Here is a 114814-nt window from a genome sequence, read left to right on the forward strand (position 1 = left end):
ATGCTGACACACTGAAAGAGCTCAGCACTTACATAGAACCGTAACTCACTGATGCAAAATATTAAGGTCTCATTATCGGTTTTATTCGTTTGTTGAGGTATGTAGAAGTAATCTAATGTGGAAGAATACATCGGTATCTTTACCGTCTTTACTTTTGATTTTTTGGTATAAGAAGAACCAAACATTCAGAGATAAAGAATTGATTAACATAAAATAATTTAAGATTTATTGTCAACTCTATGGAAGAGCTTTTCAGAAATTGGGTTGCGATGGAAAAAATACGATGCTTTGACGTAGTAACAGAATCTTATATGGATCCGTTTGCGTATACTACAAACGCATACTTGAATATCCTTCGCAAAATTAATTGTCTTAAAAGACCGGTGAGTCTTAATTCACGCGATCGTAAAAGAAATTTCTAATACTGTTGGCATCTAGTGTGTAAATTGTAAGTACGCGTGTTAAAAAGCTGTGTATCCATACTAAAAGAAAGAGAATGAGGATGGGGAAAAGAGAAAAAGGCATTTTTAATCGGAGGTGACGCTCGCACTGACATTTCAGCGGGTGAGAGATGCAAGGGTGTGTGTGGATATCCCACCTTTCGTGTTAACTGCATATCAGCGAGGGTGAGGGAGACCAATTTGAAAAAGCGTTTAGCGCTTGTGTGTGCGCGGACGCCATCTTACCACTAGGGCAGTAATTCGGTAAAACCCGAATCGCGCATCGCCGCCACGATGTCATCGCGGTAGGCTCAATGCAGGGGTGTAGTAAAGGCAACGTGACATTGGAGCGTGCGTGTGCGCGTGCTTGCATTTGTGGAGGCTTACAAAAAGGTCACTTCCTAAGAGGAAGGCGGTGTCGCGACAGGTGCGTGCGCGTGTTCAACAAGTAATGCCTCTGGCGCACACCCATCGGGGATGTTCACGCCTCTGGTACCAATACCAAATCGTCTTTTTTTATTCTTACGGAAAGGGGTCAAGATAGTGGAGGAGGAGGAGGAGGCAAGAAAGCGAGAGGTCAGTGGTCGCGCAAATTCACCCTTCTGAAAAGAAAAAGCTTAACGTGATTAAAAAGTTGAATGCATTGGAGCCAGCTTAAAGGTCGATTTACCGCCTTTGTGGATGCAATGCTGGTTCGAAAATTGAAGCTAATATATAAATCAAGGTGCACTCTACTTTGTGTGCAAGCTGTGCAATGGTGAGATTTCTGACCGCTATACTCTGCATAAGCGAAGCGTGGTGGTAGCGGATTGGGAATTTTGCTTGGAAGTAGTTTGGATCATCGAAACTGCTGCTAATGGCATAGATTAACATTTTCCAATGGACGGGATTCTAATCACATCATCGCTTGTTGATTAAAATTACTTCTAAATTTTTTTTCACAGGCTAAACTTCAAAATTTACCTTACAATAGCGTCATTAACAGATATCCATATTAAGGCAATTAAGTTACATATTCACTTCCCTATTTTTGAACTAATATGCACGAATATCCAACAGTTTTTATGAATTATAAGCATTGAGCCACTTTAAAGGCACTTAGTTTTTGGATTTTATGAACTTTATTAAGAGATTTGAAAAATAGATTCTTACTATTGCTACATGTCACACCAAGCTATTCCGTGTCCGTCCTAAAAGAGCAAACGACTTCAGCTAGTCTTTATTTTCTTCCTGAACATAATGAGGAAAAGGTAAGGCTGGTGGTCTAATCCTTTAAAAGGAAAAGCAAAGAGCTGTAGTTTTCAATGTCTTCCTTCGATAGAGGTCAAAGATGTGATGTGAACTACTTCTGGATGATGTTGTTAGCTCTCATTTCCACGGCTAATGAACGTCAGAAAAGTAGAAAATGAAAGTAGCCATTCGGAAATTTATCAATTTTCAAATATTTTAGGTTCATAAAGTTTGTCTTGGAAGTCAAGTCTAGAGTTTATTTGCAAATTTAATGTACGGTTGACTTTTTAATTTGGGAACTTTATTTTCACTTCGATAAACCTTTTATAGATAGTGTGGTGGGAAATTCAAATTTGGTTGGGCGGTTGCACATTTCATACATTCGATGTTTTTCACCGAGTAATATATAAGTAAAAATCCTCTCGATATTCTCAAACTGTTTCCCTATTTACTTGTCTTTATAACTACGCAAGCCCTATTCGGGACTTAAACAGTTAATGAAGTGGATGGACAGCGGCTTCATCCGAGACCCACCAAATGAAATGCCAGTGGAAGTACTCACACATGACTTAGTGTGTTTTTAACTTAAAAAGTACCGAATGCGACATTTGGGGTAGGCTTCTCAGGTGTTGTTTTCCAAACTGACAATTCGAAGCGAGGGGCCATCATTCGGCTGATATTATTCGTTGGGGAAAACGACGCTATAAAGTCCTACAGAATTTCGTTAAACTTGTGGCTATAGAGGAATGAAGGAAGTTGCGATTTCGTTTATTTTTGTCTTTTTCTTCCGGATGGCATCGAACCGTAGTTATGCAATTATCGAATCTTACGTCCCTGATTAATTTCCCAACTTAGATTAGTAAACGTAGCATTGCAAAAACGGCCGGCTCAGATTCATAGACATGTCACATGTAAAAGTCCGTGTCCCAAACCGGATCTACAGAAGGCTCCCTCCTTCTCCCACATCAACATTTGTTGTACTGACGGTGCAAAGAAGGTGGTGTGCCTAGAAGGGAACTTCCACGAACGTGGTAACAGTCGCGACGGGATTTGCCTAATTAGCCGCGTAGCGTTACCGCGATATGGCGGGCGCCCATAAAAACATCCACACACAACCACCCACAGATCTAGATGTCGGTAACAGGGGCAGCGCATTTCGTAAATGTAATATCAAAGGTTAGATCGCAGAAGAACTCGCCCTTCTAACCCCCCTAAACCAGAATATTGGAATACATGTGGGGCAAATGAGGGTTTCCAATGTAACAGTTTCCTATTTTAAGAGTATTTAATGGAAACTATACATGTTTACCTTCAACTCAGGTTCATTTTTGAAGTTTGTGAATAATGTATTGAAATGTTTTTTGAATTAGGTTGTTCAGTTATGCATGAAGTGTTCTATACGGCCTAGTAATCCTGACCATAGGCTGGCTACCACGGATGTAAAGTCTCTGTGAGTCCATGAATCATCATTACGGTATCAAGTTAGTACGCTCCCCGGTGGGCATGCTAAAGGAGCCACAATACAAGGCGCGACACTCTGGCAGAGTTACAGGCAGCACAGATTAAGTTGATTTCAAAGAGGTAACCATCAACTTATGAGAAGTTAGCAAAATCACATTAGGACAAAAATGATCGCTAAATCCACTTACTTTTCATTGTATACAAACATGCGTCTTGGAATGAAAATGTATTTTAACTTTTTACCAGATAAAGATTAGGAAAGATTAGGAAAGTTAGTCAGCTTTTTTAAAGGAAATGGTTTTGAGAGAGGTAATAAATTCTCTTATGATTGGACATCGAGACTTATCATATCACATGGTAACATACCGTGCTCGCTCCAAAAATTTCTCCTTACTTGACTAGTTGACGAAATTTTGGCTTCAAAATTTCTAGAAAACATTCTATAGTTTAAAATCATGATGCTATTTGATGATGGAATACGCTTTGATAAGTAGCAATAAGGTTTGTGAAAAGCCCAAATAATGCTAGGACTTATTTGCAAGGTAGGTTTTGAATGCATTAAGGGACCAAATCGATTGCTTCATTCTCTCTACTTCCGATCTCTATCAGTTAGCCCAGAGAAACGCTGAACATGAGGGGAAAGATAACCATCTATTGTATAAATTCTGGTAGATTACAAGACTTTACTGAACGTTGACTAGGAAGAGTATATCTAGAACCAACTTAAAGGGCGCTATTCTATTACTTGAAGGGTACCCTTATATGTAGCTCACAGATACCCGAAGGGTGATTTGAGATTCTCTTATAAAATGCAGGCTAACCTCAATGTGATAAAACCCTAAATTATTTAGTCTCGCACATCGGCCATAACCTAATAGAGTACTGCGTATTTCAGTGGTAACTTGAAGGTTGGCATGTCATTGACCAATAATTATAAGCATCATTATTCTTACACACCACATGATCCTTCCTCCATTAACGAGTTGTCAACTAAATACCAATACATGCTAGTTAAATGAAGTTGGGAAACTGGTGCAATAGAAAACCCTTTTGATTCCATCAAACCATTCTAGATTTGCAATAGCCAGTGTTGATTAGCCTAGTCCAGCGAAATATAGTAAGAGGCATGGTTGTGTCGAGCGAAGTCAAAATGTGTGCTGCAATACGAATTCCTATAACAGTTGATAGCAGCAGAAGTTAATATGTGCGAAATGGATTGTTATTCCGCCGGTCTGCGGTTAATTAATGTAAATTACTGCTCGTCCACTAGATAACGTACACCTCCCATTGGCCAGTAGCTGACAGCATCGCGCGCCAATCAGAAGAGGTGCGACGCTATTCCCTAAATTTGCTACCTTTAGGCACTTTCTCTCTCCCTTCCCAACTCGTTCCTCCCCTCGGCTGTGTGCGCGCGTGCATATGCCAGTGTACCGCCACCTCAAGGAGAAGGGCAAGAGAGCGCACGAGGAGATAAGATAGTGAAAGTGAGAGAGACGAATCTGGTGACACTCATCAAAACTACGCGCGGCCACACAACTTTTAGTTGGCTGGATGTCGGGCGCGGAACAACAGCAGCAGCAGCGGCAGCATGCAACGAAGCGTCGTCGAACATCGCTATCGCCACCGAGATTGAGGTCGAGAAGTGAGTGCGATCATAAGGTGGGGGTGAAAGAGGAAGTAGCGGTGGTGACGGAGAAGCGCGTCAGCATAAATACCATTGAGGAGGTGCTTTCGGTCGGCAATGAAGAAGCCAGAACAGTTGCTACTTCTCGCTCCTTCCTCATTCAAGACCTCCTTCAAGCATCAATGAGTACGTGTAAGTTCTATTTCCAGCTACTTCCATTCCAAATTTAAAGAAAGATCAGCTCACTATTACACTCCTGGCTTTAATGAGTTACATCAACACCTCTGACAAGCATTTAAAAACTGTTTGGGGGAATGATGGCTTACATGCATTATAATATTAAGATATATTACTTAGCCTGCAGATTACATCAGTATTTCTTTGCTTGGTCATTAACACCACTAATCGGGCACTTTCAAGTCTCTAAGTAGTGGTATTTCCCTGTCTAAGGGATGAAAAATATATTGTATTATTTTACTTATTTTACTTCTGTTCACTTTAGAGGTAATCAATAGTGAATAACTACTTAAAAGCAACTGCTTAAAATTTGGCCATAAAAACACAAACATTTTTTTTCGGGGCGATGACGGCAAGGTAGTTTAAATCACAAGGTAACTGATCTGCAAAACTTTTCCTTCCCCAACCTCGATACGACTTCTGACAACGCTCATAAAAGATCTGCGGAAGATGGTTTTTAAACCGATTGATAGAGCAACTAATTGAATATTACTATTTTATTAAATTACATCAAATCTGCAAAGTGAATTGAGTGCGAAAGCCTATTTATTTGCGTTACTAATGAACAACCATTTATGTGAATTTAACAGATTCTGTCGAGAACAGTCAGATGGTTTCTATATAAAAGTTACATATTGAGAATTAGGTTAATTCGAGTACGATTTCTTTGGAAATTGAGCTGCTGGAGAGAAAAGGGTTGGTTCAAAGAATGGAAAGCAACTTCAACTTATGTGATTGTCGTGTTTATTATAAAATGACATCAAGGCGATACCCTGCTTTCCCTTTCGTTATTTCGACGGGGGCATAAAAGGTCACTTGACTGTTGTTAAAAAGCGGAGTACAATATTGAGGATAAGATACGTGGGCTCTACTGCAGTTCCTAAAATAGGGTGGAGCTCCAGTAACGCATCCTACTTTAGTGTGCCCGCATTACGCCTTGTATGGCAGACATAAACATCCTTCATCTTGAAAATTACACCAAGCATATTATGCTCAATTTAAAACAAGGCTTCACGCTAACTTTAATTCTTGCTACGGACATCGTAGCCTGGGGTCGCATGACCTCAACAAAGCTGTAATGAAAATGTTTGCTCATAATGTTGCATTTGGTGGCATAGGATCGACATCAGCCAACCAATACACAAGCTCGGTTGTGGATCACCGCCATTAACTGTCCCAAAAATGCGGAATGGAATTTGACATTAAGGCGTACAGTGTTACTGATACCTATGCTATAGCACATAATAAGTATATCACTTCTTGGAATGCCTACTTGTAGCTGTATAGACCTCATAAAAATAATAGATTACCAAGAAGCACACGGTCATTACCATATTTTAGCATAAACTCACCAATTTTCAACGGCGTTTCATCAGTATATGCAATTTTCAAGCAAATAAGCACATGATTTGAATTTCTGAGATCGTAGTACAGGTAGTTATATTTAATCAGACTGCGGAATTTATTGACATTAATTGCAATAGACCAGTGGCTCTTCAATCCACACTACAGAGGGCTGGAATATGCTAATTGCAGAATTGGGTATTTTGGATTTTGTGTGTCTATGTGTGATTCACTATTCACTAATTCATAATTTTACTGAAATTAGGAGTTCAAGCCCTATTAGTACTAGTTATGCTTTGACGCTTTGTTTCGGCGACTTAATTTTAACTCTGTATAGTGTTCCAAGTTGTATTTGTAACTGTAGTTCAATTGTTAATCGAATAACACAAATGTCATACTATTATGTCATGCTGTAAGGCCATAATAAACTTGACAAATCCTCCCCCTAAGATTAAACTTTACGTATTCTTCGCAGCATTCCACAAGTGAATACTAATTTTGTGACCGAATATTCGTTGCATACCTATTAATGTAAAGCAAATGTTAACAGCAAAACTATGTAATCAGCTAATGGTAGTAGTAAAACTTCCAGATGTGTGATAAAGGCTCAATGGAAGCAATTTGTTTTGGGCAAAATAAACTAAGGCGGTTCGTCGCAATAAAATAAAAAGTTGTCTCTTCTGGTGTAAAGCATGCATGAAAAGTAAGAAAAATACTTAAGTTGTTAAATTTGCAAGAAACGTGATACTATTGAAGAAAAATAGGATACTGTGAAATATAGAGCATACAAAGGACTAGAGACATAAATGAACGCTTATTACGTACTACATTTGTTGAGTAATACATATTAAGTTTGAAGGCTTTGATCTGATAAAAGTTAGTTACGGTGTCTGGTATCTGATGCGGAAAACCATTTAAAACCGGAGCATAACGTCTAAATAATTAGGTATTGTTCTCCAAACACGGCTAACTAGATGCACTTTTCCCTCTCCTCCGCCCCTTTTCTTATTCGACGGCGACAACAGAATTAGTACAAACGCAGCAGTTTTATATCCCAACTACCCCTGCATCTGGTCTGTGCGATCACTTCTTTATGCCCAGATATTGTACGAACCTGTCAATTACCGGCAGACAGTAGCAGAGCACGGCGTCTTCGTTCTGAGCCAAAGAAACTGACAAATCCTTGACTTTTATTTGTTTACAGGTGCTAAAACAGTGACCAAGTTGGACCTCGATGCACGGTCTCTCTATAAAAACATATTTCACATTAAACAACTTCAAGAGATTTCGAGCAGCCCAGCCAATGCAAAAAGGACGGATGCTGAGGCTAAATACGAACCCCTAAAGATAAGCCATTTAAGTGACGTGGACAGTGGTGCCTCCTCATCCCAAGGGGAGGAAGAAGGTAAAGAGGAGAAGAAAACATCATCTAGTCAGGGCAAACAAACCGATTGGCCCACTGATTCCAGTCAAACTGATGAAAACGGTGACGTCGACATTTCCGCGTCGCATACGATTTGTGGATCTGCCCCCAACGGCAGTCGGAAAGCCCGTCGTGCACGCACTGCCTTTACATACGAACAGTTAGTCACATTGGAGAATAAGTTTCAATCAACCCGCTACCTCTCAGTGTATGAACGTCTCAATCTGGCTCTGTCACTTAACCTTACCGAGACGCAAGTGAAAATATGGTTCCAAAACCGACGCACTAAGTGGAAGAAACAGAATCCTGGAAAAGATGTTAACAGTCCCACAGCCTTCAGTCCTCCGATTACCTACCCAAGTGGTAAAAATATCAGTAGTGGTGGAAGCTCAGGATCCTTTCCTAATCCAGATTATGTTCCTCCGTACCTTTGTAACACACAAACATTTCCACCTCCCCCAAGTTCCAATGATGCCATGCCTGGAACATCATCTCCAAAATCCGATGAGGCAGGAAAAACTGTAACTGAGGATTTGCGCTCTTACATACAGTCCCAGTATTCCAAACTGATGGAATCTTCTGCTGAGTCACAAAAGAACGTACTCTCGGAGGAATTCTCAGTGAAGGATCAGTCAGACTCAGAAGGTGGAGAGAAGTCCCAATCATTGCAGTTATCCCCATTAGTACCCGAGAAGCCTCCTAGCCAGTGCGACAACCAGACGTCATTCCTCTTAAGGGCGGCCTCAATTGCTGCGGCAGCACTTGCATCAGTGAAGACCGGAGAGTTTATCGCTCCGACAGAGGGAACACCGACCCTGCTACCCCCGCCACTCCCACCGCCGAATTGGCGCGACCCCTTCCCGCCGGATGGCGTGGCGCCGCTCTTCACTCAGCCTTGGTATCTCGCTGCTGCAGCCCTTTCCTCATTGAAGCAAGACCGCGACACCACCGGCAGTACTACAGCGCAGCCACCAACACCAGTGTTCAACTGGTCGTGATGCTAGCAAACTAAGATAATGAGACCAACAATCCATCACGACTCAACAACTAATGTACAGTTTTTAATTCATGAGAATTATCTCACTAGAGAACGCACACGCCCATCTATACCTTTTTATCTTTTATACATGGCGCCCCATCACGCATGTCCTTTAATCTTGCTCTCTCTCACTGCCATTTCAAACAAGACACACGTGTTGGTGTGCGCAAGCGTCTGTATGCTACACAGTGTGTTAATGGGCCGTTGGTCCGCTTCGAGGACAGGCCGGTATACAGAACTATGCGCGCTTGACTAATTAGGGGTAACGAGAAGGGCCGAAAGGGGTGCGAGAGTGGGCAAGTGGATAGGTGAGGGCAACCAGGTTATGTGACCTCAAAACTAGACGCATCCTCACCAGTGTGACACGTGGCTAGCCCCAACTGCTCATTTGAGCTGCCTTCTGTCTCGCGTAGCGACATCATGATCTCGTCAAGTAAAAGAGGAGTTGTGCTGTGTTTAGCCGGGTCTAGTCACTTAAATATTTTGGGGAGTTTAACAGTTTTCCTTCATATGAGCTCGGAGACATTGTGCTATCTGATTTAAATATGCATAAGAAAACATTTTTGTGGGTTATTTGAGTGGAAGAAAGGATGATGTGTAGGTATTCTATACTAAGCAGAAGGGCTTGATCATCTCCTTAGATTTATGAATGCCTTTATTCACCAACTCTTTCTGTGGATTAAAATCAAATTACAACCGCCGATCGCCACTAAGTGAACTCAGCTTTACTTGATTTTATCTACTTTCATGTGATGCCAATCATGCAATGAATGAAGCGACTTAGACAAAATTATTAAGCCGTTTAAATTGACGAATTGCATCATTATTGCCTTCATTGGCAAAAAATGTTAAATTGACAAAAGAAAGACCTTGAAAAACCTAAAAAAAGGGATTGCAAGGTAATCAGCAGGTAAGTGCAATATGTTTGGGGTGTTTGATACTTAGTGCATTGAACAGAGCCGATACTTATCATTACCGGTCATTTTTATTTAAACAGTGACAAGTATCAGAAGGCCGTCTCGAACAGGCACTTGTGGAGTGTCATTCCAAAGGTCTCTTAAAATTTTTATCTGTTGTGGTTGTTTCATTAAGATACTCGAGGTTATTAATTAGTTTCTGCAGCCACAAGGGTGCATATTTCATCCCTTATAACGTCCAGTAGCTAGCACAGTGTGCAACTGTACAAGGGGAAGAGGCTAAGGTATGAGATTGGGTTCCCACTTTGGGTACGGGAATTTGCAGAAAGCAAACAAACAAACAAGCAAATCCAAATGATTTAAATGTATAAAAATTTGCTTCTTTGCTTCATTGTTGAGTTTACTAATATTACACGGAAACGAGTGTCAATGCGTTAGGCTCCAGAAATCGCATGGCTTGTTAAATTGGCTAAAGTATTCGCATAGCAAAAAGACCGTTGGTTCACATCTTACTATTGCGAAGCGATAAAAACGATTACAATGAAAAGGAACTGAGAGCTTATCCGAGGACTCAGTTAGCCTGCAAAGCTGATTGAAATTTCTCAAAATGGCCAAAAAACCCATTTGTTCAATCATTCGGCAGCCATTTATCAATTACCGCACCCTTAATAGTTGTGCTTTCACCTTTTTCGAATGAAAGCATCTAGAAAGTTCCCGGTTTTACCTCTTGAAAGGCCATTTCTATGGCTCCTTAATAAATTAACCATCCATACGCAATTTGTAGTGCGGAGCACTTCAAGATTTCTTTTATTAAGGAACCTCATCTCCAGCGAATTAGCAACTAAATACCCTTAAACTTGGTCTCACTTTCTTATTTAAATCCAACTTTGCTAATTGGATAATTAAAACATAATCGCCAGCATTGTTTATGACTTAATAAAAAGGAGTTTTAAGTCTTGCATATTTACATTCACTGCCATTCACAGAATATCCACTTAAGAATCACTTTAAATTTCTGCTACAATTTTACTATAGTTCAGAACGATTAGCATTAAAGAAAGCACTTGCTGGAGAGACAAAAAGGGCTTACTTAAGACGTCTAGAGAATCGTAGTTATTCACCTTTACGCCTTTTTAAGCCAGTTTCTACGCAATGATGCACGCTAAATACAAAATCTCTAAAGTTGATTGCGATTTGCAGTCTAACTATCCGGTAAGAAATCGTTGTGCTCAACATCGGCTCGATTGTAGCAAACTGTCTGCCACACTGAAATCTCAGTGACATTACTACTAACACTTCAGCACTTTTTACCAGCTTTCACGGACCATTTGTGAGCTCACTGAATTGTTGCATTATGCAAAGGGTATACCCACTTTTGGGTATGCACCTTAAAAGCTGTTCATATCGAGAAAGCATATCTTTGCCTAACTGTGTTTGTTCTGTTACGATTAGTGGCCCTCTACAAATCCACATTATCGCCCAAAAATACCTACAAATATTGAATCACCATTGAAACACCATCACTTATGTTTAGGACTAGTACATAACGTTGATTCAACGTAAGAACTCCAATATGGCAAAACCACTGCTCACTAGTTTGGACGTACAGATCGGCTACCAAAAACCAATTTAAAAAAAACCCGTTTTGTCATTTTAAAGTAATTTCGCTCCACTTGAAAATATTTGTGACGAGTTATTTCCACTAAAAGCAGGTAGCAACAATTTCAGTATTGTTAGGTCATAATTTCTTTCTCGACACACTTTTTTGAGTATTTCTTATTGATCTACACTTAACACTATGGCCAATTACCCGTGAAAACCTTAAAAGTCAGCATTTATTTACAACAAGAAGCAAAAATTCAAGCCATAACTGCCTTTAAATGCTGATGAGAAGCTCAGCAACCTATGGAGTTACACGACTCCGGCTTCTATGCGTCATCTCAGAAGTCCTGCTTCCAATACTTTATTATCAATGATATAGAATTGATGGATTTCACAGAACACATAACCATTGGTTGCAAATTATTGTGCTGAAGTCATATACCATCTGATGGAACATTGTGAGGCACTAAGGTGGGTAATCTACTCAAAATCCTTCTGATTAAAACTAAGTACTGAAAGTATATCTAAAATCCTTATTTTCATGGATGACTGAGGTATGAATCAGTTGGCCCAATCGACCTCTAACCTTTACACTTTCTCTAGTCGAGATCGTAGAAGCAGATGATCGTAAAGCCACACGTGCGCAGACTATCAGTGACACCAACTAAAGATCCTCTCGCCAAGTATCCCCGCTGGCACTACCTGACCTCCACCACAGTGCACAGTGAAGCACTCCTCTGCCTGTTGTGTGTGTATGTGCATTTTGGTTCATTTTTCAGACCTGGAGTAATTTAACCGCGCGGTTAATTGCTTCTGATCTTTGCCAAAGTATGCGCGAACGGCTATGCGTGCTTTCCCAACCAGTCTCCTAATTGTGCATTTTTCTGCCGAATGGGAATGTTAAATGGACAAAATACCGGCCATGATCGCATTTTTATGAAAGGTGAAAATTGGGTATGTGCTGGCACCGCACTAAATCGTGCTAGAGTGATCAGATAGAAATAACCAGATCTTCAAATTGGGGAAATGAACTTAGACTGGAACATTATAGAGAGTAGTGAGTAAAGATGTACCGATCTATTAACTTGGGAAAAAGCTTTAATCTCGCCTCACTTGGAAGCCACCTTAGTGTTACCTACAGCTCTACGCATTACAACGGACGCCTCCCACTCAGTCTAGTCTTAATTCTCACTTCCATTGAAGAAGGCCAATCCAGTTGAAAGTGGTTATTTTAACTAAATGTCAAGACACCACGCACATGCACTTAAAAGCAATTAAATGATTTATTCAAGTTTTACAAACAGTTAAAGTGAAACAGTGCAATTCAGTAATATAAACGTTAATAGGAAAATAATGTCATTTCCGAAACGAATATACACTATTTGTATGCAATGGAGGGCAATATCATTATTAAAATGAACCTACAGGATATCTGGTGTTGAAATTCAGATTTTAAAGACTACATTAATAGAAAGATAGGAAAAGTCACTTGTGGTTAGCAAACTGTGGTTCGTCACCGGACCTCCCAGCACTCAAAGTATTAGGTTTTTAAAGTGGTGCAAGGATGGATAAGTGAAAGAACAGACAAATGTTGAGATAGCACTGGGGGAATGAATAAAGGGCACTTCCTTTGGTCATATTACGGCGTGTGAGTGGCTGCGTGCAGGCGAGCTTACAACCTCGTCTAATGTACCAATTTTCGCGACTACAAATGATCGTAAATAACGCAGTTGGCCGGACCTCGAAGGAGACACATGGCTACTTGTAATGAACCAAAACTCTTCCTTTTCCTACGATTCCCCAAAGTGGTGCACCTGTTGGGACCCACACGTGTGTGTGCATGCGTATGTAGGTGTTGTGCACTCTCATAGATGTAATCCATGCAATTATTGACCATAATGGGTCAGCACACCTGTTCTACCTTTGGTAAATTGGTGAACCAAATCGGCCCCTGAAAACCACGGTGTCACGTCTAATACCACCAGAGCAAGTTATGACTGGGAAATGGCCCAGAAAAATTCGTGAACTGACTACAAACTTTTCAAATAAGCGACCCAGAACACTCTTCCAAAAAATAACCCAGCTGAAACAATTTCAGTCAGTCTTAATAGATCCTGAAACGGAAATAGTAAAAATAATTGCATGTCCAATCTCAATGAGATGCAGGCAGTGTCACTCCCGAAATTGGCAACCATCAACACGTGCCTCCAGTGAGAGTTTCATATGTGCCAGCTCTCCAAACCACTCGCTTGGGCAAGAGATGACTCGTCCTTACATCCCATAGCGGTTTAGATGCTTCGCACTCCACCCGATATTGCTGAAAGTGTAGCAGCTCCTAACGGTTAGAAAGAAGCCCTGGATCGCTTGACGGATAATGGTAATAACAACTTTGCTGAACTGAGTCGTGGTCCCACAAAACCCCTTCAGAGCAATACCCGTTGGGGTGCAGCATGTTCTTGCATTAGAAGTAAATTTGACGAGTCGACATCATAACGCTATTTTACTTACTCTAATGGGTTTTGAGGACAAATTTCACTTTCATTATGATTAAGAAGACCGATAAAATCACCACTACCTCTTACTTAAATACGTAGTAAATTATAACCGGAAGAACAATGTACTAAAACAACTTAGTAGTCAAGGCCGATTAATTTGTCTCAATTTGCCAGGATCCACTTCCAACTTTGACGAGCTAGCTTTAGTGCTAACCGTTTAAAGAATGGCGGCTAATAGGGGAGAGTGAGAGGCGGCAACTAACCAGCAGAGATGATTGGATGATGGCCGGGCAATAAGCCGCACTTCCGCTGACTACTCTGAAAAATTGGCATTCTTTTTTTATGGGCACAGTAATGTGCGCGCCCAGCATCAGTATCCATCAAAACGCTACGGGATGTAATTCCAAACCACATATAATCGGCAGTAATTACGCCGCACGGGGCAGTCTGCACCACTCCTTGTACCCATGATACACGAAGCAGTGTTGGGACAGACCAATGACATGTGTCAGGGGTGGGTGACGACTGGGAGAATAAAGTGCCCACGCGAGATACGCATGATAGAACAGCCCCCGAACAGAAGATACAGCAAGAGGGACGATGATTGCTGAGGAGGCCGATGAAAAGGTTTTCATAAAGGCATAATTGAGAGAGTTAGTAAAAAGATGATTGATAAACAAACAAGAATTATGAAGGCCTTCTCACACATTCACTGCAAGTAACTCCTGATACCAAAACTTTGCGCTAAGGTAGACACAAAGTGTGTGCAAGAAGCACGATAATCAAGCGTGAAAAGTAAAATTGCCGCATATGAGAACTATTTCACTATCTACCCGTTATAATACAGAAACAACCTGTGATCAAATGCGTACCAAAAACACCTATAGCAATTCGATACCGATGAAGTCCAGTTTGAAATAAAGAGCCAGTGTATCATGATTATAATGAGTAAAGACCAGTTTTTACAACAAAATGGACAAAACCCTGCATACGGCTAAAAAATACCTTCAAACAAGACGGAGAAGTAACATCGAACAGATGGGCACGCCAAAAGTTTATTACTTTGATTGTCTTCCAAAACAACTGCATCCAAAGTATCCACGTAAATGCCTGACCAGAAATTCGGGAAAAAGGAGCAACTACGTAGCCGTTACGCTTGCCTAACGTGCGACCTATGTTAGTAGTACACAATTCTAGTTAATGGTTGAACATACTAAAGAAAAGACTTATTTCTCCGAAGTAGATTGGGATTCTAGTACCGACGTTCATAAAGCACGTAAAACAAAAAATTTTCTACTATGCACTTTAAGTAGGAAATATTATCACGAGTGGAACACCAAACACCGCCACGGTATGGAAAAGTATTGTACCAAAAATCCCAAGGCAGATTACACGATGGCGAAAAGTCCATCCTCATCCCAAACGGTTACGGTGAAGTTAACAATGAACAAAACATCATGCACGAATAATTTTCTTAATGATGAAAAACTATCTGAAGCTCTGTACAAATGGTTTCCATTGATCTGACACTTCGAGTTGGGAGTAAAGGCTATTAAGCTAAAAGGAAAATAAAGCATTATACAACTTTAGAAAATTTTTGTAAAAAAGGAGAATTCCTAAGCATACCCGGGAGTATTGGTGCAGGGACACGTTAGTGCTCTCCTTATCCTCCTCCGACCCGTCTACTCCCTCTAAGTCGCAGTAAGCAAGACCTTTGGATTTAAATATCACACCTTCATTTTACAAGAGAAAAAAGCACGCAAAATGTGAATTCCTTGTCATAGGTAAAAAGGTGGCATGTTAGATTGGACGGTAAAGGAATAAAAAACAGTTAAAATCACAAGTCCCATGTGATAACAAAATTTAAGGGGAAATCGAATCCACCAACCCCGAATTTCTCCATTTACTACGTCCTCAATTCCGATTTGCAAAATATTTTCATACATTCTCAGCTCAGCCCTGAAATAAAATAAAATTGGGTAGAGAAAGCCAAAAACGGAAAAAAAGAACTGATTGTACTCACATAAATTGTAGCTAAAAGGGCCAGTACATGAACGAAAAATATGAAGGAAAAAAAATTTAAGTGCTACCTTATCTGAGCCAGCCGATTCTCCCGTTCAATGTCCCTCTGTGATGATTCTGCAAGGACTTTTCGATGTCTTTCCTCAGATTCCTCAACCTGCTTTAAGAAGGTTTCACATTCATATTGCAAGTTTTTGCATTCAAAACGCATCTTGTCCAAATTTTCTTGAACAGCATCGGAAGCAGTGTCCAGAGTTCTGAAGAGTTGTTCCTGATGTTCAACACCTGTCGTACATGAAGAAATAACGAGCACATTGCACAAGAGAATAAAAAGGATCTCAGCACTTATGGGACATATTCATGAAAATAAACAGGAAGGCAGTGTTTTACGTATGAGAAATAAATCAAATAAGAAAGCAATAGGTTTCCTTGATGACGTACACACCTCATGAAAAAATGAAAAAGGAGGAAGCAAATGGAGAAACTTGTTCAAAGTGACCTAAAAAGAACACCTCTATTTATTGATATGCAGAAAATGGAAATAAGTAACAATACCGAGTGCAAAATTCTTCATCCTCTTTTCATAACCACACCTCGACCTCTTATGACCACTAGAGAGAAGGGCGATAATTGATGAGTAGAGACTGTCAACGTTTTCAAAATCTTTAGCCATCCTGGGGGAGAAACGCAAACATCTTGAATGCGACAGGCAAGCACAGAAAAAGACTAACTAGCAGCTAAACAACGGGGACAGCAACAACCACTTGAAATCTAAGACATTTAGTCAAACAGATTAAAGCAGTGAGAAATGCATTATTGAGTAGGAAAGGAAGAACAGAACCAGAACACTACAGCCACTGGCCAAACGAAATAAAAAGTGCGCGCCCGGTTTCAAATGTGTGAGCAAGACGAAAAAACTAACTCAAAAAAATTTGCTTCCAAGTCAAATTGCCCAGAGAAAACACAAGTAAGCATTCCTTCCAAAAAATAAATGTGTGGATACCTAGTGTTGATGGAAGTCAGTTATGTTTCCTAGATAAAGGGTAAAACTAACTTTGAAGTTCCAACCCCAACCGATTGGCAATAATTTAAATTTCATTGCTAAAATATCCCTCAAGATTAAACAAAGTCGTTAATTACAAAAATGTGACTCCTTACGCCCTCGTTAAAGCTGGTACGGACCAAACTGATAGTAAGGAAGTTTAGACCAAAATATAAAGAAGTAAAGCGCCACTGGCATAGACACAAAGGGCATTTACTTAAGGTCAAAGACACCTAGCGAAAAAATTAGGTTTTAAATGGCTTTAATGGGCAGAGAGTTTACTCATCTGTCTTCTTACACTTTATTGTTATCCAATTACCTTGAAGAGTTCCGCTCAGGCAGTGGAGACGTAAAAAGTGTGATTGCGTAGCTGACACCTTCATATATGTGCAACGCACTAAGGCCACTCTACGACAAAAGAAGTCATGGTACTAAGGCAGAATATGCAAATTTGACCCACAGGTCGGCTTGGAGACCACTGACACCCCTCCGGAGTCAAGCTGCCCGGAGAATATGTAATGGGAAAGCTTACATATACCTCAGTGCCAAAACCAGGAGTTAAACTAACAGCAAAAGTATCGCATTCGTGTGTCGTTTGCACAATTATCTCCTTAAATCTTTAAGCGTTGATATCGCTTCCCTTGCCTGTAGTTTTCTTACGCTAAGAGCGGGGAATGTTGTTGAAAAAGTGGACGTCATATCAACTCCTCTGTTAAGAGTCACCTCTGCTTTGACTAACCACAGCAAATGCTAATCATCTTTTTTATCGAGGCTTAGTGTCCACCCGTGGAAATTGCAATAACTTTTCTTGAAACAGTAATATGCAAGCTGATGAGTTCAGTGACTTATTAACATCCAGATAGACTGCCGAGGCATGGGCACTGTCGCAGGGCATTACTATAAAATGGGGTGCGGTTTCTGAGGCCCTACTACGACCTATGCATTTAGGTCACGTCGCCACAATTTTAACATCAATTTAAATTGTCACGTGGGCAATCATAAATTGATGAATTTTATTTGCTGTCAATTTGACGACCTGAAAAATATTCTTTTGACAGCAAAGAAAGCAATGGAATTGCAAGCATATTTTGCAGCTTGACTTTGAGCATGTTTATTGTTTTGTCATTATATGCAATAATGGCAGAATTACTTATTTGGGCACACATATTTAAATGTCCGGTAAGGCTCACCCACTGTGCGCGGGTGGTATACAACTTTCAAATGACAAATCGACCATTTTGTTGTCTTTTATATCGCAACGAAGAATTTGTTGCCGTTTTACAGATCCCCGGAGTCGGCGGTCATTTGATTGTGCGATTTCGTGTTCTGACGTGCTTTTACCCGGGATGGCTGTTGGCGATTCATGTACGGGTGTTGATGTACACGATCTGACTGCTAATGAACATTATATTACCTGGAAGTGGACGCCTTTAGTCATGGGATCTTTCAGCTGTCATCAAGTCGCCAGTAAAGCATTTCTCCCAGAACTTATTTGTAGGTGTCACAATTGAAACTAGATACGTTCTAAGTGTGAGAAGACTTGAAGCTTCAAGAACGTGTTGTAGTATCGGCGTGCTTTCCCGTAACGCAAATGAAGTAGGATTAATTGTACAATGTGTTTGTAAACTGAACTCTGGTCTATGGAGAATTCAAACTTGGAACGCCATCGGTCCGTCTAAGGAAGTTGACTCATACTATCATCGGATAAAACTCTATCGTGAACTCTCCAGTGAGTAAAAGTTATATAAAGCAAGTTTTCAATTGCATTTACCATGGGAAGGCCTGGTTGTAGTGTCCCCTAACGTGTTTTTTTTTTCGCCGAAAATGGCTTGTTTATATTCTGTTGTCACTGTTATTTTGTTCATAATATAGTATTAGCGGCTATTAAAATTTGCACTCAGTTTCAAGTTTTTAGTTCGAGTAGGCTCTAAAACAGCTGTTTTTGCGATGTGTGAGCCTATACGAATGTGTATACAGTCTGCCCATGTCAACTTATGTTTAAACTATGCAAACAAAAGACTTAATGTACCTTCCTCTTAGTTCCGTACCGTCCGCGATCCCTTTTGGTTTTCATCAACCCCTATGGTGGGAAGAAGCTAGCCGAATTGATATTCTATTCAACTGTTCGCCCGATATTTAATTTAGCAGGTATCCGTACAAAGGTCATAGGTAAGTCATATTTCCATGAATCTATTTATTCATTATGAGATTTGATTAATAGTGGGTATGCATTTCAGTAACTACACATCAAGGTCACTGTGAAAACTTCATGCTCATGGAGGATCTTCATTCCTATGACGGGTATGTGAATCCCTTAAATAGATAAAAATAATTCTTTTTTGTGAACATTTAATTGACGTAAGCTTGGATAAGTTCCTGTGTGTTGCTCCGTGTTTCAGTAACATGGGTCTGAAATATTCGTTACTTCAAGGGAAGTCCCGGAGAACACATGGAACAGTAGATAAGAGACACATTTGATTAGTTTGTCAGTTGCACTTTTTCCCAAGGTAACACATCATCGTATATCTAGTAAATTTTTAGAAGGTCTGTGTTTCTGCTGAATTTGATTGTGAAGTACTTAATTTGATTTCATCTGAAGGGAACGATGACCCATTCGTGACTGTTCTTTCCAACACTTATGTAATTGACAGTTGCATAAGATTGGTTTGGGGGTATTTTGTTGAATTTTTCCCCTCCACAAGTTGAAGTGACGGCCCAATCACTAACTCGGGTCGTGTGCGTAGTCAGTAATGTATCTCATCTGCACGGATTTGTTTTAATACAGATTAAAATTGTAACAAATGGAAACGCTCCTATTTTTATGACTCTAGAAAAAATCGGATCTAAGCACCTTCCTTTTTGGACTTCGATAACGCATTATACTTCATCAACAATTTCAAGTATTCAGTGAAACTTGTATGACTCAATGTCTGTCTTAGATCACTTTATTATCCACACACCGCTCACCGCAACTTGCTGCTTCCATTACTATGAACTGAATATTAGTGAATGTTTCGGGGTCTGGGCATATTTTGGACACTATAGTTGCCTATAAGAGCAAGAAAATGTTACATCCCTATGTCTTCTTCGAAAAAGGAGCCACTCTGGAATAGCGGAATTTCCAGGAGCTGTTTTGGCTCTTTTACATACCTCCAACCCACCATAGAACCACGTACATGCTCAAGGTGTGATTTTGCTTACTGGAAAAGTTATTTTTAATTCACATCTTCTGATTACGACCGTTATCTCTTCAGTGCAAGGGACTTCAGGCTGATTAATGTTCCTGCGTGTTGTGATGCGCCAAGGATACATGAAAACCGTAGATGCCCGCCAAATTCACGTCGTTGCTTAGCATGTAGATTGTTTGTCAACAAACATTCATTTTTTCACCTTCCAGGAATTTTCACCTCTTACCCATTCTAGGACTTTTTATAAGCCCATATAGACAAGGACCAGATTCAGGCAGTGTTATCTTATAGCCTGTAAGGTTTCGAAATTTTGACTTAAATTTAGCGTTGCTATTGTTATGTGCTAAGATTGAAGGCGTCAGTTATGGCTAGAGAAGGTGTACTTGTCTGAGGGCTGTAAGTTTTACCTACAAAGCGAATAATTTCGTGAAACAATCCGATTATAGTGGGATGGTGGTGGTGTTTGGGGTTTTCGTCTGCGGCGAATAGTCTACTTCAAAGTTTTACTACCCAGTTAATTAACAATGTTGTTTCAAACTTTCTTCCTCCATATTGGGCTTTGGCAGGATAAATTCACACCCTTGTTTGATTGTCGCAATCACTGGGATCAGTCTAACATTAATTGCCATCTACTGGTGTCTAATCTTAGCACAATTTTATCGTGCTAACTGTTCATCTTTCCCCTAAAATAGACACTTCAAAAAATGCTGACTTATGTTTAATAATTTCTTTGTTTTAGAAGTACCTATTGCATGAAGTAGTTAATCAAAGAAGCAAAATTAAGATTTTATCAAACATGCCCATGTTTGATTGGTGGGTGTTTCTTGTGCATTTCTTAATAAAATCAGTAGCGATGGCAAGAAGACGACGCTTAATAAATTAGGCAATGACCTTGTCAGCATATTTCAACACTTTTGTCACGTGAAAACGTTTTTATAGCAGTTTTAGTAAATTTTGCTGAAATACTACTTTAGTTACTCAACTTGGTGAGACGAGTTTAGGTTGTAAAATTACTTCTATTATGAGGTTGAGGCTTCTTTTCCCCAATTTTTTTTCATTTCCGCTGGTTTCAGAAATTGTTGGAAGTCAGTGAGTTTTGGTATAACCCTTTAGCCTCAAAGCTATTCACGTATTTCATCAATTTGATGCACCGCTATGTGGTTTTAACAATTTCGAGTTGTAATTCATCGTCAGCGGTAGTATGTTAATCTTCATAACTGCCTAAATACTTGACATATTCGCCATAAGCCTAAGTTGTAATCACACCGCACCATGTATAAATCTCCCTTGAGATTTACCCTTTTATGTGAGGCGCAGTCTCGACTCAAAAATGGCGGATTTTTCTGATTTGCAACTCCCTTAACCGACTCATGGACGTGGACCTTTTCCTGCATGCATAACTCCCTCCGCAATTCAGTTGAAGAGTGCAGGAACCGCACCACAGTATCGTATGATCTGCGATCAAGGAGAGAGAATTTGGTGGAATGAATATTGTGTAGACCTTAAAGAGTCTTTGGCAGTTATTGTTGACTTCAAGTGCTCAAAGGCCTCCCGTGCAGTTCTTGACGTTTAATATGGTTGAATAAATGTGCGTTTTAGAAGATTTTAACCATGTTGGGATCATGGATAACCGTTGTGCAAACCTTCTGCCTGGTCTGTGACGGGTTTAATAGGTTATATTTTCGGCTTCATTTAACTTCTAAAGTGTTTATTTATCCAGGTGCCATCGGAGCTCGTGGCCCGAACGTATGATGAAATTACTTATAGAACACCCCAGTAATCGTAAACTTTCTCCGGTGTTTTCAACTAATCGCTTGAGCAAGCAAAACAGTTGCGACCAACCTCACTGCAGGCATGCTGTCATGCACGACAATCAGAAGAGTAATCCGTACTTTGGTTTTCATCGTAAAATTAAACTGCTGCGCTATTATCATAGGATATGAAAAGCACTTTCATTCTGCCAAATGATCACTTGATTGCCATTATTTAAGTATCTGGCCGGAGCATGTATGATCCGTGCTTAGTTAAGCCAGCTGGAGCTACGGTAGGAATAAGTTTTTTTTTCGAGTAAATATAATTTCAATCTAGGCATATGCATTATCGTCTCTAAAGTGGATACGAACGTTTAGCTCCGGTTTCATACAAGTGTTTCAAGAATCAATTTACTGTAAATAACGTGTTCGTAATGCATGCGAGAGGTGGTTTTTTCTTTCCAAGGGTGGTAGCTGTCGGTGGAGATGGGCTCTTTTCAGAGCTGCTCCAAGGACTTCTGTACCGGACACGTACTGATGCAAAGCTTCCTCTATACAAGCAGCACAAGCCCTTCACCTCGGAAGTCACGCCTCAGCTCCGAATTGGACTTATTCCTGCCGGTAAAAGCAAGCTCTTGCATGCGTCAATTTTTGCGTTGTATTGCGATTTTTGTTGTCACTACTATGTGCCACCTCTGACCCATGCCATGTGTGTGCGCGTGGGGGCGGAGGAGGGGGGTATCGATTTTTATTTGAAGTGGCATTTGCGTAAGTGAAGCAAGTAATGCACGATAAACTACACGGCTTTAGTTTGTTCTAATGGATAAGTTCAATGATTACGTTTCCGCGGAGTATTTGTTCGAAAACACACCAGACAAATTGCGTGTCATCTACGGGGATGCTCGAGTTAAGACAGCTGGACTCAAAACGGGATGCAAAATTGAGGTTACAAAACGCGTTCTTAGACGACTTGTTTCACCTGGGAACTGGACTCGACTATCCATTCTTCGAGTAACTGGCCCTGACGATCAATCCATTGCTCAATTTAATCGTCTCGTTGAAGCCTGCATTCCGATGCATTCAAATCGGAGGGAGTATCCAAGACGAGCTTCTTCGACTTTAATGGTAAGGCCACCCAATCATAATGAATCTGGGTTATCAAGAAGCTCACCTCAATCGTATCTACGGATGGTCCCTGTGAGAAGAAACGTTGACACCCCATCAGCAGTCAGTAATTATCCGAACGATTGGTTTCAATCGTGTGACCAGAAGGCTGGTTCAAGTACACATGAATTTGGTATGCGTACTTCCAACGATCATATTCGCTCCGGGTCAGTTTCTTACAACAATACTCCCCAAAGTATAACTGAAACTGTTGCTCTTTCTCGGAAGACTGCATCGCGTAGCCGTTCAGAAGCCACACCGAAACCGAAGCCTCGAGGACTATACAGACGCTTTAATGACAGCGCTCTATTAAGTTCGCCTCCCAAAGATATGATTACTACCCGTAAAAGAACAGCGGTTCCTCATCGTCCAAGACCCGAAAGTGTTGGAATCTCGCGGCATTTATCTGAGAGGCAGCGAAATAAGGACCTGTCAATTAGTGAGCGTACAACACTAAATGATGTAACTTCTGTCATAACTAATCCGGCAACAGGCGTAGGTTCCCTTCGACGTTCTAATCTTCGAAATGCTTCCGCTTCAACTAACACGAAGAGGTTGCATCTTTCAAGAAGCAGGATTTATGAACTGGAACATCGCCCAACGCAAGAACTCAGTCCAGATTCTCCAAGGAAACCTCGACGCCCACGTTCTCTGGGTGCACGAAACAGAGTGCAATCAAATTCTGATATTCTACTTAGTGTAAAGCGGGAAGCCAGTCATCGCTCGAAGAGTCCGACAAAAAAAGAACTCAAGGATGTACCACAGGTGCTTGCTCCCCTAGGGAATATGAGCGTCAGAACTAGGCCTAGGAAAGCGAAACGAAGTCGGAAAAGTCCATTTCCAGAGCGAAGCGGTACTCATAGCACAAGTCCACATGATACCTTTACCCCAGACGATAATGAATGGGGTAGAGTAAAATCTGCCAAGTGTACTCCGTCGATATCGCCTTATAAATTATCCAAGAAGGTCAAGCAAGAGTCACGTCTGTTAAATAAGGTAACAGCTGCAATAGACAATGGTGGAAATGACATTTCTGAACCTTCTGATGATAATACTCATGGAGTGAAATCCACCACGTCCGAAAATTTGTTCGAATCAAGATCTCAGGCTAATCGCACGACTGAAAGCTTGGTAGATAAAGAAGCTCATACAGATTTAGATCGAGTTAGTGAATCTATCAACCAAACATCTAAATCTTCTATGGACCAAAAATCTAGTACCACACCCAAGTTGGAGGCTAAGAAGACTCATCCACCTGTTTTGCCGACCCTTATAGGTGAAGCAGAAATGCTTGATTCGTCGATAGGCACTGTATCGATTATTCAGAATAAAAACTTGAATCCCACGTTTGAAGACGATTCAAATTTGTACCAACTTGTTGAACACGAAAAGTATGTGATGAATTCGGTGGCGGCCATATTGCAAGTGGATCGTAGCACTGCAGCTAGTACTTCGATGAATGATACCGGTGCTCCAACGCCCCTATCATCCATATCTCTAAACTCCAACAAAATCAAAGGAGCAGCTATTTCATTGGTCGAAAAATCTGCAAATGATACGGATGCGACAAGGCAACACCTTGCAGAACATGCCAGAGGTAGTCTAGACAACCAACCAAAGCCCCTAAGTTCTAGCAATGAGGAAACTACTGGAGCTCTAAACCTTGAACAACTCTCTGACGTTTCCGAAAATGAGAGAACTGCTTCGCATACAAATAGTTTTGTTGCAAGCAAGAAATTTAGACATGGAACAGAGGTTCTGATGACTCTCTCGCCAATAACAATGCTATCGTACGCTAACGACGAGACAATTGATTTGCCCTTTGGTATTTTGTCACTATTACAGCTCCCAGAACATGAAGAGAGCACAAATGTGAGGGTTGAGACGAATCCGAGAGTCCGTCACCTTGTGGAACATGTGATTAGCGCTTTGAGTGAAGAGGCTATGCCTTCACCAATGACTGCCTACGGAATAAATTATTCAAATGCCGAATCTGATTGGAACAGAAGTGATGATTTTACGAAATCTGAGCCATTGCCGGGCTTCACTCGCTGCATCGCCAACGCCATGGCCATCAACGAGATGCCACCAACACAATCTGAAGCTTTGAAGGTCCCCATTTTAGTAAATCACATAAGTAATTCCCAATATCTGCCAGCTGATTTCCGCATAAGCACTAGCGGTGTTAAGGATCCTAAGGAACTAATTAGAAGTAGCTCTGACTGTACAAACGTCCTAGAAGACGATTATCTTAATTATCCATGCGGATTTGAAATAAACGCGGCAAGAACGGATCGTGCTACTGCCGAGGATCCTGGTTCTTGTATAGAACTCTCTGAAAGACATGAACCACTACCAACGCCACCTCCTTCTGAATGTCAACTTCTAGTTCTACCTTGTTTAAATGATACTGTAGATCAAATTCAATTCCCACCCCCTCCTCCTTCTCCAACCTTTGAGCTTGTGAAATTCGATAACTGCGATCTAGTCAAAAATGAGGAACATTGCGAGGATGTGGAAAGTAAGCAGCCAACGTACATGGAAACCTTAGATGATCGTGACCCGAACGCATGTGATGATGCCTGCTTCCCAGCAACTTGTCAGTCCACTTCTACACCACTGGTCCAAAAGGAAGTAGATGGTAATGCTTGCACTGTTGTGGTGTGTAACGCCACTCAAGATCATACGGATTGTGTAGTCGAAAGTGCTTCTTTGTCCACTAATAAGGATGTAGTGGGCGGTGCTATTTCACCATTGACCTCCCTCTCCATAAAATTGAACTCACCATGTTCGTCAGTGCCGAAACAACTGGTAATTCAAACATCGTTTCTGAACATGAAGAAAAGCTTGAAATCTCCGGGCCATAACTCGCTTCCTTCCTCGACTTCGTCTATTCCTTTGGATCTGCCCGCTCCAAGTGGGCCTGAGTGTGAACAGATGCAGCTGCGACAACCGAAACAGGATCGGCGCACCAAAAGCGCGGGTGCCTCACCACTTCATTTCGATGTATCGATTGACATTTCGGCCCCCAGAAGTGTACAGCATCACGGGAACAACAGCTACGGCTTATCTCAAAATTGCAATGCATCCACGGTAGTCTCAGTGGATCTGGAAGATGCTGGCACACAAGAGAACACGCACAACGCGACGGAGTTTAGCAACAAGGGGCGAATGGAGTCACCTATTTCGATCACACTCATAACCGAGCTTCAGGAGGAGGGTTGTGGCACCAGCACTCTGGAGTCCATTTGTCGAGTTGCAGCCCCGGTAGGCGTGGATACAGCAGCCTTGCCTACGCGTGATAATACTCTGCTAGACCTAACTTACAATCTCAGTGACTCATCTAACACTTATGTGTCCTCGCTCAAATCTGAATCATTTTACTAGTTGCTGACGCTACCGCTTTGTACATTTAGACATTAAAAGTGGTTTGAAACTATCTTGTGCATGACGGTGTCACTCTGATACTATGTAGTTTTGTTCATTTCGTTACCATAGGCATTTTTTGAACTGAGATGGGGTTAAAAGAATTTGGTTTTGCATCAACGTAGTAACTTAAGGGCGAAATACGATGGAGGTAGCCTTTTCTGAAGCGTACCTGTTTACATTACGGTGAGTGAATAGTTGGCAAAAGTAGCGTTGAGAATCAGTACGTTCTATTAATCACTTTGGAGTCCTTCAATAGCGAAACCGGTTTGGTTTTAAAAGATGCTGAGTACATACTAATGGTTTATTTTTAAATCCTGAGCAGGTAATGATGAGTGCTGTGTAAATAACTTAGTTCCTAACGTTTACTGTAACAAATATACCGTTTGATGTGATTTTTCAATTCTGTGGGAAGTTTGTTAGTCTGTCCATAGTTTTTAAGGATTGAATATGAATATACTTTGATGTACAAAATCTTTAATATGTATAATTTCTACATAAACCAGTTCAAGAGCGCCGGAATCCGCTGAGATGATTTGGGATTATGCTTTTTAAATACACATGCTTTCCATTCACTGTATTTAAGCTTTGTTTTTGTATTTCATTATAGGTTCGACTAATGCAGTCATTCGGTCTATTCATGGAACAGAGGATGTTGAAACAGCTGCTATTCATATTGCTCTGGGTAGGTACTTGTTTGCCTTGACAACCGTATATATTAGCATTCAATGACGCCAGCCACATGACTGATAGTGTTGATTTCTAAACGCATGTGTTGGCTGTTTGGTACCCGCCTCATCTCTATTAAAATAACACCTTGATATAAAGTTTCATGAAATCTTCCAGTTTCGAGTTCTTTGTTATTGCACTTTTAATTTTAAAACACCTCAGTCACCGTTGCGTAGTGCTGCAATCAATCCAATCTGGAAAGTGTGTGGAGCAGCAATAGAAATTGCTTAGCGAAGATGAGTGTATTCGATAATCGTTTGGGTGGGATCGTGTTCTGAGCTTATCATTGCTACTACTGCTCTGTAATTTACTTGTACATTGAATTTCTAGCACTGCTACATTTCATTCATGCTTACTCCTTGTTGGTGTATTTATAAGCATCTACCTTATTAAGTCTGTTGTATTGCCATTCGGTCCATTCAGATTGCACCATAGCACACTTTTTATTATTCACAGATTGAATGATGAGAGGTCTTTTAATGTGTATGCAATCGGTGATTACCGCTCTGGGTTTCAGCCGTTATGCAGTTAGCTTTAGCATTGCTGGAAACTGGCACCCTGAATTAAAACGATTATATCTCATTGTACTCCAATCAAGTCGTTTCTGAAAGCCGCACCGTTTGTTCTGCCAGCCTCGTTTGGAAAGCAGCTCCTCTACGTCGTTTCTTTTCTCGTGGATCTAGGTAAACTTGTTGTTTAGCCTATTTTTTGTTATTCTTACAGTTAGTTGCCTCAGCCATGGTGGCACAAAAGTAGCTGTCTAAGCCTGCTATTCAAAAGTTTATAAGAAAGGTAAATTTGCTTCTAGCAGATCTATGAATTCTAGACGATCGGACAAAATTCATTGACGAAAAGTTAGTGGCTTCACATGATCACATGACGTTATTGATTGCCAACAGCGTGTTCTGTGAGTTCGTGCGTAGTTGTGGCCACTTGAATAACTAAACTTTCGCTTTGTTTTCTGAAGACCATCTAATGCCACTTTTAAATGTGCTTTTTCCATGTCCACATTTGGCTAATATTTCTATTACTACTCATTAATATTTTAATTGGCATACTATTCCTTTCTTCCATGTCATCTACACCACTTATCATCGTTCTGCTCACGTCCCATGTGTGTGTGTAAAACTTTTGTCGTGCCACTTTGAACGTGCACCTTACGGCATGCCGTGACATCACCTCAACATGGACTGCTGCCGAAATACTGGTGTTTGTGTACAGTTTTGCGTCTCGCTCATTTCACTCTATTTTAAGGCATTCCGCAAGGTGTAGCCGTTCACGCTTATTATTTTCACTCGTTTAGTCAATGGTACACATAAGCCCTTGTTATCTTGAGAGCAGTAGGTTAAGTAGTTGGAATGAAATCCTACATCTCTATTGAAAAATTGCTTAATTTTGGTCATTCGGCGTGCTAGCTGACGCAGGAAAAAATGTCTTGCGTCTAGAGCATGCACTGGGTTTTAAAACCTTATTTTCGAGCTCTGGAATCCCTAAAATCACCATAACCCACTATTTTCGCCAGTTGGTCCTTGTCTTGAATGCCTTTATCCTCAAAAGTTGTAACTCAACTTTGAAACAATTACTTCATGTTTCAGCAATTTTTATTGATTTGTGTAGGTTCTACCGTCTAGTTTGACGGCTATTGTACATGTTCACAGGTCTATTACTTGAACACGAAATTCACATACATAATCCTTTGCCCTGGCTCACAGGACTTTTCCAAAATCGCTTAATTTTTGAGTGAGGAAGCACGTGACCGTTTAGGTTTTGCTCTTTCTGTCAGGTGTTTGGGTGTCCTTATTGCTAACTCATTGAGCTTAATCTATTTTAAAATTTCTGATATTCACCAACCATTCCCTGATTATCCTTCGCCAAATTTTCTTTCGTATTGCCCTTCATCATGATAATTTTTTTTGTAACGCCTCAGCGTCGATCTCTTCGTACTCTTGTAATATATCGCAGTTTTTAATTATTTCTTGTTTTAAACGAATTCTGCTTCTTTCGAAGCCTGTTGGTAGCTGTGTAGTGTTAATTTCAAGGATGCCCAACTTTTAACTGATATTTAATGGTGCATCTACAATTTGTGTGTATCAAACTGGGTAAAAGCGAAACTTAACATTTTATGTTACGACCTAGTGTTTACCGTTCTTTCTGTAGAGTAAGCTTTAAGTGAATTTTTGAGTGTATTTAAACAGTGTGATTTACAATCATATCACGGCTTCTAAGTCGGCTGGTTCTTAAATTAATGTGATTTTTGCAAGCATCACTCTAAGATTCATCTAATACTTAAAGCTGAAAACATCTCATTATTAGTTGATACATTCCAACTTTCTTGGCCCCTTCAAATACTGCAGATTTGCACAAAGGATGCGTTGCTGCGTCATGCCGATGCCCGTTGCCACTACATTTTGGCTGCAGTCGATGTCGACTCTTCTCATCTCTGTCGATAGCAATGACTTTTGTATTCTATTCCAACGTTAGGTAAATAGTAATATCTTAGGTTACCTCTAGGAGATCTACTACCTATCCCATACTTTGAAGTAGCATCTAATCCCTGGAAGCCTATTCTTTTTGGGTGGTGCACTGCGGATGGAATTGTCCACTGCTAATTTCTCACTGAAGGCCATACAATTGCGGCTGAGATATATCCATCTGATGCGATATAATAAAACCTGAAGGTATGTACGAAAAACTTTCAAAATGGACAGGGCTGGTGAACCGGTGGCAGGAAGGTTTCATTCACGTCGCCACAAAACCGATCCGCGAGAAAATGTGGACTTTAGAATGGAACGGAAGAGGGCCACTGTCTCATCCTGATGGCATTTCTTCAAGTGGTTAGTAGACAACCTCTTGCGAAATTGACAGTTGGGAAATAAAATTGGACAGAAAGGGACAATGGCTGAGACTAGCGTTTTTGTCCCACATAGACGAAACTCTAAAGTCTTTTTTGGATCTTCCGTCTCGGGAAAGTACGGACAATCGTAATGGTGATTATTTCAACAAATAAAATATTCCCAGGGGCTTTCTCAAATCTCTTCGTCTCCATAAAAAATCACTCGGAATTATCTAGTTACTTTATTATTTATAGCATGGCAATTAATTCATAGATTTCATTTCTTCTCTTAGTCTTATTAAGCATACTATCCCCGTGTTTTCTTTCATTTTATGGTTTTAACCACTAATTAATTGGCGTATTACTATCCCGGCCATCTAGCTGTTTTAAATCTCTATATAAATTTTATAAGTTTTTTTTAAAAAGGCCAACTTTTGTCTTTATCTTGGCGGTATTTTTAATGCTTCGTTAAGCGGATAGAGCATTTGCAACAGGTTCTTTTTTGCATAAATTTCGGTTCATAATCGTGATGACGGATGATTTTATCAGTGAAAAGATTAAGCTTCCTAGATGGTATAATTCGTGTAGAGAAGTACTACACTAATGAAGTACCTGCAGTTGTAAATAAGAATCTTCCGAAACGTTTCAGGCTTTGACATCGGGGTCGATGTGCTGGGGATCCATGAATCATCTACCAAAGCATTTCTGCGTTACACAGTCTCCCTTCTGGGTTATGGCTTTCACGGCGATATTCTTGAACCCAGTGAACGACTTCGGTGGCTTGGCCCCCCTCGATATGATATTGCTGGTAGGACTAAAACAAAATCTTTTGGCGTAATGCTTGTGCCACCTAAACCCTCCGTGATAATTTGTGCTTCGGCTGACTTTATCGCTTTTACTATTCATCACTCCTGCTAGGAGTGGACCTTGTTAAGGGAATTTTTTTGTTCTACTGTTATGATTCATGGTTTCATGATATTTGGAATTCTAATATTTGTATTTGATAAAGATCGTTTCTGCGTCTAATTTTGTGAGGAAATTTCAGATGGCAGATCCTCGTTCTTGATTTTGATTGCTTTGGCGAATTTGTAGCGCATTTGCTTAGATCCGAAACAGAATTTAAAGTTTGGGATGTCAGCGTTCTCTTCATTTTGGTGCTTAAAAAATTCCATCTAGCCTCGGAGTTACCGTAAGTTAAGAATGGTTTCGCCTACGAAATTATCTGCAAAACCTGTTTCGTCATTCAAATTCTGTCATTTTTAAATGTTCACGTTCACGTATACATGCGTTATCAATGGCTACGTGGCTGCTTTCCTTTAAGGCGCCATCAAATGGCTGAAATTGGCCTCCTACAAATGTCGCATTACTTACCTCCCATCAACTTCTTCCACTCCATTCGACGAAAACATCTGTGGTTCCTCGTGAGTCAAAAAATTGCAGTTCTGATTCATGCTACTTTGTAATAGTCACTTCCGGTTACAGCATACGGTTGTTGTCTGTTTAGCTTTTGTTGATTTCAATTACTTTGAGATTGATATGTGTGCCTGGTAGTTCGTTTACGTCCACATTCATCTCTTATTATCAATAATTGGTTTTCTTTGACAGCAAACCCCCCATCCTTCTGTTAATCAACTAAATGAAAAACTGGTCTTAGTAGATGTTATCTTTATAGAAGTCTATCATCCTGTCAGCGTTAGTGACACGCGTGTTTGCTACTTTCCTCTTCCCTTATTCCTGCTCCGACATAGGTGTCCGGTGTGCCTTAAGTTGGATAGAGATTACGAGGAGGCCACCCAGGCGGTTGAAGCGGACCAATCAAATAAGTCTGGTGAGGCGAGGCAGGCCGCCGGGCCCGCCACTCAACCACATCCTACCACCTCAAGCCTCATGGACCCTCCCAGCCTCTGCTCCCAGTCTCCACACTCTTGCTCGGCGCATCGTACGTCTTCACCACCTTTTTGTAAAACTTATTGGAAACGGGTTGTGATGATTAATTTACCAATGTAAAGCGGCGCTATCGCTCTCTAAGTTAGTTGATCTTTCACAGGCTTTTATTTTCAATCAGTAAATGATCTGTTTTTTTTTCTTAAATTTTGTGGCATCTTGTTTTGAGAATTCCTTTGACCAGAAAATCTCAATGGTAGTTATTGTTTTGGTAAAACAGTAGCAGTAGCGTCCCAGCTATCTCAGTGGTCTCATTACTCTAATTATTTCTTTTAAAAGGACCCGCGTCCTCAATTTCTATCGGTTACAATTCCGCATAGCTGTTTCATGTTTTGATGGCTAAAGCTCTATCGAAGAAATTACTGTACTATAGAACGTTTCCTGCAAAGGTCAGAAAGATTTATGGAGACGCTTAAATCTTATATATCGGGAAAGGAAGGGTTGGTTTAAATTTCTCGTGGTGCGACGATATCAGTACGAGAAGAATCAAATGAGTTTAACCGATTTGATTTACATCTTTGCAACAGTAGCTTAAATCGACCACTAGCTCTTAAGGTTGTTTATTCATACATTGGGCGGCTCATTCACATTGAGCATCAGAGAAGGGAGTAATCTCTTATGTTTTACTGAATAAATGCATTTGTGTATGCTTTGTTCTCTGCCTACAATGTAGGCACATGCTCCAAACGAAATTTTGGCAAGTCCTACCCTTTTGCTTAAAAGAGTGAGTACTTACCCTCCATTTATAAACTTCATTTGTTGCAGATTCCTAGCATAGTATGCCGCACCACTTTTTCACGATTTTATCAGATTATATTCTAAAAGCGCTTGCTTGCCTACATTCCCATTTTTCGGTTATGCCTGTGTCCAGTTACTATGCAAGTTCTTTATACTTTGGTGTTCTGACGCGATTAGGACTTTTTTTCAGTTCAGTAAGATAAATCACTATTATACTGGATTGGACAATGCTATGGTGTAAAAGCTTTTAGATTCACCTAGTTTTAAATCAGAATGTGCAGAGAAATTGGTAGCATGTATGTGATTTTATCATCACTATCGCTAATAAACTCTGCAGCTCAGGACGATTTGAACGTGGAAGAAGCGGCAGAGATGGTGGATGACCTGTTATTGGAGGTGACAGGAGCAGAAGGAGGTGAGGAGTGGGGTAGCGAGGAGAGAAAGCTGAAGGGTGGATGGCGAGTGATAACGGGAGACTTTGTGGCAGTTAACGCCTTCCTCATCTCCTGCCGCTGTGCCAAGTCACCTTTGGGCCCTGCACCCACCGCACACCTCGGCGACGGTTTCCTCGACCTCATCCTCGTGCACCAATGCTCACGGTTGCAGTACTTGCGCTATCTCTTCCACCTAACCAACCAACGCAAGGAGCGCCATTCACAGCACCTCCGCATGCCCTTCATCAAGGCGCACCGGGTGCGGGCTTTTCAATTCCAAGCCCTCAATCGCTATGGCGATCCCGTGGTTTACGAGGAGGCCGTAGGGGAGAATACTTCCGTCTGGTGTGTCGACGGGGAGATTCTGCGCAATCCCAACATCATTTGCTGGTGCATTCTCGTCCACTTCCCCTTACCTCCAGTCCTAATAGCACTAAGACCGGATTAGCCTGGTGTACTGGGTTGCACGATTGGTCGAGCTAATAACCTGGGCTAACACTCCACCGGCATACTTATAATACCAGAATATGGCACTGCCATTTGCGGAACTTTAAACATTGTAATTTGCCTCCACGATGTGGGCTTTGTGTTACTCCTGAGGACGCAATAAGACTTAGGCCTAGGCATAGGGCTAGAAGGTTTGATGGTATGATTGAAACCATATAAACACAGTGTGGTAAGCCGTAATGCGGTAGACTAAATCACTGGATCTCATGGCCTGTATGCTTCAAATTGGTAAACTACAATGATTTAAAGGATTTGTAGCGACGTATGTAGGATGTAAGGGGTGTGCATTATTTGAGTACCTTTTCGACAGCCCAATCAGGCCGTAGTTTAATGTGATTTACGTTTAAACTTTCGATAAGCACCATTTTTACGGTGGCTTTTTTAAAAATTATTTTAGTGTCCATCGTCAGCTGATTCGGATGTATGGCAGAGGCCCGGAGTTATAGCATGCTTCACTTTCTGGACACTTTCTTTTCTGAGCATTTTCTCTGCGCTGCCTGTGATATCATTCATATTTCATGTTTTCGGAAATCATTCACAGGTGAGATGATTTTGAGTTATCTGTAACAAAGAGAGGGTCTCTACGAATGTGTGATAACCGTATCACGGCTGCCCCACAGCCCTGATTCATCCTCAGGCACCATTGAATTATTTTATAATGCATGACTTCATTTGATTTTGGGGATGAGGTCATTTTACCGTTCCTATCTTATTTTGAATTTTGTAATCGCGCTTTAGGACTTGAAGGTAATCATAGGTTAGGCGTTTGTTTAAGAGATAGTTACACATCTTCGGTTGTTTGTTTTGCTGTAGTCAGACGTGATGTTTCAGAGGTCATCGGGCTGCTACTAAAGGAATGGTCAACAATTTGTCGTTCAATGGAGATGGTTTGAAAACTCAGCTAATGGCACTGCACAAAACCGAGATCATGTCAGGGAAGTTCCCCTCGCTGCCGATCTCTTCTTTCTGGTTCCAGTTCACATTGACCACACCTGCGGATGCGCATGCGCATGCTCAGACGTAAAAGAACGAGTGGTGTCCATTGCTTGCGTGTCTGTGACATTGTTTTTTATTATGGGACCCCAGATCCGATTTCGTGTTTTTGGGAGGTTCGTTGAAATGAGAAGAAACTTGGACGTCGCCTCAGTAAAAACAGATTAAATGCGTTGACTTAGTAGAATGCCAATACGTTGACGGGGATTTTTTGCCCACAATAACGTGCACATACGTTCACCTCCAGATTATTTGGGATTTGATCGACCTATGCTAACTACGTTATGTGAATAATGGGGCGGGTCGGACTTTTGCGAGTATTTTGAGGTGGGCGCCACGGCAGTCCTATTGGGGGGGTGGTCTAGCTCCTAGTCTCCCCCGAACTTGTAGTAAACCAGAGTAGCACAGCACGTAAGCGCCGTAGCGAAGAGTGAGAAGGCTGTTGGGGTGGCTCTGTGGCCATACCGAGCGGAGGGCGCAATCTGTTGGTTTTGATGTGCCCGCAACGTTCTGTGGGCGGTAGGGTCGAATATCAAACCACTGCATTTATGCCATACAACACCAAGTTAAAAGGATGTTAAATTCAAGTTACAAAAGCCTGGGTTGTGGTGTAAATATGTGTTAAGTGGAAGTCAAGCATGGTTTTTATTCGGTAGGTTTCCACAAGATAAAAAGGAGGAATACAGGAGTTCCAAAATATGCACATATTGCAGTCGTAATTTATTACAGCTTGAATATACTTTATTGCGCTTTGAAGACCTGTATTCGACAATGAAGATGTTGTCATGTAAATGGTTATCAAGTTAAAATTTTCATAGAAGTATTGCAATACTGCGTAAAATGGTGCATCAAGCCTAAGGGTTAAAAAACGTAATAACATCTTTCAAATAATCGAAGCGTTAATAAATACTTAAGCTGTCGTTTCGTTGCCACAGTAACACCGAAGGCAATTTTACAAAGTCCGCGTCAATGGCTGAAACTGGTAATGCGTGGTTTGCACTTAAAGTAGTGATTTTTGGCATCAGATGGCGTAGATCGTAGTCTAAGCAAGCTTTTTGTAGAGCAGGGAGTCCAGTACATAAAACTTGTTATGATGCATGAACTTCTTTACTGCAGTCTCATCTAATAATGAGCACTCGGATTCCTATGTCGTTTGCAATGAAAGACTCTAGTCGTTCTTTACTCAACCTTTGTCTTAAATGTATATTTGTAATTATGCTGCCACTTGCAGTTTTGTGATAGTTGCAACCGGTTCAGTAGCGTAACCAGCATTTTCTGCGATGCATTCAGCCGACCCAATCAAATTTTTCCATGACTTTAAAGAAGCTAATCTCAATAAATGTTAGGTCTTTATTGATTTGATTAACATCGTAAAAGTAGAATGATGCGGCAATTTAATTTACGAGGCCGGTTTTTTCCTTTATTAGTTATTTAAACCGGCAACATTTAAACGTTTCGAATGCTCACTGTTCAGATAAACGTTGTGATAAGGTGGATTGACGGTAGCTGTTTGCGACAGTTGAATAATCTACAACGTATCCCTTGTTTTTCTTGCACTTGTAGCTTTAATGAAATTTTGTCGCTTATTTGGTATCCAATACTGGTAGTTATTTAAAAACGTGTGATCACCAGAGGTTAATTAATTGAACACACGACCGTTTCGCGTACTGTATAACTACAATTCGAGAACTTAATTCATATAACGCTGATTTGTGAACAAATCAGTTGTTTCACAAATTCACACTAGTGGTCATATTTTGGTTTATTATAAGTCATTTAACATGACGTAAATGTATTTACCCAGTCATTGATGTTTTCTGATGGCTAAAGATGTTGTGATCAGTACTTAAGTGATAGTATCAATTCAAACTCATAAAAATGCTTTGTGTAGTCTTTTGATTCTTAATAATTGACTGCAAACGCGTGTGTTTAAAGCTGAATTGTAAAACCGGGAAAATGAAGGGGATGTCTTTTGCATTAGAAAGTTGAACAATCTGATGTTGAAGTTGAGAGGATTTTTCGGCCGGAAATTTTTACCAAAAGGCAGCATTGCAACAATTTTCTAGGATTATAATGCAAGATATACTTGGGTTTGGTTTAGTTGAAATGTCCAGAAGGTTTTTACTTCTGATTAAGCATTTATTGCAGTTTTAATGTATGGGAAGCTTTTTAGCAGAGGACAAAGGTGAACTTACTTTTTGTTACATCCGATCTGGCGACTGCGTATCTTTCATAGTTAAGGCAAAATGTGAGTCGAACAAGAATTTCGGGAGTTTTTAAATTTATTACTAGAGTGCTGGGTAATCGAACGATCATTGCCACTTCACATAACTGCTACTTGCTGACTATTTTTAACCTCAGATGTCCTTTAATTAACGTTTATTAGTGTGAGTTATTTGGCTGCAAACTGTGATATCAGCCTTTACTAGTGAGGAAGTGTGTAATCTAACGTTCGTGAATTGTTGCGAAATTAAACGTAGGAGGCTATTTGCTCTCTACTAGTTTCGATGAGCGGAAATTTTTCGAAGTTAGGGATCCTTAAGCATCATTTAAAACGTATTTTTAGGGTTTGCTGTGTTTTAGCTGGTCTGACAACTGGTGACTCTTCTCAGAGAACAGACATTCTTTTGGGTCCTTATGACGAGTTCATCAGCATCGAGCCGAACGGTGAAACTTACAAGGACGCTTTGAAGTTTGGCAATTTCGACCAAGTTCCAGAAGTCGAATTTGTGGATCCTCCTCCTAGTGTAGACCAAATGATTAGAAATCGCTTATTCCTAACGGGATACGATGCAAGTTCCTGGAAGGATGAGCACACGTCTTTTGTATTGACTGAATTTGTACCCGCAGATGGAGCTGATGTCATCTTTTTTAGCTTACTTCCAGATGGACATCTATACGTGGGTTCGGGATTTCCGACTTCTATTTTTCGAGATATCAACTACTTCATGCGCACTCATGAGGGTATGAATGTTGAAATTACATCAGAAAATTTTCCTTTAACCGTCCAAAATGGTTCAGTTTTGGGGCAGGGGATCGAAAGTCTGCTTCGAGTTATGTCAAACGTTTACGCACCTACATTTTTTGCCGACGAGACATGGCCCGACAGCATCAAAAATGACTTTGCCCTACATTTGCATCGTTTTATGTCTGCTCTTACGGATACACGGTGGAAGTTGAACTCAAAAACAGTGCTCTATATTCCAATGGAAGGCTTCAAGCACTCATTAGGTGAAGAAGCGAAAGATAAGGATCTAGTCGGGCGTCTTGAAATGGTAGTAATCCACTGGACACGACAAATTAAGGAAGTGCTTAGCTCACAAAGTGCTATTGATGATGATGAAGAAACTGGGCCCTTGGATGAAATTGAGTACTGGAGAAATCGTTGCGAAGATTTAATGGGCATCAGTAAACAACTAGATAATAAGAGCATTATGGAGATTGTACAAATTCTAACAATTGCAAAATCTTCCTACATCACTGCATTTATTCTGCTTTCGGAAGAAATAAAAAATACGTCTGCGGAGGCACAAGATAACCTAAAGTTTTTGGCCACAATGAAGGATGCCTGTATTTTTCTTTCTGATTTAACTCCAGCCCAAATCCCACCAATTCTACCTAAGATCATAAATCAAATACGTATGATATGGACCAACTCGAGGTTTTATAAATCAAGGGAGGTAATAACTGGTCTTTTTCGGAAGGTCTCGAATGAAATTGTTGTTCGATGCTGTAGCGTCATCTCATTAGACGAAATTTTCGCCGGAAGGGTGCGATCAGCATCTATTCGGCTCCAAGACTGCATCAGGTGCTGTGAGAAATATAAATCCACTTATGAGGATCTCAAGGTGATGCATTCCGAGCTTTCAGGAATACCATGGGACACGGAGGACGGAAGCATCTTTGCCCATATAGATGCCTTCATTCAGCGCTGCAGAGACTTACTCGAGGTAGGGCACTAAGTTTTGCTCTAGCTGGAGGACCGTTGTCTCTACACCGGCACCGGTATACAATCACATTAAGCGGATTTATTAAATTTACTTAATTATGTCTACTACTGCTGTTTATGGGTGCCTTTACCGTCTCCTTCATTAGCGTCAAATTTTATTCACAATGTGATTTTATATCTTACAAGCTTAACCCTTAAGATGCCTGCATATTTTGCATAACTCTAGATTTGTGAATGCCAGGCGGATTTCGGCCGATTTGAGGAGGGTAATAAGGCTGAAATGCCTATCTTCCAGGGCGCGAAAGGACCTGAGATAGAGCTTCTTCTCCTGCAAATCGAGGGCATGTTTGCTAAACTAATGACAAGCCTCAGTGAGAAGCGATCTGTCATTTTGGACGTCAAGGCCACCACATGGCATGACCAGTATAACCGCTTTTGCAGTGGTATTAAAGGTCTCGAAATTATGATGCAGAACGTTATCAATATGGCGTTTGAAACAGTCACAACAATTCAGCAAGGTGTAGAGATCCTTGATGTCTTTGCTCATCTCCAAAAACGCGAGGTTGGTGATTTTTTACTATCTGTTTGGCAAAAATAAGTGAATAGTTTACTTTATGGCATACTATAAGGATGCTCACTGGAAAAGAAAAAAGGAGATACTTTGGTCCCTTTTAAGTATGTAACGGTTTCCTTAATAAGGCTATTAATGTTGTTATAGGAGTCTAATCTGTTTTAAGGTAAGAACGAATTTTACTGTTCAATTTACTTCTACAATACCTTACTAAGCGAGCATGCATTATTTTTTAGAATTTTGTGCATTTTATTAATTTGTCTAGTTTAGCGGGTCTCTGTTGTACTGAAAGAAATACCCATTCCATTCAATTACAATTGAAGCTATTTTCAATTCTTTGCATTCTATAGAGATTTTGTGCTTATGCGGTGCCTATGCCCAATTTTCTGCACTTTAGGCCATCCGGAGGGCACTTGAGGTAAATACCCACGTGGTCGTGGATATGTTTCTTGATTGCGTTTCAAAGGTGAAACAGGAGATGGCTATGCGACCCTTCATGGGTCTGCCAAGACCACAAGAGCCGAAATCTGCCTTGAATGGGATCTTCTGGCGATTTCTGCGTCGCCGTCTCGATAGGAATATAAGCGTAGGCCACACAAGCATGCATCTGCCATTCCAGGTTAAACTAGATTGGTTTTGCGCCATATTTCTTCATTACAGCAACTCGATTTGGCATTTTTCGTTCCCGCAATTGCTAAAGTGCTAAAAGAACAGAGAAGCGTTTACGATCAAATATGCCTGAGCATTGAGGAAATGACGCGAAAGGTTTTTAACGAATTCATGAATAGCATTGAATATGTAAGTTTAGTATGTCTCATTCCTCCTTTAGGAATCCCTTTCATCATAAGAATAAATACTAGTTTTTATTTCTTCTTTACTGTCATATCAGTTCAATATACATGCACTTTATAAACTTTGAACTGTCAGATTATGAGCAAAAAATTTAAACTGTGTCTACCCGAGGATCACTATCAAGATTTGATTGACTTTTTATATTGCTTTTAAAGTTAAATTTGGCCTATGCTTACTACATTTATGTTACTTAAGAGTTACAAAAAAGATGAATCGATGATGATGAATCGAGATAAAACTCGGACGAAGGGACCTGGATAAATATACATGTTTAAACTACAGGAAAAGTTATTAAAAGTTCCCATGCACTGATAAATCTTATTTGATGCACAGATTTAGGGAAACTGTACCTAGAATTCCTAAAAATTAGAGCTAATTTTTGGGTCACTAAGGTACGTAGGAGGGGAAGCCTTCTGTGCTAATTGAGCTATTCGTTTTCGCACAGGACCCCCTGAAGTGCCTAGAAGTGCCGATTCTAATGCGCAGCACAATCAAGTCGGACCAACTGGAGGCAACATTTCCGGGAAGTATATTGCGCATAATCAATGAGTTAGACCACTGGGTGCTATTGGGGATTGAGGTGCCGCACTACGCGGTGGAGGCGCACCGACGTAAGTCAGAGTTGCGTCACCTGCGCGAGATCGTGCTAGTGATGGTGCGCGAATACAACCGCATCCTCAGCATCCTCAACTCTGAGGAGAAGGCCCTCTTCCATGAGCGCATTAAGATGCTCGACAAGAAGATCGCGCCCGGATTCGTCAAGATCCAGTGGCCTGTCAAGTCCATGGTCGAGTTCTTCGTCAACGACAGCCGCCTACAGATCTGCAACCTGCAGGGCAAGGTGGATGGATACAAGATGGCTAATGCAGATATTAGAGTTAATTGTGAGCTCATTGCCAAGACTCTCCTAATTAAGCTCGAGCCTGGAAGGATTTACGAAAACGATGATTTCAACCAGGAACAGGTAACGGCTGATTGCGTAATGCCCTTAAATATCGTGTATATTTGTTGTTAGTGATACAGAAATGATAGCATGGAGTAGAAATTTTGATACGTCAGAGGGAGTCTTACGAAATTTGCGGTGGTTACTTAACACAATTTTCGATTTTGCGCCCACCTCAAAGTACGTCAATACACTACCGCTAACCAAAGTATGATCTATTCATTGGATGAAAAGCAGCTCTGTTGTGTTAAAAATCTGCAAAAAATGTGCTAAAAATTATGCTACTAATATAATAACGTATCAGAGTCTTTCGTGAAATCATGAAGCTGGAGCCGTTTTTCTTCCTCCACTGAAAGCAGCTAGGTCAATTACAAAGCCTACAATACTTTGTGCATTGTCAATAGCCTTAACCGCGTCTGCGCATGAGTTTCTGATCTGATAGGTTTTGGATTTTCTGAGAATAAGAGACAAAACTTTTGGAATGCACTCGTGATTTGCTTATTTTTTTGTCAAATATGCAGTCCAACCACAGAGAGAGAACAGTGACGAAGCTGGTTGCGCTGCATCAGGACATTATTCATAAGATGTCACTGGTCAGGGATACTTTTGTTTCGGAAAATCCAGACGTCCAAGCGCGTTGGTACTCGTAAGTCTCTAGTTCTCCTTTGTTCTCACCTTACAATGCTAGAGCAATAAGACTTGTGTTCAAACCATCGTCATTAATAGATCTTTTTAACTGAGTTTTGCATAATTTTATTGGTGAAATCAGAGTGTTTACCAAGGTTTTAAAAAGCTTTCTGACAACGCGCTTCTACAACTTTTTGATCAGACCTACAAGTTCTTTAGGAGTTTTTTATCGCTTGTTAGTGTTGCAAAATGAGTTGAGCCACACCCACTGTGTTTGTGCAGATACACGGAGCGGATGGATCGCTATTGTCAAGAGGCATTTCGTCTGAACGTCAAATTCTCCCTAGGGGACCTCCGACGAGCCATCAATGGGGATGGGAGAAACGAACCCAATCCATTTTTTAAAATTCTTCTTAATTTGGACGGCTCCTCGCTAGTATTCACACCAACTATTCCTCAACTGACAGATGTCGTGATTTCTCTAGGCGATCAACTTATTGCAGCCCTTGCAAACATTCCCCGCCTGCCCGAGGTCTTAACCAAGAACAAGATCACTGGGACACCAGTATGTATTGGCATACCTTTAACTTCATAAACAGACGATTTCCGTTTCAAGCTCACGTTAAACGTGGAAGCAGTAACATCGATACTATAAGTTACTTTTTATTGATTTTAGTGTTAAGTATTTTCTGGTAATTTTACCGGCCTTACTTGAGGTTGAAGTTTCTCCAGTTCAAATTAATGCTTTACGAGGATTCACGTCAAACAGCATGTTGTGAGGCGTAAGAAACACTCGAAGTAGTCAGTTTATTCTCATAAAACAACATGGCAAAATCGTTTGCTAAAAATACACCTCTGGACATCTTCCTACAACTAAGTTGAATAGTGAATTTTCATACCTTAAAATGGGTGCATAAGCCAACTTACCACCTCTAAATGTTAAAGTTTAGAGCCGTTGATTATGTGAGCTCATTCTTGGTTACTTATGAAGTAGGAAATTGAAAACAGCTAAAGTTATAAGGGATTAAAAGTCATATTTGAATACGAGCTAAAGTAAACCTGAAATGAACCTGTACCTAATTAGGGGCCACAAGTCTGTTTTACGTTTAATTAATCTTTTAGCTGGAAATTTGGACCCACGACATGAAATACTAATCCGCCTTTTCTTTGATGCTTTTTTTAATGCAGAAGTATAACAATTCACAATGCATGCAATCTGATCACGAATAAAGTTCGCCAAGCAAACCTTGAATTTGCTTCCCTTCTAGCCAATTTAATGATAGCGTCATTCCAAATAATAACCCGACCATTTTTTCTTTAAAAAAAAACTCCAACTTACAAATAAAAAAGTTGGTGCATATATGTGGTAGTCATTTCAAGTGTATTTCTAGTCGATCGCTGCAATGGTTGAAGCAGACGAGGAGGTGATAAGGATTGAAGAGAGTATCAAACGCGGCATTATCGATATCGTCAAGCCGGTGCAAGACCCCCTGGGCCACTGGGATCAGTTTCGAGAGATTTGGGAGCAGCCTAAAGACGAGGTTATCAATCACTATCGAGAGATCAAACGGAGTGCCACTTCTATTAAAGCAGATATCGGTCGGTAGGTTGCGCCTAGCATACGTTTCTATCGTAACTTTTCTAAAGTCCACTAAGGCTAAAAGCATATTTGCATCAGTATTTTACAACAGTACAACAGCTTCTTCGTGGAATTTTGAATAAATCGTCAGATTTTGGTTTATGAAAAGTAAAAACGTTGCCATAAGTTTCTAATGCTTCAAGTTATTTCGATTACTACCGTTATGTTTCGACCATTTAAAGAACAGGCATACCTTAACTGTCTAGATCATTGCTTCATCAACTGTGGGAAATGGGGTATTTCAGTACCCGAATCAGTTTGCAAAGCAGTACATAATTATCACTATACTAAGTTTTCTTGTTGTAGGTTTACTGAAGTAACCAATAAGGTGTTGGATGCAGAGGCAATAGTGACGGTACGGTTTCTGCAGCTCGATTTCAGTCTCCTCAAGAATGCCATCGCAGCCCATTGCCGAGAGTGGCAAATGCGTTTAATAAACCTCCTTGTGGACATGACCGTCGAAAATCTCAGTGGAATTTATAAGTACATGAGCGAGATGACCAAGAGGTTAGTCTCATCAAATTTATCATTTCTAGCAGAATGAGGGCGCATCGAAGAGACTTATTGGAATTATTCTTGGCCCTTTTTACTCTGTTTTGGCATTCATTGAGTTTCTAAATCACCTGTGTAGACTGTCTCACGTTCCCGAGAATCTTACCAAACTTGTGGAGTCCATGGATCTATTAGAGAAAGTTTTCAATGAGAGGACAGAAATGGAGGATAAGTTCGCACCATTGGAGGAGCAATTTGCTATTTTGGATAAATGTGAGGTGACTTATAAGAACGAGGTGGCCACAAGGAGGATAAACCTTGTTTCGGACTGGATCATCTTCAAAGAAACTTTGGTCAACTGTGAAGAGGCGAGTCGTTTGCAAGTGTGGCTGTTAATCGAGATCGCATTGTAACAGTGTTTTTCAATCCATGCCGTCATGGGTACCTTGTCGAAGATGTTAAGCCAGTCAAATAAAAATATATTAGTCTACATGTCTCTAGGCGATATAAATTGGATTTTTTAATCATTTGACCTACTAGATCTACTCCTTCTAGAATTCTACGTTAAGAAGGGAAGGAAAATGAGTAGCTTATTGGGTGGAGCATTGGTAACAGAAATGTTGGCGTTGCAGATGATCCGCAGGACAAAAGAGAGATTTAAGCTTAACCTGCTGGCGGAATCGGAGAGGCTAAAAATGCGTATATCGGCTTTGCTGAGCGAGTTGCAGGCCAACGGCCACCACAACCTCGGTCCGCCGCCTGAGGAGGCGTTGGCAGCGTGCCAGGCTTTCCGCGACCGGCTTGCCGTAATGATGGAGAAGGAGAACGAGATCCGCAGTGGCCTCCTCATCTTCAAGATAGATCATCAACCCTGCAAAGAGTCCGCACTTGTACAGAAGGTCCGCACAACAGCTCCCAAATTTCATTTTGTATTATGGTCATTAATCGCACGCCTTGAACAAATATCTGGTTGGTTAATAAATACATCAGCAATCGCCGAATGTATTTCAACCAAGGGAATTCAACTGCTCAATTTTCATTTTTCTTAAATATTTTTCGGAAGGAGTTGGATATATTGGAACAAATATGGACTCTGAATAAAGAGTGGGAGGAGAACTGGATGGGGTGGAAGCATGGAAAATTCTCTGACCTGCAGACAGACGACATGGAAACACTTGCGACGGCGATGTTCCGAAAATTCACTCGCCTCGCTCGAGACAATAGAGTAAGTCATTCTCCTTTTGTATTATTTATTACCCAACATTTTGCAGTCGCAAATTAGATAAACCATCCTGGCAACAGGTTACAAAGTGCCCTTTCGCGCTTACTAAAGTGAGGCGCATTGACGATGGCATCGCCGTCAGAGTATTTATCGTGCTCTGCACTAGGAACTCCTTTTGCAAAAAACATTCATCTGAAAATTGAAAAGAAGCCAGCTAACATGGTTAATAAAAACTTCCCAGCCACAGTAATCACTACATCACAAGAATTTGATTGCTCTATTCCAGTAGGTGTAGTTGCCGTATTTTTCTACTTATCCATAATCTCTTCAAATGCAACAAAAGTGTCCCCTATCTCCCCAAGAATAATGCATCCTCCCCTCAGCAGCTTACTTGCATTTCAGTTCAATATATTAACGTACCCTTTCATTGCACAAATGATTACATGTAATGCATAAGGAACAGTGTACTATCTCAAAAATAGTGCTCTTGTCCATTACTGTACGGGAAAAAATCGGCAGCAACATGGCCATTTCGGCTGCAGAACATAAATATACTGATGTACTCTTGCGTAGGTAGCGGTTTAATAGGCTTTGCAACTTTTGGCAGGCTTTTGCTGGCCACCTGAAGCTCAAGAATTCTGCATTTCAGTGCGTGGATGTCGATTTGTTGAATTTCCTGTGCGTCACCGGTTGCTACCAGGGATGCGTGCATTCGAGTATTCCAACCGTCATGGCTATGTTCATCTCACCATGTAGGGGCAAAAAAACACCCTTGTATTGAATTAGTAGAATAAGAGGGATCTCTTTCCACTTATAGTGCCCCTGTTATCTTTATCGTCAATGTGGTTTCAGCATGTTCAACACTTATACGGTTTAACAAGGAGAACATACATTGCAAGCAAATGGTCGAAGTAGCTGAGGTGGAGGCATCCTAATCGGGTGGTTGGAAGAATTTATCTATCCTAAGATGTCGGTTTAAATACAGAAGATTTAGTGAGGATTGGGCGGCTACTGACAGTATAATGATGGCCGATCAGGGATGGTGTGGTGCACATTGACGACTAGGATCAGCAGTGGACAACAGGGCTTGCAGGAGTAACAATAACGGCTGGGATCTTCTTTGAGCTAATGGATCCCTTGATGACGTGTGATAGGCCAATGCTTATCATATATTTGCATAACAATTGGCCCGCCTAATGTCGACGATAAAGCAAAGCAATACTAACTGAAATGGTGATGCATTGGTTGTGCAGTAAATTATATGTTGTTGATTAGCAGTCAACTCTTTCGTTCAAATCCCTAGTAAACTTGTTTGAGGTTTGACTTTTCTAATATCGAGCATGCAAGGGATTTTTTTTATCATCTTCCCGCATCCACTTAACGAGTTGAGCTATGCACTTTCAGAATTCAATAGAAGCATTATAGACAAATCTTGTCTTTGTAGAAAGTTAACCCTAATATTGAAGAACACTTCCAGAATAGTCTTTTTTGGTATAGGATAATGATTCTGGGAATAGACACAGACGAACTAAGACAAACGAAGGATCTCCACCCACAGCTGTCAGAAGCATGAACAATTAAAGACAGTGGTAATTACTCTTCTATTGTAATTAGACAACACTGCATCCAATTGAAAGTCACTTACCTCTATTAACTTTTTTGAATAATAACGGGGGTAGCTAGTTCGTTTTGCTTTACAAAACTCTGTTACCCACGCTAAGCGACGCGGCAGGAGGGATCTAACACTTTTATTCACGACGATATTCAGCCTCAATGGGATTTGAAAAATGCATTTTTGTTTTAAACATTTCATTGTAGTCGATGTTCAGTGAGTGCTCATTGTGGTACTGCCCCATGCTGCAAAAAAGGTGCTTTTGGATAATTTCTGTGAAAATTTGTAGGGTTTTCTGCAGAGGAATGATGAAAAAAATAAATAAATCCGTCTTGTTGTAAATCTTTGGTAATGACCAACAATTGGTCTGGAAATACGCTGTTCTCTATTCCCTTTCAATTAATAATTCCTTCGCTAATGCAAAGAGACTCAGCTATCAGCTACCATGTAAGAAATAGACCAACTGTTCACTCAACCAAGACTGAACTTGAAATCTAATATAGGAGGTTAAAATAATCGTTTCTAAATTTGTAATTGGTAATGCAATCGAATGCAATGCTTGTCAGAGTCGTCGTTGGGATGTGCTGGATGCGAGCAGAGATCGCGTTGACCAATTCAGAAGGACGATTCCCCTGATAGCCGATCTGCGCAATAGTGCGATGCGGCCTCGGCACTGGGATGCCATTCGCAAGGAGATGGCCCGGGACTTTGACCAAAATGACGAGACTTTTACACTTGAAAAAATAATCAGTCTCGGCTTTGACCGCTATGCTGCCTTCATTAGCGAGCTCTCACAAGCAGCAACAAAGGAACTGGGCATTGAAAAGGCTTTGATCAAAATTGAAAGTGTCTGGGCTACCATTGAACTGGACATCGTACCCTATAAAGATAAGGGACACCTTAGACTGCGATCTACTGATGATCTTTTCAACACGCTTGAAGACCACCAGGCAAGTCCTTAACAGTGGTGATGGTTCTTGCTCAACCTTAAAACAAAGTAGGAAAGATGCCGTGGCATCTAAGTGATATAAAATGCTTTTTTGCGTAAACTAAAGTGTCCATTGCCTCTACAAATAATCACGTTTTTTGGTAGATCCTGTCATTAAATGCCACACCTAAGTCAAATTTTAAATAATGGCGAAGTTAAAGGCTTTGAAATTTAGTTGTGTTTAAGCGTCTAATTTTCTCTGCTGCGGAATATTCCAGGTTCAGTTATCAGCAATGAAGGCTTCTCGATTTGTGAAACCATTTGAGCATGAAGTGGATTTATGGGAACGTGCCCTTTCTAAGATAACAGAGACTATCGAGTTGTTGCTCACAGTGCAGAGACAATGGCTCTACATGGAGACCATTTTCATGGGTGACGATATTCGTAAGCAACTGCCTAAGGAGTCAACGCTGTTCGATGATCTCGACGTGGAATGGAAACGGATAATGACAGCTATGAACGAAGTAAAGAATGCTCGACGATGCTCTGATTTGGAGGGTAGGTCTCGTTTTCCACGGATAACTAAAAAGCACATTAAATTTGTCCATTTCTTGCTAATTTTTTTACCTCATTGTGACTTTAGGAATATGTGAGGTGCTAGCAAAAATGAATGAAAAGTTCGAGGTTATTGAAAAATCCCTAGATATGTATCTCGAGACGAAGCGTCAGACATTTCCGCGTTTCTACTTCATTTCAAATGATGATCTGCTCGAAATACTGGGCCAAGGCAAAAACCCGGAGGCCATTATTCCCCACCTAAAGAAGTGCTTTGATAACATCAATGTCGTAAAGTTGGAAAAAGTAATGTTTATTTAAACATTCTTACTTTCGCTTTTCCGCACTATTTCATTTTTCCTACTCTTATAATTAGGAAAGATTAACACTTCTTTTAATAACCAGTGGCAACTATTAATTAGTTTGATTTTTAAAAAAAAATGCCAGTGAAGAAGACTGGCATTAAAATGTATACCCAAACTACCCCTTGATATGGCGCCCAATGCAGGATTGGTAGTGCCGTTACTTGACTTTTTACGTTCTAGGTTACTCAAGCACCAAATTAACTTACACAGACTCACTGACATGCGTATTAACTTCGCTTATCCTTATTCAAAGCCACGAGTTCCTGGACATCTATTAATATAGCATATGCGAAAGTCAATGCTGCAAAACGTAATAGCAGGGACAAAATGTGCTCATTTAGCATTCGACTTATTTTGGTTTTAATTTTGGGTCACTGGAAGAAAAACAATCAAAGTATGTTCAATAGAGCAACTGTATCTAAGTCATGCGTGTATAAACCCAAGAATAAAAGTCTTTTTGCTTTTACTTTAATAGAAGACTATTAAAAAGGCGCAGATCCCAGCTACAAAGGGACATTCATCTCTAAAGCCGCAAATATCGCGCAAACAACCAACAGATTTACATAAAAATTACGAGGGTATCGAAGAAGCCTCCCAGGATGTAAACATGGCACCCGCTGAAGAGACACCGACTTTCCAGGAAGAGCAAAGGCCTTCGCCGGAAGGGAAAGAGCATGAGGAAGCTCCTGAAGCCGTGGCCGAGAGTGCTGCTAACCGGCTGGAACGGCCTCGAAAGTTTTCCACCAGTGAGGTTCAATTTGAGGTCAACCAGAGCAGCACCTATCTACGCACTAATTCGAACTCAATGCACATAGCTAGACGAAGTGAGCTGCGTGAAATCTACTTTGGAAGCTCTGGTAGCGACAACAACATCTCACGGAGTGGCAGTGCAGTCACAGTGATCGACTGGAACATGAACGCCGCAGGCGACTCTTTGGGTTCATTTACCGGCGGTCATAATGCAGTTGCACAAACCACCGCGAAGAAGGCAAATACACAAATGGTGCGTTTTTTTGCCTTTGCGCATACCTGATCACTCGTTCAAATAAAGCTTCATTTTAGTGTTGTTTTTTTTAGATTACTTACACTCAGTTCGATGGTGTTGCTATGATTTCCGCAGATGGAGAAGAAGTTCCTTGGAAGAAGAATGTTCGCATGGAGGGTCCCGTGGAAATGTGGTTGCTGGAAATTGAATCCCAAATGCGTAAGGCCTTGAGAGACCTTCTGCGTGACTGTCGGTTAGTGATGAAGAAAGCCAGCGTTAAGAGAGAGAAGGCTGTCAAGGAGTGGCCGGGACAGATTTGCATTACGACAAGTCAAATTCAGTGGACAGCTGATGTCACCAAAGCTCTGATCATGGTATGACTGAGAATACGACTGTTATTAAGTATTGCGGCAAATTGCATTGGAGATGATCCTCCTACGCTATTTGGTCAAAAAATATTCTGCAATCAAATTGTGCCTTGTTGAATGTGCAGAAACAGTGAAATATTTAAATACTGCCTAAAGGAATTGGTCGGAAATATGAAGAACACTTTCCTTAAACTGATTCATCCTGCAAGTTTAGACTATGCTCTGTAGCGACAATGGACTATTTGTTACTTATTCTGAGTAGACAAATGTGCTAGGTATGGATCTACACTTTGGTTATGGATCTACTTTTGAATAGACACTTTGACACAGGCGGAATTTCTACTAACCATTACTCCTTGAACTTGATGATATGCCTTATTATTTGGAATTAACTTTGTTTGAGTCTGAGCTCTTGCTTCTGTAGGTGAATCGTCGCCATGATAAAAAGCCACTGCGAATGATTAGAAAGAAGCAAAAGGCGATTTTGAAACGATTCTCGGAGGCTATTCGATCTAACCTGAGCAAAATGCAAAGACTGAAGATCAATGGCCTCGTGGTTATCGAGGTCCACCAGCGTGACATCATTGATAAGCTCTACAAATCTGGATGCAAAGACACTGGTGCATTTGAGTGGCTTGCACAACTTCGCTTCTACTGGGAAAAGGTGGGTATATTTGTTGAAAATGCGGATTGATCATCACTTTGGGACACATCTGGCAGGTTTAACTGCCCGTCTAGTTAAACTGCTTAAATGTTGCTCTCATTGCAGGAAGAAGACGACTGCTACGTCAAGCAGACTAATGCTAGTTTCCACTACGGTTACGAATACCTGGGTAATTCAGGTCGTCTCGTTATCACACCTCTCACGGACCGGTGCTACATAACCCTGACCACTGCACTAAGTCTAAACAGAGGCGGTTCACCTAAGGGACCTGCCGGCACGGGCAAGACAGAGACGACTAAGGACCTAGGCAAGAACCTGGGTGACTACGTAATCGTGATAAACTGCTCCGACGGCCTCGACTACAAGTCTATGGGACGCATGTTCTCGGGTCTCGCACAGTCCGGTGCTTGGGGCTGTTTTGACGAGTTTAATCGGTGCATCCGTGTTTTCCGCCACTGAATATACTCCATCATAGATCACAATATTGTATTTAGTATTTTTACGGAATTAGCCACCGAGGCCATAGTATGGTCTTTAAAATTCCAGATGAAGACAGTGAGATCGTTTGTTTGACAAATCAAATAACTACTCGATCTTTTATCAACGCCCCTTATAAATCAGGCGACCTAAATAATTACTGATTCACCAGTGTATCTATGTAATGTTGACGTCATTACTTTTAATAACATCAATGTGTGATTGGGAAAATGCTATTGCATAGTTATATGTCGCTCATGTTTCCTTTTTTATGGCAGTTCCATGGTCACGCGCAAGTTATGTGCATGGTTGGGGCGGAGTTTCTAAAACAGGATTTTTTAGAATATATTTCTCATTTGTAAAATCCAAAATGAATAAGTAATCTGTGTTTGAGCTAGGTCTTCCTCTTTCTTACTCTTAAGAATCAACATTGAAGTGTTATCCGTGGTGGCACAACAAATTCTGGCCATTCTCTCGGCGCTGGCCTCCCTGCCAAAGGGAAAGGGCGTACCTTCCAATATTCGTTTCATGTTTGAAGGGAGGATGATTAAACTGGTCTGGTCCTGCGGTATCTTCATCACTATGAACCCCGGTTATGCAGGTCGCACGGAATTGCCGGATAATTTGAAGTCCATGTTTCGCCCCATTGCCATGGTAGTGCCTGATTTCACCATGATCGCCGAGATCACCCTCTTTGCTGAGGGCTTCGACGCTTGTAAAGTATGTCCTTTTGTTTGCACTCACGTTGAAATTATCTGAAACCCGAAGATGCTCGTCGTGTAGTGTTTGAATCAATATGGTGCGTTACTGGTGATGAGCAATAGCGGATATTATGACAAAGTGGTTGACATGAAAAAGCCTTTAAATCATCACCACCATCATAATAGAAATCACATTTGGTTGAATGGGTTAATGTACACTGTGTTGTTATGCCTAGTCCTTTTGAGATAGATAAATTAAATTTGAGTAATCCTGTCACGTAACGTCGCTACGCTCTCATTCGCAATAGGGCGCAGAGATGAGGTTGGCGTCATCCCAAACTGGCCCATCCGTTTGAACTCACTGACTCTCAAACTGATTGATAAAATCTTGCTATTTATTTGGACTTTTAACCATTTAAAATAGGAACTAGGAGATTGTACCATTTGGGAGCAATATATCGCAAAGGTCACAACCGAGTTTAGTTGAATCGTCATTTAAGACAGTGAATTCGGAGATTATGACATTTGCGTCTTCTCTTGCTCATCTTCCTAAAATAGGTGTTGGCCAAGAAGGTGTTTACACTCTACAGCCTCTGTAACCAACAACTAAGCAAACAGGATCACTATGACTTCGGATTACGAGCCCTCATCTCCGTGTTGCGCTACGCCGGACGCAAGAAACGCGCAAATCCAGGAATGCAAGACGAGGAGATCCTTCTCCTCTCCATGAACGACATGAACCTGGCCAAACTCACCTCTGTTGATTTACCACTCTTCAGAGGCATTGTGTCTGACCTCTTCCCAGGAATCGAGGTCCCTGCTATCGACTACACAAATGTACGTTTTCAGCTTAGGACACTTATTACTAGCAAATATTAGCAATACCAAAGTTATGTGACTTTAGCTGACACTACTTTTGAAATCAGTTTCTGAGAATTGGGTGTCAGTTGCGCTATTTTCCCGAAGGTACTGCCAATTTGCAGATGTATATGGATTGCGTTTTTATAAGAGAATTAAATCTCGCCTTTAATAACTATTTGGAATTGTTCAACAATGGGTGCTTAGTTTTAAACGCATTTTATTCATGTGACAAAGATACAGAAGTACCAAAATACTAGTCACGTAAGGCCTATGCTGGTGCCCTAATGCAGTAGCGATCTTGTTAAATTATAACACCGATGCACTATACAATTTATTTTGAGGTTTGCCATGCAAATCGTGAAAATAAGTTGGTTACACAAATAATAATCCTTTGTATTTGAAATTAATAATTGTGAATTCACAGGGTGGACAAAAGTGCTCAAGCTAATTACATCAGATATGCAGTCTTAATCCCTTAAAACTTGCAGAGAGTGAAAATCCTTGATGCTAACTAATCACAAAGGTATAATAAGCGTCACAAATGCCGAATTCTTCCTTCTTACGTCTAGATGAGGAACGCAATTAACGAGGCTTTTAGGGAATTGAGGTTACAAGCAACAAAATTTGCAGTATCCAAGGTCATTGAACTCTACGAGACACAGAGTTCTCGCCACTCGGTCATGATTGTTGGAAAAACCTTATCAGGCAAATCGGCCACGTGGAAGGTTCTACAGTTGACTCAGCGCAAGATGATGGAGGCCGGATATGAAGGATTCTACCGGGTCTGGGATTATCCTCTTAACCCGAAGGCCATATCCCTTGGAGAACTCTATGGTGAATTTAATATTTCAACAAATGAGTGGAGTGACGGTATACTTTCAAGTCTTATGCGTCAGGCTTGCGCTGGTAAGGGATTACGGACGTGACGCATTTGATATCAATTGAATATATCTACAAATCAAAAACTAATAACAAACTATTTATAGATGAAAAACCTGATTACAAGTGGATTCTCTTTGATGGTCCAGTGGATGCTTTATGGATTGAAAGCATGAACTCTGTCATGGATGATAATAAAATTTTGACCCTCATTAATGGAGAGCGAATCTCTATGCCTGATCAGGTCAGTCTTGCATGTGGTTTGCACATAGTACCCAAGTCAACTTACAGGGAAATCTCTACTACGTACTCAGATCACTGACCAGATAACTACACGATTCGTGCAATGTACGAGTGTATAATTCAGCTAAAATTATTAACAAATGAAATTGTTGCATCACATTGAAATATCCACTTCTCAAATGCTAAAGTTAAGGCTAGTAAAAAAAATAACAAACTAGGACTGTACTGTTTAATTTTTGAGGCAGTTCTTGCGTAATGGATTAAAATGGGATTAAATTTTCAAATTTACATGAGTCGGTGTTACCCAGGATACTCAGAACTGGTTCATGCTCTTGTGGCCTTTTAATTTGGATTATACTGTCGGTAAAAATTCAACACGTTGTACCCGCGGATACGCACATTTTGAGTTAAAGGTGCGGTAGTTCATACACAAAATGGGTGATGCGTTGTATCCAACCGCAGGTATCTCTGCTGTTCGAAGTGGAGGACTTGGCAGTGGCCTCACCGGCCACAGTATCACGCGCTGGTATGGTCTACAACGACGTGATGGACCTTGGTTGGTGGCCCTACGTCAACTCCTGGCTGGCCAACAAGGAGTCCAAGATCCTAGTAACCACACTAACTGGTCTCTTCGAAAGGGATATCCCCCAAATACTCGACTTCACAATGAATAACTGCAACAAGCTCATTCCTGTCAGCGAGACCAACCTTATCATCAGTCTTTGTCGCCTGTTCGATGTTATTTATAGCGATGGTAGCGAGGTGGGTCAGGTGATAATCAAAGTATCATGTTTAGGTTATTGTCTGCATTACAATCAGCCATTAAGCATATGAAGGAATAGAGTTGTTTTTCTTTTCTCGAAAAAATGAGACAATGGTTGTACAGCTATTGCAAGGTAAAAACATCGTTTTAAAATATGGTATCTCCAAGAAACCTAACTACTGTGAAGTGGGCTAACCTTTATGAAAAGCCTAACCTCCGATTGAAAAGAAATTCTACCTACCTAAGAGAATGCATGGCTAAATAAGTTTTAACAACTTGGAAGACAAAGTTCCATTGACCTATCCACATCATTTTGAATAGGAAAAAGTGTAAGAGCCGATGGCAGGCGAGCAATGGGAGTAGCTTATTATGTAAATTTAGGAAAATTTAAGCCGAAATGAAGTTGTAACCTGATTACTTTAAATTCCGAAGGCTTCAAGTAGATGGTTTATGTCTTCAGGGTAATTTGCAGAATCCTCTTTGTGGAAATTCAGTACCAATTTGCAGTCTTATTCAATCAACCAAAAGCATGTCCATTCCATAGTGGTAAGGTAATTATTTGAAAAGTTAGGCCTATGTAATAAATGCCTCATAACACGATGGTCACGTGACTTAAGTAAAGGTTCTCTTTTGCGAAATAATTTTCCCTTAACGTTTTATTTATGCCTTGCCAAAGTAGACTATAATCCTCTAAGCTTCATTCGTGTGTTTATTTATGGATTTAACTAACCAAACCTTCGGATGCCATTTTATTACTAATAAAAATTGGCTTTTGTATGAGGACGATTTCACCTATTCACTTGTCTACAAACTTTCAGTTCGACGTGTCCGATTTGGATCTGTACACTCGCTTGATCGAGATGCTTTTCCAATTTTGCACGATCTGGTCAGTGTGTTGTGTGGTTGATGAGGATGGACGCAAGAAGGTAGACTCCTACATCCGTGAGATTGATGGCAGTTTCCCCAGCAAGGATTCCATCTTTGAATTCTTCCTTGATGTCAAATCGCGAGCCTGGATACACTGGGAAGAGAAACTGCGTGGTGGTTGGAAGTACGATCCCGAGTAAGTTGCCACCTTTTACCACCCCTCAGCAAGTTTTATCTGGTCTAACCAATATCGGCTTCTGGCACTGTAGGCAACCCTTCTACAAGATTCTCGTACCCACTGTCGATACCATCCGCTACAACTACTTGGTGAATGCACTTGTCTCTGGACGGAGCCCGGTTCTCATAACTGGACCAGTTGGGACGGGAAAAACCTCGATTGCTCAGGACGTTCTTTTCAATCTTGACAAGGAATCGTGGACTTACCTCATCATTAATATGTCAGCACAGGCAGGTCTAATTTTATTAGTCCTAATGTGCAGACTCACATATATTTCAAGTTTTAATAATGTGTTTTAAATGCTTTATTTTTACAAACAAGCAATCAAAGTTGGTTAGATCCCAAAGGCAAACTATTAACTAAAGTGCGAAATCTCGCGAACACTTCATAGGTTCGAGATGTATTAGTAACTTTCGGCCATCGAATAATCGCAGATACACATAACAGATACACGGACAACAAACCATTTAAGATTTTATTGGTATAACACTTAGGTCATATTTTGCATGGATGAGCACACGATTAAAAACAACCTGGTGCACACGAAATTGGCATTCAAAATCAAAACTGCATTATCCCTTTAGACCTCTTCAAATAATGTTCAAGACATAATTGAATCGCGCGTGGAAAAACGAACCAAGGGCACGTATGTACCGACTAGAGGCACCAAAATGGTCACCTTTATGGACGACTTAAACATGCCTGTGAAGGATGAGTTCGGTTCCCAGCCGCCGCTGGAGTTGATTCGCCAGTGGATTGACTACGGCTTTTGGTACGATCGGGCGAAGCAGTTGCCCAAGCGAGTGCAAAGGATGTTCCTCCTTGGTGGTATGGGACCTCCTGGGGGTGGTCGAATGTCCATCTCTCGGCGTCTCCAATCCCGATTCAACCAAATCAACGTCACTTTTCCCACTGTAAACACCATTAACAGTCCTTCGATCCACTCAAATTGTGCACTAAACGAGATTTTTGTGTCCTTACATAGGATGCCAATTTGAAACAGATCTTCGGTACCATGATAAACCAGAAAATTGCCAACTTTGAGGACGAGGTTAAGTCCATGGGTGATACTCTGACGGATGCAACCGTCTCGTTCTACAATTCAATAGTGGCAAAGTTTTTACCGACTCCAACACGAATCCACTATTTATTTAATCTTCGTGATATATCTAAAGTGCGTAGTATCTTTTTACCTAGGTTTCAAGTGCACCTTTTGGATTCATGGTTTTTGCATTGATTGCAGATTTGTCAAGGTATTCTTAGAGCAAACAAGATCACCATTGATTCAAAGACTGCAATGCTACGTTTGTGGATCCACGAAAGCTTTCGTGTGTTTGCCGACCGTCTCATCAATGCCAAAGATATGGCCCAGTTTATTGAGATTATGGGTGAAAAGCTGGCTCAGTACTTTGATCAAACTTTCCACAACCTCTGTCCGTCAAGAAGTTCACCCGTATTCGTGGACGTACTAAACAAAGATATGATTTATGAGGATATTCAGGACCTTGGCCGTCTACGCGAGGGTCTATTTGAGTTCCTCAATGAGTACAATGACTCTCCTGGCATTGTTCCGATGGATCTTGTGCTATTCAAGGATGCCATAGAGCATAGTGAGCTAAATTGTGCCTATCATGCCTTTCTGCGCATTTTACTAAAGCGGTTTTTTTAGTAAAATTATTCGGTTGAGAAAATCTGTCATTAAAATAAACTCTTATACCTTAATTATACCATATTGAACTTCATTACTATTTTGGTAAGAGTGTATGTGACGAGAACTGGGAGCCATTTGAAAATATTACTTCCGTGCGTCACAACATGCGATAACGTAGGACGGAAGCGTGACAGCTTACATAATTCAAAGTAAAAATGAGATTTTGCATGCACTGATTGCAGCCTGCAAGATTCTTCGTGTTATCAGTCAACCACGAGGCAATATGTTGCTTATTGGCGTTGGTGGCAGTGGACGGAACAGCGTGACAAAACTGGCCGGTTACATCTGTCGCTACAAAGTCTTTAGCGTAGAAGTGAATAAGAACTATAAAAAGGCCGATTTTCGTGAGGGTAAGGCCGTTAGCTACATTTGTTTAAATGTAGACTTATGAAAATTGAAAGTGTTTATTAATTACGTAGTTAGGAAGAAGAACGCTAATCACTTTTCACAAACTGACTTATCAAATAGTGTACATTTTTTCTGATTTGAATTTGTTTTCTTTTACCACTTATTATTACTCATGAAATATGACGAGACCAATGGTTTATTGTAAATGATATAGTTTAAAAGTATCCAATAAAATTGATAAAACCACAAATTTACACACTGTCAAAGGCCAGGAGACTATTCTAAGGCTTCACAGAATGGTTTGCAAATAAACAATGGAGTCTTGCATGAAAAAATGATGTGTAAACACGCACTACTAGATACTTTAACTAAATACTTCAAATCCTCCGATAAGTTTAAAATGCTAAAATCATCACTCATGCAAGGCATAGAGATGGGTACTTTCTGAGTGCACGAAAGTTTGTATCAAGCTTCCAATCCTGGTGACTTGGAAGTTTATAACCGGCGGTTTATCCCAAATCTCATAGACCTAAAGAGGCTCTACCGTCAAACTGGAGTCCAGTGTCAATCGACGCTGTTTCTCTTCTCGGACACCCATGTCACTGAAGAGGCCTTTCTGGAAGATATAAACAATATGTTGAGCTCAGGTGAAGTTCCTAATCTCTTCAAAGCTGATGAGTTTGAAGAAGTATTCAACGCCATCATTGATCAGGCCAAGAAGCAGGGCATGGATGAATCACCCCAGGTTAGCATCACCAAAGCTATCAGCTAGTCGCGGAAGGATATATTTGCAAAATATTTCCCAAAAATATTGCAGACTACCTTTTCTCCTCATAGTTTTGCGCTAGAGCATTGGGGGTATTTAACTCTTGAAAAGGAACTAGGCGATGGTTTTGTGGAGCATTTTTAAGACATTGAGCCTATATTACTTAAAATCCGCATTCTTGAATGAAGAAGTCAGTGTTTCGTGCAAATTTATCAATTACAGCTTTTTGATGCTGATGAATGGATAGTATTTTACAAATTACGCTTTAAGACTATTTTGATACAGCCGTACACCAGCAAAAGCATCAACCGGAATCCTGCTAAATGATTTCAACTCTATCAGTGCTTCCGCATCTTTGTAGGCTGCAAAAATGTGAGAATCTTACCGTAATTTCTTCATACTAGTCCTATCCCCATAATAGTCACTTCAAAAGGTCAATGGTATCATACTTACCTTTACTTGTAGTCGATTTACAGGTACTTCATCGAGCGAGTTCGAGCCAACCTGCACATTGTCCTCTGCATGAGTCCCATCGGCGATCCTTTCAGAGATCGTATGCGAATGTATCCAGGCTTCGTGAACTGCACCACGATCGATTGGTTTAGCGAGTGGCCAAATGAAGCTCTTCTTGAAGTGGCTACTAAGTATCTGAGTGACCTTGACCTCCTTCATGGCAATGAAGATGTAAGTCGTCGGTGAACTATTCAAAAATCACTGTCCTATCTCCTCCACATCATATAAAAAACTGAGCACACGTTATTTCCCTTCAGTCTCTGGTTGATTTCAGCAATCAGGAACGCTTAAATAACCTTATTCATCTTTTCCATAATTTGCAGGAGCATAAGAGAATTTGCCGGATGCAATAATAAATGCAATCTCATTTATTATTTTTTTTTTCAAAGGCCCTTCGAATCAGCGTAAGTTTGTTTGTGAATGGATTGTTTGTTTTTCACTTACGTAACAAGCATTTTTTCTAAGCTAATGAGAAAACGAAACCATTTTTGGGGCAAATTTAGGGGAGGTTACTAAAGTGATCAATGCCTTTACCCACACCAAAATGAGAATGTCTCAAGTCTACAGTGTGTATGAAACTATATTTTGTTATAGGAAGTTTAAGTTGAGCGATAAAAAGGCAATTCGTTCTAAGTCGTGCAGTCGACGCATCCAACTACTGAAGCATATAAGCTTGCTGACTTGGTATTTACTTAAAGTGTTGCCCAGAGGAAACACGAGCGACGTTACCGTTTACATATGCATATTACCACTTGGTATGTGGTATTATAGGCAAAGATGAAATCAGGTGTAGCGCGAGTGTTTGCTTTAATGCACAACTCGGTTACTCAAATGTCGGAGAAAATGATGGATGAGTTGAGAAGGCGAAATTATGTGACTCCCACAAACTACCTCGAACTCGTTTCAGGCTACAAAAAGTGAGTGGTTTTGGAGGCTGACTGAGTTGTTCATGTTTCTATGCATCAGCAAGTCTGATATTTTCTGTCAGGATGCTGGGGTCGAAGCGGAGGGAGCTCAGTGACTGGGCGAACAAACTGAGGAGCGGTTTAGGAAAAATTGACGATACACGGACAAAAGTTGAAGGTTGGTACTTCTTGTGACGGTATAATTCCTTGTCCTTCAAAGACTGTTCCACTTTCTGCCTGTCAGCGCGAATAGATTTGAAAATGGGTAGTAGTCCCCGCTTTATTAAACTGATGACGATAATAAAAAAATTTAAATAAACCCAAAACAGTTATCTAGCTCAAAGTGAAATTGAATATACAGCTGAAATCTTTGAGCTCCTATTGCTATTCAAAAGGGAGTGATAATTACTTATCAGAACATCAGCTCCACACTATCGACACTTTAAGGGAATTATTCTGGTGCTGTTGTGACCTCTTGGAAAAGAGAGGATTTGGATGTTTGAATTATCTAATGGTGCTGGCTATTATTAGAAAGTTATTTTCATTTTCAAGTTAAAAGCCATTTGTGTCTTACTTGTGCAGAAATGTCCATTGAACTGAGTGAAGCAAAGGAAAAGGTGGCCGTCTTCCAGAAGGAGTGTGATGATTATTTGATTATCTTGGTCGAACAGAGACGAGAAGCCGATGAACAAACGAAGGTATAAAACTGAATTCTGATCAAATAGTAAACCCAAACAAAACAAATGTTTAGCCAACATTCAACCAAACTACTCGATGTAAGAGCTGAAAATGTTTTTCAGTAATGCATTTTTAACTTCTACCTTGTACTTTCTATTACCCCTTAAATATATCTTTAATCATGTTTGAAATTTGCTGTATCTTCTCCCAATATAGTCGGTAACGCTCACTAAAGAAAAGATAAAAGTGGATGAGGCGAAGTGCCTTCAAATGGCCGAGGTAGCCCAAGCCGATCTGGTCCAAGCTATGCCAGCCCTGGAGGCCGCCATCACAGCGTTAGAAGCCCTTAATAAAAAAGACATCACAGAAATTAAATCCTATGGTCAGCCTCCCCACCTCGTCCGAAAGGTAGGATTTATTAACCCTCCTAGAAGAGCTTTAGACTTGTCGCCTTCTCAACATGCTTGAAGAAGACGGCCTCTTGACGTCAAAATGTTTCCTAAACTACATTTTGAAATTGCGGTTTTATAATACCAAATAACTTGTTTTATTAATAGTAAATATACGTCTTGCCATGTAAAATAGAAGGTCATAATATATACAAACATCACTTGACAGCTGGCACGTTTTCTGTTTCGCCAGTCTGCTTTAGATTTTAAAGCCTCAAGTGGATGGTACTGAGTTGTTAACAGTATGGTTCGCTGTTGAAATGGGGATTATAGAGGAAAAGTTTTATGGAGAATCGGTACTTGTGTCTCCCCCTGGAGATCGACGGCACCATAACACCATAACAACCTAGAGTTTTGCAAATGGGTAAAACTGATGCCGTATAACCATGAGGCGAGCATTCACCGGTGTTGATGTTGTTATTGCTGTAGGTGATGGAAGCTGTAATGATCCTGCGGCAGGCGCCTCCCACATGGACGGAGGCTAAGAAGCACCTGGGGGAGCAGGACTTCATCAGCCAGCTAGTCAACTTTGATAAGGACCATATAAGCGATAAGACACTTAAGAAAATCAGCGCCTACTGTTCGCAAGATGACTTTATACCCGAAGTCGTAGGAAAGGTGAGCAAATTAAAATCTAGGCGTTTTACTTGTAAATTTATATGCGTGTCATTAGTAATCTTAATATCATGACAGTGTCTCTTTAAAGTAAAAATAACGCCATTATGAAGGGAATGTAGGTGGCGGGAGTCCGCTTGACTCCAAACATTAACTGATAAAGCTGAAAGGGCCTGAAAACTCCGTAATCTTATCTTTTCGGGAAGCTGATTAGACTATCAACGTGTCAGTGCCATTTCAGCTGATAATAAAAGAAATTATTGAGATTAAATAAATATCCGCTTATTATTTGCAGTTTTTCACTTTAATTGGTCTACGCCGATAAAAGTTAGCCAAGCTAAATGTTTCTAGAGACTTTTCTTCTTGTGAACCTTAGGTTTCCTTCGCTGCGAAGTCATTGTGTATGTGGGTAAGGGCCATGGAGGTGTACGGTCGTATTTATCGTTACGTAGAGCCCAAACGCCAGCGTCTACTGCAAGCCGAGGCTATTTTGGCCGAAAAAAGGGCTCAATTAGCAGCAGCTCAAGCAAAACTCGATGCTCTTATGGCTGAAATGGCCCGTTTGCAGCAGGAATATAATGATAAGGTGAGGTTTTCTTCACTCGATTCTTCAACACTCTCGACCATCGTAACTCAACGCCAGGGTTCACCGAACTCCGTAGATGGAACAGAAAGACGAATTGAGACGCAAGGCAGAAGCGCTGGAGAGGATGCTCGAAAGAGCACGAATGTTGGTAGATGGCTTGGCCGATGAGAAGGTACGCTGGACTCAGACAGTGGCCGATCTCGAGCGCAGGATCGGACTTCTTCCAGGCGACTGTCTCCTCTCAGCCGGATTCATCTCCTACATGGGTCCCTTCCTGTCAAAATATCGCGAGGAATTGGTCTCTACCTGGGCCGGAGCTGTGGAGACGGAAAAAATTCCTAAATCAACTCCTTATTCCTTCACCGAGTTCCTCTCAGATCCTTCCAAAGTAAGCTTTGTCATCTTTTTATTCTTTACTGCAAGTCGTAAATAATTTGAAGGATTAATTTTACTGAAATAGATATGGGTCACTTAGAATCATTTTGGAAAGTTATTTTGTTAGGTAATCCTCCATTTATGTCTTTTATAAGGATAGAATCTTGCACATCAAGGGCCTAGTAGGGTGAATGTAAATTATTTGACCATGTTCTGTAATTCACGAATGTGATAACAAATTTAGCTGCTGCTTATCTCCTTGGTCATTATGTTGTCATCCGCACGACAAGTATTTGGGTCTTAAAAATCGAGTGTAGTTCAAGTTTTTTTACCTTTCTTGTCATAAGATTCATTTTGATTATCCATTTTATTTCCAACAAATACGGATGTTGGATTACAAAACTGCAAGATTCAGTAAGATAAAAATCCGTGAGTCAATGCAACAGCTGTTTTTATACATTTACCGCTTTTATTGGAAGGTTCGGGATTGGAATATCCAAGGCCTTCCTCGAGACTCTTTCTCTGTGGATAACGGAGTCATTGTCTCCAGAGCCTCCAGATGGCCGCTCATGATCGATCCACAATGCCAAGCAGTGAATTGGGTCAAGTCGATGGAGGGGTCGCAACTTCAGGTGATCGACCTGCAGATGCGAAACTACATGCAGATACTTGAACGCGCCATCGCAACTGGTTGGCCAGTTCTTCTTCAGAACATTTTGGAGACCCTTGATCCCGGTCTGGACCCCATTCTAAATAAGTCGCTTATGAAAGTTGGAGGAGCTGACATCATACGACTGGGTGACAGGGAGGTAGAGTACAATAGTAATTTTAGGTGAGCACTGACAGCGATGTACCATGTCTCCCAGGTCAAATCTGGAAAAAGGAGTGATTCAGTTTCATAATTTACAGAATCATTGTTGTTTTCATCGTGTTTAACCCCCTTGAGGACTTTCTTAACATCTTTGAGATTATACTTAAGAAATCGCCCTTTTATTTATTATATAAAGTACAAAGTTTAAATTTGTTTATTTATATTTATTATCTTCCCGTCAGACTTTTCTGTAATCCTCAAGAGTTCCTTAAGATCTTTTTAGAACTGACAACTATGGAGCGTAATTTCCAGTTGATGAAACAGGATGGTAAATAAAACACATCAGCTGAATATAGGACTTTCAAGGTCCTGCTTGTTCGTTTACCTTACCCAGGCCAAGTGGCAATACTATAGCAATCAGCATAATTTCCACTTACGACATGTCAGTGGATTACATAAATGGGACATAAGCCGTGGCAAATAGCTCTAGAAGTGCTGTACCCCTACCAGTCGGATCGTAGAGAAGACGGCTCCTTACGGAGAGACTGTTTGTATACGCATGTGCCTTGTGCGGCGTACACAGCCACAGATGACTAATCCGCTGCGGAGGTCCGGTCTCCTGAACCGTGGTTGTAATCTAGCCATACATATATCCATAGCCCCGTGCGTCTCGACTGCCCCGCAGGAAGTAGGAGGAGGCAAAGAGGGTTAACGTTTATTGGTGTAAAAAAATCTTTGCACAAAATCCTTGCAATCCTTACCAAGTTTATTTCCATACAGTTTTCTACTAACAGTTTATTATCTAGGTAAACAACAGAGGCATGTTAATTTTAAAGGAATCTTCGTCATTACTGCCACGCATATTTGTGCCGTAAAAAAACACGTTTGTGGTAGTTGTTTGCGTACCGTATTTGGCAAAGGGATTGTTATTAATCCCAATTTATTAGATTCTATTTGACTACAAAACTGTCAAATCCGCGCTACGCACCCGAGATATGCACAAAGACCACGGTGGTGAATTTTGCTGTAATGCAAGAGGGTCTGGAGGCGCAGTTGCTAGGCATCGTGGTGCGCAAGGAGAAGCCAGAGCTAGAGGAGCAGAAGGACAGTTTAGTGATTGGCATCGCCAACGGGAAGAAAAAGTTGAAGGAGCTGGAGGATGAACTTCTGCGTCTCTTGAACGAGATTCAAGGCTCTCTGCTTGAGGACGAAGGTCTCTTCTTGACACTTCAGACCTCAAAAGTGACGTCAGTGGTAGGTTCTCTTTGTAGTCTTTTGATGAAATGCAATCCTATGGTTAGAGTAACTCGTCTTCTGGTAAAAAAATTTCCTATGAACTACTACACCACCTTGAATTTGGTATACATGGCCGAGCGTTAATATGCCTAATTATTCCAAGGAAAGGCAGTTATCCGCGTGGTTTCTATTATGCATTCAGTAGACACCTTATTAGAATTCTTTTAAAACTCTTAAAAAAGGGAGCAGCGCTCAGTAGCTCTGGTATACATGCAAATTGCTAGGCATATTTTGCCCAAGCCCTAAAAGAACAGAGATGATTTAAAATATATTCCCACCATTTAGTTAAAAACATTTTTTGAGATGGACGTCAATTGAAACGAGATGAGTGGAAAGAATACAAATCACCTTATTACAAAGTAATTTGGTTTTTTTTGTAGACTTGCTTAAAATATCGTAGAGGAAGTTAAATTTATAGAGCGTGAATCAGGATAGGAAGTAGAAAAATGCGGCTTTTTTATGTCGGCTCACCTTCATATCACTTGTAATTTTTATCTTGCAGGAGGTCACCGAGTTCCTCTCGATATCCGAAAGGACAGAAGTTCAGATTGATACAGCTCGCGATGGTTACCGACCTTGCGCAAGAAGAGCTGCCATCCTATTCTTCGTACTCAATGACCTCGGATCTATAGATCCCATGTATCAGTTTGCTCTGGATGCTTATATCGACCTCTTTGTTCTCAGCATAGAGAAAAGCCAGCGTTCTCCTCGCCTGAGTGAAAGAATCGAGAATCTCAACAAACACCATACCTACGCTGTGTATCGTTACACTTGCCGTGGTCTATTTGAAAGACACAAGCTGCTCTTTTCCTTCCAGATCTGTATCAAGATCCTGGAGGAGATGAGTAAGCTCAACTTAGAGGAGTATATGTTCTTCCTACGCGGTGGCATTGTCCTCGATAGGGCCCACCAGATGGACAATCCCGTTCCCAGTTGGCTCTCTAGTCTTTCATGGGACAATGTAACCGAACTAAACAAACTGGCAAACTACCGCGGCATTGTCACTTCGTTTGAGCAGTACCCTAGAGACTGGCACATTTGGTACACCTCAGATGAGCCTGAAAACACGAAACTACCAGCTGAGTGGGAGAGCTTGACCAACGAGTTTCAACGAATGCTCATCGTGCGCTCGTTGAGGCCTGACCGCGTGACGTTCTGTGCCACAGCCTTCATCACCAATAACATCGGCAAGCAATTTGTTGAACCACCCGTACTTGACATGAGAAATGTACGTCATTACTTTGTATACTCCCTTTTTATTAGTCTACTTGTTGTATCGCACTGGATAATGTCGGCTTTTAGACCTAAATTACTATGGTTGGACATGTTTTTGAGTAATTTGACGTTTGAGTGTAGGTGGTGGAAGATAGTTCGGCCAGAACTCCTCTAATATTCGTGCTGTCGCCGGGAGTGGATCCGACCGGAGGATTGTTGCAAATGGCAGAGGCCTGCGGCATGGGGAAACGCTTCAACGCGCTCTCACTGGGCCAGGGCCAGGCCCCAATTGCCACGCGGCTGATAGAGGAGGCCATGCGCAACGGTAATTGGGTCTTCTTGGCCAACTGCCACCTCTCACTCTCGTGGATGCCGCAGCTAGACAAATTGGTGGAACAGATGGGTGGGGAGCAGACGCACAATGAATTTCGTCTCTGGCTCTCCTCCAGTCCCACACCTCACTTCCCCATCTCCATTCTGCAGGCTGGCATCAAAATGACCACTGAACCGCCAAAAGGTCTGCGTGCCAACATGAAACGGCTTTACCAAATCGTCAAGGCAAGTTCATATTAATCAGGTCTTCCATTCTGTTATCGTTTCATCATAGTCCCTACGAAATTGTTTATGCTTATACTAGTGAATAACTACTTCTATTGAAGATAGGTACTTCAAAATCACATAGTTTGACATCCCTGATCGGCGGTATCTGAGAGGATCGTAAAGTAATGCGCAGACGCGTTTGCTCATCCACAAAATATTTTCTTTTAATTGGTTAAGCTAGAGCTTTATAAGCGATTGCATCTCATTTACTTGTCAGGAGGACCAGTTTTCTGCCTGCACCAAACCAGAGAAGTACAAAAAACTGCTTTTTTGCCTTTGCTTCTTCCACTCCGTACTGATTGAGCGTCGAAAGTTCCGTATGCTGGGTTGGAATGTAACTTACGAATTTAATGACGCCGACTTTGAAGTATCGGAGAATATTTTGAGTACTTATTTGGATCAGTATCAGGATACACCATGGGAAGCTCTGCGGTACTTGGTTGCCGGAATAAATTACGGAGGTCACGTAACAGACGACTGGGATCGCCGTCTGCTCCTGACTTACATCAATGGCTATTTTACCGAGAACGTTATCAACGAGGCCTTTTTTAAGCTATCCCCTCTGGCCCACTACTACATTCCTCGAGACGGCAGCCTTAGTGCTTATCGAGAATTTGTCTCAATGTTGCCAAATATTGATCATCCAGAAGCATTTGGTCAACATTTGAATGCTGACATTGCCTCTCAAATTCAGGAGGCAAAAATTTTATTTGACGCCCTGCTCTCGTTACAGCCAAAGGTAAGTTTAGTGATTGAGTAAAAGCTTGGTTGCTGTACCCAAAATAAGTGATTAGTATTGAAAATCGGGAACAAATTCCCCATTTATCAAGTTGTTTAATCCATCTTTGAAATTTTGCTAAGCATCAACTAAGTGGAGATCTACCCTAGAGTAAGGAAAATAATATCCAACCAAGTGTCAAGCTCAGTACACTGAACCACGAAAAGTAGGATCAGAAAGATGCTAAGAATGTTTGGATATAAGAGGAGAAATGTTTCAACCTGCTAATAGGGCATGGAAAGGCACGATAGGACTCAAGTCTCTAATGGATAGATTAGGAAGCGTGATGACCCTACTACCTGGACTAGGCAAGAGACAACTCCCTGCAGAGGAACCGTCAATTCGGAGCGTATGTACTCCGTGTGTTGTCTAGGGATACCGATGCAGATGTGTGTGCGTGCAGGTGTACAACTATGATAAGCAGGACTTGTGGAGGAGTGTAGAAAACCATTGGTTTAAACGCGTGATTATACCCTATCCGTCCCATTGACCCGCTTGCGTGCTTCTGAACAGTAAATGTGACAGTGTGATGGTCATCACAAGTCATCAATAGTTTTCTTTGTCTCATTTAATGATATCACACATGGTATCTTTTCGTCATTAGTCGATCGTAGTTCCAAGAGATTTTCCGAGTCCATAAACATTAATTGCCAGGAAAGGAACTTTGCATTAAACAGGCTCCATAATTAGGTCACCACATGATTGCATTTTTTTCTAGATCTCGTCGGCTGGTGAAGAATCAAAGGAGTCGAGGGTGTTGAAACTTATTCAGAAAATGAAGGAGCAGATTCCGGATAATTTAGACTACGACGGTACAGTAAAAATTTTCAGCAACGATCGATCTCCGCTAAAAGTTGTGCTGCTCCAAGAAATTCAGAGATACAACGACCTTCTTGATTTAATACGCAACCAAATCATTGACCTCGAACGGGGTATCCAGGGCCTTGTAGTCATGTCCTCAGAACTAGAAGAAATCGTTGCAGCCATCTTTGAGAATCGTGTGCCCCTTCAGTGGCAATACGTAAGCTTCTCCTTTGCATAGCATGCTAAATTATTTATGAAAAGTCGCTTTAATACTAATTAGGTGAAGACGTTTAATGTCGCTTGGAAGTCGGTTGATCTAGTCTTTATTTTCAGGGTTGATTTAGCAAAATGGATAATGGTCGCTCACTTCCATGAAAATTACACCTCTACTGTAATAAACTGAAATGCTTGTTTTACACACCTTCACTCTGATTATATGTTATTTTCAGGCTTATAATTCTCTGCGACCTCTGAGCTCTTGGGTGCGGGATCTTGCTGAGAGAATTAAAGTGTTTTTGCAGTGGTCACAGACAGCCAAGGCGCCGAAAACATTTTGGATAGGTGCGTTCACCTTCCCCACTGGCTTCTTGACCGCGGTCATGCAGACGGCGGCTCGGACACACGGTGTTGGAATCGACACACTCAGCTGGGACTTCAATGTGCTTACTATTCCCGAGCAAAATATCCCATCGAGTCCAAAAGAGGGTGTGTATGTTTGTGGTCTTTTCCTGGAAGGCGCTGGTTGGGACATGAAGAACCAGTGCCTCGTGGAGGCAGCTCCCATGATGCTGGTCTGTGTCATGCCTGTTATTCACTTCAAAGCCATAGAAAATAAGAAAAAGGCTGCCAAATGTGAGTCGTTTTCCACTAAAATTCTTTTGAATAGCCAAGATATTTGGTTTATGCCTCTACTGCTGTAAATCTCCTGCATTTCAGCTACCTACATTTGCCCATGCTACTACTATCAGAACCGAGCAGGCCCACCGGAAAAACCATCCTTTATGATTGGCGTTGAATTGAAAACCGGTGATTTTCCCCCCGAGCACTGGATTAAACGTGGGACCGCCTTGCTGATGAGCCTTGATAACTGATTCGGCAACAGTTACCTAGCTAAATCTGTTCATTTGCCTATTACGTGGTTACCATGTGGTTTATAATTAAGCTGTTTTAAGAATTCTTTACCAATTTCGTAGTTTGTATTTGCTTTGCAAAGAAATTAGGGCGTTTACTTGAACCAGGTTATTTTATTAGAGGAAGGCAGGCAGGGAATTGAGTTTGTTTATCCATTTTTTAATTAAAGATCATTGATACAAGGTGGTTTTAACATGTCAAAACGGAAAAGCCTCTAGAGAAGTACCGATAACTAACTATGATATGTGGTTTTTTCACATACCTATCGGGTGGGGGGGGGGGTCGGCACACGCCATCCTGGTTACTGAACCGATGCCACTGACATTTGAGAAGTAAACGGCCCCAGACCCTATATAACCGCGATTCTCTACACATATTTTCGGCATTTATCAAACGAAGATATCCTCTTCCGACCAATCAGCTCGGTCTGCGGGTATGAAAGTAGAGGTGGAAGAGAGAAACGGTGAACTCGTTACATAGCATCGCAGTCGTTAAAGTGGGGGTTTTCGATTAGCATAAATAAATGCTACACGAAAAATTTCGAAAAAATTATTTGAGGATGTCGGGATATTTGGGTCATTTGTTGCCCTTGTAGAAAGCAGCCCTGGTATATCGCAGCAACCTGAGTCCACTCTTGAATCGTAATATCGTTGTAATGAACAATAGATGGCGGGTAGCGTTTTAATGTCCTCTAAGAAATACCACAACGTGGTCTTAAAAGCAGGATGGAAGACGCAGGTGAAACACTTACGCCAAAGAGCATCTCCCGTAAAGCTGTTTTGCAAGGTTTGTGAAGAGATGTATTTAGTGACCAATTTTAATTTCTCGAAAGGCTCATACCAGTTCTATTTTGTTTATTTTAACTAATTACTAGCTCCTATCCCAGGTTGTCCTTGGGATCTGCTTCATTTGGATTCTGCCAGGTCCTGTCTCGGACCGCACTTTACTCCCCTGAGCTTGTAAATGTGAACCTCTGTTCGTTAGTGCCCTATTTTTATGGCCAATAAAAGTTCATGTATTTATAATTGTGATTTCCTTTCAATAGTATACCTAATTTGCGCTTTTTCTGTACTTAAGGAATCATTTTTGCCGTTTAAATGATATAATTTTGCATCAGTTAGAGAAAATATGTCTTATTCCTTAAAAATTACTGGCACATTTTGGACTTTTGCCTGATCACAAACTTTTCAGACCTCGTTCTATTATTCTTACTTGGTGTAAGGTGTAAATATCGATGGCTCAAAAATCCGATTCATCGGAGAGCAATTGCATTCAAAGTTGCTCACGGACGCTCTACTCCCAACTCGAGTTCGATAACTTGTATCTAAAGCATGACAGAGGAAAACCGACTACATTTAGTCAGAAATCTGCTGTAATTTTAAGAAGAGTTCATCGGAGAGCTCGCTTTTCATACTGTGGAACAACTACGGACGAGGGTTTCTGCAAACTATTGTTGCGATGTTTCTACAAATTCTTTGCTTGTGTTGAAATTTTGCGCTTCTACGATGTGAAGAATTGGTTAGCAAACGACCTTATTACCGGATTCACTATCGGAGTAATGCATGTTCCTCAAGGTACTGTACTTTTGCAACCTTGTTGATTTAACATTCTGTGAAATTTGCTAGTCTACAAAACTAACTGCATGGAAATTTCCAGTCCTTGATTTCGCCACGTAAAATGTCGCATCATGTTGGGGTAGGTTGCTGAAAGTGGAAATCTACATATTTCTGGCCATAGTACTCTAAGTTGTATTTTTGGTTCCAGTTTGCAATTTAAAATTATTATTTGATCGAGCTCTGCATTTTCTAATGTAAAACGCTAACCATTCTCTATATCAGGGTTCGAATTGAGGTAAGTCGGGAAGGAAAATATGTGCTGTTTTAAATAATCAGGTAATTTCAGCACATAAACATTTTGACTACGTTAAGTCCGCCAAAATTGAGAAGATTTTGGTTATTATCAAGCCCGCAGTGCCATTGACGTACTCGCTTTGACGTTTTTCTACAATACACCTACTCTCCCATTGTAAAGAGTTCTAAACTATTCTGCCATTATTTGATCTCTGCTAATTTTGTGAAAACTGCTCAATCCAATCGTTACTTTGTAGGGATGGCTTATGCGATGTTAGCTACACTGCCTCCTGTGTACGGACTCTACTGTTCAATGTGTGCATCATTTTTCTACTTTTTCTTGGGCACTTCAAGGCATCTCTCTTTGGGTATGTAATGTGCAGCTTCAGTTCCAATGAATTCTCCGTTTAATATCATATTTATGTGTTTAGGTACTCTTGCGATCCTCAGTCTTCTTGTAGGTAGCTGCCTTGACCGCAAAGTACCTCAGTCTTTACTTCCGCGTAAGATACGATTTCATTGTTCGTGCAAATGGATAAACTGATAAAAATATTTTCCAGCCCACTTCAGATTTAAGTTGCCTTTCCTAACGAAGGTTGCCTGCACAATGTTGTGGTGTTTCTTGTTATGTTAAATTTGTGGCCCAACTTACGGTTGCTGTATTTTTGTGCTGCTCCTCTCTTCTAATTGAATGTTAAAATCATTTTTTTTGTATTCGTAGGTGCTTTAAAACCATCCCCATTGGCATTTATGTTGCATGAAATAATTTAGTATGCTATATTTTTCTGTAGCGAACGAAACGAGTGGATCATCAGAAGGGAGCTTGTTATCCAAGGGTGATGGAGATAATGTTGTCAATCGCGTTTTTATGGCTTCCGCATTGGCCATGATCGTAGGAATCATGCAGGTTAGAATGTTGTTGTGCTATCCTTTTTACAAGAATCTCGAATACTTTTAGTGCATTGTCCGCTTTTCTCCCCTATTGGAGTACTTCAAAGAAATCAGTTTCTGATTTTCATTTTTGTATAGCTTAGACTAGTCGCTTTTGTTATAACTTTTCTGCATGGCGTAAACGTCTTGAATGTAACTAATGCCTTAAACAATTGTAACTTACAACTCACCTAAAAGTTACAAGAAGGTTCTGATTGCATTGAGTGGTGACAACTTTTTCTTTACTGTGAATAATGAATAACTGTGCATAAATTGGCGTACAAAGATACATTTCATTTTATCATGCGAGTTTTACAAGGCGTCAGATTTCGCTTTATTTTTCTTTCAATGCTGATGGAACTCGTACACAACATATTTTTATCCGGTCGAAGGGTACAATTTAAGACATTTTTAGGAATTCCAGGGTTGAAGTCGCCTTTGTTTCAGGCTTGTATGCACACAATTCTTATTTTGATCCTGAGATATTCCACTTCCCTTACGTTTACTAACGCTAGATTCCCACTTTTGAGCGTTTATTATTAACTATTATTACAAAATGTGACGTCATCTTTTTGGAGCTGACAATTTAAATGTTGTCAGAAGCTCGTTGGTTTGATTCAGGTAAGTCTCAGTTGAATACCACAGTGGTACTCGGTGGTCATGTGTTGCGATGCTCTCTTCATGTCCTATCTCCAATTTCGTTCGTGTTCATGCACAACATATTGAAAGCCTAACAGACTTTCAGAACCCCACAGTACATTTTATGGATATTCCAGCGGATCGTGAAAGCTTTTCAGCATTTATTCAATGGGTGAACTGGATGAAATGTTGATTTCAGCTCATAATGGGAATTTTGCGCCTTGGCTTTCTGACGCGCCTGTTGTCGCGCCCAATGCTCGCTGGTTTCACCGTTGGCTCCTCGGTATATGTGGGAATATCCCAACTCTTCGTGATATTTGGTCTTCGCCTGAAGAAGCACACCGGGATTTTCAATGCCCCTTTGGTATGTCACTGAACAAACAATAAGGTAGTTCCTTTTTTAAATCTGTCTAATTTTGTCCGATACTGAATTTGAATTTGAGATTTTAGGAAATTGGAGCTTTCAAGTGACCTTGAATAAAATGTAGTGGTTAATGAAGTACCGCTTCAACCGATGGACATACTCTTGCGTTCATTTTGATTACAAGTTAACTACTGGGTTTCGTGTTCATAACGGTGCCTAAATATTTTCCACTAAGACACTAATATTCGTATTTGGAGTTTCTCTTTACACCGGATCTGACCAACTGAATTTTATTCGATTCGTATTGCATTTTAGAATTTCTACAGTATTTGCGCTAGTTTGCCTAATGCAAATTGGGTTACCTTTGGCCTTTCCATTTCCTGCATGGCTGTACTATACATATTCCAACTTTTTATAAACCCGCCACTGAGAAAGCGCATCAGGGTTCCGGTGCCCGTCGAGCTCCTGGTCGTACGTTTAAATGCTTCTTTTCATTCGTGCTATGGTTGCAGGTTTTGTACTTTTTTACTGGAGAGCTGTTTACTAGAATGTGTCATGAATCGGTGGTGTCAGTGCACCTGCCAGTGGCAGTGGCTTTGCGCACGCACTCCAAAGTGGGGTTTCGCATTCGCATGAAACATTAGTGGTATTTCGCACTAATTAGGCGAAAGCGAATTCAATGCGGTTTATAGGTGTTAATCTTGTTATCAACCAAATGCAAGTATTTTACATTTAGCGAAGCCGACGTCCATTTGATCCCTCAAGTATCACAAATTTAGCTTAATGAGACTTCGTATTGACATTGAAAGTTGTATAGACAAGAAGTCATTTTGATAGCTAGTGACAAACATAAGGCACTTTTTTGCTCTAAACAATAAGCTTCCGCACTGTATTTCCATTCGTTTGATGATTACATGAGTTGTTGCAACTGTCGTTTAATATTTCATGCTCTCTAAATGGTACCCAACCATGAAGTCATAAGGGAATACCAATTTCCCTGCCTTCAAAAGTTGCTTGATAAGTACAGTTTCTTCATGAATGTCTCGCTTACTCACGAATATCCGATCAAGCTCTTCTAATGCCTTACCAACTTTTTTAAAATTATGCCGCGGATGGTTGTGACGGCAGAGCCTAGCGATGGCAAGCGTGCTCCCATCCGGGGGTTTGTAGCCTGACCGCGGATGGTTTACTCTACTGATAGCAGCAGGATGAATTCACTCATATCTATTAGCCGTATTCCTATTTACCGTTTCCTTTTAGTGTTTTTAAGTGCGATTTACTTTATAGATTATTCTTGGTGGGATTACCTCGCACTATCTTCAGTTGAGCAAAATGTACGATGTTCGTGTTGTGGGCACCGTACCGACCGGGTAAATGAGATATTTTCATCATATTTACAAATATCGTTCTGGTAAATTTGGTCATTTGGTAATAGAATAATGCTACTACAATGGCCCAAATTATTGTGCTAAAAGCTCTTGCACTATTTCCTTAGACTGCATCGTTGCGTACCGTAATGGACTATTATTTGGTCATTTTTGGGCTTTTAAAGTCACCATATACGGAAGCAACAGTTTCACCTTCATATTAATAAACGTTACACCTCCCATTTCTGCTACTTTAGAAGATGTACATACATTTGTAATTTATGTAGCTGCTAAAACTAAGTCCGGCTGTATCGTGTGACCCTGTGTAGGCAGAAATGGCGTTTTACTATTCGAACCTGTCCTCTAGCCTTATTCTCTACCATTACCGATAACCGATTCATCTAACCCACGCTTACTGTGGTTATGGCTTCACAATATATTAGAGTGTTCGACAAAATTTGCTGGTTGTTTTTATTAGACGACGACTGTGTGCGTTCATAGCAAAATTAAATGATTTGCTAGGGCTTCTCATTTAATGAAGGACTACAATGGTAGTGGTTATGGTCAGATTCTGTTTATTTGCAGGTTTCCAGAACCCACTGTACCGCGTCTTTCACTAGCTGGTGGAGTTATCGGCGATGCGTTTGTAATAGCTCTCATCGGCTTTTCCCTCTCATACTCTCTAGCCTCCTTCTATGCTCATAAGGAGGGCTATGAGGTGGATCCCAATCAGGTAGGCTCGTTTCGATTCCATTGTTGCTCTTTGTTTAGCTTACTTGAATGAAAAACGTTATGGATTTAAATCGACCTTTCGAATAAGATGAGCATGCTTCTTAAAAGTGGGGAATTGACAATAGCTAACAAGGATTCAATAGTTAATCGAACCCCCTCGATCAGTTCAATTGTTTGCTGGACTAACAACATGAATTTTGATGCACAAGCTAACTTTAGTCGCGCATATATTTTGCAACTAGTTGCATTAGTTTCAGTAGTGTTTAAAACTCGCCTTGAGATTAGTCCACTAAATAAGTTGATTGAGAGGTTGAAAGACAAGTAATAGAATTATTGTCACCATGTCATTGACGCGACATCATTTCACAATGTACCAAAGCAGCTTTTATTAAGGTAGCACTCTTATCACCTCCACCAGTAGTTGGTATATAAAAGTACACATCCAAAGTGGGAGCCTGAAGACTGGCTGTTGGTGTTGGTGTGACACTCAAATTCCAATCTGATTATTTTCCGAACTCGGGTTCAGCTATTTAGCTAGGAGTGGCTCATTAAAAATCCAAGCTTTGTTGGCAAAGAACAGCGTTAGTTCTTAAACTGGTTTGAATTTTTGAGTACAGGATAGATGTTTGACTCACCTTTGATGTGGTTCAACGAATGTTGCGGCTAAAGACTGAAAGCGTGAACGGCATGCTCAGATTGACTGATGGACCGCACAATATGTGTGTAATCAACCGTCAATTAACACCTTACGCAGGAGTTGATGGCCTACGGAATCACCAACATATCGGGTTCCTTCTTCACTACTTACCCGGTGGGTGCGTCGATCTCGAGGACTGCGCTGGTTACCACAATGGGCGGAAAGAGTCAAATTGTGGGACTTATCGCTTCAATTTTCGTTCTCTTGGTGGTTCTCTTTGCTGGACCTCTCTTCTATGATGTCCCAAACGTGAGTCGGATGCTCAGCGCCCTCAATCCTCTCTTCTTTTTCCCAATTCATGTCATACCTTTGCAATCCCCCCAGTAAATATCGGTAATGAGCAATCACTTTTTCATTTCAAAATAGTGCTGTCTCTCTGCTATTATCCTCGTGGCTCTGCGAGGTATGGTTGCTCAGTTGCTGGAGCTCCCAATTCTGTGGCGCTATTCCATCTGGGACTTCGTAAGTCAAACCCCTTTTTGGACTATTATATCACTTTCCCCAGATTAACACAATGTTTATTCACGTCTCTTAACGATTTATATTCTTGTTATGTTTCAACTCGCGAGAAAATGACCGCCGATTGAGCGGGGAATGACACTATATTGTTGTTTTACAGCTGGAATTATTATCAGTGCTGAGCGGAATTCTCACGAATCTTGCAATAATGTTCCAAACCACGATCTGGTGCATTGCTCACTTGAACTGATAAGCAGTTTCTTTGTTTATTACCCTTGTATAACTGTAAAGGTACCTAGTGGCCACAATTTAGGAGACGCAGGGTCGTCCAAAGTAGCCGCGAAAGACATCCTGAGCTTGCAATGTGTTATTTTAACGTTTTACTGCCTTGGTAAAATAAAAAACTCGTTTAAGCTATCAAGCGGATGTTTTTAGTAGACAAATCTTTTGCAGAATAGGCCGTCATCCCATTCGGTGAGATACTCACCTATGCCTATTGCCCAGACTAAAAAGGTTATGCACGACGGCTTCTTTAACTTCAACAGCTCCTATTTTGATAATCTGCGGGAGGATTTTAATTAATTAATTATCACTTCAACCGATTTTTGTTTTATAGGCCTCCTGGGTGGTGACATTTACGGCCACGGTGTTCTTGGATGTACTTTATGGCCTGATCATCGGTGTCACCTTTTCCGCCCTCGTTGTCTTCGTTCGCTCACAATTTTCAAAGGCCTTCGCTATTGGCAGATTCGATAGCACCGAGTTTTTTAAGCCTACTAACGTATATGCCGCTGTGGGTTCATTTAGCTGCGCAACGCTATATGATCTTTTCTGCACTTTTACCGACTAGTTCTGTTTAAACAGTGTGCTGAAGACCCTAGGGTAAAGGTAATTCGATACGAAGGTGGTCTCTTCTATGCGGGAGCGGAGTTTTTCTTCTCCTCAGTCATCGACGCCACTGGCTTCGATCCCCGCCCCGTTGCATTTTGTAAAAAGAGGCTCGACACTGCAGTGAAGGAGGCTGACGCGGTATTGAGCTCGAAAGCCTCCGAGTATGATTCCGTTGCATTTGACCAGGAGGACATTCAGCTCTCCTCTCTGCCTTTGGAAGGTAGCTTCTTATTAAACTACTAGAGCTGCCTTTTGCAGTGGGAGCATCTGGCTAAGCTTAATTATGTTACATTGCCTTTCGCATGTGGAGTTACAGCCTTGCTATCTGGCTTTCAGGGCCAGTGCTCGTAACTTTCAGCATCGTTTACTCAAACACAATGTTAGTCAAACGTTATAAATTTAATTATAGCGAAAGCATATACCCATCATTGCTTGCGTGGACGTGGTGCCTTTGCTTTGTTATTTACCAAGCTCATTCCATGACCTTATTGCATGAGCTGTGTGTTCACGCTAACCGCTGGGTCGGAGCACACGTATTTGGCATGAAGGTTCCAAACATGTGGTGTCGAATTTGCAGGGTGCAAAGTGAAAGAAAGCAGTATTTATTCCTGACTTTATTGGCCTTTAAACCGTATTGCTAGTTTTGATATTCTAATTCGTAATTCTTGTTAAAATTGTCTTTTTGTTATACACAGTAAACTCTGATGATTATGACCGCAGATTGGTGGTTGGAAGCCGCAAGACTTCGTTAGAAATATTTTTTAATCACTTGAGAATTAACAACTGGCGCTCAAAACGCGTCATGTTGCTCCGAATGGGAGGGCTCTCATGAAGACGTGCAGCATTATCCATTAAGATTATGCTTTGGATCATATTAGGAACTCCGAATTCCGATCATTGAGAATGTCGTGATTACATCGTTTTCTCGTCTATTCTGTTTTAATGCGAGAATGCAATAGCTCGCCGCCAAGTAAATATATTTGTACCACATAACAAGTAGTCTGTACCATTGATAGCCTTTTTTATCTTAAGACCTGAGCTTGTGGCAATGTTATTGAGAACATAGTTTTAACTAAGAACAAGCCTTTACGCTATTAATTTAGGCAATATCTTATTCTTTAGGTAAAGAATGTAGCATTTTAATAAATTACAACAAATTGCAATTTAAAGGATGGTTTGATTCTGAATTAATGTAAAAATTAGTCGAAGTTAGTGTAGCATCCCGGGACTTCCCCGAAGACGAAAGAAGCCGTAATATTTGGAGAGAGCATACGTATTCGACAGAGAGAACGTATTTGGGCTACTGACATGACCCGAAAGCCTGTCCACCCGGCGTGGTACAATGGCCAAGCCAAAAGTGACTCCTCACCAGAACCGAGAGTTAGCCAACATATTACACTAGCATGTTCCTTTCTTGCATTACTCAGAAGTGCAGCTGAACGAGGGACAGTGCAGCAGAGATAGCCGATGTGGGTGTTTGTGTACCTGCGGCAACTGCAGGCGTTTCATGTCACATCCGGAGGCTATGAACAGGAAGCAGGAGGCGCTCAACCAACTCTCCGATCTCCTCGCTAGTGTTCCTCTCACTCATGTCATTCTTGACTGCTCCGCCTGGACTTTTGTCGATGTTGTCGGTGCCAACACTCTGCAAGCGGTAAGCCATCGATTCCTTTAGCTCTGGTCTTGACAGCAGCGTATCAATTAATGCTATTCTTCCCTTTCGTTTTTTTCTCTCAAAAGATGGTAGTCAGTCAAATCTTCCCATTTTGCGAAAAGCTCGATGCTATCTAGTTGGTCCCAATATCTTTTCTCGATTCCGTAATGTCGCTTTCTTCCTTAGTAGATTGATAGGAAACACAAACACTTGTATACTTATTTTGCCATAAATTCTTTTAAATCGACCTTTTCACTTTGCGGCACTGTCCGATTACTTCAAATGAATTAGAATGACCAGGCAAAAGTAGTAGAATAGTGCCTAATTATTTGGCTGACTATCTTAACTTCTATGCGACACTTCATTGAGTGATCATTGACAATACAGATCTGGGTCAAAAATTTGGTTCTTCCAATGTGTTTAGTCAAGGGAACATGCATGAAGCCGTAAAATTCATCTCACTAAGGTAACAGATCGAGACCATGTGTAAGAAACAATTTGAAAAGAATATGTGGGAACTCACATTAGCTAAAACTGACGCATTTGGTCACCGCAGTAGCCCACCCATACAGCTCTGGTTGGTAATGCAGTCTGATCGCATTTCATTTTTAGCTAATTTCTGATTACAATGAGGTTGGGGTCAAGGTTTACCTCGCGTCGCCCTCAAGTGAGAACCTGTCTCAACTTTCAAGCCTATTAACTTTTCATTTTGAGTGTCACCCTTCAACACTGAGTTCGGTCTTTGCCATTTATTTCCTCAACAAGACTTCTCATTTGTTATATCTAATTTAGATTGACTAAATGGAATTAGGTGCCTTGCAGTCAATTGTAGATTTAGTTACCCTGGCCTACAATTTTAATCGTAGAAACCACGATGTATGTTCTTCCCTTTAGCCAATGATGTTGAAGGCCGTATTAGGTTAAAAGACGATAACTGTGGTTCTCTAGTCGTTTCATTCCTTATCTTGCTTTATTGAATAATTCCCACTGATTTTTCAACTTTGCTTTGTATCTTGAAATTATTTTGGTGATGCAACTAACGCTCAGAATTCTTTATGCTAAGCAGGTTGTTGTAAGTGCCATCAGTTTCTCGGCTCATTAGAGTTATTATTGTTAGGAGGTTACGCTCCTAAACCGTGTTTCAATGCATTAACATCATATGTGTTGCACTCTTTGGCAGGAACAGTTCACAAGTCCTTGATACGCTCTGGCTTGTTTGAGAAATTTGATCATTCCATCGTCTTTGTCAGCGTGTACGACGCCTACGCTTCTTTACAACAACTACATCAACATATCTAGGTCGATCATGGCGGCTGGACCATCGTAGTCAGTTTGATACTTAAATAACTCATATTTAATCCCACCTAACTTTTGGATTAATCAACTTTAACGAAAGTGCTTCAAATTTGTATAAATTATAGTAATACTTGTTCATTAGCTTTTTTGACATGTATGTCACTGTGTCAATAACACAAGGCGAACAACGGGATCTGTCTAACCCTCTTTTTTACTTTGTTGCTCATATCGGAATTCAGGTGAAAAGTGGCGATAGATTGTGCTCAATTATCCTGCACGTAAAATCAGGCTATGCTAAGTCCAGGTAGCCACCTGTCAGCAGTGTGCTTTATTGTCATTAACAAAATATGCGGTAACTCTGGAGGTCTTCGTGTCTGCCGGTCCGCCTTGCCTAGTTCCTTAGTGATTTCACAGGCCCTTGTTGATCCGCTAAAGGGTACTACACCACTAAGGACGGAGACGGAAGCATTGGTTTAGATATTTTGCCTTTGTAAGCTTGTATGCTATTTGGGTCATTAGTTCCAAGATTGTCATTCAATAGAATAAAAGTGCAAGTTTGGAAACTCAGAGTCGATACGGAGGGCGAATCATATCAAGTCATGGGGAGTGGCTTAAGCATCTGTAGGTAAGTTGTGTAGACTCGCCCAGAGATGACTCATCCAGTAAATTGGGGGATGTGATATGAAACCATCCATTTGGACTTCATGCGCAGCACGTTTCCAACAGCTCTGCAAAAAACTTTGTTTATCAACTCAAAAATAGAGGGAAATTTGCCACCTACTGAACCTGTGTGCAGGTTTCGATCAATGTTAGGAGGGCATATGTATAAGAGCACCCCAAGATGTTGGTGGTGGTGCACAAGACTGGCAACCATAGTGGCATGCCGGTCAAAATTCGCAACCAGTGTATTCACTATCGGTCGCACATTACACAGTTTCAAAATGTCATTTCCAAAACAAGAAGTAGATTATCTGCACCGGTTAATCTAAGTAGAAAGCACTACACTGTTAAATAGATGCGCTTTGTGAAAGAAACCTCAATAAAATCATGCACTGAATTCACAATGAGTAAGGATTTACGTAGTCCATTTACTAACAAATCAGAGATAAAAGTGATGGCCTTTTAAATTATTTTTTTGTTGCTCTGATAGTGCGTGGTGTCGGTGGCGCGAAATAGATCGTAAATAGAGGCTTAATTTTTTTGTACAAGTAATTCTGAGCTAATAAGACCGTCCGCAGAGTGAATGGGAGTAGGTAATTCGGTAAGTAAATAGGGTTTGCTTTAACTTTCTTTCAAACTGGAGACGTATCATGAAAAAGGGAGCCTGAATGAAGTGTCTAGCCACTCTGTAAATGTGTCCTAACGAGTAACAAATATCAGATCGGGACATTAGACAATGGTACAACGATTGATTGGGATTTTTGATCCCAAATAATACAAAGTCCGTCTAGCTACAATTTCGAGATGTGGACGTTTCGTGATTTACTGCAGGAATCTAGTGCCTTCCACTTACAAGATGTTTGAATTCCTTGTATTTAATGAAGAATTAGGCTTATTTTTTTAAAAAGGCAGTTCCACCAAAGTATGTTACGTTATTTACCGATTGGTTACATGAATAGCATAATTGTTATTTTTTAATTCAATAACCTGCCGATTACGTGCATGCGTACTGTCATGCGAAAGTTTACGCGTTGCCACATCGAGAAATGGGTGTGATCACAAAAATGGTGGATTTGAGCAATTTAAAGAAACGGACGAAGTACCATAAGAGTGGAGCTCGCCCTCTAGGTGGCGAATGGAAGATGAAAAAACGGGGTTGTGTGAGATGAATAGGGTAGAATAGAGGGCAAAGCCAAATGTCAAGGATGGAAATAGTGAATAAGACCTCGGTGGAAGACTGATTCTCATTTATTTAACATCCTCTTCACTTCACTGGTGTCCAAATTCTTTCTGAGGTGATGGGAGGCACAGCAGCGTCGCTGCATCAAGACTATCCACGTGAACGCGGGAGTGCACTGTTGACTATGAGTAAACGAAGCGGTAGACTGCGGTTTTCCGTAATACTCAGGATCGTCGAGCGATTGGCATCAAATGTCAATGTGACCGCTAAATCGTGCTTAACCCGGGTCAGCTCCACCAAACCTGTCGGGCTTTTTGGAGACGAATCCACACATATCCGTGCAGCTAAAATAGACTGACAAAATGTTTCGACTTGCTCAAGGAGAAATTTCCCAACTTTCATTTGCACATTTCCACCTTACCCTGGTAACAGCAATGCTTAGCGACTCTACCCAACTGTAATTCTCACGCTCATACGCCATTCAACTGGGCCAATTCTCCCATCAACTTGCGGGTGCACTTCTTGTCGCGGCTTCCTCCGCCTTCCCATCCTTTTTTCCTCTCTCATATCTTTGGATGACAAAGCCAAGCTCTCCTGTCGTTTCATTCCCCCTGTTAATGGGGAAGCTGTGCCTCATATTTTCCTTCCCCCCATGTGCACACACCATTCAACCGAGGCACCTTTACCCGAGCAAAATATTTGGTCAACAGTGCCATTCATCGGTCTTCTCCATCTTCATTCCTACGTCCCTCTTTTTTTAACTCTCTCGCACATGCACCCTCACAACCAGGATAATTTCCTTACCTTCTAACCAGCTGCGCCTCCCATGGGCTCCCTCTCTCTATCCCACTCTCCTCTCACCATCGCCCTCACTCTCTCACAAACACCTCGATAAAACGCGGCAAATCCATAGTTCTTTGACTTGCCTCTCATTCTTCTTACCCTCTTTGTTTTTTGCTCACTTCACATAATAACGAAGCACACCTCATTTCACTTTAATGGTTAATTAGGGGTCGCATAGGATTTGAATAATGGTAGAGACACGGCGGATATGAGCAATGGTGCTCAAAAGAAGGGGTATGGACGGAAACGAGTTAGCGTTTGAAATTACAGAAATTCGAACCTAGCCTTACAATTCTGAGTCTTTGCGATCCCAACTCTTCCAGTCAATCGTCTTCGCCACTTTCCACGGAGTGGAAAATGCCAATAGGTTAGTACAACTTTTCCACCTTTTCAGTTAAGAAATCAAAACTGAATGCGATCGAAGACCAATCTCAGAGAAGTCGCAACTATAGGGGAGTGAGTGAGAACTTATTGCTCGTAGCCTTGTGCTAATGAAGAAGGAAACTTTCACCGGGATTAAGGTGAAATTTAAGACCATAAATGCATTGGATAATTTGTGGCACAGTAGAGGAGTCTACATATGGATGAGTTTATTAACTCAAATTAATGTAATCAACAGTTCTATGAAAGAACTATGAGGACAAGCTCTTACTTCCATTTTGCGAACACAAAGATATCAGAATATCAAATGATTTTGCTACATTTTTGGCACTATTTAAAGCGTTTTTAGCAAGCGCACAATCGCAGAGAAATACTCTGTATAGACTGCTAACGATTTGACGTCTAATCATCATATAATTTAATCCTATGGTTTTGTATTTTGTAGTAACTTGCCTTGTTTTCCTACACAGACCCCTGAGTTCCAGCAAGCGTAACTTTCGCTCGAGTTTGTGGCATTCGGGCCACGTTGGTAGCCTACCAACCCTACAGCGTGTTGGTAACAGATGTTTTCCGCAGTACTTTGGCTCTGTACTTCGTGGAAGACTCAGAGAGCTACATTACTATATAAAAAATGAGTAAATAAAACTAGTATCTAAATGCAATTTCTTTTTATTAGAAATTTGATGAACAAGTTGATTAAAGCGTATTTACTTGATGGCGTAACGCTCCTACTCTAATCTAACGAACTTCAGCGTTTCTATATATTTATTTATTTCCCTTTTATCAGGGCACTAAGAATATAGTGTTTAAGCAACTCCTATGGCATTCACGAGTTTTATCACCATGGCAGTAGATTCACAAATTTGTTGAAATTCTAGCAGGCCCTTAATTTAGGTGAATCAAGTAGAGGCAGCTCCAATAGCAAACAACTTCTCCATCGGACTGAAAATGTATGCACAAACGAATAGGTGTTTAATATAAATGCAATTATAGCATAAAAAGTGAATTTTTGATTTGGAAACGATATTCCGATCCTGCTGATGGATTAACATAATGATTTTTCAGATTCGTGCGAGAGCCGCTGTTAGGACGGCAAAGAAACATTCCTCTCTAGGAGGCCAATGTAACACATTAATTGTTCATTAAACTCTCAATTTTGGTAATGGTTCACTTAGGGGCTCCGTTATTGCACATCCACCGGGCGGGCTGGTCTCTGGGCCACGTCAGTGGCTCCAAGCCCTACTGTAGGCCCATAATGCATATTTTAATCGAGCCTTATATCTCTCTTCGTCTTCAGGGAAGTTTTAAAGCGCTGTACCTATACAATTTCCAATCCATTGGCTATTTTTTTGGTGAACTTTCTTGCCAATTTTGGGGTTAATAAGGGAAAACTTGAAGTCCTTACTGTAATACGATGGTGGTTTATCCCTCAGTTGTAGTGAAGCGCCACTTTTGTACTTTGAATTAGCCTTCTTGTACCTCACTGGGTGGGCTGGCCTTCGGACCATGCCAATAGCCCAAACACCTTCTCGTGCTGTCTATATATTCTGCTCGAGTATTGTGTCTTCTTTCGTCTTCAGGGAGGTCTCGGGATGCTACTTTACTTCTGATGGAGGAAATAGGCCCTGTATTGTGCAAATGTGCTACCTATTTTGCTAATTTGTGTCCTGATTAAATGGCTGCAGGTAAACTAGTAAATTTAGTGAAAATTATTAAATTATAATTACCAGTTATTTTAATACCAGTTTTTAGTCAACGCTTTAGCACCCCGGGGCTTCCCAAAAGACGAAATGTATATGTATATGTTCGACACAGAAGGTTTTAGGGCTACTGGCATAGCCCGAAGGTCAGCCCACCCGGTGAGGTACAGCGGCTAACATAAGGTGACCCTTTACCAAAGCCGACCGCTAAACAAACAACCAATGCATTACATCAACTTTCGATAAAGCAAAGCTTAGACGTCTGTAAAATGGACTTTAAAGTGAGGAGAAAATGAATGGTTTAGCATAACTTATAAGATTTTGGTATTTAACTTAGTCACTCGGGCACTTTAAATTTGACAGGATGTAATTTCACTCTGCGGCGTTGCCTTTTGGCCGAAATAATAGTCAGCTATCTTTTTTGTAGATTACTAATACTGTTATTCTATGGAGCCTTGACTTATTACGACTTAAGCGAAAGCTCGGGACACCACGCAATTGTCATGCGACTATTGCTACTTTTTAATCAAATCGGCATTTATCCCAATCGAAACACTAAAATAGACTCAAGTCAATTGAAGAGGGTGGAGGGGTTGCTGTGTTTTTTATTAGTTAAGGACCGTGTTTGGGCTGGTGACGTGGTAATGTTGCTTCCAGAATCGGTGGGGGTCAAGCTGTCTCTTAATTTGCTGGGATGATTTAAGCATCTCTTCGACGATCAAATATCTTATAAAAATGGTTTTGGGTTCTTTTGTCTTGCTTTTTTGTGATAACAGCATTTACTAACTTAGGGTATTCTTTTAATTAACCGTCCATTAAGCCGCAATCATTGCTCGGTGCAGTTTGAATGTGGTGCCTTGTTTCGATTTCCCGCCTTGATTGGTTGTCTTTTGTGGATACATCTTGCGACTAAACCATTCCTGGTCATTATCAGACAATGAGAAAGTAGGGTGGGACTTACATTCCTATAATCTATTAGGAAATCAGTTGCTACTAAACTTATTGTGAATTCCAGTATAACCAATTCTGGCTTTTGTGATAAACCTGATGCACCTGCTGACTCTAACTTTTTAAATGAGACAGAATCTGAAACCAGAAAATCCAATCGAGAGTTGGATGTGGCCAACGATCAACCAATTTTCTCCACTGATGCCACCGGCAACATTGTGCTATCGGATGGAACCCCTGTTGTCCAACCAGCTGGTGTTGAGGAAACGCAGGGTTGTTCTTTCCAGTTTGATCTTCAAGATGGTGTCTTGCCGAGAAAACCACTTGCAAGTGCCTTTCAAATTGGCGGTGTGGATACTGCAAGGTGCACTAGTTGCGCTGTTCGCATTAGTCCGTTTGCCTGTGCAATGCATCCTCATCTGAGTGTTATTGTTTGCAAGGTAAATTAGTCCTCATTTCTAACGTGGGTTTTCAGCGTTGTCTCAAATTCTATGGAAAGGGCGAGTTTGCTAGGGACGTGGATGGTAAAGATGAAAATTGTAGGTGGTGTGGCGATGGAGGAGATCTTATATGTTGCGATTCATGCTCCAATACCTTCTGCAAAAGTTGTATAAAACGAAATCTTGGTAGATCATTCTTACAGGATATTGAAGACCTGAACGATGATGATTCTTGGAATTGTCTTATATGCAATCCTTCCGTCCTGGTACCGTTGCAACAAGAATGTTTAGAGGTATATTCTTCATTGTATTCCGGTGATATTCTTAAAGGTTTTCGAACGTATTAAATCCCTTAAAGATCAAGCGAAAAAGCGAGCTGAGCTCAAGCGTAATAGACTCCCCATCCCAATTACGCCTAGGACAGCTGGTGGGTTTTATTTAAGCTAAATGGTGCTGGTTTTGGTTTCGGTCGCTCAAGACTGCGTATTTTATGTTGAAGTATCTTTCTTTCCTATTTATATATCAATACTTTTAGAATTGTTGCCAGTGTTCTCAGCTTATTGTTCTGATGGTAGATTTTGGGTGATTTTTAATTGAAATGTATTTGCGCCTAGGAAAAGCTGTAAGTCAGACGGCGGCAAAACCAAGTCAGGACTCTTCTAAGGTAACTGATGAGTAAACTGATCGTATTGTTTAAGGTATCCACTGCTGTCAAGACTTCGAATTCATGCCTATCAAACAATTATAACACCTGTGAATGGTACTTAGAACACACGAGTGTTGCAGGAATTCTCAACCAGATATCAAGCATTCACCCTCCCATTATTCGTCCTGTGGTCCAATCTCTCCGTTTCTGTGTCGAAACATTCAGCAATGACATCAAAAGAGTTGAAGCGAATTTGTCCCGAGCGAGGACTCTTGAGGAAGTGCAGGCGATTGTGCACTCGTTTCAGAGCATCTACCGCTTTCACCTACTTGGGCGGATCGCTAACGTAGTTTCGCGAGTTAACACGGATCTTGGGGACAAGGCTTCAACATGCTCTTCACAGATACCAAAATTGACTGATACCATTGACCTAACCGATGATTTAGAGCCCGTTGGGCGACCAACTAACGGGCATCATCCGCCAGAAACACAGTTGACAGCTTCCACACCCCCTAATGCTTCTAGGCGAAGGCGCGGGAGTGCTTCCAACTCAGCCTCCAGTGCGTCTCCCTCGAAAAAACGGCGGAAAACCCTAGAGAACTCTACAGATAGAATCAGGGTCGCCCCTCCCACTTCATTGTCCTCTTCGATATCCCACGAGGTGATGGGGAAGTGGGCCTCTGAAGCAGACGGCGTTGTACCCGATTCAGCTAAATCAACAGCTGGTGGGCTAGCCAGGGAAGGTATTGAGATGCAAAAGCCAGCAACCTCCAAACACCCTGGTGCCTCCGTATCCAGCAGAATGCTCTGTGGAAGCTTATAACGATATCTCGTAATTAATAGCTGGAGTTTTCTCGCTAATTGCTGCTTAATTATTATCGCTTTAGGATTGATATTTTGTATTTTGTGCACGATTTTGTACCTGTGTTCCGGTTTAATACTTTTTCAGTGAATACACGCACCATGCGATGAGATCTCATTCCGTTGCCAACACTTCAACTATTCATTATTTTTCATTCCAATTGTAACACTTGAAGTAGTTGTTTTGTTTTTTGGTAGCGTATATTTTGTCATGTAACCGGCTGTTGTCACATAAGTATTTCCTATAGGTGCTATCTCCTGGGAACGACTTGGGCAGAATTTCGTTCACTTTTGCAGCAAATGACAATGATTTTCCTCACGGTTCGATTGAAGCCTCTGAGAATTTGCATTTTACATTAGTTCTTGAATGTACAGAGACCTTATCCCTTTCTTGATCACCTATACATATCCCTGTAATTTTTTCACTGAACGGTATTGTATATTCCTTTCATCCAGAATAAAATGTTTATCGAAAGAGCCTTATTAGTGCTGTACGCCTATTTCATTGTTGCAAATAAATGGTTTTCTTACAGTTAGGAGTACTTCGCTTCTCCCAATCTCTGTACTGGCATGCTGTTCTATTTGTCAGCCTTGTGATTCTCAAGTATGTTCACCTGTTTGGAATCCCCACCTTTGGATTGCTGCTTACTTCTTTTTCCCTTTGCAGAGTGCAAATTTTAAGTCGCATTCCAAAGGAATTACCATTTTGATTTGGTTCTACAAATGCCTTCTCGATTAAAGCGATCCGGTGGCAGCCAGAGCTCCCCTATGAGTGACAACGGAAGTACAACTGATAGCACTGCAAGCTCAGCTTTTGCAAAACGAAGGAAACCGTAAGTCCGTTATATATAATCGTTTATTGTTGCATTTCGAGTTGGTATTGGTAATTTAAGGCAGAGCATACACTGCCAATAGTCAGAGGCTTAAACCGCATTATTACTATTTACATAGATATAATCGCTCCAAAGGTAGATGTTTGAAGTAACTTCTGTGGCGTCTTAACTCCGTAAAAAGACTTCAGGTTACGTAAAAGAAGGGGTTTTGAATATTTACAAATTTTAACGAGGACTAAAAGAATTGCTATATTTGCCTTGATTTTTAACAAAGCACTTCACACAAAACATTAAGGCAAGCCTGTTAAGATCGCTTTAAAAATGCTTTGTTTGAGGTTCGTATTTGTAGTATTAAGTACAGCGGAGAATAACTTATCAATTACAAATTTAAGGATGGTTTGTGGATGCATTAATTGCCTAGTATCGTTCAGGACAAATCTAGACGAATTTCTGACACTCTTCGATTCTGATTAAGAATGGTCCTAATTTTATTCCATTCATAACTTCGTTGCACGTGCACTCATTGCGGTTAGATAAACATATTCTTGAACTGAGTCGACTCACGCTCTGTATGTTAAACCAGAAAAAACTCAATACTTTGTTTTAGTTCTGTTAACTCAAGAAATAGCGATCCTTCAGCAACGCTTCAGCATGTTCGCTCCCGAAACTCGCGCCCCAATATGTTCAACGATAGTGAATCTATCACTATATCCTCAGATTCTGAAAGCTCCGAGTCTGCTGCAGATCCTAAGCACAGACAGTCGTACGTTTGTGTGATGTCGGATATCACCCTCGTTTTAGGGAGAAGTTTGTGTTGCCTTTGCCTTTTTTCCCATATGAATAGTTCTTTTGTATTTCATCAAGTGTACATAGTTCCCCTTGGGTCATTTCCATGATACTTGGAAAATGTCAGCGTTCTAAATATGATTTCATTCTTAGTTCAGCAACATTTGTAACATTGGCAGATGATAGTGGGGTTCATTTTCAATTAGGCCTGGTAGCCTTATGATTGCTCTTTAAGCATTCAAATGGTTTAGACAGTCAAAATTAGATTTGAGTCGGCTTCATCGTTGTCTCTCGCGAGTAAGGTTGATTACCAGACTTTATTGTACTGTCGGCTTACTTCCCTTGTAATCGTTGTCACAAAGTAGGGCTGTGTCCATATTCTGTATATTGACATATTTGAATCTTTAACTTTCAATTTTAGTTTAATTTAACTTTATATTGTTTTTAGTGCTAGCGATTCTGTGATAACTGAACAATTTGTGAATCCTCACTCTCTTGTCGATGCTGACAGTCAGCACCTCACTACCACATCTGCATTTGACGATGAAATAATGATTTTTTCTTCCTCCTCTTCCTCCCCGGAAAAGAATTTCTCTAATTCCATTATTCAACGGCAAAGGATTGAATCCTCCGATTCTGATGAAGAAACTAGAAAAAAGACTAACAAAGTCGGGTCGCTAAGCGCTCTAAATGAGACAAAGGATGAAGATAAATGCAAAATTGTTATTAATTCTTCCTCTTTCCCATCTGCAAAGAATTCCTCCAATTCCACAGTCAGGCGTGCTGCCACAACCTCTTGTTCCGGTGAGGAAAACATAAAGCCAGAGGGAAGTAAGCCAATGAAGACAGAGGAGGACGGAGATGTGGGGATTCCGAATCAGGAAACCAATCGCGAAATCACTCTTAATTTCTCCATGGAAGGAAGTACAGTCAAACCAATTATCCGACGTCGAAAAATCGCTTCTTCTGGCTCTGATGATGAAGGTAATGAGAAGGTAACCGATAACAAATCGATGGTAGTGGGTGGAGGCGAAGAGGTGAAGGTGGGTCAGAATACATGCGAAATCGCTCTTGACTACACTACTGCGAATAGTGGGAAATCCGCATTGCGACGTCGGAATATCGCTTCTTCTGGTTCTGATGAGGAAACGGCGAAAAAAGCTAATGGAGATGGATCCATGGGTATGGAAAGTGGAGGTGAAGTGGAAATCGATAAGTCTACAAGAAAACGTGGGCGCTCCATGAAACACCGTTTGCGTCGATGTCGTAGGTCTTCAAGTTCCAGCAGCAGCAGTAGTAATAGCAGCAATAGCCGTAGCCGTCTCTCAGATCTTCATGTTGATGAAGATAGTGGTATGAAGGAGAGAAGGGGTGAGAATAAAAAAGCAGCAGAGGAAAAAGCGAAAAGAGACGCTCGTGAAGAGGAAGAGGGCGCAGAGGAGGGAGAAGATGTTGATGACAAGGATGGTAGAAAGGGAAGGAAGAAGATTAGGAAGATTCTAAAGGACAAAAAGCTCTCCTCTGAAACTAAAAATGCAGAAGCTCTGGAGCGTGAAAGGCGGAAACGTCTTGAAGAAAGGCAGAGATTGGTAAGTTTGGGATGTTTTTTGTTTATAATATAGTTGGGTAATATCGATTTTGTCTGTATAGTTATCAAATGTGTCTCATTTTACCGAAAATGAAGTGAGCATGTACCATCATTCAGGCTAGATTTTCGAAACGTCTTTTTTGCACTAAATTTTAGGTGTACTTTCAAATGAATTCCCATGCTTTCCACAACTGAACGTAAATGTGGCTTGATCACTTCATTGCAAACTTTAAAGTCATCCATGCAAAGTTTGTTCTTTTGACTAAATACCTTATCGTCGCATAGATGGCATAATATTCGTGGCAATATAATAATATTCGGATATCGCGGGTGGAATGCGAATCTGTTTGCATCAATCATGTTTCCCGATTTTCAGTTTTTTTGTCATCACTGCTATTCTAAAACCTCTTTATTGATATTTGCTAATCGGCGCCACGAGTTGCATTTAATAATTTCAGTACAACAGTGTGTTGGAAGATGCGAACGAAGGGTCTGCGTCGAAGAGTTCGCGTCTGGTGCTCGATTTCAAAAAGGATTCCGATGATCCTCTTGTAGAAGTACATCCGGATTTTGTTAAACATCTGAAACCCCACCAGGTGCAAGGTAGCTCATGTACCCTACATTCATTTATATGGGCTTTTATTGAGCATATCTGCATCACTTATCCATGCGCATGTGTTGTTTATGGCTCTTATCCTCACCCAAGTACAGTCCTAACGCTTGTACAAATTTTATTTAGGCCTGGTTATCTTACCTCTCAGTGCACTTTTAAATTTTGGTAGATTTGAGGTAAACATCTTTTCGGGGCGTAAATGTTTTTGCCTTCTTTCAGCCGTGCGTTTTCTCTACGACAACATAATTGAGTCCGTGGAGGAGCACAAGGAAAATAGAAGTAGGCTTAGCGGCGCCATCTTGGCGCATTGCATGGGGCTGGGCAAATCGCTTTCTACCATCGCCTTCATCCACACCTTGCTGATTAACAAGGAAGTAGGTCTGGGAATAAGCACATGCCTCATTCTCTGTCCGGTGAATACACTTCTAAACTGGCACCGAGAGTGGCGGCACTGGATGCCCGAGAATGCTGAGGTCAACGTCTATGAACTGGCCACGGCAGTAGCCAACAATTTCCGTATCGACGTAATTCGCCATTGGCATTCTGAGGTAAGTGTGAATCAAATGTACAATCCACCTTGGTATGCCTCTTTCGAAATTTTAGTTTATATCACCGTAATGTGAAGCATATTTTGAACTTGTATGTACTTCAGTAATACTAATAATTGACAGTACTTCTGCTTCACTTTTACCTTGGTAGTCGGCTGAGTTGATGCGTTGTAAAAAATATTTTTCGCACTTAGAACTTGAGTTCTGTTTATTTACCATTAATCAAGTCACCCACATGCTTCAGGGTGGGATTCTCCTGATGGGCTATGACATGTACCGCAACATAACTACCTCGTTGCTCAAAAAGACGCGCAAACAGGCTTATAAGAAGCTCATTCCAACTGCTCTCATCGACCCGGGACCGGACGTTGTGGTCTGTGATGAGGGACACCTACTGAAAAACTGCAAAACCGGTGTCACCAAGGCGATAAACAATCTCAAAACACCAAAACGGGTCATTCTCACGGGAACTCCATTGCAGAACAACCTTTCTGAGTGTAAGTGTTCAGATATATTCGTTTTTCCACCATGATCAAGTTTATTGTTGGACTGGGACCTGCGGCCCTTTCTTCAGCATCGAGGCTGATAATATCCTTTTTATGGATGATTCTTGCCTATTTATTTTCAGTGTTTGGCATTCATCGTTGTTTATCCGCTCTTTACTACTGTTTATGTTGATTTTTTCAACTTTTTATTCCCATTATATTTGGATTTCCCTTTGATATTTCTCAATTTACGTTCGCGCTTTTTCTAGACTGGACAATGGTGAACTTTGTAAAGCCAAATTTACTGGGATCTGCTAGGGAATTCGCCAACCGTTTCGTGAATCCAATCAAGAATGGTCAACATTCGAACTCCACCCAACGCGATGTTCAGCTTATGAAGAAGCGCGCCCATGTCCTTTTTAAAACTCTGGATGGATGCGTACAAGTAAGGGCTGTCGCCTTTTACTGTTTATTAAATTACACTAGTTTCTAATTTTTTAGTCTCTGCAGACTACCTGCTTAGCCGATTCAATATAATTTGTACTTCGTTTTTTTACCGTCGTCCAACTCCTAGGAGTCATAGGTTCGCAATTTGCTTCTCATTTCTCAGCTTTCCAATTAATATAGTTCATTCGTGGTTCTTGCTCATTGATTAATTTACCCCTTTAAAATGGGGAATTCATGAACGGTGAAAAATGGCACTCCTCACAATTGGCTAATGTAGGATGTGTGCACAAAGTTTGGATTGTTATAACGAATAGGTAGTCTGTCTGATGAAATGAGCCCTTTGACAGTGAGCCACTGACAATTAGAGTTTCTGGGAATACTTGAATAATCTTACTTTATCTTCTGACAACAATGACCGTGGTTTCATTTCCTACTAAGTCTGATCAAGGATAACCTGTTCCATCTCATTAGCTCGGACCTTAGTCGTGAATCATTAAATAGTTTAATGGATCATTTTAGGCTGCATTCACAAAGCCAGGCATATTTGCGCTAATTATCTCGATTCCACTTATGAGTTTCCATCAGTTTGCTCTATCTACTCTATCTGAATAAACTTGATTTGTCAACAAAAACTTTCCTTTAATCTGCGAATGCTTTAACCTTTCTTTGGTGTTAACAGGCTTATATAATTTTCGTTTTAGAGGAGAGACTACGGTTGCCTGACGCAATATCTCCCTCCGCGATTGGAATATGTGCTGAAAATTCGCCTTTCCAGCGTACAGTGCGAATTATATCGGGCTTTTCTGCAGCACCGCCTGGAGGGGGGTGTGTCAGGCTCCAGTGACGACCAGCGAAATACCCTCTTCCGTGATCAGCAAACCCTTTATCGGGTGTGGACCCATCCGTACACCCTCCGAATGCACGAGACCCGTGAGGCTAGGAGGGTAAGTTCTTTTAAACACCATCTGCGTTAGGTGGGAGAGGGTTCTTTTCTCGTAAAATTTGGGCGTTTACACTCTTCTGTGGTCGATGGATGAGCCAGTCAGTATTGTTACTTCCACTCATTACCAGTGCTTGTCTGAGTTCGTGTCTTTGTAAATTTGTACTATTTAAAAACTCCGGTGTTGCATAAATCATAGAAACAGACGTAGGGATCAGTTTGTTTTGTTGCGTACGCTATTTCGATGACTAATTACGATATGAGTGTGTTTATTTCTTGGCATTGTTACTTGGGGCCATTAAATTGCTATCCACCTTGACCTTACTTCCACATATCCATACATTCGCTCGTCTTTGCACCGTCCCGTACCACTGATGCAGAACGGTGGTTATTTTCGAATGATGGCACTGATGATACCGCTTCGCGTTCCACAGAACGTATGCGGGCGTTAGGATTTGTCGATATCAAGAGCATCACCTAGAATTACATCACTATTGGAAATCAGAAGTTAGTAGGTGAAAGAGTATATCCACATTGCTCTACTAAAATTCGCATTTGTTACCGAAAGTTGCTACGTGAATTGCTCACATGTCCTTTTACCTAGCAGAGGAATTTGACCTTCTAATAAAGGAATAAAGAAATTTGATCTGTCATTCGTCACTACTGTTGAGCAGCCATTATACACACGGACGCTAGCAAAATGCTACAATTTGTTAGGTTCCCTCACTTCAATGTTTTAGTCACATTTTGCCAGTGTCACTGAAGCTGTATATTGAATTGCTACTTTTAAATCTTTGAGTTCGTACTGATGTTCCGCCATTTTCAGCTTCTACTAGAGGATTCGACGAGTGAGGACGAAGAAAAAGTGGATGAAGATGAAAGTAGCACTAGTGTTTCTGAGTTGGAAACCGATTCTGGTGGAACCGTCAATTCCAGATCGAAATCCGTTTCTTCCAGTTCAGACGTTGTTGCGACCAAGATTACCCTAGCGTCTTCTCGTTCAACACGAGCGCGACTCCGACAAATGCGAAGAAACGCGAGTGTCGTGGACATCTTGGACAGCGAAGATGAGACCAACCAGCTTGCGTCCACAGTCGTAGGGGAAGGATTGGGTACTGAGAAACGGGTCAACGGCAAACCCGATAACGCGAGTGAAAGCGATTTGCTAAAGCCTTGGTGGTATTCCTTCTACCGAGATGAATACGATCTACGAATTGATGTGGGCGCCAAGTTGAGTACCCTCTTCTTCATTCTCAAAAAGTGCTCCGAAATCGGTGATAAAGTCCTTGTCTTCTCGCAGAGTCTATTTTCTCTTGATCTCATCGAGTGGTTCCTTGCAGCCATCGACAGGCAGTGGTGCATGTCTCAGGTCAGCTACTCTGCCTTTTCCAGAACTTCGGATTGCTTGATAACATTGATATATCTTAAACGTCTGGTTTTCCAACCTCTACTGAGGGGTTTGTCGTTTCTTTACATCACGAGTGTCATTTTTCATGCGCGTAGTAGGGGCCATGGAATCTTGTTCGGGCTGGGTAATGCTTTGGAGCGTGCATTATGGGATGTACTTGTTTGCTGATTTTTCTCATTGACCGGCATATTGTGATGTTTCTGAAAAGCCCTTTCATCTTTGGGGTTCTCTCCTTTAACAGTTGATGAGACGAGGAGAACACTCTTACGGATTCTAAGTAGATGTTCGGACTTTAATATATTTGTGGCAATTCAGTATCATTGTTAATTCGAAGAATTTCCATGATTGGATAAATTGTGACAACATTCGATGAGGTGTTTGTTTTAGGGTCTGGAAGTGGATACAAATTCGAAGCAATCACAGGAGCTGGACAAGCTTCTTCAATCAGAGGCATTTGAGATGCCTTCTCTGGTGGACTACTTCTCAGACATGGATCGAAACACCTGGCGGCGTGGTTATGACTACGAACGGATCGATGGAAGTCTTTCAGCGGTCCAACGGAATTCTTTACAGACTCGATTTAATAGCCCAAGCCAACGTTTCCGTTTGTTGATCATCTCAACCAAAGCGGGTGGTTTGGGTGTCAATTTAACCGCGGCGAATCGTTTAGTTATTTTTGATGTGTCCTGGAATCCCAGCCACGATGTACAGTCCATATTTAGGAGCTATCGGTTTGGCCAGACCAAGCCTGTTTATATATACCGCATGGTTGCACAGGGCACGATGGAAGAGAAGATGTATGATCGTCAAGTATGTTGCATGTGTGTGGTGCCTTCACAAATATTTTTAGAATCGTAAATTTGTGCTCACTGTTACTAACCATTCCCTTTATTATTCTTTTTAAACGTTGAGTTTAATGATTGAAATCGCGTCATCCTTTGATATGGACCACATTGTTTCAAGGACAGATTTGCGCCACATTGATAATCTTGCAAACGTTTTCTCACAATAAACCTGCGTGGACCTACATTAGTAGCGACTATGGCCTAATTTCTTTATACTGTATTTTTAACGATTGCCGTAAACAGTTAGCGGACCTAAATCTTGTTTTTTATAATGCCATTATATCATTTTTAATAAGATCATATGTAATGCTTTTTTAATGGCCATTAAAAAATCGCGCCAACTTTCATAATTGCGTTAATTTTAAAGCATGGAACAGCATTTCAATAAAATCCCTTATTTTATGATCCGGTAATCCCTGTTAGTAGTTTTCTACACTTGGTTCTCAGCATTTTTGGCTGAACTTTCCCGTATGTTCCATTTTAATCTTCGCAGGTGACGAAGCAGTCACTCGCATTGCGTGTTATCGACGAACAGCAGATTGACAGGCACTTCAAAGAAGAAGACCTAAGGGAGCTTTACACATTCGATCCGGATGCATGGGATGTCGCAACAGCGGAGAAGAGATCTCCGCCAGTTCTTCCTAGGGATCGTCTGCTCGCCGATCTTCTTTCGGACCATCCCAACCTTGTGGTCAGCTACCATAACCACGACTCTCTGTTGGAAAACCGGCTGGACGAAGGTCTGTCTGAGGCCGAGCGGGCTGAGGCTTGGCGCGAGTACGAGGAGGAGAAGCGCGTGGGTCGCCCGATGACTGACTACCAACGACTTCTTCTCAACAATCCAGAGGCCGCCGCGGCGTTGATGGCTCAGCGACAACGAATTGAGGAGGAGCAGCGTCAGCGCATGATGGCTATGGCCGCTGCCTACGCTGCTGCCACCGCCAGCAATCGGATGCCCTATGCGTCAATTAACCCCAGTCCACTCGGACTCATTGACTCCATGTACACCACCGTGTCAGCCCACACTCTCACTTCTCACCGACCAGAGCCCTCCTCTGGTTCCAGGCCACCGCAGCAACAACAGCGAGGTTAGTTGTTATTCTATTTGCCTTGTGCTAGGATACCATTCGAGCATAATTCCATCCTTTCAAGTGCTTGATGCTAACAGGAAGTTGTGCTTCTGTTGATGTTTTGGCTCGAATTCTTTTTACTTGATGCATCTTAGATATTCATTGTTTTAAAAAACTTTCCTATTGTTGCTGTCACGGATAAGATGATATTTGGTTACGGTACAATTCCTCGTATTCTTGATTGGCTTTCCCTCTTTGACTGAGATTTAATTTTGTGTCTGATTAATCAAAAAATCCGTTTTTTGCAATCCTTTAATACGGTGGCTAACAATGAAAAGGTAGGAACTCTGCTAGCCTGCCCCATTCATTCTCAAAGCTACCAATTTATTATGGCTTTAGAGGCTTTGCGCCCGATTGCTCCCAGGTTGGGGACTCTGAATCCTCAATTGCGTAAGCGAGGTAACCTGAGTTTACACTTAGTGTGCGCTCCAGCTTGCTTAACTACTGCACCGCTCCGCGCCTAAATGTGGTTTTTTATGTTTTTGAGTCTTTTGATTTTCTTTTCGCAAAGGGTTATCCGCTTATTAATGCGCTTTTGCGTAGCCGTAGCACAAAACGGCTACAATGAGTCCCCCACGGAGGGTTTTTTCCTTTTCACCACCGAAGATTTTGTGACTGCTGAACAAAAATCACTAGTCTGTTTAGCGGGAGGAAATCGACATCGTCGCAATGGCCAGTTTTCTTCCAGCTACGACCTTAGTTTTGTCCTTAGTAAATTATCAGCAAGCTTTTTTCCCGGGCCACTCCTACGAGAATGTATTTGACCTAGTAGGATTATTACGAGAGTGCTCAGTGGTCCTTAATTTTTTTTCCACTTGTACATTGAGGTAATTTGGTCTTCATCCAAGCCTTCATGCTTCGCTTTAACATCCCTGTTTTCGCCTTGATGATCCATATCCGGCTTCGCGCTTTCTTTAATCCCGATGATGGTTGTTTGCGTTGTGATGCAGTGTGGGTGCATTCTAGATGTCTTCTGGGAATCCTTCAATGCGATGCGCAACATGCTGTTGACTCGATACCCGATGCTGGCGCGGTCTCCAAGCACGCTTCACGATATGGCCTTGCGCCTCTTTGTGAACAGTGTAGCTGGCAACGTGGCCGCTCAAAACACTCTAGCCATCCCACACACCGTGGCACCGCCTTCTTCCTCCTCTATGCCCTCCTCTTCCGCCGCTGCCGCCTCTAACATCACTGTGGAGCGCTATCCTGCTCCCAACTTCTCCGAGCCCGTAATCCCCACATCAACTATCGCCAGTACTCCTGTGGTCGTGGACGTTGACGACTCCTCAAATGACGACTCCTGAGCATTTATAGCCTCTTCTCTGTACAAAACCCTATCTACTTTGAAGGAATACCTTGCCTTTTGTACAGTATTTGACTCCCCCTTGCCATATTACTACTTATTTTCAGTTATAATTTCTGCATACATTTGTTCCCCATGGACACTATTGTCCCGAAGTGTTATCATTATCATCGTGTGCGTGCCAATTCTATCCCCCCATGCTCTTCCCTGAACCCGCCAACTCATTTGGAATCAACGTGTAGGTTAGATATTTCGCTTCTTACTCGATTATGTCATATCCGATCTAGTATCACCTAGGTTGCAACCTTAAGCACTGATTATATATGCATTCTGGTTGCAGTGGTAATACTTGGAGCCTTCCGATTAGACAACTTCTGGGGCCTCGTCCCAAAGGTATCCCCGTTCGACTCTCGGTGGTACCATAGATTTCAGAGAATGCTTCTAGGGTAGATTCGACCCGTTATTTTTGCAGCTAGGGCTTTTCACGTGGTCTGATCAGAATGCTAGTTTGCACAATTGGCTGGTAATTGGGCGGACCACGTAAACGACGGAGGTGGAGGTCGACCTACCAACTTAATCGCAATTCACCCTACCCCACCCAAGAGGGTGTTGTGGCAACTTTGTCAGTCCATCGATCGTCCACTGGTGCATTTGGTAGCTTGACCAATCAGAAGCGGGCCAGTGTGACAGACAGGTCTGCAAGACGAGTGTGAGATTGGAGAGCCAAACAGGCGTAGCCAATAGGAAAGTCGCTCTGCCATACGTCACTTCGTGAAACGATGCGTTGGTGTTAGTACGCCAATGGATCTGGCGTGCAATTGCGTGGACCTCACGCGTAACTGAAAGGCGGCTTATGGTATGGCGCCGGGGTTAGTCAGGCATCGATAGTGCTTCAGTGGCGCATCAGCACCTGCGAGTCCGATTGTCTCTTGTGATATCGCAACTCAAATGCCCCATCTAGGCGGACAGATCGTTGAGACACGGGAATAGGTGTGCACTAACCCACTTCCGAGATAAGTCCTAATCACTTGCCAATAGTTGGGACTTCAGAACATGTTGGGAGTGTGTAGTGGACGTGGTTGCCCGGCCCACAGTGCACACAAAATCCCGTCCGTACGAGCCACAAAAACACGAGAAATAATGCAGAAGGTGGCTACCCTCCAGTAGAAGGGTGAACCAAGCACCAGCAATCGTCTGGCGCTTCTTGGCATGGCAGCCTGTTACCACGAATTTTCCGAGCTAGGTTATGAGGGACGTTCTTCATCCCAACGAATAACGACGTTCACGCAGCGTGTTTACCAAGGCCTAGATGTCTCAGAACACGTGGGTGGAGTGATTCACATATTAATCCACAAAATGCATAGAATAAATGTGAAGACGAGTAATGGACGTGAGCCGTGGTCGGGGCGTCTCACCCACCCTCGTAACGCAGTTCTCGCTGGTACTAGGGTGCGTCGTCCAAGCCTAAATGGGAATATTAGGAATAGATAACGGTAACCTATGCTGACAGCTTATTATCACCAGCATTAGAGAGCGTTAGAACTAGCAAGACATGAGGACATGGGGACAAGCGCCACAAAACTAGAACAATTCGAATAAACTTATCACACGGAGCCAAATCTGCTGCAAGATGGCGAAAGAACGTGCAATACATCAACCGATGTAAATGCATAAACTTTCACCGTTGTGCAACAGAGACCAATCGAGCGATGAAACCCTAGCCTGTAATGCAGTTGACGGCTCCGACAGATCACTAAAACAAATTTTGCGAAACCAATAAATTTTTTAAGAATAACGCAAAACTAAGAACAAAGTCCATTAACAAGGTTAAAAAAATAGCTGAGTTTAAATCTTTACTTTTTACTGTTAAACATACTGGATCACATAAGGCCTTAGTATAAATGCTGTGTGAAATGTAATAATTTAATTTGACCATTTAACCTTAAAGTTATGCCAAAATCGCAAATTAATACTAAATACTTTAAGAGGAATATGCTGTGATGGATTTTTTACTATTTTGAGCAAGTGGGATGAGTTTTATAACTGATTTCTGATTACTTATATTTAGGAAGCCTTTTTGTAAATTCATGCGTTTTTTAACAACCACAAATTAGTTAATGTTACAGAATCCATCTGCAAGGAGTAATCTTCCCCCTGCAGATTGGCCAGTCTGTCTTCACTGGGTGGACTGGCCTTCGAGCCATGTCAATGTCCCCAAGCCCTACTGTGTCAAACACATAGTCTGGCCAAGCATTATGGTTTCTCTCATCTTCAGACAAGTCTCGAGGACCTACTATAGCAATTCATTACACGTCTTTTCTTCTCTTGAGCGTTGTCACCAACGCTCCCTCTTGTCAACCTTCATTGTCGGAAATCACAATGTAGACGGGACTCGTAAAACCAATAGTGAATCGATAGCGGCTCCATTGTATCTGAAGTTTAATCCTATTTGTGAAATGCGCCGGCTTTATGCTACTCACTAAGGAGATCATCTCCTATCCCATTCCATATTCGTAAGAACACTGCCTAAAAGTAGATCCCCTTAATAAAATGTAAGACTTAAAGCAGTTTTACGAGGATGATGTCTCGCATCTAGTCTTTCCTGCCACTTCATTTACATTTTTGTGCTGCCCAGCCATCTGTCTGGGTTCTCTTCAACTAGTAGAACGTAGAGAGGATACCGCTTGTTTACTTAATTGCCCTATTTTTGTGGTAGCCGTGAAAGCTCCATAATGCCTTTTTCAAATGGTGTAGGTCTTTTACTTGTTCATTTTTTAATGGCATTCTCGCGGAACACGGGATTGAAGTCAGTACAAAAGGCAAAACTCATTTTTGAGCCTTTTGTTTCAGATTTATCTATCCGCGCCTGATTTCCCCCTTCCGTCATGTTACGATATGGTATTCAGCCAGGGGAATCAGGATAGTCGTTCTTTTGGATCTGTTTTCCTTGCTGCTGCCACCGATATAGCGCCTCTAGTCTTCCCTGAAGTTGTAAGGGGCCAAAGTACCGTGACATGTTTTACTAGTGTACGGAAGGGCTGGGAGCCGGATGGAAGTGCAGCTGGGTGGGGACTCAATGGCCCATGTAATTAACCACAAGGTCAAATAAAGTATAAATTGGCTACCGTTAATTAGGACGAATGTTCCCTGTTAATTTACACGTTAAAAGTATTTTCAAAAGTCAAATTGCATAATTTTGTGTTGTGAGTAATGCTTTATATCAGCCAAATTCTTCTCTGAAGTAGTATTGAGCTATATCAGTATTAAATAATATTTATCATTAACATATAAATGTGTAAGAGATAACAGGCATGACTTCCCAACCTACCATTAAGACGAAGTTCATAATATAAAGCGTAAAGAGTACGCGTAGATAACCATGCAATGAAACAAATGTCAAATTACTATTGTAAATGGACTAAACGGCCGATAAAGCAGCTTTAGTTTCATCTTGATAACTGCAGCACCGCGCGTCATCATTGAGGATGTCATAAAGCATTTCGTGGTGGCGCGTGGTGTGACGGGTTCTGAAACCCATTGGGACTGACGAGTACCCACACTTGACGTACATCCAAAGAGACGTAGCGTGACTACATCAATACACAAAAATATCAACTTTAACATTTACTAAAGCATTTAAAGTCATTTATTTGATATTTATCCAAATTACAAATAGTGGTGTAAAACTCCGAACCTTTGGGAAGATTTGTGTGGGAATACAATACCAATATCACAGCTTTACATGCAATAATTACTGCTACCACATCGTCTTATATGGATGTTTTATCTTAGTACAATAAAAGAAGTCCTAGAAAATACATAAATTTATTTAAATGCTATATGAAGCCACCGGCGTCGACACAGATTTTCCGAAAGTGGCGGAATGAATAGGCTTTGAAAAACTGTTTGTAGTTTCCACTTCCATCAATTCTGCTTTAAATCATCCTCTCTTCATCACCGAAGCAGCGATCCAGGTAAAGCTGCTTGAAACGGAATCGGATAACCCGCTTGAACAAGATAACGCCACAAAGATGCAAGGTAATGGGAACCTAACTGCCGGTGGTGGTGACCCTTGTACATTGTTACAGGCGAGGTCCGAGTGGGGGAGAACAAAGCCATATTCCGTACTCTTGGTTGTGTAAATTTCATTACAAACAATGGGCGTATCTTTTATCAGAAGTGTCACAACCGTCACGCCCATTTATGAACAATAGAATGATACAATAAGGTATACTCACGTAAATGCTGAGTACTAAGCATTAAAAAGACATTTCATCCATACAAAGTCTAGAAGAAATTGTATGCGGTCAGATCAAGGAAATACACATATGGGCTCACAAACATCCGAGCATGCATGACATTCACGAGTAATGGCCATCTTATAAAAGACTTTTTTCGTTGAACACACAAATTACAGAGACTTCATAACACTGAATACTTCCGTGTAACTGTGTAACCATTTAAAAAAAGGTATTTTAAACAGTATTCACCTCCATAGCATTAATTCTAACTTTAGTAAGTTAAAGACGAGCAGATCTTTAGCACATTATCTAACGATTGTCAGGGTGTACCTTTGGGACTCATCTCTGTCTGCCATATCTGTGTGTTTGTAGTAAAAGACTTGAGGAGTCTCGCAAATGCACCACGAGGCGCAATTTGGAACTTTTTTGTTTGACTGTTACCACAATTGCAGGGACCGTTAACATAAAAGGCGCTTGTTATGCTACTAGGTACCAAAATTTGTGAGGCTGTAGGGACATAGATTGGAATTGGGTTAAGCCTTTCCAAGTACGCCTAGGTTCCGCGTTGATGCATCAAATAATGGGAGATAGTCACTTTCAAAATCATTCTGTGATTATGTATTTGTCCAACATATCGCACATTGATTCCCTACCACTCTGCAAAATATTGCGATAGTTCAACATCAAATAAATTGTCAAATGGAATTAATGATAAGATTAAACCAAGATGCAGCATTTTTACGTGTTTTGCAATATTAGTGACTGAATAAATCGGAACCGGAAGTTTAGCTTTAAGGAAGGGCGTTTTCCCAGCAGAATTCGTTTTAGGTAGGGAAAGGTGTTTAAGCTCTGGGAAGTGATTGGGCTGCTACGTGCACGATAATGTGCTTCAAGGTGGCAACTTACTCTCACTAGCCCAAACCAACTGAGAGAGCGGAATGCAGAGCAGTTCAAGTTGACAGTTGCGCCTGCTGACATTTTAATTCTGCAGCCATTACACAAAGACAAGGAGAAAACTTAAAGCCAAGTGAACAAGCCAATCTTGTAGAGCGGCAATTGAGGCGATGCGAATGCCGTTCAGTAACAGGGGCAACAATAGTAGAAAATGGAAAAAGAGGAAGAATCACATTAAAAATGAGCTCAAATTACCGCTAGTAATTTACACGTGATGCAATTATGAAAGCTAAATTAAGGAAACTCTCTAACCGCAATATTTCAAAATAGAGGAACTGGGTTAGACTGATCATCGAATTGCCATTAGTCAGCACGGGAAAGTGGGCTTGAGATATTTCCCACATAACTTTTGTACTTACCACCCGAATTGTTGAAAGTTGGCCGAACAACTTAAGGCAGTTGAGTCACTCAAATGCCTCCATCATTGCACTAGCTGTTAATCATAATAAAAAAGGAAAAAAATTGGGAATTAGTACGTAGTCAGCACATTTAATCGAGCAAAGTTTCTTTAGGCTTTGAATACCTATAAACATACCCATGGAATTTCAAGATATTTAGGTATTAGAAAGTGCAAACCCTAAATTAGGTGGGCGTTTAAATAAACTCCGAAAACTTTGCAGGGACTACCAAGCTACTCTCGTTGAAGTGCTGCGTAATTCCTGTATAGATGCACACCTGCACATGCAGTGAGGTACTTAAGTAACTCTATGACCAAAGGAAAATGTGATAATAACAAGGTCCTCCATGTGCCATCGATATTGTACGTTATTTTGGTCCATGGGTCTGCACATCACAAAAGATGAGAAGCTTTGCCTCGAAATTTCCTTGAGACGAGGTGCCTAGGTGTAATGTAGGGTTCGCAAATATTGTCAGCTAGCACTTCACGTGTTTTGACGTGAAATGTGGTTATGCAAATGCACAAACTCTAGTCACAAGGGAAGAGGACGCACTCCTATAACGTTACTTTCATCAAGAAATTTATAGTTTGTGCGGTTGTTTGTGGACACAAACACATTCAAAAGCATATTCCAAAACCGTCTTTTGAGTCACTCCAACAGCAGGGCATCAGGATAGTATATCGAGGAAGGGGGAGGGGGTTTTGTCCTATCCTGGTTTGAGCTGTTGCGTATAGTAAGGCTGAACTAACAACAGGTGAGAAGCAATTCGTTTAGCCGGTTGATTACGCCGCATAGTCGATCTGGAAGGCTCTGGACGCCCACATTAGTGGGAAACTTTTAATAAGTGAATCAACTGTAGTTTTATTAAAGTAATTCCTACCTAATTTATGACAAAATTGCCATATTTATTGACCTTTACAAAAAATAGCAATATTCCTGAACTTTCGGAATGTGGATTAACCTTATACATCCTAATTCCATTTAATTTTGTAAGAAAATGAATGGATTATGAAAGAGATATGATGTTTGATTTGTTGCAAAAAGTAAAAGATGGGATATTTCGCCACATCTCGAAATTGAACACTGCTAGAAATCGGCATCAACGAGCTATGTTGTCGAAGAGACTTGTATTATTTTTCCATTATATTTTTTCATCCATCTTTAAAAACATTAACGGAGCTAAATAAATCTGATTTTAATTGTGTGTCAAAAGGTAAGGAATCTTAGGGAAAGTAGCCGAGTAATTTGACCACGGAATGATTCAGTGGAGTAGTGATAATTGATACAGATGGTCGTGGTCATAGAAACCTATGTTTGTGCGTCTTCCCTCAGTGGAAGAAAGATGGGGCGATTTCTATACCGCTTCATCCTTTCAATCAACCAGCCAAAAGGGCCAGATGCTCCAAAACACAGATCAAGTGAGTACGTCGGATTGCCTTACAGTGAAGAATGTAGATGTGGCGACCTCGACGTGATGACAAGATGCGCTTTCATGTGGGTCTCTAGCTGATGGGTGCTCCCCGCCTCGAGGATGCAACGTGAGAGAGTAGGTGGAGCTGACGCAAGGCGGGCGTGAGGACTCGGAGAAAGGTGGAGCAGCTCCTACCCCCAACGCGCTCACGTGGTGTCCGCGGCGTCCCGGTCGCCACGCCCACGCGCTCTAGTCCCCGAAACGTATATGCTTGCATGCACGAACCTACGCGCGCACGGGAGGGAGTAGAGGTCGGTAAAATCAATACTTGCGCGCGTGTATGTAAGGCCCGGACGCTATTGGGTGCGTACACCTGCAGGCAGCGCCCATTGGGCGCGCTTATCCAGGCTTGAGTCCATTGCCTAGGCTGCCTCTTTCAGAACAGGGAAGCGCAAACCTCATTGCCCATGTTGGCGAGGGTAGCGACTACGACGAAGGTGGTGCATAGGGCACATCAATTTTTTTTCGGGCAATCAACCTTGGAAGACTTGTGATTAGATTGTTACGCATATTCCCTTTTGTGATCATGTAAATGAGAAGCAAATGAACCTCTTAACAACTATCACGGTCTTCCAAGGGAAGATTGCATAAGCGCCAGAAGAGATGAAGAAAATGTGGATTTTAAACAAGGTGGGACTACTTTCAATAATCCTTTATGCCTCATTCTCATGTTAAGCGGCGTATGCATTGTGCATCACCAACTTCATTTTATGCTTGAACTTAAAACAGTTTGCTTGGAATTAGTGCACTTGTACATTTTATATTATTACATAGTTTTAATAATATAGCAATCACAATGTACACGGAACTTCACAGTGTAATGACAACGAGTTGAAAGACCAACTAACAAACACATGGCAAGCAGTTGCCTTCGCGGCAATGATTCTCAATTAACCTTTAGCCTTGAAGCCTCTTTAATTTCTTAAGATAAATATGGAATCACACTTCAACTCGAATATTTAGTTCGGCTGTAAAAAAATGCCATTTGTAGGGAATCGTTTCCAGCTAAGCAAAAAACGATATGCTAAGCAGGAAATAAAACAATATTGCGAAAATTATTTTAAAAAACCCACGTTATATATTTTTCTTGGAATATAGTTCGCATAGAAATCGCATCAATTAGTGGCGTTTGTTTAGCATGTTCCAATATTTCGCAGTGACTTACAGCTTACTAACACTGCTGAAAATGGCAATTGTATGCATTGACAGAAGGTACTCAAGTCTACATGCATAAATAATAGATGGAACGGGCCGTGATAATTCTGCTCACCAGACTTCTGAGGAAACTCAACGGTTGCCAAAATGCCTAGCACGATTATGCTGAATTGTCACACAAAACCTATAGTCAAGGCTGGATGAATCACTCTGCTCATGAAGCCATGCTCTGCGCATTCAGAGCTGTGCCCCCCTGTAAGCAGGACCGTAAATGACCTTGAATTCCTTTCTGTCTTTCATCGCCCTCATGGAATTGGACATCCACTTGTGGTCGAGGCTTCATGTTGATGCAGTATCAACTTCTAATCGAGCAAATAATATCCTCTGGAGCATGATCAGTCTTTAGCAACAGCATTGCTATATCTGTTGGACTTAGTGGATCTAGTAAATGAATGGCAAATAGCTAAAGCAACTACTTCAAAATACTTTCCAACTCACTCTGTTTCTTGCTTAGGATATTAATGCCAAATTTAATACACTGGGAGTAAACCCAAATGATTTTCAAAACACCATACAGTGGCTGAAGTAAATCCGTTCAACCGTTGTCACAATGCTGACGTCTTGTATTTAAAGTCTTTGAATGCGTGAAGCCCTCTAATGATTTTTTTTGTTTGAAATCCCACCTGAATCTTGTATTGACGTCAGGGCAGGCCTAGTCTCAACAATAACAGCCACTCCCTCCCCCTCGAATAGCAGTAAGTGCTAACGCCATTATCTAAGGCTAAAATCCAAGTCTCCACTTTCACGGTAGCTAATCTTTGCACGAGTGGCCAGCTGAGCAGACGGTTGATAGGCGCGCACACACAGAAGCGCGTTATTGTCCGCGCATAGCAGGAAACCGCTGTCTGGAGCATAACATCACCGCCATCCCTCCTTTCTTGAGTAGTTACTCTTGTCGACAGCTTGATCGTGCTGAAGACTGCGACATCATGAAGGTAAGTTACCGAGATTTCGCGATTTAATTCCTTGAAAGCCGCTGCACATTAGAAGCCATTGGGAATGCAGGGAGATTTTTCATATTCTACTGCATTAGGGAATGTATTGGAATGTCTTCTATGTATGGAAGAAATTTAACTCCTGTCCTCGATCAATTGAGGAATATAGCCTTTACATTTCAAGTGCAATCATTTCTTCACATGGCGGAAGTGTTTTCGGCATTGCTAAGTATTTAGCAGATACAAAATAAGTACCAAAATCTTTCCAAATTATTATCATTCATTTGTAAAGCATTTCAATCCTTATTGCTTTTAGAATTATCGTACAAGAATGGCCATGATGGCAGGTCAAGAGCGTTGGATTCTACCTTCAGGTTTAAGGAATGGAACAGATAAACGAGATGAAAACGCATGCTGCTCTAAGACCAAAGTGTAGGGTAAATCATCACTAGGCAACAGGAGTCTGCAATACTTGGCAACTAGTCTTGATAGAGACATTCAAACTATGGCAGAAAGAATGGTGAGGAAGTTATGGGGTGAATTAAATACTGATTGGCAAGCAGGTTAGCTTAATCGTATCACAAAATACAAACAAGTTGGTTTGCTGCTGCGATACGCAACATTACAATCGCTTTGCAATGATTATATTGTTGAAAAATTTAAGGAAACTCCAATATTCATAAGAGTTCGCGAATAAACTTAGAGACTCTTTCCTGCCATACTCGAACAAGTAGCAAACATTTTAAGGCAAAACAAATGCGTTTCGACGTAACGGCATTTCGTGAACATTTTACCACAACTAGTGCTGCGTAAAAAGCAGCATTTTTTCCATTATAACAAATCCACCCTGTAGGACAGTGGATCACTAAATTGGAGGTTGCTGCATTTGATAATTTCCACCTAGTTTCGAAATGTTCGGAGTTAGGAACGAAGTAGTTTCAGAGAATGCGGAAAACACCGTAATTCTCGTCTACATGAATGTGTAGCGTCCCGAGACTCCCTGAAGACAAAAGAAGACACAATACTCGGGCAGAATATATATATTCAACATAGGGAAGGTGTCTGGGCTACTGGCATGGCCCAAAAGGCCAGCCCACCCAGCGAGGTACAAATGGGCTAATTCAAAGTACAAAAATGGCACCTCCTCAATACTGAGGGATAGACCACTACCGTATACAAATGTTTGTCATCCTGAAAATGAAACCTTTAATTGCATTGTAACCTATTCATAAACGTCCAAGCCTTACGTTTAACTACACGAACTCCTTAATCCCCGCTTTTTGGCCATCAATAACGACATGGTCTTCAGTACATGTTATTTTTGTTAATATGCTCGCAGACTTCTTGAGCTTTTGTAGTGAAGATATATCCAGACCATTACATTTTGATACAGTTATGAGGGAAATCGCGTGATGGGGTACCAGCAAATCTGTGATGGCAGCTCCCCTTTCAATGCATTTGAGATATAAATCAAAAACTTAAAAATGAATTATTGCATCAGAAGCAGGTAAGTAAAGGTTTTAGTTGAATTGATCCTGGACATCAAATACGGCTGACACTATTCTGGTTTCAGCGAAGACCAAATGCATTAGGGCGTTACTTTGCACTTGCGGTTAAAAAAAAACGATCTTGACTGAGAATATGTATGAAGACATATTGTTTATTCGATCAAATTAATTCACATCCCACGCTTATGCGCAGGGCTAGACCAAGTTCGTACATTGCTGGACCTCCTATGGTAATTGTTGGTGTCTTTAAGACTATTTATTAAAATTATGTGCATGATAAGGTTAGTCTGGGTGATAAGTACAACTGGATAATTCACCTTCAATCATCAAAATCAAGGCATCAGCATTTTGACCCAAACAAATTTGAACAGAAAAAAATCCAAAACTTTGGAGCGTTGAACATTTGTATTTCTCTTGAAGAGCCAACAAGATAGGCTGTTTAGGGGCAAGACGGGGATGGTACCAGGTTGAATTACAACCCAACTTTATTTTTGCATTAAGAAATAACCCCAGTAAACACTTAACAAAAATGACCTGGAAAAGCTCACATCATTAGACTTACGGAAAACCACAAATGTATGCATTTTTGCGCGTATCACGAAAGGCAAAAGAATTAAAAACTAAGAATTTTTTTGGTATGCGCTATATCATGGCAATGTGCGTCAGTACATTAGGTAGCGTGAATAATTTAATTCTAAAACACATCAGTAAGGAACCCGGAAATAAATAATTTCTTTGAACACGAAAAATACCTTTCAGGTAAGTTAGGAAGGCTATACACTCCTGATATTTACTAGCGCAGAAAAGCATTAATTCGTTAGGGCTCGTAAACTAACCCGCAATCAAAACAGTACGTATTCCTTCCAAAACGTGCTCAACTGGGTGGCATTCGGGATATTCACTGCTATTTAATTGTCTTTTTCTTTTAAAAAAGTCAAAGCGTCAACCTTTGGCAGCCGGTTTTTTGACGCTTGAAACTTTTGCACGCAGAACATGGCAATATTTTATGACATGATGCAGCTTTGCCTTAAGAAAATTTAATAATAATACATTCGGTTTTAATACATAGATTTGCCATATTCGACCTAACGCTGACGCTGCAACCGTTTCGAAAATGAGTCAAAAACAAATATTCTTAGGTTTTCATTTTGATTTAGTAACCGCTTATAGCCTTCGAGCAGTACCAGAAAGCCCGGCTTCTTTTTGTTCAGTCCATATCTGATTTAGCAAATCGCCCCAATAACATCAATTATTTACTCAAATTTGATGTTATTTCGTGCCTTGGACACTTACTCGATGACCCAGTGCCAACTATTCAACAAATAGCAGCTATAGTCGTTGGAAAAATTGCAAGCACGTCAAAACAAATTGCCGAATTAATTACTGACTCTAATATTATTCAAGTGATGCTCAAATCTTCTGGAATGGGACATGTAAACAGATAAAATTGCTTAAACGTTTCTAGAGATTCTACAAAAGGTCAGCTTTAGTAGCTTTACAATCGATTGCTAAACATTCGCCAGACTTGGCACTTACGGTTGTTCGATGCGAAGTGCTTAACGTAATTAATGCCTGTTTGGAAGAGTTCGATCAATGTGTTAAGGAAAACGCTGCATCCTGCATTAGCTGCATAGTCAGACACAGCGAGGATCTAGCGCAAATGGTTGTTGACTCTGGCAGTCTTCCGCTAATAAATCTCTGTTTGCAAGAGCCAGGTGTCAATTTAAGGTGCATATCAGCTGGTGTATTGGGAGACATAGCTAAACATTCGGTAACACTAGCACAGAACGTGGTCGACACTTCTGGAATTTGGCATCTCGTGAAGCAGACAACGGACTCCTGTTCAAAGTTGAGAGTAATTTAATGCGATCCTATAATACCTCTAGAAACGGGCCTTTCTCTCCTTGGCTCAGATAGCTAAGCATTCACCAGATTTTGCGGAGTTGGTTTTGGAGGCCAGTATATTTCCCCAAGTTTTGATTGGTATGAAGGACAAAGATGTGGGCCTTCGCAGCGAAGCAGCCAATTTAATAAAGGAGCTTTGCAAGCATACATTTGAAATATGTCGGGTTGTAGTGAATTCGAGTGGAATTCCAGCGCTGGTGGACTTCTTAGAAGAAGCGAAAGGGTGTTCAGCTATACCTGGAATAATTGCACTTGGCTATATCGCAGCACATTCGGACCTCCAAGCAATCGCAGTTATCAAAGCCCATGTATGCTCCTAACATTCTCTAATATAATCGTTAAGGCGCTAGTACAACTGAAGAATATACTTCATGAGGAAAGGGATGAAGTAAAAGCAGCGGCTGTGTGGGCCATTGGCCAAATTGGTCGCCATGGCGCAAGCCATGCAGATGCTGTCTCCGAGGTTGGCTTACTTCCAATCATACTTGCATATTATCTTAATACAGAAAGTTCCGAAGATTTGCGAGATAAGGTGAGACCTGCATTTATAACTGAGGCTGTAGTGCAAACGGTGCCTTAAACAGGTTCTAGAGAAGTGCACTGACATGGAGGCGCTACAACCAATATTACACAACTCGCCACCCAACATACTGAAGTATGTTGTGGTACAGTTCAGCAAGCTTCTTCCGCGGAGCGCAAAAGCCAGACGTGCTTTTGTCGTAAGCGGATGCCTAAGGAAAATTCAAGAAATTGTCGCGGAGCCTGGATCTACCCTGCACATGCACATAATTGCCATAAATAACTGCTTCCCTGAAGATGTTGTCAAGTTCTATTCTCCGGGATATCCCGAAGTTTTACTAGAACGTGTAGAGGCATACGAACAAGAAGCTAATTGAAATGTCTACCAAAGAACAAAAACAATATAGAAACACATCTATCATTCATACTGTTTAAATAAAATACCATTAAAGCAAAGTGATAAAGGCCTCAAAATATTTCATGTTTACAAGTTAACCACGTGAAAAAGTGCAGCTTGAACATGTTTGATTGGGCAACAGGAAAGCTGATGGACCGTTTGGAATGATGCAGATAGGAAGTTCCCAGGAGAAAGTTTGGGTGTCACAGTTAATAGATGGTGTGTAATCCGAGTAATTTGATGCTGTGTGGCCTTGAAGGAAATTATTGAACAGTGAAGGTTCCGTCGACAGTTGAGGTTGCTGTCTTGGGTTAGACATTGCGACGGTGAATTGAAATCGCAGACACCACTGCACTCTGCATAAGCCACCCCAATATTTGCTAGATAGCATAAATTCCACCGGGGCATTCAAAGGAATCGGAATTGCAAAGGGGAGAAACTTTGTGTTCGAACAAGCCAATCGCGCCTCAAACCACGAGGTTTTCAGTGCATTCTCAGGTAACCTGAGGACTAATAAAATTACATATTTTTATCCAAGAGGCACCTTTGTCTTTGGATGCAGTAGGTATATCTATTGGCAAAGTGGAGAACAAAAGGTTATTTTCCAAATTAGTTTCCTGACGCGAAGTTGGGTCAAGAAACTCGTCGGTGTCAGCCCAAATGATGCATTCGAAGGTGGGTAGCGTAGCCATCCGGAAATCCAAGTAGCCCCGTAGCAAATCACCCAACCGAGCCACCGTCTTGAACATTCCTATTCGACAGATATGGCCATTTGGACCCGAGAGCATAAAGCTCACTAAAATGCGGTGAAAAGGCGGAGCAAAACATACCAATCGAACTTGAAAAAACTATTTCAGCAAACATCGCGGAAGGCGATTGTGAGAATGATGTTCTCTTAGCACGTTTCTTAGTCTTCTTAGCCATATGTACGGAAGTGATGGCACACGGGACCTGAGTGTTGGCATGCAATTGCGAGAGCTTATCGTAGACAGCAGGATGCATTAAGTCTTTTTTAAGAATTCCCTCACCAAGATTGCTATCCTTATATCCAATCTGACTGTGAAAATCAACGTGAAAGGGATTACAGACGCAGTCGGGAGGAGATTGACTCTCGCTGTATGCATTACTCGACAGACCGGGCAGAGAGTCAGCGGTAGTGGAGTCGAAAGAATGATAGCTACCCACAGAAGGTAAAATGTGAAATGGCAAGCGAAGCAGTTGCGCTGGTCTATTGTCAACCTGCACCTTGATCAGGGCCTTGTAAGCGAAACGGACAATATTCCCACGATAGCTGGGTGGCAAGTTCTCGGAAAGACGGGTTTTTAGAATAATCCTTGCGATAGGTTTCTCAGCGTAGATTATGAGGGGCCACTGATTGGTAGAGTTTAGTTGCTGAATCCAAGAAATACGACTTTGGGAGTCCAATCCGGGGATAAATTCACTATCTAAACAGCCAAATAAGTGGTTGGTACGTTAGCACTATCCTTCCATAAACGTACCGATTTTAGCATCTTTATCAGGCGATGCTGAGAAGACTTTGTCAAATATTGGTTGATTCTTAAAATCTTCTGCAACAGCAGCCGAATTAAGACGATATTGGCCTACCAAAATTCCCTCAATGCTTTGAATTTCCCTAAAGAAAAATGAGTGTTAAGGCACTTAAAAAGGTACAAAAGTATAAAGGATACCAAGTGGTTTTGGGGTCCATAAGCACCACTGACACCTCGCAGCGAACAACTTCACCACATAAAAATATTGGAGGCTCCGGAATTTCTGCAACAACTTTAAGCTCATCCATATCGACACTAAGGAAACAAGTAAACATAGGAGTAAAAAAGTTGGCAGTCTAATAGCTCAACGTCAAGATTCCAAACGCTATTCACTCTATTAGCTTACCAATAGTCGACTCCAATTTACTAAGCTTTGGAAAAATGCAACAGAGATTAGACCAAACTTAAATGTTTCAGGGAAGAAGTTCCTGTCGACCAAGTACTCAAAACACTACGAGTTGTTCAGTAAATAACATGATTTAAGGTAAACCTCTTGGTCTGCGAAAATGATGAAGGGCCATTAAAATACAGCTAGTTCACTACTAAACCTTCTCAAGAACAAGCGCTAACAAAGTAACTCCAATAAAATGGCTTTCGCGCACCACTAACGCTTGTAAATAAAACAGGTCAGAAGAAATACACCGCGAAATGAAAATAAGTGCAATAGGGCCGATGCAATACGACACGAGATACAGGAGCACCTAGATACCAATGGAAGTAATGACAGTATGTCTGCAACAACAATTTGCGAGTATGAAAATATGATCAGACAAAAATGATTCTCAGCCTAATAAAACAAATAATAGAGTTCGCGTATTACGAACATGGAAAAGAAACATCTGCCCATAATTAGCTGGGATCCCAAAATTGTAACAGCCGCCGGTCCAGTAACAAATTATTACATTGACGAAGCAAGATAATACATTTAATGATAAATAGTCTGTTTCAACCTCAACTTGCAACAAATAATAAACTTTGAGCAAAAATATGCCCTTGGTTGGCCACAGTGCTTGTAGCTACTCCACATAAGATATTGTTCAAATGATAAAGTGGTAAGACTAACCCCCAGCAATTAAAATAATACTCACAGAAGTAAAATACACATAATTGAAGCCAATAAATGCACAACTTTTGCGCTGTTAAATTATTATCTTACGATGCGAAAAGCAATTGAGGCTCAACAATTACTAAATTTTGCTTTTTTTTCGTGCGAAACTAAAGTTGGTTTTTATTAATGAGTAGATATGTAATACTTATGTTGTTTTAATGTGCCTTTCAGGGAGGAGGCACGC

At 41.1% G+C, this 114814-nt stretch overlaps 6 protein-coding genes across 6 annotated transcripts; 4 read left to right on the forward strand and 2 right to left on the reverse strand. All coding sequences in view use genetic code 11, as the record gives it.

Annotated features, from left to right (window-relative positions):
* Positions 1-4682: 4682 nt before the first annotated feature.
* EGR_01687 (Homeobox protein slou) lies at positions 4683-8757 on the forward strand (the record flags this gene model as incomplete). The annotated part of the gene is made up of 2 exons (XM_024490936.1): positions 4683-4947; positions 7541-8757. 2 exons carry the CDS (start codon positions 4683-4685, stop codon positions 8755-8757), a joined length of 1482 nt encoding a protein of 493 aa, XP_024354801.1.
* A 6543-nt stretch (positions 8758-15300) lies between these two features.
* Positions 15301-17771, reverse strand: EGR_01688 (hypothetical protein; the record flags this gene model as incomplete). Its single annotated transcript, XM_024490937.1, has 7 exons — positions 15301-15369; positions 15439-15545; positions 15701-15771; positions 15903-16119; positions 16390-16508; positions 17196-17284; positions 17730-17771. The coding sequence occupies 7 exons, from the start codon at positions 17769-17771 to the stop codon at positions 15301-15303; spliced, it is 714 nt and encodes a 237-aa protein (XP_024354802.1).
* A 451-nt stretch (positions 17772-18222) lies between these two features.
* On the forward strand, positions 18223-79847 carry EGR_01689 (Dynein heavy chain 2, axonemal; the record flags this gene model as incomplete). The annotated part of the gene is made up of 75 exons (XM_024490938.1): positions 18223-18343; positions 18375-18605; positions 18917-19045; positions 19129-19177; positions 22282-22436; positions 24499-24659; positions 27016-27090; positions 27733-27817; positions 30617-30775; positions 31289-31388; positions 31716-31906; positions 32987-33405; positions 34071-34131; positions 34424-34610; positions 37150-38533; positions 38759-39094; positions 39501-39689; positions 39764-39901; positions 40401-40919; positions 41420-41544; positions 41808-42090; positions 42917-43128; positions 43471-43671; positions 43796-44039; positions 44289-44555; positions 44720-44881; positions 47057-47444; positions 47710-47976; positions 48062-48279; positions 48814-49341; positions 49416-49697; positions 50116-50355; positions 50461-50789; positions 51255-51552; positions 52092-52370; positions 52964-53300; positions 53381-53517; positions 53979-54278; positions 55098-55342; positions 55416-55618; positions 55991-56298; positions 56370-56558; positions 56628-56994; positions 57278-57445; positions 57971-58188; positions 58675-58893; positions 59494-59639; positions 59711-59805; positions 60210-60325; positions 60522-60713; positions 61184-61372; positions 61746-61955; positions 62032-62343; positions 62810-63162; positions 64089-64395; positions 64940-65665; positions 65794-66204; positions 66470-66991; positions 67749-68051; positions 68284-68686; positions 68771-68890; positions 69662-69751; positions 71073-71183; positions 71247-71318; positions 71607-71722; positions 72584-72748; positions 74036-74118; positions 74701-74848; positions 75602-75793; positions 75911-76006; positions 76620-76796; positions 76868-77114; positions 78322-78548; positions 79161-79215; positions 79729-79847. 75 exons carry the CDS (start codon positions 18223-18225, stop codon positions 79845-79847), a joined length of 18006 nt encoding a protein of 6001 aa, XP_024354803.1.
* Positions 79848-82939: 3092 nt separating this feature from the next.
* On the forward strand, positions 82940-98430 carry EGR_01690 (Transcriptional regulator ATRX; the record flags this gene model as incomplete). The annotated part of the gene is made up of 15 exons (XM_024490939.1): positions 82940-82983; positions 85624-85996; positions 86695-87385; positions 88186-88336; positions 88944-89099; positions 89571-90711; positions 91169-91313; positions 91543-91871; positions 92116-92368; positions 92626-92801; positions 93505-93747; positions 94570-95112; positions 95539-95961; positions 96490-97084; positions 98093-98430. The coding sequence occupies 15 exons, from the start codon at positions 82940-82942 to the stop codon at positions 98428-98430; spliced, it is 5601 nt and encodes a 1866-aa protein (XP_024354804.1).
* Positions 98431-110265: 11835 nt separating this feature from the next.
* EGR_01691 (Sperm-associated antigen 6) lies at positions 110266-111952 on the forward strand (the record flags this gene model as incomplete). Its single annotated transcript, XM_024490940.1, has 6 exons — positions 110266-110290; positions 110322-110584; positions 110617-111006; positions 111065-111364; positions 111400-111588; positions 111641-111952. 6 exons carry the CDS (start codon positions 110266-110268, stop codon positions 111950-111952), a joined length of 1479 nt encoding a protein of 492 aa, XP_024354805.1.
* A 114-nt stretch (positions 111953-112066) lies between these two features.
* Positions 112067-114369, reverse strand: EGR_01692 (hypothetical protein; the record flags this gene model as incomplete). Its single annotated transcript, XM_024490941.1, has 6 exons — positions 112067-112482; positions 112517-112768; positions 112803-113417; positions 113472-113605; positions 113661-113777; positions 114347-114369. The coding sequence occupies 6 exons, from the start codon at positions 114367-114369 to the stop codon at positions 112067-112069; spliced, it is 1557 nt and encodes a 518-aa protein (XP_024354806.1).
* Between the last annotated feature and the right edge of the window lie 445 nt (positions 114370-114814).

The sequence above is a fragment of the Echinococcus granulosus genome, assembly GCF_000524195.1.
Source record: "Echinococcus granulosus chromosome Unknown EG_S00006, whole genome shotgun sequence".
Taxonomy (NCBI): Eukaryota; Metazoa; Platyhelminthes; class Cestoda; order Cyclophyllidea; family Taeniidae; genus Echinococcus; species Echinococcus granulosus.